This window comes from Musa acuminata, unplaced genomic scaffold (genome assembly GCF_036884655.1).
Source record: "Musa acuminata AAA Group cultivar baxijiao unplaced genomic scaffold, Cavendish_Baxijiao_AAA HiC_scaffold_1137, whole genome shotgun sequence".
Lineage (NCBI taxonomy): Eukaryota > Viridiplantae > Streptophyta > Magnoliopsida > Zingiberales > Musaceae > Musa > Musa acuminata.
The window spans coordinates 1,735,572-1,860,000 of record NW_027021349.1 but is presented as its reverse complement, the minus strand read 5'-3'; the positions used below and the strand labels follow the sequence as shown (position 1 = coordinate 1,860,000).

General features: G+C 38.3%; 7 protein-coding genes and 1 pseudogene across 18 annotated transcripts; 3 read left to right on the top strand and 5 right to left on the bottom strand.

Annotated features, from left to right (window-relative positions):
* Positions 1-2,767: 2,767 nt before the first annotated feature.
* On the bottom strand, positions 2,768-19,748 carry LOC135670971 (receptor-like protein kinase FERONIA; annotated as a pseudogene).
* A 5,236-nt stretch (positions 19,749-24,984) lies between these two features.
* Positions 24,985-27,794, bottom strand: LOC135583857 (uncharacterized). 6 transcript variants are annotated; one of them, XM_065178731.1, is made up of 5 exons: positions 27,638-27,794; positions 27,377-27,490; positions 26,592-26,706; positions 25,482-26,129; positions 24,985-25,412 (listed from the first exon to the last, which is right to left on the bottom strand). In XM_065178731.1, the coding sequence occupies exons 2-5, from the start codon at positions 27,394-27,396 to the stop codon at positions 25,167-25,169; spliced, it is 1,029 nt and encodes a 342-aa protein (XP_065034803.1). In that variant the 5' UTR covers positions 27,397-27,490; positions 27,638-27,794; the 3' UTR covers positions 24,985-25,166. The 6 variants fall into 6 exon arrangements, with proteins under 6 accessions (XP_065034803.1, XP_065034806.1, XP_065034800.1 ...); XM_065178734.1 differs by having other exon boundaries at positions 27,303-27,535; positions 27,638-27,787; XM_065178728.1 differs by having other exon boundaries at positions 27,354-27,535; positions 27,638-27,787.
* A 4,872-nt stretch (positions 27,795-32,666) lies between these two features.
* On the top strand, positions 32,667-34,506 carry LOC103999754 (acid phosphatase 1-like). The gene is made up of 3 exons (XM_009421589.3): positions 32,667-33,060; positions 33,171-33,383; positions 34,212-34,506. The coding sequence occupies exons 1-3, from the start codon at positions 32,711-32,713 to the stop codon at positions 34,387-34,389; spliced, it is 741 nt and encodes a 246-aa protein (XP_009419864.2). The 5' UTR covers positions 32,667-32,710; the 3' UTR covers positions 34,390-34,506.
* Positions 34,507-35,155: 649 nt separating this feature from the next.
* Positions 35,156-39,489, bottom strand: LOC135670954 (uncharacterized). Its single transcript, XM_065178752.1, has 3 exons — positions 38,777-39,489; positions 36,178-36,450; positions 35,156-35,706 (listed from the first exon to the last, which is right to left on the bottom strand). Exons 1-3 carry the CDS (start codon positions 39,401-39,403, stop codon positions 35,386-35,388), a joined length of 1,221 nt encoding a protein of 406 aa, XP_065034824.1. The 5' UTR covers positions 39,404-39,489; the 3' UTR covers positions 35,156-35,385.
* A 23,720-nt stretch (positions 39,490-63,209) lies between these two features.
* On the top strand, positions 63,210-74,056 carry LOC103999720 (autophagy-related protein 18d). Of its 3 annotated transcripts, XM_065178937.1 has the most exons (6): positions 63,214-63,407; positions 63,510-63,564; positions 64,591-65,448; positions 70,556-70,814; positions 71,753-71,876; positions 73,706-74,056. In XM_065178937.1, the coding sequence occupies exons 3-6, from the start codon at positions 64,684-64,686 to the stop codon at positions 73,812-73,814; spliced, it is 1,257 nt and encodes a 418-aa protein (XP_065035009.1). In that variant the 5' UTR covers positions 63,214-63,407; positions 63,510-63,564; positions 64,591-64,683; the 3' UTR covers positions 73,815-74,056. The 3 variants fall into 3 exon arrangements, with proteins under 3 accessions (XP_065035011.1, XP_065035009.1, XP_065035010.1); XM_065178939.1 differs by lacking the exon at positions 73,706-74,056 and having other exon boundaries at positions 63,210-63,407; positions 71,723-71,846; XM_065178938.1 differs by lacking the exon at positions 63,510-63,564 and having other exon boundaries at positions 63,215-63,407.
* A 2,089-nt stretch (positions 74,057-76,145) lies between these two features.
* On the top strand, positions 76,146-79,466 carry LOC103999721 (reticulon-like protein B2). The gene is made up of 6 exons (XM_009421548.3): positions 76,146-76,287; positions 76,537-76,734; positions 77,312-77,492; positions 78,069-78,210; positions 78,285-78,354; positions 78,978-79,466. The coding sequence occupies exons 2-6, from the start codon at positions 76,548-76,550 to the stop codon at positions 79,145-79,147; spliced, it is 750 nt and encodes a 249-aa protein (XP_009419823.1). The 5' UTR covers positions 76,146-76,287; positions 76,537-76,547; the 3' UTR covers positions 79,148-79,466.
* A 1,340-nt stretch (positions 79,467-80,806) lies between these two features.
* On the bottom strand, positions 80,807-85,284 carry LOC103999755 (leucine-rich repeat receptor protein kinase HPCA1-like). The gene is made up of 19 exons (XM_065178779.1): positions 85,213-85,284; positions 84,912-85,123; positions 84,762-84,833; positions 84,597-84,671; positions 84,445-84,516; positions 84,195-84,359; positions 84,038-84,112; positions 83,894-83,965; positions 83,755-83,826; positions 83,606-83,674; positions 83,446-83,520; positions 83,287-83,358; positions 83,086-83,220; positions 82,596-83,008; positions 82,381-82,512; positions 82,154-82,293; positions 81,853-82,072; positions 81,544-81,779; positions 80,807-81,458 (listed from the first exon to the last, which is right to left on the bottom strand). Exons 1-19 carry the CDS (start codon positions 85,282-85,284, stop codon positions 80,934-80,936), a joined length of 2,904 nt encoding a protein of 967 aa, XP_065034851.1. The 3' UTR covers positions 80,807-80,933.
* Positions 85,285-99,340: 14,056 nt separating this feature from the next.
* Positions 99,341-103,649, bottom strand: LOC103999722 (zinc finger CCCH domain-containing protein 53). Of its 5 annotated transcripts, none has more exons than XM_009421549.3 (10): positions 103,029-103,649; positions 101,702-102,843; positions 101,460-101,612; positions 101,172-101,357; positions 100,983-101,080; positions 100,604-100,900; positions 100,381-100,495; positions 100,045-100,266; positions 99,901-99,967; positions 99,341-99,825 (listed from the first exon to the last, which is right to left on the bottom strand). In XM_009421549.3, the coding sequence occupies exons 2-9, from the start codon at positions 102,775-102,777 to the stop codon at positions 99,934-99,936; spliced, it is 2,181 nt and encodes a 726-aa protein (XP_009419824.2). In that variant the 5' UTR covers positions 102,778-102,843; positions 103,029-103,649; the 3' UTR covers positions 99,341-99,825; positions 99,901-99,933. The 5 variants fall into 5 exon arrangements, with proteins under 5 accessions (XP_009419824.2, XP_009419826.2, XP_018675457.2 ...); XM_018819912.2 differs by having other exon boundaries at positions 99,657-99,825; positions 100,604-100,897; positions 103,029-103,168; XM_018819910.2 differs by having other exon boundaries at positions 99,657-99,825; positions 102,915-103,044.
* Positions 103,650-124,429: the final 20,780 nt, after the last annotated feature.

The window sequence follows — 124,429 nt, the reverse complement described above, 5'->3', positions numbered from 1 at the left end:
TATGCTTCTCTTTCTAGTGAACTTGAAAATTTTAAAAATGAGTAATACCTTGTACTCAATGTAAAGAGTTAGAGTAATTTAAAGAGAAAAATTTATTACTACAAGAAATATTAAAAAAATTAAAATAGGTAATAAATCTATAAACATGATCATTTCTAATAAGGATCATGTTCATAGAAAGGAAGGAATTGACTCTTGAGTAACACTCAACAAAAACCAACTATCTTCGTTAAAGGACCTACATTGCATGTCTCATTTAGAGAAAAATATAATTTTTGTGAAAAATCTGATCATTTTGTTGACAGATGTCCATTTAAAATGTACAATCCACACAAATTAGTTTGAATTTCTAAAGGAACCATAAATCACTCAATGATAGATATATCTATTTATGAGAGACCCAAAGTCAAATGGGTACCTAAAGGAAAACCTCATTTCTTGTAGATGTGTTTATAATAACAAGCTAGAAGCAAGAGATAGTACCTTGATAGTGTATGCTCAAGGCACATGATCGGAGATCCAATACACTTTTCTAAGCTCACTAGCCAAGACGAAGTGTACGTCACCTTCGGAGACAACAAAAAAAAAAAATTATTGGCAATGATCGAATGTTAGACCAGAGTTAATGACGGGCATTAGGCCGGATGAATCGGGGGATACATCGAAGGATCGGATGATGTAGTGAAAGCTCATCGGAAGTTCGCCAGGAGCTCACCGAAAGATCACCGAAAGTTCACCGAGAGTTTGGTTGAATAATTGATGTGCTGGATAACTTAAATTGCTTGTATCATAATTGTTTTAGCCTTAACTATCGTAGTTAGAACTTTAATTTGAGTTAGTTTTGGAAAAAAATCCTACTAACTCAATTAGGGGCCAATTTGGTTCAAAACAATTCTGATTTGGGTCGATTGGATGACCCATTCAGCCACTTAGAGCTACATTGAGCGATGGCACCGCCTAGACTGGGCGGTAGAACCGCTTGAGGCTCGACCTCTTAGGCGATCGGGCGATGGTACTGTTGACAATTGATGTTGCCAAGCGAAGGTACCGCTAGAGCCCACTCTCCGAGGCTTTATCAAGCAGTCGTACCACCTAAACTAGGCGGTGATACCACCTAGACTAGGCGATGGTACCACCCAGTATCAATCTACAAGTGGTGGTACCGCCCAATAATGGAGGTGGTATCACCAGTACCTTAGAAATCGGAGATGAGAATAAAAGTCTCATCCATTTTTGAAATCATTGGGGCCTATAAATACTCCACTCTTTCTTGAACGAAAGTGTGAATAAAAATCTTGAGATTTTGAGTTGTAAAAGTGTTGAAAAAGTACTAAGTGTCCTCCTCCTCCTTCTTTAGCTTTGTGATCATTCTAAGAGAAATGTAAGGCTGGTAAAGGTTGTCTCCTAAACCTGTGAAAATGAGAAAGAGTTGTAAGAGGGTAATTGGTCTTCGCCCATTAAAGGAAGACCATTAATGGATGCTGATGGCCTCAACAGAGAAGGAATTGGGAGTGGATATAGGTCACGATGACTAAACCACTATAAAATTGATATGTCTTCTCTTCTTTACTTACTTTGTAACTACTTTACATTTTCATCACTCTCCTACAAATATCATTAAGCTTAAACATCTTTTCCATATAGTTTTATCATACAAATTTTCACAATCGACGTAGTTATCTAAAAGCACTAATTCACCCCCCCACTCCCCCCCCCTCTTAGTGCCAACTTGAACCTAACAGATACCACTATCGCTATAGGCTAACAAGCATAAACAATGATTGTCGGCTAACTTAGGCGGTACTATTACTTGGGCATCATGGTACCATCGCCCAAGCCTACTTTAGGCCACCAGTTTGACCTTTTAATGGCCCTAATTCGATCCGACTTCAAGACCAATAGCTTTACGATGATTTAGCATTGTTTTTACTCGATATCAACTCAAATTGACCTCAAATGATCTTTATTAAGACTTTGTTAAATCAATCACATATCCGACACATTTACGAAGCTTTGGTACATTGTTTAATCTTTTAGCATGTCGTCCAATCTTTCAATACTTTGTCCAAACCTCCGACATATCGTCTTTTCCTTTAACATATTGTCCATTCTACCAGTATGTCTATTTTTCCACAATATCCTATTTTTCCGTACAATATCCGATCCTTCCAACATAATGCTCGAATATATATCACGAAGTCCAATCTTTGATACGTCGATCTACGTTGACGAATTGATGTCTAATTTTTGACACAATAATTTTTTGGCGTAACGTTCGATTCTCTTACTCAATAGTTGCTCAATAGTTGGTTCACGTCTATGATCAATGTATTTTCTATGTCACTTATCTTAAAAGTATATTAGTTTAATAAATTCATTAATTGATTTCATCATCTAAATCCATGATTCAACAAAGAATACTCAGTTATGATCATGTTTCTCGCATTTGTCTGGTGATTATATATATATATATATATATATATATATATATATATATATATATATATATATATATATATATATATATGAAATGAATGAAATAAGAGGAAAATAAAATCTAACACGGAATATAATTCTATTGTTAGTAGAGACGTATCCAAACACTCCAAGCAAAAGAAGCAACTGTTCTTGCAGCTCCGTAGGGTTTACATTACAAATCTCTATTGCTAATTGCAATAAAAATGACAATTCTAACATTATGGGAAGATCCACTTAACGTGTTATTTGAGTTTTTAATCTCTGACAAGGTGGCGCTAAGAGCCCGTCACTCAGATTCCTAACTAGCAGGACTCTGCCCTACTATGCTCGTTGTGGTGCTCGATTCCATCAATCGATCATCGGAGTCCTTATTTTCTATCCCGACAAACAACACAGTCTCATCGGAGATCCCTCCATCGATGCTGTCACTTTCCTCTGCTCTTTCCTGTAGTTGGAGAGCAAGCTCAAGGTTCCGAACCACATCAACCATGGAAGGTCGTTCCTTCCTAGTATCAGACAAAAATTTCACTGCAGTCTCTACAAACCACTTGAAACTCAGTGGAGCAATCTTATCCTTCGAGTAGGGATCAATGATCATGTCGAGCATGTCATTTTTTTTTTTTTTGGCAGTACAGTGCCCACTCCGACAAGCTCATCTTTTCATCTGTTAGAAAAAAATCTATTAAAATGAAATAATTTTTTTCCCTCTTTGTATATCAAAATGAGTTTCTCATTAAAATACTAACTTGATATTAAAATATAAATATCAACCAGCACAGCATAAACAATAGAGTAATAAATCAATCACATAGTGAGACCAAATCTTTTAACGTGAAAAACCCAATGTGGGAAAAACCATGGGACCATAGTCCACCTCAAACTTCCACTATCAATAGTAATGATAACAGGTTTACAGTAAATCTTCTCTAGAATTACTAGAAGATCACAATTACATCAAGAACATAGATCTCAGCTCAAAAATAGCATATCATCATCACATATGATGGATCTCCTCGTAAGAGAATTCTAGGTCTAAAAAAGTAGGTATAATAGGAAAGTACCTTAGAGAGGGTAAATTATAGATCAACACATTAGAATTGTAGAGTTTATCGTAAGGATTCTCCATATAAAATTTGGGTTAAAATTGATAACGTTTGGCCACTGATCGTCAAGCAGAAAACTTAAAATCCTAATCTTTCTTTCTTCTTTTTCTCTCTCTCTCTTTCCTCTCACTGTGCACTGTCGCCATTCACTGAACACACAAATCACTTCCCTCTCTCCTATTTTGCCATATCTCACATCTTTCTCTTTTAATCGCTGATTTGGGCTCAAAAAGCTTAATTGTCCAAGCCCACATATGGGCTGGACCCAACAATTCTCCCTCTCCAGCTCATATAGTGGGTTGTACCAAGCTCGCTCTTCGCCTATATGCTTTAAGCTTCTCCTTAGGCAAAGACTTTGTCAACATATCTGAACCATTTTCATTGGTATGCACTTTTTCCAACTGTAATTCTTTCATCTCAAGCACATCATGAATCCAGTGATATCTCACATCAATATGCTTGGATCTAGAATGATATGTTGAATTCTTGGAGAGGTGAATGACGCTTTGACTATCACAATAAACAGTATATCCTTCTTATTTCAAGCTCAATTCGTGTAGAAACTTTTTCATCCATAAAGCTTCCTTGCAGGCTTCAGTAATTGCTATGTATTCTACTTCTGTGGTTGATAGAGCAACACAATTCTGTAACTTAGATTGCCAAGAAACTGTTCCCCTTGCAAATGTCATCAAGGACCCCGAAGTGGACTTCCTGGAATCAGTATCACCTGCCATGTCTGCATCTGTGTAACCTTCTAACATAGGTTCATCATTGCCAAAACATAAACATAACCTGGAAGTACCTCTTAGATATCTTAATATCCATTTCACTGCTGCCCAATGTTCCTTTCCAGGATTAGAGAGAAATCGGCTAACAACTCTAACTACATGAGTTATATCTGGTCTAGTACAAACCATAGCATACATCAAACTGTCTACTGCAAATGAGTAAGGCACTCTAGACATTTCTTCTTTTTCTTTCTCACTTGTAGGACGTTGTTTCGAACTAAGCTTGAAATGACTTGCAAGTGGAGAACAAACTGCTTTGGGTTTACTCATATTGAATCTTTCAAGAACCTTTTCAATGTAAGTCTCCTGAGATAGCCAAATCTTCCTTTTCTTCCTATCACGAAGAATCTTTATGCCAAGTATTTGTTTCACCGATCCCAAGTCTTTCATGGCAAAAGACTTACTTAGCTCTCTTTTAAGCTTTTAAATTTTTCCAACATCATGGCCAACAATTAGCATATCATCAACATGTAATAGTAAAATAATAAAATCATCATTTGAAAATTTCTTCATAAATACACAATGATCAGATGTAGTTCTATCATACCCTTGGCTCATCATAAAGGAATCAAACTTCTTGTACCACTGTCTAGGTGCATGTTTGAGTCCATATAAGCTTTTCCTAAGCTTACACACTATATTTTCTTTTCCCTTGACTTTGAAACCTTCTGGTTGCTCCATATAAATTTTTTCTTCTAAGTTACCATGAAGAAATGCTATTTTAACATCAAGTTGTTCAACTTCTAAATTCAAGCGGGCAGCTAAACCAAGAACAACTCGGATAGAGGATATTTTCACAACTGAAGAAAATATTTCTTCAAAGTTAATACCTTTCTTCTAACTGAATCCTTTCACAACTAGTCGTGCCTTGTATCTTTATTGTGAGCTATTATTTTCATACTTCAATTTGTAAACTCACTTATTTTTTAGAGCTTTCTTCTCTTTAGGCAATTTTACCAAGTCATAGGTGTGGTTCTCAAGCAAGGATCTAATCTCTTCTTGCATGGCTTTAACCCACTCATTCTTATACTTATGTAGAATAGCTTCTTGGTAAGTTTCTAGCTCTCTCCCATCAGTAAGCATAATATACTCATGTGGAAGATATCTAGTAGATGGTTGTCGCTCTCTAATGGATCTTCTCAATGGAATCTCAACTGGTGGTGGAGATGCTTGTTCAGTTGGTTCAACATCATCAACTGTAGGAGTATCATCACTTGCATTCTCACCACGATCTTCTTGTTCATGTCTCCTATGATCATTATAAACTACAGGTAAAGGAATTGGACCCAAACTCCAAGGAACATAAACAGAGGTTTCTGGCTTCTTAACATTATCACTATCATCAAACAATTGGTCTTCAAGAAACATAATATCTCTACTTCTAATAATCTTCTTGTTCACTAGATCCCATAATCTGTATCCAAACTCTTCATGATCATATTCCAAGAAGATATATGCTTTTGCTTTATTATCAAGCTTGGACCTCTTATCTTTGGGAATATGAACAAATGCTTTACACCCAAAGACTCTCAAATGATTATAAGATATATTTTTTCTCACCATACTCTCTCTGGAACATCACTTTTAAGAGGAACTTATGGAGAAAGATTTATCAGGTCAACTATAGTTCTCATAGCCTCCCCCCAAAATGACTTCGGTAACTTGACGTGAGAAAGCATATATCTAATCCTTTCTTCAATAGTTCTATTCATCCTTTCTGCCACACCGTTCTGCTGAGGAGTTTTAGGAACTATTTTCTCAAACTTGATACCATGAAACCTGTAATAATTCTCAAAAGGACCCCTGTACTCGCCACCATTATTTGATTGAACACACTTTAGTTTTCTGCTAGTTTCTCTTTCAACACTAATATGAAACTCCTTGAAAACATCGAATACCTGATCTTTAGATTTCAAAGCAAAAGCCCACACTTTTCTAGAATGGTCATCAATAAAAATAACAAAATAAAGAGCATCTCCAAGAGTTCTAGTTTGCATAGTACAGACATCAGTATGAACTAAATCAATAACATCTGATCTTCTAGATGATGGATATGTATGAAATGCAACTCTATGTATTTTTTTAGCTAAGCAATGATCACAAGATTTAAGAGATGTACTTTGCAACTCTGGTAAGAACTGCTTTCTAGCAAGAGTTTGAAGTCCCTTCTCGCTGATATGACCAAGCCTCTTGTGCCAAAGATCTATACTTTCACCTTTTTGAATTGCATTAATCTCTCCTTTGTGTAGCTTAGCTTCCCTGATATAAAAAGAGTTAAACTTCTTTTCTCTTGCCACAATTAGAGAACCTTTAGTGAGTTTCCATTTACTTTCACCAAAATAATGTGCAAAGCCCTCATCATCAAGTCTACCTATAGATATCAAGTTAAGATGAATATCTAGAACATGCCTTATATCTTTGAGTATCAATTTGCTCCCAATACTAGTCTCTAAGCAAATATCTCTAATACCCACAATCTTAGATGTACTGCTATTTTCCATTCTGACATTACCAAAATCAATAGCAATGTAAGATCTGAAGAAATCACCATGAGAAGTAACATGAAATGAAGCACCAGAGTCAATTACCCAGTTACTACCCTGAGCTACAAGACTAACACAACCATCATCACAAACAATAGTGATATTGTCTTCAGTAGCAATCGTATTGATCTCTTTCTTATTTTTCTTCATTTCATTCTGTTCTCGCTTTTAAAACCTACACTCTTTCTTCATATGACCTGGCCTATTACAGTGAAAATATTTGATATCTCTTTTAGACTTGGATCTTCCTCTATAACCATGTGGATTTCTGCTATGACTTCTTCCATGTCTTTCTTGTTTTTCAATAACAAATGCCCCATAAAAAGATTCATCATGTTCTTTCCTTCTGGCATTTTCATTTAGTAAACTGTCTTTAACCATATCTATAGTTAGAGTCCCCTCTGGCGTGGAGTTACAAATTGTCACAACATACGTTTTCCAACTTTCTGGTAAAGAGCTGAGAAGTAATAATCATTGTATCTCATCATCTATATTCATTTTCATAGCAACCAGCTTATTTGCAAGACTTTGAAATAGGCTTATATGCTCAACAATATTACCACCATCTTTATGCTTCAAATTTACAAACCTTTTGAGGAGAGAAATTCTATTTTCCATTGTTTTTTTCGCAAAGAAATTTTCAAATCTTTGCTAAACAACATCAGTTCTGGTTTCATCTGAAATATACTCATGCAAATTTATATCCATCCATTTTCTAATATAGGCAATAGTTTTTCTATGTTGAACTTCTCATTCTTCATCGTCCATAGTAAAAGGTTTATCTTTAATCTTGATGGACTTATACAAATCTTTGCAATAAAGTAAATCTTCCATCATACGCCTCCAAGTGAAATAATTTGATGAGTTCAATTTAATCATACCATCTTACTGCTCCATTTCAATCACATAAGAAAAACTAGCATCAAATAACATGTTGCTCTGATACCACTTGTTGGGAAAAACCTATTAAAGTGAAATAATTCTTTTCCCTCTTTATGTATCAAAATACCAACTCGATATCAAAATGCAAATATCAACCAGTATAGCATAAATAATAGAACAATAAATCAATCACACACTAAGACCAAATATTTTAACGTGAAAAACCCAATGTGGGAAAAATCACGGGACTGTAGTCCACCTTAAACTTCCACTATCAATAGTAATGATAACAGGTTTATAGTAAATCTTCTCTAGAATAACTAGAGGATCACAATAACATCAAGAACATAGATCTTGGCTCAAGAATAACATATCATCATCACATAGGATTGATCTCCTCGTAAGAGAATTACAGGTCTCAAAAATTGGGTATAGCAAGAAAGTACCTTAGAGAAGGTAAACTGTATATCAACACTATTAGAATTATAGAGTTTACTACAAGGATTCTCCATATAAAATTTGGGCTAAAACTGATAATGTTTGGCTACTGATCATAAAACTCAAAATCCTAATCTTTCTCTCTCTATCTTTTCTCTCTCTTTTTCCTCTCACTGTGTGTTGTTACCGTTGTACGCACAAATCACTTCCCTCTCTCCTTGTCCTATCTTATATAATTCTCTTTTAATTGTTGATTTGGGCTCAGAAAGCTCAATTGTCCAAGCCCATATGGCTGGACCCAACGAAAGCATCGGTTAACAGTTGGGCAAGCACACAGAACCTCAAACAGCACGACCCCAAAAGAGTAAACATCAGATTTCTCTGTGAGCTGCATCATTCGAAAGTACTCTGGATCGAAGTAACCAAAGCTTCCCTTCACCATCGTGCTGACATGGGACTCGTCGGCAGGTCGGACCAATCTTCGAGAGCCCGAAATCTGAAACTTTTGCAAACCTTTTGTCATCTAACAGTATGTTTGTTGCCTTCACATCTCGATGTATGATGGTATGCTTGGCACCGGTGTGTAGGTAATGCAGACCACGTGCAGCCCTTATTAGTTTGGCAAGTCCCATAGTCCCACATTGGGAAAATCAAGATTGTTATCGCCTATTGGAACTATAAATAAGTGCCTGTACTTTGAAGTCAGATGCACCACAAGAAAACCTAAGTATTCACTTTGGTTTAAGTCCACACTCAGTTAAATAGGTGGACTTATAGTTTGGGTTTTTCTTGTTTAGTATTTTCGGGTGTTTTATGGCCTAGGAACATCTTCCTAAGGCATTTGTAATAGTCCCTTTTCATAGTAGTGATTTGCTCCTCTTTCGTCCGTGCATGTAGGTCAAAGTTAATTGACCGAACCACGTAAATCTGGTGTTCTTGTCGCTTTTATCTTTTTGTTTTATTGTCTTTGTTGTGTTGCCAAAATTACCTTGTGGTAAATTTCCTGGGGCTAGCTCTAACAAACTGGTATCAGAGCTTGGTTTCGGGATCTTTTGGCAACAATGACAATAACAAAGATCGTTGTCGAGAAATTCGATAGAAATGTCAACTTCGGCATGTGGTAACTCAAGATGGAGGCCATTCTGGTTCAAGACGGAGTTGATTTGGCACTTCAGGGTGCTGAGAACATTCCAGATGGTACGTCAAAGGAAGATCTTGCGGGTATGGATAAGAAGGCCCGATCTAGCATCATTCTAAATCTCTCTGACGAGGTTTTACTGGAGGTAGCTATGGAGACTACGGCTAAGAGCATGTGGGACAAGCTTAAAGCCTTGTACATGAAGAGGACAGTGGAGAATCATCTCTACTTGAAGCAGAGTCTGTATATGCTTCGGATGACTGAAGGTACATCTATACTCTCACATCTTGATAAGTTTGATTCTTTGGTTATGGATTTGGAGAATATAGATGCAAAAATTGATAATGAAGATAAGGCTTTGTTACTCTTGTGTTCTCTTCCCCAATCTTTTAAACATTTCCGTGATACTTTGATTTATGGAAAAGAAACAGTTTTGTATCAAGAAATTAAATCTGCACTGAAATCTAAGGAGCAGATAGACAGGAATATCACTGGGGAAAGTAGAGGGAATCAGGCTGAAGGTTTGGTTGTTAGGGGGAGAATGGATAAAAGAGAATTTGACAGTAGTAGATCTAAATCTAGATCTAAATCCAGACATAGAAATTTGGAATGCAGATATTATCATAAAATGGGGCACATTAAGACTGATTGCTTTAAATTAAAAAATAAATTAAAGCAAAAGGGAAAACTTGTTGAGAAAACTACTGTGTCCGCTGAAGCTAGTGTAGCATCTGATGAGAATGTTGAAAATATTTTCTTTGCTACTGATAACAGGACGATGTCTAAAAATGAATGGATTTTAGATTCGGGTTGTTCTTATCACATGTGTCCCAATAGGGATTTGTTTTCCACATATGAATCTTGTAATGGTGAAATTGTTTTGATGGGCAATAATGCTGCATGTGATGTTGTTGGTAGAGGCACAATCCAAATTAAAATGCATGATGGTATTGTGAGGACGCTCACTAATGTTAGACATGTTCCTAATTTAAAAAAGAATCTCATCTCTTTAGGCACCCTAGAGGCCCTTGAGTGTAAATACACAACTGAAGGTGGAGTTATGAAAGTTTCTAGAAGTGCTCTTGTTGTTATGAAAGCTTGTAGGTCTGGTAGCTTGTATATTCTGCAGGGAACTACTATCACAGGTTCGGTTGCAGTTTCATCATCATCATTGTCTGATTCTGACATCACCAAATTATGGCATATGCGTTTGGGTCATATGAGCGAAAAATGTTTGAGCATATTGAGCAAAAGGGGTCTACTTTGCGGACAGAGTACTGGGCCACTTGATTTTTGTGAACACTGCATTTTTGGAAAGCAGAAAAGAGTCAGCTTCACTTCTCCGGCAGTTCACAAAACGAAATGTACTCTTGATTATATCCATTCAGACCTTTGGTGTCCGGCTCATGTTCAGTCTAAGGGTGGTACTAGGTATATGTTGACTTTCATTGACGATTATTCCAGGAAAGTTTGGGTTTATTTTTTGAAGCATAAAAATGATGTTTTTCTAACCTTTAAATAATGGAAGGCTTTGATTGAGAAACAAACAGGTAAACAGATTAAGCGGCTTCGAACAGATAATGGCATGGAATTTTGTGAAGGTGACTTTGAAGAATTCTGCAAAAATGAAGGAATTGCTCGGCATCGCACTGTTAGGATGACGCCTCAACAAAATGGTGTGGCCGAACGTATAAATAGAACACTCTTGGAGAGAGCAAGGTGTATGATCTCAAATGTAGGGTTGACAAAGGACTTTTGGGCAGAGGCGATTAATATGGCCTGTTACGTTGTCAATCGCGCTCCTTCTACGACACTTAACTTTAAAACTCCGGAGGAAGTTTGGTCAGGTACTCCTACTGATTACCCTGATTTAAAAATTTTTGGGTGTCCAGCATACATGCATATAAATGAAGGAAAATTAGAGCCTCGAGCAAAAAAATGCATTTTCCTTGGGTATGCTTCTGGGGCGAAAGGATACAGATTATGGTGTTCTGATCCCAAATCCCCAAAATTTGTAATCAGTAGAGATGTTACTTTTGATGAATTATCTATGTTATCTTCTAAAGAGGATTCTACTAGTTGTACAAATGATAGTGCGCAGAAGCAGGTGGAGCTTGAGATTGGTAGTTCAGATTCCTTTAAGTCGAACTCTTCTACTCAAAGAATACCAGTACATGGTCCCAAGTCTACTGACGCAGATGATCTAGAGGAAGACCAATATTCCATAGCCAAGGATAGACCACGGAGAGATATTCGACCACCATAAAGATATGTAAATTTGGTTGCATATGCTTTGTCTGTTGCAAAAGAGACAAGTGAAGTTGGTGAGCCTACTTCCTACTCAGATGCAGTTTCTTGTGATAATTCCGCTAAGTGGTTGATTGCGATAAATGAATAAATTGAATCTCTCCATCGGAATAGAACTTGGGATCTTGTGAAGCCGCCTTCGGGTAAGAAAATTGTTGGATGCAAATGGGTCTTCAAAAGGAAGGAAGGTATTCCACGGGTTGAAGATGCAAGGTACAAAGCACGATTGGTTGCAAAGGGCTATAGTCAGGTACATGGTGTTGATTTTAATGACGTATTTTCACCTGTTGTTAAACATAGCTCTATTCGTGCTTTGCTTGCTTTAGTTGCCATGTATGATTTGGAATTGGAGCAACTTGATGTCAAGACAGCTTTCTTACATGGTGAACTTGAAGAACAAATTTATATGGAGCAACCTCATGGATTTGAAGTTGATGGAAAGGAAGACCATGTTTACTTATTAAAGAAATCTTTGTATGGATTGAAGCAGTGTCCAAGACAGTGGTATAAGAGGTTTGATTCTTTTATGTTGGGTCATGGTTACACGAGGAGCATGTAAGATAGTTGTGTTTACTTCCGGAAGTTAACTGATGGCTCTTTTGTATATTTGTTGCTTTATGTTGATGACATGCTTATTGCAGCTAAGAATTTGTCAGAAATTCACACTTTGAAAATGCAACTGAGTAGTGAATTTGAAATGAAAGATTTGGGAGCAGCTAAGAAAATTCTTGGCATGGAGATCAAAAGAGATCGAGGAGTTGGAAAATTATTTCTGACTCAAAAAAATTACCTCAAGAAAGTCTTGGAGAGGTATGGCATGAAAAATGCTAAGCCAGTTAGTACTCCTCTTGCTAGCCATTTTCGGCTATCTACTGCTCAATCACCACAGTCAGTTGAAGAGGAAGAATATATGGTGAAAGTTCCATATTCTAGTGCCATCGGCAGTATTATGTATGCAATGGTTTATACTCATCCAGATATTTCACAAGTAGTTAGTGTGGTTAGTAGATATATGTCTCACCCGGGTAAAACACATTGGCAGGCTGTGAAGTGGATTCTCAGATACTTGCAAAGGACTTCAGATGCTTGTTTGGAATTTGGGAAAAATCGTGACACTTTGGTTGGTTACGTCGACTCTGATTATGCTGCGGATCTTGATAAACGAAGATCTTTGACAGGCTATGTATTTTGCGTTGGTGGTTGTGCAGTTAGTTGGAAAGCTTCCTTACAACCTGTCGTAGCTTTATCTACTACAGAGGCAGAATATATGGTAGTGACAGAGGCGATCAAAGAAGTTTTATGGTTAAGAGGTTTGTTCAGTGAATTATGTCTATATCAAGGTGTTACTACAATTTACTATGATAGTCAAAGTGCTATTCATTTGACTAAAGACCAGATGTATCATGAGAGGACGAAACATATTGATGTGAAGTTTCATTTTATTCGAGATATCATTGCTGAGAGAAAAGTCCTTGTTCAGAAAATTCATACGAAGGACAATTCAGCTGATATGCTTACGAAGCCTCTTCCAGTTTACAAGTTCAAGTAGTGCTTGGACTTGGTTGGTGTTCATTGTTGGTGATTGCCCGTTGGGGCTTTTATGAAAAAGATGGAGCAAGTTTTGTTGGGACATGTCAAGGTGGAGATTTGTTAGTTTGGCAAGTCCCATAGTCCCACATCGAGAAAATCAGGATTGTTATCTCCTATTGGAACTATAAATAAGGGCCTGGACTTTGAAGTCAGATGCACCACAAGAAAACCTAAGTATTCACTTTGGTTTAAGTCTACACTCAGTTAAATAGGTGGACTTATAGTTTGAGTTTTTCTTGTTTAGTATTTTCGGGTGTTTTATGGCCTAGGAACATCTTAAGGCATTTGTAATAATCCCTTTTCATAGTAGTGATTTGCTCGTGTCTTTGTTGTGTTGCCAAAATTACCTTGTGGTAAATTTCCTGGGGCTAGCTCTAACAGCCCCGATACAGATCTCAAGCCGCAGTTTCCATGGTAGGGCCATGTAATCGTAGACTAGGATCATCTCACAGCTCTCCTCACAGTAACCGATCAAAGAGACAAGGTGGTTGTGTCGGAGCTTGGAAAGCATCTCAATCTCAGTCTGGAATTGATGGACACCTTGCTCGGACATCGGGTTAGCACGCTTGATGGCTACCTTTGTGATCCCACCATCTATCTCCCCACGGTAGACCTTTCCGAACCCACCAACTCCAAGAAGAAGGGACTCATCGAAGTCATTTGTGGCATCTTTTATCTCTGCAATGGAGAAGTAGCGGCAGAGGTTGGACTCAGCCGACGCAGCTGAACGTGTGTTGCCATAGAGGGAGAGAGGCGACAAACCATAATGCCCATTGCTTGTAACTGCACCCTTCCCTTCCTTCATCATCTTCTTCTTCTGTCATTTGCACATTCCAATGAGGCAAAAACCAGCGAGCAAAACAGCAAAACCTCCGACCACGCCACCAAAAATAACAGGAACTTCACTCTTATGTTTCGCACTCCCCTTCCTGAGATCTCCAGGATCAACGTAGAGCTGCGAGCGTGCTCCTGGATTAAGACCAGCCAGGCTGTTATTACTGTTCTGCAGCTTGAACACCTCAAGCCCATTCAAGATGGCATCATAATACTCTGGGTTGGAGAGTGTATCTGGATGAAGCGCAACCCACGGATCCATCTGCCCTCTTCCCATTGTCATCACCACATAGTCCCTGTAAACAGGGATACCGATACCGCCACTCCAACCTATGACATCAGCTTCTTCAGTTGCAGTCTGGTTATCAAGGTAGATGTCAAAGACTCTCTGGTTTACCTTGACTATCGGATACTGGATCTTTTCTGTAGCCGGACAAGGTAATAGAAGCCAGCTTCCACGGGGGGAATCCAGGTTAAATTGTAGTTCAAGTTCACCTGTGCTTTGGACCCATTGATCTTGCTGTGGAGTAGACATCTGGTTGTGCAATGTAATTTGGAACACTGGTCGGGTATATGATGGTTGCTAGAGCTGGTCCAGAAAATTTACCAAAAGTAATTTGATAACCCAATAAAAAAAATAAAGTAGAAAAATAAGAGAGATAAGGACACCAGATTTACGTGGTTCGATCAATTGACCTACGCGGACGGAGAAAAAGCAAAACTCTACTATAAAAGGGACAATTACAAATACCTTAGGAAAATATTCCTAAGCCATAAAACACCTGAAACTACTAAACAAGAAAAACTCAAACTATAAGCCTAAACTATTTTAAGACTTAATAGAAATTAAACTCAAAGCAAATAATTAGATTTTTCTTGTGGTGCATTTGGCTTCAAAGCTTAGACCCTTATTTATAGTTGTAATAGGAGATAACAAGCTTGATTTTCTCAATGTGGGACTATATGGGACTTGCCAAACTGACAAATCTCCACCTTGACATATCCCAACATTGACAATTAATAAAACTTGCTCCACCTTCTTCACAAAAGCCCCAACGGGCAATCACCAACAATGAACACCAACCAAGTCTAAGTACTGCTTGAACTTGTAAACCAGAAGAGGCTTTGTAAACATATCAATTGGATTGTCCTTCGTATGAACTTTTTGAACAAGGACCTTTCCCTCAGCAATGATATCCCGAATAAAATGAAACTTCACATCGATGTGTTTCGTCCTCTCATGATACATCTGGTCTTTAGTCAAATGAATAGCACTTTGACTATCACAGTAAATTGTAGTAACACCTTGATGCAGATATAATTCACCGAACAAACCTCTTAACCATAAAACTTCTTTGATCGCCTCTATCACTACCATATATTCTGTCTCTGTAGTAGATAAAGCCACGATAGGTTGTAAGAAAGCTTTCTAACTAACTACATAACCGCCAATGCAAAAAACATAGTCTATCAAAGATATTCGTTTATCAAGATCCGCAGTATAATCAGAGTCGACGAAACCAACCAAAGTATTACGATTTTTCTCAAACTACAAACAAGCATCTGAAGTCCCTTGCAAGTATCTGAGAATCCACTTCACAGCATACCAATGTGTTTTACCCGAGCGAGACATATATCTGCTAACCACACTGACTGCTTGTGAAATAACTGGACGAGTATAAACCATTGCATATATAATACTGCCGATGGAACTGGAATATGGAACTTGTACCATATATTCTTCCTCTTCAACTGACTATGGTGACTGAGCAGCAGATAGTCGAAAATGGCTAGCAAGAGGAGTACTCACTGGCTTAGTGTTTTTCATATCAAACCTCTCCAAGATTTTCTCGAGATAATTTTTCTAGGTCAGAAATAATTTGTTAACTCCTTGTTCGCTTTTGATCTCCATGCCAAGAATTTTCTTAGCTGCTCCCAAATCTTGCATTTCAAATTTACTACTCAGCTGCATTTTCAAAGTGTGAATTTCTGACAAATTCTTAGCTGCAATAAGTATGTCATCAACATAAAGCAACAAATACATCAAAGAGCCATCAGTTAACTTCCGAAAGTAGACACAGCCATCATACATGCTCCTCATGTAACCATGACCTAACATAAAAGAATCAAACCTCTTATACCATTGTCTTGGAGACTACTTCAATCTGTACAAGGATTTCTTTAACAAGCAAACACGGTCTTTCTTACCATCAACTTCAAATCCATAAGGTTGCTCCATGTAAATTTGTTCTTCAAGTTCACCATGTAAGAAAACTGTCTTGACATCAAGTTGCTCCAATTCCAAATCATATATGGCAATTGACTATAGTCATTTGCAACCAATTGTGCTTTGTACCTTGTAGGTTCAACCCCTGGAATACCTTCCTTCCTTTTGAAGACCCATTTGCATCCAACAATTTTCTTACCCGAAGGCGGCTTCACAAGATCCCAAGTTCTATTCTAATGGAGAGATTCAATTTCTTCATTCATCGCAATCAACCACTTAAAGAAATTATCACAAGAAACTGCATCTAAGTAGGTAGTAGGCTCACCAACTTCACTTGTTTCTTCTGCAACAAACAAAACATATGTAACCAAATTTGCATATCTTTGTGGTGGTCGAATATCTCTACGTGGTCTATCCTTAGCTATGGAATATTGCTCTTCCTCTAGATCATCTTCGTCAGTAGACTCGGGACCATCTACTGGCATTCTTTGAGTAGAAGAGTTCGACTAAAAAGAATCAGAACTATCAATCTCAAGCTCCACCTGCTTCTGCGCACTATCATTTGTACAACTAGTATATTCCTCTTTGGAAGATAACATAGATAATTCATCAAAAATAACATCTCTACTAATTATAAATTTTGGGGATTTGGGATCAGAACATCATAATCTATATCCTTTCACCCTAGAAGCATACCCAAGGAAAATATACTTTTTAGCTCGAGGTTCTAATTTTCCTTTATTTACATGAATGTATGCTGGACACCCAAAAATTTTTAAGTCAAAGTAATCAGCAGGAGTACCTGACCAAACTTCCTATAGAGTTCTAATATTAAGTGCTATAGAAGGAGCGTAGTTGACAACGTAATAGGCCATATTAATCGTCTCTACCCAAAAGTCCTTTGTCAACCCTACATTTGAGATCATACACCTTGCTCTCTCCAAGAGTGTTTTGTTCATATGTTCGGCCACACCATTTTGCTGAGGCATCATCCTAACAGTGCGATGCCGAACAATTCATTCATTTTTGCAGAATTCATCAAAGTCAAATTCACAAAATTTCATGCCATTATCTGTTTGAAGCTGCTTAATCTGTTTACATGTTTGCTTCTTAATAAAAGCCTTCTATTGTTTAAAGGTTAGAAAAATATTATTTTTATGCTTCAGAAAATAAATCCAAACTTTCCTAAAATAATCGTCAATGAAAGTCAACATATACTTGGCACCACCCTTAGACTGAACACGAGCTGGACCCCAAAGGTCTGAATGAATTTAGTCAAGAGTACCTTTCGTTTTGTGAATTATCAGATAATTGAAGCTGACTCTTTTCTGCTTTCCAAAAATGCAATGTTCACAGAAATCCAGTGGCCTAGTACTTTGTCCGCAAAGAAGACTCCTTTTGCTTAATATGCTCAAACCTTTTTCGCTCATATAACCCAAACGCATATGACATAATTTGGTGATGTCAGAATCAGACAATGATGATGATGAAACTACAATCGAACCTATGGCAGTAGTTCCCTGCAAAATATATAAGCTACCAGACCTACAAGCTTTCATAACAATAAGGGCACTTCTAGAAACTTTCATAACTCCACCTTTAGTTGCGTATTTACACCCAAAAGCCTCTAGGGTGCCTAAAGAGATGAGATTCTTTTTTAAATCATGAACATGTCTAACATTAGTGAGCATCCTCACAATACTATCATGTATTTTAATTCAGATTGTGCTTCTACCAACAACATCACACGTGGTATTATTGTCTATCAAAACAATTCCACTATTACAAGATTCATATATAGAAAACAAATCTTTATTGGGACACATGTGATAAGAACAACCCGAATCTAAAATCCATTCATTTTTAGACCTCATCCTGTCATCAGTAGCAAAGAAAATATTTCCAACATTCTCATCAGTTGCTACACTAGCTTCAGCGGACTAAGTAGTTTTCTCAACAATTTTTTCCTTTTGCTTTAATTTATTTTTCAATTTAAAGCAATCAGTCTTAATGTGCCCCATTTTATGACAATATCTGTACTCCAAATTTCTATGTCTGGATTTAAATCTCGATTTAGATCTACTACTATCAAATTCCCTTTTATCCGTTCTACCCCTGATAACCAGACTCTTAGTCTGATTCTCTCTACTTTCCTTAGTGATATCCCTGTCTATCTGCTCCTTAGATTTTAGTGCAGATTTAATTTCTTGATACAAAATTATTTCTTTTCCATAAATCATAGTATCACGAAAATACTTAAAGGATTAGGGAAGAGAACACAAAAGTAATAGGGCCTTATCCTCATCATCAATTTTCGCATCTATATTCTCTAAATCCATAATTAATGAATCAAATTTATCAAGATGTGAGAGTATAGATGTACCTTCAATCATCCGAAGCATACATAAACTCTGCTTCAAGTAGAGATGATTCTCCATTGTCCTCTTCATATATAAGGCTTTAAGCTTATCCCACATGCTCTTAGTCGTAGTCTCCGTAGCTACCTCCCGTAAAACCTCGTCAGCGAGATTTAGAATAATGTTTGATCGGGCCTTCGTATCCATACCCATAAAATCTTTCTTTGACGTATCATCTAGAAATAGCTATCAAGAGCTCACAATCTAAATGAACTATGCAATTACATTTCATACATTTCATAGTTTCTTCTATAATTTCTATCTTTCTATCTTCTTCGTTTAATTATTTACATGGTATCAGAGCTGCTTGCCTAGAGCAAGCCCTCTTCTCGTTGTTTGACTCCTTACACAACCTCGTCAGCAGAGGTGCTCGACGCCGACGTTGTTTACCTTGTTTCGCTGTGTTCTCCTACATGAGCTGGAAGCCGCCTGTCATTTTCTCTACCTCGGCGCACCTCGGCAACATTAATCTAAAGCAATAAAGCAGTCACCTCCCGTCACAGCCCCATGACCGCTTCCCGACCGAAGTCCACTGCCTCCCCTTGGGTCGCAGTCGTAGCCACTCGACCATCCCTCTCGCGGTGATGTCTCCGCCCCTCAGCTGCAACCATTCACTACGGCCTACTGCAGCACTTGCGGCTGCTAGTCTCAGATCACACCCATCGCAGCAGCATAGATTGAGATGACGGTGGTGTCGTCGCTGCTGCCGTCTTTGTCGCTACGCCCACTGCATCGACACTTCTTCCATGGGCAACACTCCAAAAGGAAGCATACTCGCGGCCTTTCTTTCTACCACCGGCTGCTGCTCCCTTGCCAACCGAAGTCTTCCGCTGAAAACTCCGCCGCTCTTCCAGCCACCAAACTCCAACACTGCATTACTGCAACTATCTCTAACCTTGCAGATTTCTCCAGCATTGCTGCAGAAATCTCTCCTACATCGCTGCAGAAATCGTTGCAAGCTGTAGAGATTTCTCCTGCCTCGCTGCAACAATCTCTCCTGCATCGCTGCGAAATCTCTCCTGCATTCTGCATTGCTGCAGAAATTACTGCAACCTTCTCCAGCATCGATGCAGCTTTTTGCTACTAACAACAACAGCCAAGATCTCCCCAACTACATGATGAGATATCGTAAATCTGTTAAGGAAAATCCTCCTATGTTGAGGAAAATTCTCCCTTCCAAACATATAAAAATATGGAGTATTGTATATTGTTTCAATCAATGCAATCTTCTTCTTTATATTTCATTTCTATCATAGTATCAGAGCTATCGCCGTGAAGGCCACCACTGAATCTCGGCTCCTTCTGTGGACCGCAACTCCATCTTAGTCACTCTCCAGCATCGGTGCAGCCTTCTCTAGCATCAGTGCAGCCTTCTCCAGCATCGGTGCAGCCTTCTGCTACTAACACTACTACAACCGTGTCTCAACGCTTAGAAGAGGGAACACCCTTAAAGCCCTCAAATCCCAACCACCAAGCTCTACTAGTACCTAAGTTACCTCCTAGCCCTATGGGGTCCAGACCAAACCCCCCTTATCCCTATCAAGGTGGTAACTTTCATAATCCTCAACCGTCGCGTCCTGACTTCACAAGCCACCAACGAGTCATTTGCCAACTGTGTGATAAAGTTGGACACTCCGCGAAAGTCTGTTGGTCTCACCCCAGATTCCCTGCTCCATCACAGTGGCCTTAGGCGAATTTCATGGCTACTCCAACTACTACCCAACCTAATTGGATTGTGGTTTCGAACGCCTCTCATCATATCATCTTTGATCTTCAGAACTTATCCATCCATAACAACTATGACGGAAATGAAGATATCATCATTGGTGACGGTAAAAGAATTCCTATTACTCATTCTGGTTCCTCAACGCTTAGTTTACTTACCACAACTTTTACACTCGATGATGTTCTGTGTGTACCTAACATTAAAAGAAACATCATTTTCATTTCTTAATTCTATAAACAAAATAATACCTCGATTGAATTCTTTCATAACTCTTTTCTTATCAAGGATTTAAGCATGGGGGCATCTTTAGTCTAGGGCCAGAACAAAGACAACATTTATAAGTGGCCATCCGCTTCGCAAATAACCCTTCCTACTGCTCACTCTTCAATCGCAAATCCGATTGATATATGGCATCATCGTCTTGGTCATCTCTCTTCTTTTATCCAGCAAAAATTACTTTCTTATTTTTCTCTTCCTACCTTGAAAATCAATTGCACTATCACTCATTGTGATGCTTGTCTTTACAATAAAAGTCATAAATTACCTTTTGGGACAACCTCAATTTCTTACTCTAAAGTCATAAATTACCTTTTGGGACAACATCAATTCCTTCTTTTGACAAGTTTCGCTTTTATGTCATTTTTGTAGACTATTTCACTAAGTACACATGGTTATATCCTCTCCATCATAAGTCTGATGTTTCCACAGTATTTACTAACTTTTGAAAGTTGGTCGAGAATTTTTTTCAATCTTCCATTAGAACAGTTTACTCTGATGGCGGAGGCGAATATCAAGCCCTCACATCCTATCTCTCCGCTTATGGTATACAACACCTCAAGTCACTCCCACATACTCCCCAATTGGTTGGCTCTACCAAATGCAAACATCAGCATATCGTTGAAACTAGTCTCTCCCTTCTACATCAAGCATCCATGCCACCACCTTTTTTGTTAGCAACTTTTCAAATTGTAGTTTATCTCATTAATCGTATGCTCACTCTAGTCTTATAATACCAATCATCATTTGAAAAATTATTCCACAAGCTTCTAAACCTTTATAAACTCAAAGTTTTTAGCTGTTTATGTTATCCATGGCTCCGTCCCAATGCCTCGCATAAGCTAACACCACGATCTAAGCCTTGCACTTTTATAGGCTACTCTATTGAATATAATGCTTTTCGATGCTATGAACCCCAAACTAAAAAAGTCTTTATATCACGTCATGTTATTTTTGAGGTGTCTGTCTTTCCTTTTCAAAACAATCCTACTATGCAGGCTACTCCGATAAATATACATCATTGGAGTATCCCTTCGATCTCATCACACGAATCTCCCACGACACCGTCCAGTCCTTACCCTCAAGATCCGCATACTACTATTACTCTAGTTCAACAGCTTCTCACTCCCTCTATTTATCCACTCCCTTCCTCACAAGTTTCCCCTATTACTGAAGTAATACTCTCGGCAACATTGCCACTGGCTTTACCTTCTCCTAGACCTAGTGACATTGACGTGCCGACAGCTGGCCTGGTCCATGACAATGACTCGCCCTCGGCTATATCACCAACACAATATACCATTTCCATCGCCCCTAGACATCCAATGATAACACGCTTTAAAAGTGATATTTTCAAACCACGTCAAGTCCTTGACTTACATGTTATAACAAATTCCTCCACTGAGGCCAATAAACCCACTACAATCACTCAAGCTCAAAAGCTCAAAAATCTTCTCACTAGCATAATGCCATGTGTGACAAATATGATGCTCCTCCATAACTCTACATGGACCTTAGTACCCTTTCATTACACACAAAATATCAACCAATGTAAATGGGTCTTTCAAATTAAGCGGAACCCAAACGGATCCATTGCTAGATATAAAGCATGTCTAGTTGCCAAAGGGTTTCATCAACGACCTGGTGTCGACTTCACAGAGACATTTAGTCTCGTTGTTAAACCTACAACAATCCATCTTATCCTGAGTTTGGTCATCTCAAAGGGCTGGCACATACGACAATTGGATGTTAACTATGCCTTTTTACAGGGGTTGCTTACTAAAGATGTTTTTATATAGCAACCTCCTGGTTTCATTCATCCTCAGTATCCAAGACATGTCTGCAAACTTCAAAAAGTTATTTATGGACTTCGTCAAGCTGCAATGGCTTGGTATATAGAACTTGGCTCGTTTTTGACCTCAATTGGCTTCATCAATTCCATGTCTGATACCTCGTTATTCATTTGCCAGCACAATATATCTTTTAGTGTATATAGATGATATTATTGTCATAGGCAATGATCTTTTGAAGACTCGGGCATTTCTAAAGCACTTGGCCGATCGATTCTCCCTCAAAGGTCTAGGAACTTTAAGCTACTTTCTGGAAATGAAAGCAATATTTATATCTTCAGGTCTCTTCCTATCATAAAGAAAGTATATTCAAGATTTATTATCAAAGACAAACACACAAGATGCAAAAGAGGTTACAACTCCTCTCTTTACCAGTGAATCACTTAAATTATATGATAGAAGCCCTACTACAGATTCGACTCAATATCGACAAGTCCTTGGCTCATTACAGTACTTGGCTCTTATCCGTCCAGATATCTCATTTGCCATTAGTAAATTATCACAATTCATGCATCGACCATCTACTATGCATTGGTCTGCAGTCAAACGAATTTTCGGTATCTTAAAGAGACTCTTAATCATGGAATTTTTCTTCGCAAAATGCTTCACTCCATCTCCATGCCTTTGCTGATGCCGATTGGGCAGGGAACTTTGATGATAGAACATCCACATCAAGGTACATTGTCTTTCTTGGAGCTACTCCAATCAATTGGAGTTCTAAAAAATAAAAGACGGTTGCACGATCTACAACTGAAGCTGAATACTATGTCATCGCCACCGCCGCTGCTGAACTCAATTGAATCACAAATTTGCTCAAGGAACTCAACGTCAACTCCACAGTTACTCTTACAATATATTGTGATAATATTGGAGCTACCTACTTATGTGTCAATCCAGTGTTCCATTCCCGTATGAAACACATTGCCATCGACTTCCACTTCGTGCGAGATTAAGTTGTTAGACATCAACTCCGTGTTTCTCATGTACATATAGTTGATCAACTAGCAGACTCACTCACAAAACCTCTCGCCCACAAACTATTTTCATCTCATCGGTCCAAGATCGGCATCCTTAATATAAGCTCAATCTTGCGGGGGCATGATAGCAAATAAGATTTCCTCAAGGTAGTTGAATTTAAAAGAGTAAGTAAGAGACATTGAATTGAATTTAGAGGTTGATTTCAAAAGGGTCGAAGCTATTATTATATTTGTAAAAAAGCTATTATTATATTTCAAAATGTTTTTTCTATTGAGGATGGGGATATGTCACATAGCAGAAATAATTTTTTTGATAAAAATTATGTTATCCTAACTTAAAATGTATATATTTTTTGGACTGTGAGAGTCATTCCAAAAGAAAATCTGTGTATGTATAGATCAAGAATTATGATTAGCACTACAAAAAACAAGAAGAATTAAGATGGGAGAGCTTTGTGCCTCTTTGAAAAAAGAGGATGATTTTATTTCTATTGATAACTTTAATAATTAGTCATTTTACATTGTTGATGAACATGATTTTGGTTGTGATGCCACTAATATAGCAAGTGAAAACATAAATTTTATTAGAGTAAATAATTTTGTTCATGTTGGTAGCATAAAGAAGGTATGTAGAAAAGGAGATTGCAAATTCAGATAAGTTGATAGATGAGGTTTAGAAGAAGTTGCTGATGTTAAAAATGAAAAGAACTGCTATTCAAGATTAGAAATAAAAAATTTTGTAATTGATAATTCTAACAGCTTGATTTTTATTTGAAGATTTGTTTAAAATTAGTTCGAGACAAATCAAAATTTTATAATTGATTAAAATAAATAAAATAGATTGATCAAAAATTATAAAATTTTACAATTGTATGATTCAAAAATTCAAAGACTCAAAATCAAATTTTTGCCAATTCACAAAGGTAGACAAGACTACAAATATGCTTTCAAGATTTAAAGACTCCAAAGAATACTACAGATCATAACTTGCTTCTTTTTAATTTTATTTTAGCTTATAATATTCAAATACTATAAATAAGAAGCTAATGTAACATATTAGATTCAACAATACAAGAAGAGAAGAAGAAATGAGGTAGAATCATGAAGGGCCAAAAGATTCATGATTTTGTAAGTTATTATAATTTGTGTTTTTATTTTTATTATTTTTTTAATCATAATAACTTACAAAACCACAAATCTCTTTAATCAAAATATATTTTGTGCTTTTACATAAATATATTATTATATTTTCTCTTTTCAAAAATTCATCCAACCTATTATCTCACTAGTCGATGTATCGGTTCGATAAACAATACAGTGATCGAAGAGCTTATCTATCCGATATTTGGTATCTTTTTAAGATTATGATACATACAGTTCAGTGTCCAATTTACTATATTAGTATCACAATTTGGGCATAAAAAGTGTAGCAGTGATTTATTCATCTCAATTGTTCAAACTCAAGGAGTGTTTGGATTCGGTGGACATGAATCACACAATCTACTGATATCTATATTCATCAATGTAGCCATGATCAGACGTACCCAAGGAAGCTTCACTTGATCTTTTATATCTTATGATACCAATGGTTGTCATGCAGATTTCAATGGAACAGCAATGTCTTGGTTGCCCAGAACTGATCCATTGTAGCCATTGGAGATGTCTCCATTGCGACTGTCATCATCTGAAACGGCCGCATCAACATGATGAGCTACACTGCGACAAGTTGAACCTCCCAGCTCCGAGGAACGACCAGGCCGGCCTTTTTGGGCGGCGGAGCGAGTGCTCTGAGGGAAGGGGGAGGTCCCGCGGATGCCACCCGTGCTTTGTTTGATGTCCTACAACAAGGTAGCAAGAGCTCAGTGAGCCTCATTCATGCAGCAGATCTGCTAGCGGAAGGAGCTCACCGTGGTGTTCTTGAGAGCTGGCTTCGTGGCTCGCCGGGCTGCGGTCTCCGATGCCGTGATCAACTTATGGTTCGACCGAGCGTTCGATGTGTTCTCTTGAAGCCTGCCTCTGCTGACGAGGGGCGAGGAAGACTGCGTCGACGCTGTTCCTGGTCGTCGTTGCCTGCCGGTGGATATGGCACGCTCAGGCGGCTTCGTTTGTGTTTGAGCTCGGCCTCGTGGTGCCGGGGAGGTGCTTCGGATGTTTGCAGAGGCTACCGCGGCTGCTGCTGCTGCTGCTGATACACGACGAGTAGGAGTCGATGGCCGGGAGTTGGTTCGAGTTGCGGCTGCGGCGGTCGAGCTGGTGCTCGGAGCAATGGAGCCGATCTGAGGTCGAACAGTTGGCGAAGAAGGCCTACTATTCTGTGAAGACCGTGATGGGGATGATCGAGAGGGCGTGAACGGAGTCATCTTTGTGTTCGACCGATGGCCGGGCGTCGAAGGCTTGGAAGTGACGGAGGCTGTGCTGGTGTTGAGGAGTGCTGTTTGCCTGCTGTTAGAGAAATGGGTGAAGGATGAGTGTGCGTTGGGCATGGAAGGCCGCATTGCTGAGCTACTTCTTGCAGGCTTGACAGAGTTGTCTTTCTCTGACTGACACACAGATAACTGCAGGAGAAATCATTTTAATTCAAAGACAACTGAACAACAACAAGAAATTATATATGGATCTTTTTTATCATCACAAGATAATATTCTGATTAAATTAAAAGGATTTAAATTTTACTTTATAGTTTTTAATATATTTTTTCTTACACCACTAATACTAATTATATATTGACAGGTCAATGAGCAAAGTTCATATAATCTTAAACGATATATCTAATTATTTTCTCTTATCTTTTCTACTAACTTTGCGCATCCATTTTTATATTCCGACACGCATCGATACCTAATGATCACCTTACAATTTTTTATTCTAATTAAAAAATACAACTAGAGATGGTAGATAATTAGGTTTAGAAAATTTAGGTGTATGAATTATAGGAGATGTTCAGGAAATTTGGAAAAAGTTTGCATGTTAAGATCATAATTCTTCAGATAAAAAGGTGGAAAAGAAAAGGAACTCACCTTTGAAGCTTTTCCAGTGGAAACAGATCTAGCATTGGATCTGCTCCTTGGTGTCACCTTGGATGTTTGCTTGTCAGAGTAGGAAGAAACAGGAGTTCCAGGAGGAGTGAGAAGCCTGTCAGTTCTTAGTTTCAGTGGTAAATGGGTTCAACTTGAAACTTAAAAGCAATGTAGAATTCTCTGCATCATTTATATACATGAGATGTATTATCAGATCTTGAAATTATTAGCTATAGCAGAATGGATCTTGTTTGTTGTGCACTGTGAAAAGTTGGCTGAGTGCAATTTTACAGTGACCAAAAGGGAGTGGCTTAAGCTACACAGTCCATGGAAGATATACTGAAGACTGTTCCTGAATTTTCTTAGATTCACTTTTACATTAGAAATGAAGATTTGGCAGAGAAATGTTAATTTTTTTTCCTTGTGGTTCAGCTTCTTTGTCCACGTTGTTGGATTTACTGCCTATATTTTTCTAAAATTCTAGATATAACATGCTGTTGCTGCAAAAATCATACCAGCTTATCTACAATTTAGGAAAGAAACTATAATTCTTGAGATCAATAAGCAGTATGAATTTGATTACAAAGTGTAGATGTCAAAAGTCTTGTATCTAAAACCTCTGCAGGTCCAAAGAAACTAAGATTTAGATGAAGGAAAAAAGCATATCATATCCAGTTTCATTTGATCTCTCAGTGCAAGAAGAAGACATACATCTAAATGGTGAACATAGCTTGAACAAGGCTCGGCTTATGGTTATGTTACCAATCATAATCATGCTTTCCAACCTCAGCAGATAGCAGGTCATCCATTCTGCTCTTTGCTAAGGATTCCATCTCTTTCCTTTCTTCAGCAGCTGATACTCTGCAACAATCACCACAGCAATCCTTCTTCAAATGACCCTGCAGCGGAGCTTAAACATCACTTGGTGCTTTAAATCCCATCGACTAGAAAAAATACATCATAGATTTACCATAGTTAAGAAGAAAGCCAGTAAATCCAGTTCGATCTCAGATTGAAGGTATTCAAAGAGAAAACAAGATCCTCACCTTCCTTCAGTCCTCCTCCAACCAGTGTACCAAATGTGACTCGAAAGCCTCAGCTGCACATCTAAATTCTGTCCTCTCCGACACCAGAAGCTCTACAGAAAGAGAAATAAGACTGTGAAGGAGGCAAGGGAGGAGCATTAAATGGATCAGAGGAGAACCTGTGAGAGTGGATATGTACTTGGATATTAACTGATTCCTATGCCAGTTAGGGTTCTTTCTCAAAGTTTTACCGCTTTCTTTTGCTTTGTTTAATGCTGACAAAAAACAACATGATGAGTGTGAGTTGATCTTTCTTTGTTGATTTTTCTCTTGGTTCATTTAATGGCACATCATTTGTTCTTTAATGACATGTAAATATAAAGAGCTTATTCATCTATAATTGTCTAGATTGACCAATTATCTCTTATTTTCTCTCTACATTCATCTTCACTGTTGAAACTTGAGGCCTTTCAGAATGATAGATATCCAAAATATCTGACACAAGTAACTCCTGTTAAGAGATTGAAAGGAATCCTTAACTGAAGGACAAAGCTCTTTTCATTGCATGAATTATGTTGGACAAATGTTATGTCTGATTGATATCCAAGTATTTATTGATAACTATTTTGGGTTCCGTTATATGGATCTTTTACCGACATCGAGTTGATAACGACAAGCTACACGAAATAATTTAGCTGGCAGATGTATCCTTCCATTATTTTCCGAAAAAGAAAGAAGCTTGAATCAACTAAAATTCTACTATACTTTTTGTTGTTTCAGTCAGTGTGGCCTCACTGAGAATCTCAAATGTGCATACATGACAAAGGCAATTGCAGAGTTCCTCCACAAGTTGGGTATCAGATATGGAACACAACACCAGCTCATATGGTGTTCTTGGGATCAAAAAGGAACTGAAGTAACTTTTGATGCAATGGGTAAAGAACTGATGCTAGTCCTGAAGGACAATAAATGATGAGAATGTGGGCACAGCACTTGTGTGGTTCAAACCCCCTGATGATACTTTCCAAGCCATCTTCTTATGTGATTGGGGGAGCTACCTTAGGTCTCAGGTCTCTGGTTCATCAGACAAATTCATGTGCCATGTCTGATGTCTCCATCTCTAAGCGTCCTTATTGTGTGAATAATTTGGATTTTGGACTGGACTACTGATGCTGTGTCGTAAGCCAATCTAAGCTCATCTTAGGACTACTGGTCCTCCACTCAACAGTTGATCCAAGCTTGATCATGGTGGCCATGTCTCTTTTGGATGAGCTACATCGATCGATCGGATGCTTGTAGGCAGCTTCCTGATTGTAAATCCTCTGCCGAATTCGGGTTTTCGGGACTCCTTTGTGGTTCTACTGATCAGACTTTCTGCTTATTTCAATATCTGATCGCATTTCAGGAAACATAATACTTCAAACGGAGTTGATCTCATCTGTATCTACAAGAAACATAACACTGCAGTAAAATGGTTTCCTACATCACACTGAACAGGCTTGTCTAAAAGAATGTTCTGCAAGGTTGAAGCTTGAATATTTGTTTCAGACAACAAATATGCACTCTCACTCCCAAAAAGAAGGATTGCTTGGTGTTTTCGGATCAACATGCTACAATTAAAACATTGCAGAAACTGTTCTTGACCAATATTTTCCTCTTCTTTGATGTAACAATGTTCACACATCAATTCAAATTATGGAGAGAGAAATCAACTCTTAGGTCAAGACATTGTTAGTCTGATGCTTTGGATCATTGATTGTACAATTCTGGTGCCATCAAGGTTGTATGCAGGATGAAAGTATGTATGTCAAGAGCCAATACAACCTCTATCTGAAAGGAAAAGACATGCTTCATTCAGATCAGCACTGCAGTTTGCAACTTGTGAACAAGGAGGCATGGGGAACCCTTGTTTCTTTGCCACCATCAAGGATGGGATCACAGTGATAGAATGTGACCACCCACCCCTTGTTTTGGTTGCCACTGCCACAAGATCCAGGACTTGTGATCTCAAACAACTCATAGATAAAGATGAGGAGCACAAAATGGTTGTTCATGAGCTGTCATAGATAGCATTACAAGTCAGTTGATAAACATAGGATGATTGGAACTCATCTCATCTCATCTTATCATATCAAATTCTATCTGGTTTGATTGGAACTCTACTGCCTCATCTTAGGTAGGTTACTTAGAACTGAGACAGGAAAGGTAGAATGCACATGGCAAGAAGACTCCCACACCTGTTCAAAATGTTTCTTTGTTCATTGTATATGACAAGGTTTCACAGACCAATAGAGAAAAAGGAAAGAAGAAGGCAAATGAAACTGGATCTATTTCCTTCCACATGGAAATAAGCCTCATTCAAATCTCACATCCTATCATGTGTTCATCTGTGTGTATGACAATTTTCCACAGAACCAGCCAAAAAGAAGGAAGATTGAAGGAAGGCAGCTACATGGAACAATGTTCAAGTCTGTTCACTGCACATGGACAAGAAGGACATTATTGGCTTTTAGACACAAAAAACTCTCAAGTCAACTAAAAGCTTGAAGTTTGATTTCAAAAAATTAAATAAATGTAGCCAAAAAACTTTTGTTTCTAAGAAGAAGAAGAAGAAGAAGAAGAAGATTGAGTATGATCATTAATTTAGTAGTAGATTATCAGACTTTAAAATATTAATTAATAAATATATCTTGACTACTGATAGCAAAGTTTTATGTATGATTCCATCCTGTCTTTGCTACTATGTATGGAGATGAATTCAAATGAAACACTAAGAAATCCACCTTATAAATCTAAAAAAATTTAAATGCTTTTATTGTCATGCATTACATTAAACTCTTAATCTAAAAATATGTGATTGTTTGAGGTGATGATGGAATTGAGGTCTGAATTCTCTCGGCTTAATTCTTAAGTAAAGATGTCATATGACAATGCTTTTTTATTTTATTTTATTTCATTGCTACCCATTATACATATGGCTAAAATTATTAATCATAAATTCACAATCTCATCACTATATCATTAACCGTTGTAAGTTTATTGGCACTCCTTGTGTCTCATAATAATTCATTTAACTAATAGTGTCATAGCTCAATCAAAATATTTATCGACTATAAATTATTAATTTAAAATATTTAAACTAAATTAGATTGAAGGAATAAAGATGATAACAAATTAAATTTTTGTTCGATATTATCATCAATTTAACTCACTTAAACTAGATTTAAATATCATTCAATGAGATTTGAGATGGGTTTAATTGAAATACGTAGGTGAATTGACCCAACCCGTTGACTCTTGACTAGTAGTATCTATGATCGGGTCTCTCTCACAAAATACTCAGTTTTGAATGTTGACTCGTGTCGTAGCTGCCAATCCAAAGTCAGAAATTACGGCATGGAAGTCACACCGAAAGTTACTATCTGATGCGTCGAGGAAATATTATGAAATGAGGAAAATAATAATAATCATTCTCATCTTTCATGTTAATTCATTTTAAATACTATCAAAAAGAAGAAGAAAAATCTTTGAATAGCAATCACAATTTGTTTATAAGATATTTTCTCTTCTTTTTTTTTGTCTTTATATTGTTTTCCTTATTACAATGTGTTGGAATGGGTGATGTGTCATAATCATTATAATATGATATTGTACTTAAAGTGCTTATTCCGAGTTATTTCCAATTTTCCAAGAGTTATTTGGTCAACACCAATCTTTGCTTTCTGATGTTTTTCTCCTTTTAGTCTAATCATTTATCGGACAACATAATATTTTTTGTGAATTTTCAAAGAAAATGACATCTAATTTATAACAATCATTATTTTCTTTTATTTCTTGCTTTGAATCTGACAAAAAAGGATTCATATCGATGGTGAATATATGTTCTCCACAGTGGGATAATATTAGAAGCTTATATTATAGTCAATGAAGTCAAAGTCTTTGTAGGTATTTGCAGGAGTCAAGCCGCAAGATGACAGGTATACGCATTCATATAGAAGACATTGACGTGAAATGTGGGTAGAGGATTCACATGCTTGATTACTGTATAATTCTTGCTTGACCTAACAATGGAGGAAATGTATAAATGAACACAGTTTGGATTTTTTTTCTTTTTATCTGAAAAAAAAAATGTTATGATATGATCCATATGGAGACAAGAAATGTGATTTTTTAAGGGTTTTTTTCGTTAAGGTAACATATATAATATAGATAGATGAAAAAAATAATTAATTATCAATAATGATAATAAACTGAATCTTCTATAGAAAATGATATCTTTAGTTAATTAAAAAATTAATCTTTTACTTATAATTTCTAATAAGATTTTGTTACATCGTGTTTAGTTCTACGTCTCCTTATACTATTAACATTAATTATTTGAGAATCTCTCTCTCATATATGTTTCAGTAATACTAAAAAATTCTAAGAAAACTTGTAGAAAATATTTTTTATCAAATAATTAAATTATATATTTTTTCATATTCCTAGCTATTTTTATGAAAAAAACTAATATTCTTTTTTTTTATAGATAATATATTGAAGCATATATATAAGACTCCTCAATTTAGGCTAATTAAATATTATCCTTTTGTAATTAGTTATCTTTAGTATCCTGATCTTTATACTTTCAAAGATTATATTAAGTTCTTTATACTTTGGACGAAAGTTAAATATTTAATCCGTTGCTCCTATAAAATATCTCTTTCTCCTTTAATTTTTAATCCTATAAAATAAACTTTTTAACCTTTTTACATAAATCTCAATGTTTCACTTTTATAAATATAGAGATTCTAATATAACTTTTAAAATTGTTTATAGCTGATTACAGGGGTAATACTATCCCTTAATTTTTCGGATACCAACGTATATTTATTGGTCCGAATAAGAGAAATTTTTATTTTTTTATATTTTATTCAATTAATATATCGATCCAATAGATTATCGAAGTCGATATTAAAATTTTAAGAAACCTTGAAATAAAAACTTACTCTTAGGGTGATATTAAAGTTAGACTCACAGCATTCAAAGTCAAGCTACGTTGGCATGCACACATCGGTCACTCTCAATGCTCACCACACCTTAACAAGGGGCTTCATGGCGACTTCCCCATTTCCCATTCCCACCAACCTCTGCTGCACCACCGCCATGAAGCGATGCCTGAGCTCCGACATGGCGGCGGAAGAAAGCTACTGCCTGAGCTGGCGGGTCGCCGTGGAGGCCAACAATGCCCGCGGCTGGCGTACGGTGCCGTCGGAGTGCGTCTGCCACGTCGAGAGCTACATGCTCGGAGGTCAGTACGAGAGCGACGTCGACGCCGTGGTCGAAAACGTCACGGCTTACCTCGACGGCGTCGTCGCGGCTGACGACGACAAGGACGTGTGGCTCCTCGACGTGGACGACACCTGCCTTTCCAACCTTCCTTACTACAGGGGGAAGCACTTTGGGTGATGCATCTTCGACTCCTCTTCTTCTTGCTCTCGTATGAGTCTGCTGACGAACAGAGCTTCGCTCTCTCTCTCTCTCTCTCTCTCTCTCTCTCTGTGTATGATCTCAGGGGAGACGCTTTCGATTCCACGGCATTTAGGAATTGGATTCTGAGAGGAGATTGTCCTGCAATCCCTGCAGTCCTCAGGCTTTATGAGAAGCTGATGGGAAGAGGATTCCAAGTCTTTCTTGTCACTGGGAGGGATGAAGAGGTCATGGGCTCATCCACAGCTGAGAACTTGGCTGCTCAAGGGTTTGTTGGGCATCAGAGGCTGATCATGAGGTGATGTAGAATGTATTTTTCTTCATTGTTTTGATCTTTTGGATACAACATTTAGATAAAGACAGACCTTTGAGAGAAATTGATCATATCCAAAGAAAAATAACAAGTGCATAACAGAGTGCAAATTTTTTCTTTTCTTTCCTTTTTAGGGACTAACTTTCTGGGAGAAGACAAATCAAAATAGGTTAAGTACATTAATCTATTTTTGTGTCCATTGATTTCTCATATATTAAGTTAAGAGTATTTGATTTTTTTTAAATTTTTTAGTAATTTTTTAATACTATTTTCGTATCATTTCATCTCTTCTAACTATATAACACTTGTCGGTTTTTCACAAATTCACACGGTTGTAAACCTCTATCGAGATTAATGAAAAAAATATTTTATTTTTATAGATAAATAAAATAGTTATCTAATGAAATAGAAAAATAAAATATTTTATTTTTATAGATAAATAATAGTCCTTATTATTTGAATATTTAGGATATAAATAACTCTTATTCTTAGGAGCTCCTCAATTATCATACCCTATAAGATCTTTTAAGAAATCCACTTATATTTGTCGTTTTTGAGTTTCAAGTGATATCTTTCATTAAAAAATTTTAAAATTTTACTTATATTTTCTAATAATATTTTTTAAAATTTTATCGGTCTAATTAGTCCATATTCATATCGTCTTAAATAACTTCTTTTTCACATCCTAAAATAGTTTTAGGACAATATCTTTTCCTTGTTTTTGGAAAAGACACTAGTCCTCATTATTAGAACATTCAGGATATAAATAACTCTTATTGTGACAAGTTCCTCAGTTGCATGAGATCTTTGCAGAGGTCCCAGATTCAGAGGACAGGGTGCAGTGGCCTTCAAGTCAGCTATCAGAAGGCAGCTGGTGGCAGAGGGATACAGGATCAGAGGAAATGTTGGAGATCAATGGAGTGATCTTTTGGGAGATTGCGTTGGGGATCGCACATTTAAGATTCCAAATCCCATGTACTTTGTCCCATGAAATATTTTGCTGTTTCGATTCAACAAGTTCCAACTCCAAGAGCTTGGCTGCTTGAATTATCTTGGGAATGTAAGTGGGGATTAGATGAGCAAATTGCAGAGTAGAGATTTGGAATTAGACCAAATGCACTGATCAATATTTTGGATCTTAAACGATCATGTCAGACATCCAAATTGCCAGATTAATTTCACGATCTGAAAAGACGTACCAAACTTTTGTATTTAGGCAGCAGATCCTTCGAAAGTGTCTCAGATAATCGAAGAGTCTATAGAACATGTAAATGGGATTTGAAAGCAGATAAAACAAATAGCTGCCTAATGGGTCATAGCAGATTGTGAAACCACAAATTACATTATCAAGCCAAAATGTATAATGTGACTAATCAACAAAATTAACCATATCCAGTTTACCCAAACCAACTATGTTTCAAACAAAATGATAAAAATCTGTGTTTCAATTCTCTTTCAACATACAAAAATATTCTGATTACACTTTCAAAATGAACATAAGATCAGTGACAGATACAAAAAATTACAAGTTGGAGCATGAAGAGATGGACAATGGAAAAATAAATCACTAGATCTTGGCTATGGATACACTTTATTTGCATGATGATCACTTCACAATATTTTCTCACCAAATCACCAGAGAAATACAACTTGATGCACATGAACAGAAAGGGCATTATCTCATAATCTCACCTCTTCAGTCTTATGGCCAAGTGGTCAGCCAATTAGGACCTGATAAATATAAGAGCCAATAAAAGGACTAGACAAGTTCGTTGAATGTTATTAGGCTTCAGAAGCAATAAAAGCCATTATTATGCCAATGACAGGGAACAGAAAGCCTGCCTTCAACTTCTCTAGAGAAAAAAATTGTGTATTATGGAAATCTAGTTCTCTGAATGCGGCATGCCGCTATTCTTATGCTTGAAAATTTCACAACAAAATATGTAAAGCCACAAGTTCACTCTTCGAACTACAACTCTCCTTGGGCTCACCGGTGCTTGGTATCAGCCGCATCAACTGTTCTTTCTTCCTCTTCGTGCCGCTGCTTTTCTGCCTCAAGTGTTCTTTGTTCCTCTTCTCGTTGTTTTCTTTCTGCCTCCTCCTGCTCCCTGATTTCATCTTCTTCCTCCTCCTTCTGATCTAGATCTTCAAATTCCTTCTCTGCAGCCATTGCTTTCACTATGGGATCTCTTAGTTCAGATATCAAACCTCCTCCCACTCTGTATTCCTGCTCGTTGCCCGCAAGGAACAGCCGCTGATCAGGCCCTGAAGCCATTGGTATATCAACTGCAAGTAGCTTCATGTCATACTGCATCATAGATCATTCCAGGTCAAATCCTAAAATAACTAAGATCAGCTAGAGGATGGCAAGCAAATAATCTAACAACAATTTCTTCGATTAAGTGATGCCCACAGCCTTAGCTTATAGATATTCTAGTTTAACACAGAGTAAAAAAAATTGTTTATACACATTAAATGGATCACCTTGGAGAGTGGAGACCACCACCAACCAACCAAATTTAGCACGGTAGCCTAATCAGTAGGTAGACAGGAGAAACTTCTGGCAAAGTAAACAAAAAATCTATTTCTTGTAAAACCTTCGATTATTGAATCATACTCGATGACTTTTAACTAATTAAAATGCATTTCAGAGAGAATCCATGTGTAAATTTATGCAAGTCATAACAAAGACGCATGTAACTAGTCGACATTTTCGTACAATGTTAATAGGATTTGTAATGAAATAGATTATCAACTAATTTCAGTTATAGACAGCTACCTGGCCCTTTTTATTCTTGACCTCGACGCTTACAAGACCCCTCCTTTCAGATCCTCGGATGGGGAATATCAGAAAACACCGTTTGTCGCCAAACTTCAACTTAAAGTTCTTCAGTTTGGGTCGACCTCCAGACATTACATATGCCCTCACATCCGTCCCAGTTAAAGGGGCACCCATAACCTCAAGAATCCCAGCAGACGTGTTCAGTCTCCTCATTGCTATTCTATATACCTTGTCAGGATTAATAGTGAACCTTGCACGGAAATACATGCCCTTCAGAAAACAAGTAACACTTCAGCATTGAAGAAATACCATTAACAGGAAGTAGCGTGACCATCATGAAGTTACATCACATTATTTCTTAAGGGACATAGAGAAGCCCGAAGGAGTATGTTGCCATTTATACACCAAAATTTATCATGCATATATGTACAATATAACAAGGAAATTTCTCTATTGATCTTTTCAGTTGAATTCATAAAGATTCAGATACAGGAAATATAAGCAACAGAGAATTGTGTCCTTTAGTAGCATTAACACAAAATACACGGGACTAATTAGCATTAACACAAAATGACAAGATAAATTTGTGTCCTTTAGTAGTTATCACAAAGCAATTAAATATAGCTCTACCTATATCTCTACAGAACCTATAGTAACTTACTGAATGTTTGTGATAAGCTCTCATATAAGAACCAATATTTTTATCCTGTCCAGAAGTGTCTACTAGCTTGACAAGCTAGTATCAGGGCAAGCTACTCATCCAACGGTACCATCCCATCTTAGTTTGGGTCTCGATATAACTGATTATTTCCCAGGGAAATAATCTTTTATTAAGCTGTGAGAAACTTACCATAATTCTATAAATAACAATCACGGGCAATCAAGATCAAGTTATCTCAGAATCCTCCGTTTCTCGTCTCTGAGAATTTGAGACAAAACATAAAATGGCTACCTTTAACCAAAGGCAGCTGTGCATGTCATGAAATATGCTGAACTATTTTCAGCAACAATGACGAGCCTAAGAACCAACTATTTGAGGCTAGGTCATTTCGCCTTGTTGAACCCCATTTCGAAGGCAATATCACTAACAGCATTAAGATTAAACAAATGAAGTTTTCATGGATTATTTGAGTCAACTCACAAAGCTTAACCAGTGTACTTCTAGGTCTTTTGTGGAGATGTCAAAACTATGATAAACATTTTTCACCATCTTATTCCTCAAATTTCTCTGAAAATCATGAGCCATATTATGAAATTTTGGAAAAAAGTTATCGAAAGTAGGATAAGACTTGAAACAAATATATCTAAAATCAATTTGATTTTATGCCCAGAAGATTAACCATATAAGTTATTAAGACAATTAATGAAAAAGTATAGGGAGAAAAAAAAATTATATATGGTTTTATGGACATAGAGAAAGTCTATGGTAGGATTCCTAGAGATTTATTATGGTGGTTCTAAGAAAGAAAGGTGTATCCACTAATTATATTGATGTTATTAAAGATATGTATGATAATGTAGCTACTAGTGTTAGAACTATAGGGAATGTGTCTAATGAGTTTCCTATTAGCATAGGATTACACAAAAGATCTGCATTAAATCCCTACCTTTTCACATTGATAATGGATGAAATTATTAGTCACTTACACGATAAACCTCCCATGTATATTATTTGTCGATGATATTATCTTAGTTGGTGAGAGTCTAAGTGGAATTAATTATAAACTTGAGCTACGAAGGCAAGTCTTAGAAACTAAAAGTTTTAGATTAAGTCAGACTACAACTAAATATATAAAAATATAATTTTAATAATTCTAGAAAGAAACAAGAGAATATAATCAAATTGGATGGATAAGAAGTCTCTTTAAATAAAAACTCTAAGTATCTTAGATCAATTATTCAACAAGATGGAGAGATCGATGAAGATATTATTCATAGAATAAAAATAGGATGGTTCAAATGACGAGGGGCGTCAAGAGTCTTGTGTGATTATCGAATACCTTTGAGATTAAGAGAAATATTCTACAAGACAATTGTGAAACCATTAACACTTTATAGATCTAAGTATTGGGTAGTTAAGAAATAACATATACAAAAAGTTTGTGTTGTTGTCGAAATGAGAATGTTGAGATAGATACGTGGAGTTATCAAGAAAGATAAGAAAATAAATACTTTTATTTGTGAATAACCAGGTATCGCTTCGATAAAGGATAAGATGAGAAAAAATCATTTAAGATGATATAGGCATGTGTCGAGGAGACCACCAGAGGAAATAGTCAGAAAAAGTGAAATAATGAATATTAGTAGTACAAAGAGAGAAAAAAAAACTTTAATAGCAACTTTAAATAGAGAATTAAGTATTCTGAACTTATCTAAATATATAGTTTTTTACATATCTCAATGACGATAAAAGATCCATCTAGCCGGTCCTAAATTGAGACTTATGCACAACAACTCCTCAAATTTGTCAGGGGTACCGACATATCTAAATTTTTTCACAAAACATAAACAAATTATATATAGCAAAAAACAATTTCTACAAGTGAAAAATTCTCTTGACCTAAATTTTTGCTCAAATATAAAATGAAATACTCACAGCGAAAGCCACAATGGCAGACGCGAGCGCAAGAAACCCGTACTTAGCCATGCCTTCCGAAAGCCCGACGAAGGTGCTCGCGATCCCAAACATGATCCTCCATAGCGCAAAGCATGCGACCACCGCGCCGGCCCCCACGAGAATCATATAGTTCCTCCTCCAAAACGCATCCATTTGCAATCCGACCGCCTCGCGGTACCGCGAGAACGCCGACGAAGCGGCCGACAAGGGCTTATCGACCACCGATTTCCCCACGCCCCCACCAAATACCCCATATTTGCCAAAGTTCAGACTCCTGATGGAGAAGATCTGGGAGCCGTACCCACTTTCGCTGATCCGACCGAGCCCCTTGATCCCGGAACCCAAAGATCGCAGCTTGATGGCAGTTTCGGAGCCCAGACGGCTCGAGTTGCAGTCCAAAGTGAAGAAACGGTTAAAGAAGCGATTCGGGGATGCGGGATCCGGAAGCGGCGAGGGACTCGCGGAGCGGCTGGAGCGAAATGGAGCTGAATTCAAGAACCGCGTCTGACCCCAAGGAATGGGGCTTCGCAGCGAAGGATTCGACGGGAATTCGTGGGAGTAGAGCCTGCGGAAGCCGTTGATGAATCCTTTGTAGGGTTTCGCCATGAGCAAGCTTAAGGAGAGCGAGAGAACAAATTAGGGAGAGGGCTTCCGATCGCTTGTTGGCAGCAAACTTTTGGTGGGAGACCAAACTGGAAAATGCTTCGATTCCTTTTGTTTTGTTTTGTGTTTTTCTGTTTCTTAAAACATGTTTGATGGACAGCATGTTGGTTACGAAAAATGCTTTTATGATTATTGATATAGTCAAATGATATAATTTATTATAAATTTGTCTATGAGAAGTACTAATTGCAAGCTCTTATAATTCCTTTTTTTTCTATAATATTGTTTTTGTTTTGTTTCTATGGTTTTATTTGATTCTCGTCTTTACTACTAAATTGCCGGAATAAGAGAAATTCCTGCCAAGAGTTAATTCACGTAGTAATTTTATCCATGTAAAAAAAGGGACTATTTTCCTAAAATATACTCATATATTAGATATTTCTTAACCGGTATCCTCATTTTATTCTTTTAAAAGCAGTTTTTATTTTCAAAAATCTAAAATAACCCTAAAAAAATGCTATTTTTTTGTCTTTTTTATTAGTTTTAAATTATTATAGTATTTTCATTTAGCATGTTTATAATATTTTTTTATAATATCTATAGTATTTTTACTAAGGTATTAAAAATATATTAATATTATTAAAAAATATTACGGAGATCATTACAATATCATATTTTGTAGTTGATTTCAGATAGAAGTCTATTCAAATCATTTACAGTATTTTTTTAAGTGGGGTTTACATCGTTTTTATTATGATGATAAAAATAATATAATAAATTATTTTTTTTTCATTTTTATTTGGATAATATTATTCTTAAACTATTATAAATATATATATTTGAATCATAATGTGATGTATCAAATGATAGCATACGTTGATTCCATTTGAATGGCCCAAATCTCACACACTTTAAAATTATAACTAATACATTAATAAAAGTATAAATCATATACAAATGTTATTCTCATTTATTATATTTTAAATGTTAGTTTTAACATCCTACTCCTAGCACCCATACCTTATAATGGTGTTATGATTATCGTTGATTGATGAGTCGATCCAATTGGTCTATTATCGAAGGTGCAGGCTTATCTAGGTGTTAGGATCGTAAAGGCACTAAAAGGGAGGGAGTAAATTAGTACTTTCGAAATGAAGAATTGATTTAAAAAATTTTGATCAAACCTATATTAGAAATACGTTTAACTTAGAATGTGAGTAAAAGTAGTGAGCAACTGAGCAATAAGAATGAAAAACATAAAGGAAATACACACTGGATTTATAGTGATTTGGTCATCGTGACCTACGTCGACTCTCGATGCCTCCTTCGTTGAGGCCATCAATTTTCACTAACGATCTTGAGCGAAAATCAACTATCCTTGTTACAACTCTTTGATAAATAATTATAAGTAATCCTCACGCCTCCCTTCAAATGATTTAAAAGATTAAGGAGGAAAAAACTTAAAAAGTTTATACATTTAGAATTACAAGTTTTTAGTGCTCTTTTCTTACTATATGAAGCAAGAATAAGTGAGGTATTTATAGGCTCCAAATATCTTCAAAAATAAAACCAAAATATCTTATCCCCAGGTTTTTGAGGTATTGGTGGTACTATTGCCAATGTTGGGCGGTACCACCGCTAGCAGCACTCAGCATTGGTAGTACCACCACTAGCAACATTGAGCATTGGCAGTACCACTATCAGTCTGGGTAGTACCACTACCTGACACAATCTAGGAGACCATTGCTAATCATAAGTGTCCTGCAAGCTAATCACGTGAGTGATAGCACATGTGACATGATGCAGATTCTTTTCTTTATCATATGATTTGGTATTTATCACTTTATATTGTATGTTGTATGAATATATTGTGATATTCATGGATCTTGGCAACGGGAATCGGATCATGATGAAATCATGATAATGAGATCGATTTGCCTTTAAACATAGACCCTAAATAATTTTGGTCAGAGGTTACTCGAGAGGGACATCAAGATAATCGAACAAACTAGTATACTGTATACCTATACATATGATAGAGGTAACTGGTCTCATAGTTGCTCATGTGGGGACACTAGTGATTCAGTGCAGGTGCTCATTGAAGAATGAGTTCATTGATAGATCCGCTCACTAAATGTTGGATGGTTAATGATGCCTTATTGTTATACATTGATTCTGTCGTCCTAGTGGCATATTTGGTCCTTAGACTTGAAATACTAAAGATGTCCTGTATGAGTAATCCACTCTTTGATACCGGACTTATAGGCTTGGAAGTTCCAGATCTAGCACAAGCAATCATGGGGAGTGATAACCAACCTTATGAGGGCTATTGAGTATCAATAGAGGATCATCTACTCTCGGTGTCATGAGAGGAATATCTCATATATTCTTACTCAGACAAATCCCTAACCTAGGTCATTCGAATTGAGAGAGAAAGAGTTTTCTGTGAGAATCTAATTAGAACGAGACTCAAGTAAAAACTATATGGGCCTGATAGCACTATGTCTAGTATACAATCTTTGGGGTATTAGATAGATGAGGGACTATAGATACATGGTAATTGAGGATAGACATATCCAATAGATTGGATTCCCTTGTATCATCTAGGGACTACGACGTAATGGCCTAGTATGTCCGCAATCGATGAGTTGAGTGAATTATTATGGGGATAATAATTCACTAAGCTAGAAAGAGTTCTGACAAGTATGAATTACAACCAACTCGATATTGGGCCTAGAGGGTCACACACATATGGTAAGTGTTGCGACGAATGGAGATTTGAATATGAGATATCCATTGGAACCCTTATCTTATTTGATATCCAATAAGCCGCTGAATTATTGAATCATATGGATGAGATCCAATAAGAGACAATAAGATATTATTATGTAGAGACCCACTAATCTAAGAGGCTTGGGTAATTGGATGGAGATCTAGTACCGAATATGACAGGATTCATTAGTGTAAGTTGACAATGGGCCTCTATAAATAGGAGGGAATCAAATAGCCATGAGTTAGGTTATTTTTGGCTGCCACCTCATATTCTCCTCTCCCCTTTTCCTCATCAACATGTAATCCCTACTTGGGGCATGTGGATAGTAAGAATGGGCAACCCCTTCTTGATTGCATAATGCACGCAAGGAAGAGATTTTGGGCAATGATTTGAGGAGCGTCTTCGCAGCCCCTACCATATTGTCACGAACGGTCGTCGCGCACTCGCAACAACTTCGTTCAATGAACCGTTCGTCGCTCACACCTACATGTATAGTTGCTTGACAACATGTTTTCTCTTGGTTTTGGGTCATTTTGCTTGTAAAAATGTAAGTTCGAACAAACTGCAGCGTTACAAAGCGACCACTCACCGAACCAAGCAAAACAACCCCAAAATAACTCCGTTTTCACGTGCCGCGAGCTGATTTCTGCAATCTGCCTCTGCTCACCAAAACCTTAGCCATCTCAGCCCCTTTGAACCCCCGGGTGGCACAGGGCTGGATGGGGCTTCGGATATATACCGGGCGTTGAACTCTCTTTCGCAAATTCGCACGTGGCCTTTACGGGAACTTGTTGTCGCGCCCGGGACCAGGTGAGCGGCTGTTTGTGGGCTTGCAGCTGTTCGTTCAACCTTCTATAGCCCTTGTTTTCTCCCTCTCCCTCTTTTCTCTTGTGCACGTAAGGTGTTCGCTGAATTGCTTGTAAAGCTTTCCCTTTTCATGAGACGTCGGGACTTGTCCGTCACTCGTTCTTTCGAACTAATCAACTTTATCTTTTTACAGGTCCTTCGGGACCTGCGAAAGGTTACAAGTGGGCTGATCCTTGCGGAGCAATATCGCAAGGGCGAAGTGCGACTTAGGCAACGCAAGCTAAGTTCGCGTCTTTGCCGCAAGGGTGACTTGCGACTTAGGCAACGCAAGCTAAGTTCGCGTCTTTGGCCGCAAGGATGCCTTATGCCTTAGGCAATTCCAGCTAAGGCCGTGACATTGTGGTATCAGAGCGGGCAAGCACTTCGAGCGAGCAGCGAAGGAACTTCGCAACTTCGCCATGGCAAAGCATCGTGGCGAATCAAGCAAGACGGGGCAAGCCGGACCTTTGCCCCAAGCAGCCGCAGGTGGGCTGCATGTGCACACTCGCTCTCATACTGTTGGAGCCGCTCAAGAGGAGCACGACAGTGAACATGATGAGTGAGAAGTTGGCTACTCTCTGGAGCACTAACTGGGAAAAAGAGCCACAAGGAGAGACTCACAACGGCGGAAACCCGCCTGGATGTTCTTGAAGCGAGAATGGAGGAACTCTACCATGGCCAACAAAGGCTTGTTGGGGTAGAGAGCTCGCAAGAGGAAGCGGAGTCCATGATCGACAAGGTCAAGGCCCTAGTCGACCGACTGTCTGATGACACCAAAGACTCCGTGCAACACTTACAGGATATTGTGGCGGAACTCACTGCAAAGGTGGCCATGCTCACAAGAACACTAAATGCGAGAGGAAGCAACACCCGCGCTGCACCGCCATAAAATTTGAGGGCACCTGAGCCTCATGGATATGGAGGGGCCAAAGATGCCAAAGAGCTCGAGAACTTTCTGTTCGACATGGAACAATACTTCCGAGCTACGAGGCTTGATTCTGAAGATACCAAAGTTTCTATAGCAACAATGTATCTGAACGGAGATGCGAAACTTTGGTGGCGAACCCGTTGGGAGGAGATCCAACAAGGTCGATGTCGAGTCGACACATGGGAGGACTTGAAGCGGGAGTTGAGAACTCAGTTCCTGCCAGAGAACATAGAGTTCGTCGCAAGAAGGAAGTTGAGACAACTCTGCTAGAGTACCACCATCCGAGACTATGTGAAGCAATTTTCTGCACTAATGCTAGACATACAAGACATGTCCGAGAATAATAAGTTGTTCAGCTTCCTTGATGGTTTGAAGTCATGGGCTCAACAGGAGCTAAATCAAAGGAATGTTACCGATGTGGTCGGGGCAATTGCTACTGCAGAAAGGCTCACCGACTTTGTTTCCTCTGAAGACCCAAGCAGAAGGAAACAATCTTCAGGCAATCGCCCTCCAAAACATTCTCGAGGGAAGGAGCTTGGGGGCGAACAAAAGAAGAAGAGTTCCCACAAAGGGCCAAACCCGAAAGGCAAGGCCTCAAAACCTGGAGGATGTTTCTTGTGCGGAGGACCGCACATGGTGAGGGAGTGCCTACAAAAACAGGCACTCAATGCTTTGACGACTTCCATCCACCCCCCCCGATCGGAAAAGGGCAAAGCTGTTGCTCTTAGTTCGAGCAGTTCTAAATCCAGCAGCGACGACGAGGAGTCGCAAGGACCCCGAATGGGAGCAATGCGTTTGTTGAACGCTATGCGGGGTCAAGTGGGGGAGAACTGCTAGTCATAGGTGCCCAGCAAGCCAATCACATGAGTGATGGCACGTGTGACTTGATACAGAATCTTTTTGCTTATTATATTTTGGCGTATATCACTTTATAACTATTGCATAAATGCATACATATATTGTGATGTCCTTGGATTTGTGCAATGGGAATCGGATCGTGATGAGATCACGATAATGAGATCGATTCACCTTTAAACACATATCCTAAATAATCCCGGTCATAGGTTACTCGAGAGGGACATCGTGATAACCGGATAGACTGGTGTGCTGTATACCCGTCCATATGATGGATGCAACTGGTCTCATAGCTGCTCGTGTAGGGACACTAGGGATACAATACAGGTGCTCATTGGAGAATGAGTTCACTGATTGATCCGCTTACGGAATGCTGGATGGTTGATGATGCCTTATTGTCAGACAGCGATTCCGTAGTCCTAGTGGTGTATCTGGTCCTTAGACTTGAGACACCAAGGATGTCCTGTATGAGTGCTCCACTCTTTGATACCAGACTTATAGGTTTGGCTGTCCCAGATCTAGTACAGCTGGTCATTGGGAGTGGTAGTCGACCTTACGAGGGCTATTGAGTGTCGATAGAGGATCATCCACTCTCGGCGTCATGAGAGGAATATCCCATGTGTTCTTGCTCAGACAAATCCCTGGCCAGGGTCATTCGGGTTGAGAGAGAAAGAGTTCTCCGGGAGAATCCGATTAGAGCGAGACTCGAGTAGAAACCGTATGGGTCTGACAGCACCATGCTCGATATACGGTCTCTGGGATATTAGATGGATGAGGGACTATAGGTACATGGTAACAGAGGACAGACAGGTCCAATGGATTAGATTCCCCTGTATCGTCTGGGGACTACGGCGTAGTGGCCTAGTACGTCCGTAGTCGATGAGTCGAGTGAATTATTACAGAGATAATAATTCACTAAGTTAGAAGGAGTTCTGACATGTATGACTCACGACCAGCTCGATATTGGGCCTAGAGGGTCACACACATATGGTAGGCATTGCGATGAGTAGAGGTTCGGATATGAGATATCCGACGGAGCCCTTATCTTATTGGATGCAGATCCAATACCCACTAGGGGAGGACCCATTAGGGTTTGACAGGGGACCTCTATAAATAGGAGGGATTCAGAGTCTCATAGGCTAGAGTCTTTGCTTGCCTTTCCTATTCTCCTCTCCCTCTCCACCTCAGAGTAGGCCTGGAGTTTTGAGGAGCGTCGTCGCAACTCTGCTGTGTGGATCACCACTAGAGAGGAGGATGCTTGACCTCCTTCACCCTCTCCTAAGGATCTGCAAGAAAACAGGGATATACGATCTCCCTAGGTAACACAATCTCTATACGCAGTTTTGTGTTTCGCGGATTTTGCGCATCAATCTTCGCACGACGACGAACATCTTTTTGGGAATCGGGGATTTTGTTTTCTTGTTCTTCCGCTGCGCATGTGATGTCGCCCCCAAGATTTCCCAACAGTGGTATCAGAGTCAGGTTGTTCGTGCGAATGATTGGTTTTGAACTGCGTGTGTTGTGTTTAGGAAGAATTTTGACGTCAAAATCGTTGACGCAAAAGCGAGAAAGGGCAGCAACAGTTGCTGCCCTTGATCTGCGTGCGTGAAGCGCAGCCGAAGGCGGGCAGCACAGGGGCTGCGTCTGCAGCAGCCGGCCGGCGGCCTGCTTGCAGCAGGCTTGCTACCGGCGGGGCTGGCAGCCCACGGGCAGAGGCGCCGTAGGGCAGCGACGCCTGCCGTCGCTACTCCCGCGGGCGAAACCCCCCCCACAGGGGCGGCCGCCCGGCGGGACAGCACCGCCTGCGGAGGCAGCGGCGCCCGAAGGGGGTGCCCACCCGCAGCGGCATCGCCGCCAGCGGGCGTGCCGCCTACAGGCGAGGGCAGTGCCCTCGCACCGCCGCACAGGCCGCCGCCGGCTGGGTGGCGGCGACGGCAGCAGCGAAAGGGGGAAAGGGCATTAGGGTTTTGTGGGCAAAAGATAGTTTTGCCCCTCGGAATTTGAGAAATTCCAGTTTCTATCTTTTGTCCAAATTACGAAAATACCTCTATAAATTCTGAAATTCCCTACATGTCCCTGATTTCAAAAAAATTAATTAATTAAAAGGTTTCGTTGATTATTATTTTTATTATTATCTAGTAGTCCTACAAGATGATGATTATTTATACATATGATGTATGATGTGTGGACGGATGATCATGGACCATGTGATGTGTGTACTTGTGATTATTATTATTGAGGTCTGCGAGCCTCCATTATATTTCTCGTTTATTGTCGGGCCTGCGTGCCTATGATTAAGTTGTAATCACATGAGGAGGCGCAAAGGGAGCGTGGATGCGATAGCGGGACCCACGAGACGGACGATCGTGATGCATGGAGATGCATCAAGATGTCGACGGAACCGAAGATGTCGACGGAACCGACGAGGACGAGATGGACGATCACAGGGCATGGAGATGCACCGTTGCACACATAGATCTTGATGTGAGTGATTAGGCCTACTGGCTCTGGCCTAATCATATTAGGTTATGGTCCATGATCATCTGGTGTGATTGCTTATACACATACTAGATAAGTATATATATTTGCATGCGATGTAGATATATATTAAATATGTATATGTGTGACATGTCATATTAGGAGACAAAATCTTAGAAACATCTCTCGATAATATTAAGTCGGTAAACGTGAGGCAATTAGATTGACCCACGTGACCTTCCATCGTTATAAGTAGGAACCGATTCCCGGTGTAGGTTGAGTTGGTCGAGTCCCTCGAGACTCACCTATATCGCGATTCGCTATCTTGCTTACGACATAGAGATGTCACCGGTGACCTGAGGGCATGGTATACTTGGTCGAGTCCCTCGAGGGTATATCATCAAATCAGACTTATCTTGTAACGAAGGTGTTGACTTAACCGAGCATCATGGTTGGTCGAGTCCCTCGAGGCCATGGTGATTCGGAGGCCGAACAGGACGGGAATCACAAGGAGTTGTGATTGGTAAGAGTTGCCTATCTTTTAGGCTTAGTGTGATTGGTCGAGTCCCTCGAGGTTACACTAAGACGCTGATTGGATCCTGATCCCCACTAGAAGTCTGCCGGAAACTTCTGTTTCATGTGCTGAGGGTGTCGCGTGACTCGTTAGTAAAATAGTGGGAGCATATTAAGATAGAAGTCCATATCTTGATAGTTTATTTCTTGCAAAATCTGCATGTTATTCATTTCTGCTGCATATTTATTTTTAGAAAATGTCGCTTTCAAATCCCTTACGTGGCATACTTGATGTCAACCGCCTCACTGGTCCAAATTATACGGATTGGCTCCGTAACTTGAGAATTGTTCTCACAGCGGAGAAAATCGTGTACGTCCTTGATACAGTGATGCCTACGCCCGAAGAAGGGGCAAGCGAGGATGAGATCGCTCGCTACATGAAGTACATTGATGACTCCACTCTTGCTCAGTGCTATATGTTGGGCTCTATGACTCCAGAGTTACAGAGACAACATGAAAAGATGGATGCCAGATCTATTCTCCTACATGTCTGCAAATTGTTTGAGGAACAGGGAAGGACTCAACGATATGAGATATCTAAGAGCCTCTTCCGTGGTAGGATGACTGAGGGGACACTGGTTTAGAACCATGTCCTAAAGATGATTGAGTGGATAGAGAAACTCACAGGTCTAGGAATGGTCCTAGAGGATAACTTGTGTGTGGACATTGTACTTTAGTCCCTACCAGATTCCTTTTCATAGTTCATAATGGATTTTAATATGAACAAGCTTGAGGTGACTCTCCCAGAGCTCCTCAATATGTTGAGGGAGGCAGAGAGTACTATTAAGAAAGAGAAGCCAGTTCTCTACACTGGTGAGACCAGAAAGAAAAGGAAAGCAGAAAGGTCCCTTAAGAAGGGAAAGGGCAAGGGCAAACTAGGTAAAGCAAAGGTTGCTAAGAAAGACCCTGCAAAGGACAAAGGCCAGTGCTTCCACTATGGTAAAGATGGGCACTGGAAGAGGAACTGCAAAGAGTACCTTGCAGAAAGGGCGAAACAAGAAGCTTGGTGAAGCTTCAGGTATATTCATGATCAATATCCAATTGGCAGATTTTTGTGATAATGCATTGGTATTGGATACCAATATTGCTTATCACATCTACAATTTATTGTAAATTCTAGCAAAGCCAAGGGGAGATTGACGAGAGGAATATTGCATAAAGGTTTGTTTATGCAAGACACTACTCCACATATCATGAATGTAAGTGTCCAAAAGGAAACGAGATGAGTTGAACAGTGCATACCTGTGGCATTGTAGGCTAGGTCACATCCATGAAAGAATGATTCAAAAGTTGCTAAATGATGGATATCTAGATCCATTCGACTATGTGTCATATGCAACTTGTGAGCCTTGCATTCGTGGAAAACTGACCAAATCTCCATTTAGTGGAACTGGAGAGAGAGCCACTGAGTTATTGGAACTCATACATAGTGATGTATGTGGACCCATGTCAACTCATGCCATTGGAGGTTACTCCTACTTTATTACATTTACTGATGATTTCTCGAGGACCAAAAGGTCTTTGTAGCTAAGAGAGCAGTGTTCCTTAAGAAGGAACACATTCTTGGCGGAGACAGTGGGAGAATGATAGAGTTGAGCGAGGTTGGAGAACCAAGCTCAAGCACCACTCTATAGCCCGAGTCTGTTCAGGTACCTAATACACAAGTATCAACTTTACGCAGGTCTAATAGAGTATCCCATCCTCCTGAGAGATATGTGGGACATATTAGAGCAGAGGATGTAGAGGATATTGATCCTCAGACCTACGAGGAGGCTATTATGAGTATAGACTCCGGGAAGTGGCAAGAAGCCATGAATTCTGAGATGGATTCTATGTACTCCAATAAGGTTTGGAACCTAGTTGATGCGCCCGAAGGTATTGTACCCATCGGTTGCAAGTGGATCTTTAAGAAAAAAATCAGAGTAGATGGAAAGGTAGAGACATATAAAGCAAGGCTAGTGGCTAAGGGGTATCGTCAAAGGCAAGGTGTTGACTACGACGAAACTTTCTCACCCGTAGCAATGCTAAAATCCATCAGAATTCTATTGGATATTGCAGCACACTATGATTATGAGATCTGGCAGATGGATGTGAAAACCGCATTCCTCAACGGGAACCTCGAGGAGGTGTATATGATGCAACCTGAGGGATTCGTGTCCAAGAACTGCCCAGATAAGGTGTGTAGGTTGCTTAGATCCATTTATGGACTAAAGCAAGCTTCCCGAAGTTGGAACATAAGATTTGATGAGGCAATCAGATCTTATGACTTCGTTAAGAACGAAGATGAGCCTTGTGTATACAGAAAGGTAAGTGGGAGCGCTATCACCTTTTTGGTATTATATGTGGATGACATCCTCATCATTGGGAATGACATAGGAATGTTATCCACAGTAAAGGCTTGGTTATCTAGACACTTCTCCATGAAGGACTTAGGGGAAGCATCTTATATCTTGGGGATTAGAATCTATAGAGATAGATCCAAAAGGATGCTTGACTTGTCCTAGTCCACGTACATAGAAACCATTGTCAAAATGTTTGGCATTGAAAATTCTAAGAAAGGGCGAACATGGATATGATACCTTATGCCTCAGCAATAGGGTCTATCATGTATGCCATGCTATGTACTAGGCCTGATATAGCGCATGCTCTTAGTGTCACGAGCAGGTATCAGGCGGATCCAGGCTTGGAGCACTGGAAAGCAGTAAAGTGTATCCTTATGTACTTGAGAAGGACTAAGGATCTTTTACTAATATATGGAGGTAATAGCCTTAAGGTTGAAGGCTACACTAACTCAAGTTTTCAGTCTGATGTCGATGATAGCAAGTCAAATTCAGGATATGTGTATACCTTGAATGAAGGAGCAGTGTGCTGGAAGAGTTCCAAGCAAGATACCACTGCTGACTCGACCACAGAGGCGGAGTACATTGCTGCATTAGATGTAGCAAAGGAGGGAGTCTGGGTGAAGAAGTTCATCACAGATTTGGGAGTCGTGCTGGGTAGCGAGGAGCCGATCTCCTTATATTACGATAATAACAGGGCGATTACTCAAATAAGGGAACCCGGGTCTCATCAGAAGTGTTCTGAGGAGGTTCCAACTTATCAGAGAGATCGTAACTCGAGGATATGTAGCAGTGGAAAGAGTTTCATCCGAAGATAACATTGCAGATCCACTGACAAAGCCGTTGTCTCATTTTGTCTTTGAGCATCACAGGGGTCTGATGGGGATCAGACACAAAGGTGATTGGCTTTAGGTCAAGTGGGAGATTGCTAGTCATAAGTGCCCAGCAAGCCAATCACGTGAGTGATGGCACGTGTGACTTATATAGAATCTTTTTGCTTATTATATTTTGGCGTATATCACTTTATAACTATTGCATAAATGCATACATATATTGTGATGTCCTTGCTGGCAGCCCGCGGGCAGCACAGGGGCTGCGTCTGCAGCAGCCGGCCGGCGGCCTGCTTGCAGCAGGCTTGCTACCGGCGGGGCTGGCAGCCCACGGGCAGAGGCGCCGTAGGGCAGCGACGCCTGCCGTCGCTACTCCCGCGGGCGAAACTCCCCCCACAGGGGCGGCCGCCCGGCGGGACAGCACCGCCTGCGGAGGCAGCGGCGCCCGAAGGGGGCGCCCACCCGTAGCGGCATCGCCGCCAGCGGGCGTGCTGCCTGCAGGCGAGGGCAGTGCCCTCGCCCCGCCGCACAGGCCGCCGCCGGCAAGGTGGCGGCGGCGGCAGCAGCGAAAAGGGGAAAAGGCATTAGGGTTTTCTGGAAAAAGACAATTTTGCCCCTCGAAATTTGAGAAATTTCAGTTTCTGTCTTTTGTCCAAATTATGAAAATACCCTTAGGAATTGAGAAATTCCCTACATGTCCCTGATTTCAGAAAAATATTAATTAATTAAAAGGTTTAGTTGATTATTATTTTTATTATTATCTAGTAGTCCTACATGATGATGATTATTTATAAATGTGATGTATGATGTGTGGACGGATGATCATGGACCGTGTGATGTGTGTACTTGTGATTATTATTATTGAGGTCTGCGAACCTCCATTATATTTCTCGTTTATTGTCGGGCCTGCGTGCCTATGATTAAGTTGTAATCACATGAGGAGGCGCAGCGGGAGCGTGGATGCGATAGCGGGACCCACGAAACGGACGATCGTGATGCATGGAGATGCATCAAGATGTCGACGGAACCGACAAGGACGAGATGGACGATCACGGGGCATGGAGATGCACCGTTGCACACATAGATCTTGATGTGAGTGATTAGGACTACTGGCTCGGGCCTAATCATATTAGGTTGTGGTCCATGATCATCTGATGTGATTGCTTATACATATACTAGATATGTATATATATTTGCATGCGATGTAGATATATATTAAATATGTATATGTGTGACATGTCATATTAGGAGACCAAATTATAGAAACATCTCTCGATAATATTAAGTCGGTAAACGTGAGGCAATTAGATTGACCCACGTGGCCTTCCATCGTTATGAGTAGGAACCGATTCCCGGTGTAGGTTGAGTTGGTCGAGTCCCTCGAGACTCACCTATATCGCGATTCGCTATCTTGCTTACGACATAGAGATGTCACCGGTGACCTGAGGGCATGGTATACTTGGTCGAGTCCCTCGAGGGTATATCATCAAATCAGACTTATCTTGTAACGAAGGTGTTGACTTAACCGAGCATCATGGTTGGTCGAGTCCCTCGAGGCCATGGTGATTCGGAGGCCGAACAGGACAGGAATCACAAGGAGTTGTGATTGGTAAGAGTTGCATACCTTTTAGGCTTAGTGTGATTGGTCGAGTCCCTCGAGGTTACACTAAGACGTTGATTGGATCCTGATCCCCACTAGAAGTCTGCCGGAGACTTCCGTTTCACGTGCTGAGGGTGTCGCGTGACTCGTTAGTAAAATAGTGGGAGCATATTAAGATAGAAGTCCATATCTTGATAGTTTATTTCTTGCAAAATCTGCATGTTATTCATTTCTGCTACATCTTTATTTTCAAAAAATGTCGCTTTCAAATCCCTTACGTGGCATACTTGATGTCAACCGCCTCACTGGTCCAAATTATACGGATTGGCTCCGTAACTTGAGAATTGTTCTCACAGCGGAGAAAATCATGTACGTCCTTGATACAGTGATGCCTACGCCCGAAGAAGGGGCAAGCGAGGATGAGATCGCTCGCTACGTGAAGTACATTGATGACTCCACTCTTGCTCAGTGCTATATGTTGGGCTCTATGACTCCTGAGTTACAGAGACAACATGAAAAGATGGATGTCAGATCCATTCTCCTACATGTCCGTAAATTGTTTGAGGAACAGGGAAGGACTCAACGATATGAGATATCCAAGAGCCTTTTCCGCGCTAGGATGACTGAGGGGACACCGGTTCATAACCATGTCCTAAAGATGATTGAGTGGATAGAAAAACTCACAGGTCTAGGAATGGTCCTAGAGGATAACTTGTGTGTGGACGTTGTGCTTCAGTCCCTACCAGATTCCTTTTCACAGTTCATAATGAATTTTAATATGAACAAGCTTGAGGTGACTCTCCCAGAGCTCCTCAATATGTTGAGGGAGGCAGAGAGTACTATTAAGAAAGAGAAGCCAGTTCTCTACACTGGTGAGACCAGAAAGAAAAGGAAAGCAGAAAGGTCCCTTAAGAAGGGGAAGGGCAAGGGCATACCAGGTAAAGCAAAGGTTGCTAAGAAAGACCCAGTAAAGGACAAAGGCCAGTGCTTCCACTATGGTAAAGATGGGCACTGGAAGAGAAACTGCAAAGAGTACCTTGCAGAAAGGGCAAAACAAAAGCTTGATGAAGCTTCAGGTACATTCATGATCAGTCTCCATTTGTCAGACTCTTATGATAACACATGGGTATTGGATACCGGTAGTGCTTATCATATATGCAATTCGTTGCAGGTTCTGGCAAGGCCTAGGAGACTAGAGAGAGGCGAGATGGACCTCAAGATAGGTAATGGAGCAAAAGTTGCTGTATTAGCTGTTGGCGAGGTCGCCCTACATCTGCCTAGTGGAGCTTTTATTGCATTAGATGCATGTTATTTTGTTCCTTCTATTATCAAAAACATTATCTCCATTTCATGTTTAACAGTTAGTGGATATAAATTTGTTTTTGAGAACAATGGTTGTTCGATATTATTAGATGATAAGATCATCACGAAAGGAACATTGCATAATGGTTTATTTATGTTAGACACCACTCCACATATCATGAATGTAAATGTGTCCAAAAGGAAACGAGATGAGTTGAACAGTGCATACCTGTGGCATTGTAGGCTAGGTCACATCCATGAAAGAAGGATTCAAAAGTTGCTAAATGATGGATATCTAGATCCATTCGACTATGTGTCATATGCAACTTGTGAGCCTTGCATTCGTGGAAAACTGACCAAATCTCCATTTAGTGGAACTGGAGAGAGAGCCACTGAGTTATTGGAACTCATACATAGTGATGTATGTGGACCCATGTCAACTCATGCCATTGGAGGTTACTCCTACTTTATTACATTTACTGATGATTTCTCAAGGTATGGATATGTGTACTTAATGAAGTACAAGTCCGAGGCCTTTGAGAAATTCAGAGAGTATAGGAATGAGGTGGAGAACCAAACTGGAAAGAGTATCAAAACTCTTCGATCAGATCGAGGAGGTGAGTACTTAAGTACAGAGTTTACTCAGTTCCTCAAGGACCATGGGATATTATCCCAATGGACACCTCCTTATACACCTCATCTCAATGGTGTCTCTGAAAGGAGAAATCGTACGTTATTAGATATGGTACGGTCCATGATGAGTTTCGCTGACCTACCCATCTCGTTCTGGGGATATGCCCTAGAAATCGCAGCTTACCTTCTGAACAGAATTCCAACTAAGTCGGTAGTGTCTACACCATATGAGATATGGAAAGGGAAGAAGCCTGATCTTAAGGTTGTTAAGATTTGGGGTTGCCCTACCCACATTAAAAGACACAACCCCGACAAGTTAGAATCAAGGACAGAGCGATGCAAATTTGTGGGATACCCCAAGGAAACTTGTGGGTATTATTTCTATCATCTCGAGGACCAAAAGGTCTTTGTAGCTAAGAGAGCAGTGTTCCTTAAGAAGGAACACATTCTTGGCGGAGACAGTGGGAGAATGATAGAGTTGAGCGAGGTTGGAGAACCAAGCTCAAGCACCACTCTACAGCCCGAGTCTGTTCAGGTACCTAATACACAAGTATCAACTTTACGCAGGTTTGATAGAGTATCCCATCCTCTTGAGAGATATGTGGGACATATTAGAGGAGAGGATGTAGAGGTTATTGATCCTCAGACCTACGAGGAGGCTATTATGAGTATAGACTCCGGGAAGTGGCAAGAAGCCATGAATTTTGAGATGGATTCTATGTACTCCAATAAGGTTTGGAACCTAGTTGATGCGCCCGAAGGTATTGTACCCATCGGTTGCAAGTGGATCTTTAAGAAAAAGATCGGAGTAGATGGAAAGGTAGAGACCTATAAAGCAAGGCTAGTGGCTAAGGGGTATCGTCAAAGGCAAGGTGTTGACTACGACGAAACTTTCTCACCCGTAGCAATGCTAAAATCCATCAGAATTCTATTGGCTATTGCAGCACACTATGATTATGAGATCTGGCAGATGGATGTGAAAACCGCATTCCTCAACGGAAACCTCGAGGAGGAGGTGTATATGATGCAACCTGAGGGATTCGTGTCCAAGAACTGCCCAGATAAGGTGTGTAGGTTGCTTAGATCCATTTATGGACTAAAGCAAGCTTTCCGAAGTTGGAACATAAGATTTGATGAGGCAATCAGATCTTATGACTTCGTTAAGAACGAAGATGAGCCTTGTGTATACAGGAAGGTAAGTGGGAGCGCTATCACCTTTTTGGTGTTATCTGTGGATGACATCCTCATCATTGGGAATGACGTAGGAATGCTATCCACAGTAAAGACTTGGTTATCTAGACACTTCTCCATAAAGGACTTAGGGGAAGCATCCTATATCTTGGGGATTAGAATCTATAGAGATAGATCCAAAAGGATGCTTGGCTTGTCCCAGTCCAGGTACATAGAAACCATTGTCAAAAGGTTTAGCATGGAAAATTCCAAGAGAGGTCTCATACCGATGAGACATGGGATATCGCTTTCTACGAGTATGTCCCCAAAGACTCCAGAAGAAAGGGCAAACATGAATATGATACCTTATGCCTCAGCAATAGGGTCTATCATTTATGTCATGCTATGTACTAGGCCTGATATAGCGCATGCTCTGAGTGTCACGAGCAGGTATCAGGCGGATCCAGGCTTGGAGCACTGGAAAGCAGTAAAGTGTATCCTTAAGTACTTGAGAAGGACTAAGGATCTTTTACTAGTATATGGAGGAAATAACCTTAAGATTGAAGGCTACACTGACTCAAGTTTTCAGTCTGATGTCGATGATAGCAAGTCGAATTCAGGGTATGTGTACACCTTGAATGGAGGAGCAGTGTGCTGGAAGAGTTCCAAGCAAGATACTACTACTGACTCGACCACAGAGGCGGAGTACATTGCTGCATTAGATGTAGCAAAGGAGGGAGTCTGGGTGAAGAAGTTCATCACAGATTTGGGAGTCGTGCCGGGTAGCGAGGAGCCGATCTCCTTATATTGCGACAACTATGGGGCGATTACTCAAATAAGGGAACCCGGGTCTCATCAGAAGTGTTCTGAGGAGGTTCCAACTTATCAGAGAGATCGTAACCCGAGGATATGTAGTAGTGGAAAGAGTTCTATCCGAAGATAACATTGCAGATCCACTGACAAAGTCGTTGTCTCAGTTTGTCTTTGAGCGTCACAGGGGTCTGATGGGGATCAGACACATAGGTGATTGGCTTTAGGTCAAGTGGGAGATTGCTAGTCATAGGTGCCCAACAAGCCAATCACGTGAGTGATGGCACGTATGACTTGATACAGAATCTTTTTGCTTATTATATTTTGGCGTATATCACTTTATAACTATTGCATAAATGCATACATATATTGTGATGTCCTTGGATTTGTGAAATGGGAATCGGATCGTGATGAGATCACGATAATGAGATCGATTCACCTTTAAACACATATCCTAAATAATCCCGGTCATAGGTTACTCGAGAGGGACATCGTGATAACCGGATAGACTGGTGTGCTGTATACCCGTTCATATGATGGATGCTGCTGGTCTCATAGCTGCTCGTGTAGGGACACTAGGGATACAGTACAGGTGCTCATTGGAGAATGAGTTCACTGATTGATCCGCTTACGGAATGCTGGATGGTTGATGATGCCTTATTGTCAGACAGCGATTCCGTAGTCCTAGTGGTGTATCTGGTCCTTAGACTTGAGACACCAAGGATGTCATGTATGAGTGCTCCACTCTTTGATACCAGACTTATAGGTTTGGCTGTCCCAGATCTAGTACAGCTGGTCATTGGGAGTGGTAGTCGACCTTACGAGGGCTATTGAGTGTCGATAGAGGATCATCCACTCTTGGCGTCATGAGAGGAATATCCCATGTGTTGTTGCTCAGACAAATCCCTGGCCAGGGTCATTCGGGTTGAGAGAGAAAGAGTTCTCCGGGAGAATCCGATTAAAGCGAGACTCGAGTAGAAACCGTATGGGTCTGACAACACCATGCTCGATATACGGTCTCTGGGATATTAGATGGATGAGGGATTATAGGTACACGGTAACTGAGGACAAACAGGTCCAATGGATTGGATTCCCCTGTATCGTCTGGGGACTACGGCGTAGTGGCCTAGTATGTCCGTAGTCGATGAGTTGAGTGAATTATTACAGAGATAATAATTCACTAAGTTAGAAGGAGTTCTGACAGGTATGACTCACGACCAGCTCGATATTGGGCCTAGAGGGTCACACACATATGGTAGGCATTGCGATGAGTAGAGGTTCGGATATGAGATATCCGACGTCGTCCTTGTCTTATTGGATGCAGATCCAATACCCACTAGGGAAGGACCCATTAGGGTTTGACACGGGATCTCTATAAATAGGAGGGATTCACAGCCTCATAGGCTAGAGCCTTTGCTTGCCTTTCCTATTCTCCTCTTCCTCTCCACCTCAGAGCAGGCCTGGAGTCTTGAGGAGCGTCGTCGCAACCCTGCTGTGTGGATCACCGCTAGAGAGGAGGACACTTGACCTCCTTTACCCTCTCCTAAGGATCTGCAAGGAAACAGGGATATACGATCTCCCTAGGTAACACAATCTACTCTATACGCAGTTTTATGTTTCGCGGATTTTTACGCACCAATCTTCGCACGACGACGAACATCTTTTTGGGAATCGTAGATTTTGTTTTCTTGTTCTTCCGCTGCACATGTGATGTCGCCCCCAAGATTTCCCAACACCTATGACTAGCAAAGGCGACGAAGCGAAGACTACCTGTGTGATCAGGTATGGAGCGTTTGAGTTTTTGGTGATGCCTTTTGGCTTAACCAACACTCCGGCCACATTCTGCACTCTCATGAACCAGCTATTCAAGGAGTATTTGGATAAGTTCATGGTCATCTACTTGGACGATATCGTCGTCTACAGCCAAACGCTCGAGGAGCACGTCAAACATCTTCGGACGATTTTCAAGGTTCTCAGGGAGAACACTTTGTTCGTGTAAAGGGAGAAATGCTACTTTGCTCAAACTGAGATATTATTCTTGGGACATCGAATTGGTGATGGCTCCATTCGGATGGATAAGTCGAAGGTGCAAGCGGTTGCGGAATGGCGAACTCCAAAGAAGGTGCCAGAGTTGAGATCCTTCCTTGGTTTCGTCAATTATTATTGACACTTCATAGCGGGATATTCGAAGCGTGCAACCCCACTGACCGAGTTGCTGAAGAAGGAGCAGTCTTGGAAGTGGTCTGACAAATGTGAAATAGCATTCCAAGATCTGAAGGCTGCTGTTATGGAAGAACCAGTGCTCAAATTGCCAGACTATGGGGAGCTTTTTGAAGTCCATACAGATGCTTCGGACTTCACTATTGGGGGAGTACTCATGCAGGAGGGTCATCCGATGGCCTACGAGAGCCGAAAACTCAACGAGACCGAGCGGCAGTATCTAGTGCATGAGAAGGAGATGACAGTAGTGATCCACTATCTACGAGTTTGGCGACACTATCTCCTCGGATCGTGATTTGTGTTGAGGACGGACAACATCGCTCTGAGCTATTTCCAAACTCAGAAGAAGCTCTCCCCAAAGCAGGTGCGTTGGTAGGACTTCCTGGCTGAATTTGATATGGCAATGGAGTATAAGCCTGGGAAGGCAAATGTCATGGCCGATGCATTGAGTCGGAAGGTGGAGCGTATGAATGCCGCACAATTGGAGGGCGGAAACCAAGCAAGTCAGTTGCACTCCAACTTCCTTTCCAGAATCAGGGATGGACTGTATAGTGACCCCCAGGCAGTTATCCTGATGCAGCTCATCAAAGAAGGCAAGGCACGATGATTTTGGGTCCAAGAGGGACTCGTTTACATAAAAGGGAATAGGGTTTATGTTCCCCGAGTGGACAATTTGAGGCGTGAACTCTTAAAAGAGTGTCACGATTCCCTTTGGGCTGGACACCCAGGCATTCACAGGACGTTGGCTCTCGTGGAGAGGGCCTTCTACTGGCCGAAGATGGGGACCGATGTGAAGGAATATGTTTGAACATGCCTTACTTGCTAACAAGACAAGGTGGAGTAGCGAAAGCAGGTGGGACTTTTGGAGCCGTTGCCCGTACTAGAAAGGCCGTGGGAGAGCATTTCCTTGGATTTCATATCAAGCTTGCCACTTGTAGGGAGACTCGGATCGATACTCGTGGTGGTCGATCGATTTTCAAAGTATGCAACTTTCATTGCTGCTCCCCTACACTATTCAGCAGAGGAGGCGGCCAAGCTGATGATGAAAGATGTGGTGAAGTATTGGGGAGTCCCACATAATATCATTAGTGATCGAGATGCTCGGTTCCTGGGACGATTCTGGACCGAGCTATTCAAATTGTTGGGGTCGAAGTTATACTTCTCTACAAGCCTCCACCCCCAGACGGATGGCCAGACTAAAAGGATAAACTCGCTCCTGGAGCAATATCTCCGGCACTACGTGAGTGCCAACCAACGAGATTGGGTGAAGCTATTGGACATTGCCCAATTCTCCTACACCTTGCAGCGGATCTCTGCATCCGACAAGAGCCCCTTCGAGATCATCACAGGACAACAACCGTCGACTCCGCACACCATGGCAATTGGGTATACTAGGAGTAGTCCATCAGCCTATCATTTCGCAAAGGAGTGGCATCGAAATGCAGATATTGCGCGGGCTTACTTGGGGAAGGCGGCAAAAAGGATGAAGAAGTGGGCAGACTTGGGAAGGCGCCCGCAAGAGTTCAAAGTTGGCGATTTGGTGTTGGTAAAGCTCCAACCGGCATCACTCCAATTCTTTAGGAACGAAGTCCACAATGGATTGGTACGCAAGTATGAAGGGCTCTTCCCAATTATTAGCAGGGTAGGCAACGTCTCTTACAAGTTGCAGCTGCCGGCATGGTTCAAAATTCACAACGTTCTTCACGCCAGCAACCTAAAAGCTTACCACTCGAATCCGCAAGATGCTTCCTGAAGTGTTCCAACTCGACTACCTCCCATCACAACCTCCTACGAGAAGTGAGTTGAAACTATTCTAGCGGACCGCAAGATAAAGCTACCCAACGGAGCTGAGCAGACAGAGTACTTGGTGAAGTGGCGAAAGCTTCCCCGAACTGAAGCCAGTTGGGAGCCTGAAGACACCCTGCGACATGAAGAAGAAATCATCAACAACTACCAACATGCGTCGATAGTTTAAGTGGGGGAGAATGTCACGAACGGTCGTCACGCACTCGCAATAACTCCATTCAATGAACCGTTCGTCGCTCACACCTACATGTACAGCTGCTTGACAGCATGTTTTTTCTTGGTCTTGGGTCATTTTGCTTGTAAAAATGTAAGTTCGAACAAGCTGCAGCGTTACAAAGCGATCGCTCACCAAACCGAGCAAAACAGCCCCAAAACAGCCCAAAACAGCTCCGTTTTTGCGTGCCGCGGGCTGATTTCTGCAATCTACCTCCGCTCACCAAAACGTCAGCCATCTCAGCCCCTTTAAACCCCCCGGGTGGCACAGGGCTGGATGGGGCTTCGGATATATACCGGGCGTTGAACTCTCTTTCGCAAGTTCGCACGTGGCCTTTACGGGAACTTGTTGTCGCGCCCGGGACCAGGTGAGCGGCTGTTTGTGGGCTTGCAGCTGTTCGTTCAACCTTCTAAAGCCCTTGTTTTCCCCCTCTCCCTCTTTTCTCTTATGCATGCAAGGTGCTCGCTGAATTGCTTGTAAAGCTTCCCCTTTTCGCGAGACGTCGGGACTTGTCCGTTGCTCGTTCTTTCGAACTAATCAACTTTCTCTTTTTACAGGTCCTTCAGGACTTGCGAGAGGTTACAAGTGGGCTGATCCTTGCGGAGCAATATCGCAAGGGCGAAGCGCGACTTAGGCAACGCAAGCTAAGTTCACATCTTTGCCGCAAGGATGACTCGCGACTTAGGCAACGCAAGCTAAGTTCACGTCTTTGGCCGCAAGGGTACCTCACGCCTTAGGCAATTCCAACTAAGGCCGTGACAATATGGATCACCATTAGAGACGAGGACAATTGACTTTCTTCATCCTCTCCCATAGATCTATAGATATTTAGAAATATACAATCTCCCTAGGAAATACATCTTTCCTATACATATAATTTTCGATTTTATGGGTTTGGCACACCAATCCTTGCACACGATGAAACATTATTTTCTATGAGAATTTTGAGATTTTGTGTACTATTCTTCCGCTGCGCATATGATGTCACCCCAAATTTCCCAACATGCTCACTTGAATAAAACTAAAAAGACTTATACTCATGGAGTGATTACTCGTTATAAATCTTATTTTACATATATATATATATATATATATATATATATATATATATTAGTCGTGTCAATAAAATACAGTTATTAAATAGATAGTAATACAAATTTTCTCGGAGAAAAATTTCAAGGTTCCATTTTGTAATTGTTCCTTGGTCATATTTAAGTAACAATTTTCAGTAATATTTTAACATTTATTCGTCTTTCAGCCTTCGTTTTCGGTTTGAGAGAAAAAGGACATGTTCTTTATGATATTATAGTAATTTATATGTAAGTATAAATAGTTGAAGGATTAAAATCTAAAATCTCATTCATTAAATTTTAAAATTATAAATAATATTTTTGCACCTGATTAAGAGCCTCATTAAATCCAAAGTCTTGGACTAAATTGTCATTTTGTAACTTGACTCTCTCCTGTATAAGAGTCTCAAACCAAGTAAAAGAAAAAAAATAAAAAGAAGAAGAAGAAGAAAAGAAAAGAAAGGAAAGAAGGGAAGAAAAAACATTTCTTCTAATTTTATTTTTTTATTCCTGTTGATTATGTTTCACTTGGAATCCTTATATACCTTATTCATACATGACTTAGGATCTTTCATGTTGTATTAGTTTTATAATAATATTATATTATATTATATATGTTGTATGATACTATAACATGATAAAAAAATTTATAATAATATTATATTGTATATGTTGTATGATACTATATATGGATGGTCTAATAGTATCTCCATTGATAGGCACAAAGGCTAGAAGGGCAATTCCTTTTCTTGTCTCTATTATCATAACTCTTTTAACACTATATTATCAAGTAAATTATTTGATTAATTAAAGAACATATTATTTTAAATTCTGATGAAATAAAACTTTTATAGATAAAATATAAAATTAAACTTATCATTCATATCTCAATAAAAACAATCACAAAAATCAGTTATGTTGATCATTTATAACTGAGTCATCTTTTATCTTTACTTATTGTTTATCTACTATTATTATTATTATTATTATTATTATTATTATTTAATTGCATTATAAATTATATTTACTATTATTATTATTATTATGTTACATAGAGACGTAAGTAATACTGCCTATAGTTACGTTAATAAGATGTGATCACCAACATTCGAAAACGATTGCTGCGATCCTACGCGATTCATATATAACTGGACGGTTATAGATATCTCCTCATAGCCGTCCATCCTCTGATTTCAACACGTTAACGCAGCCTCAACCCGTCAAAGGGAAAGATGAACGGTGCGATTGGGAACTGAAAACGTCAAATTACATTGCGAATTGGAGAGGATCTCTTTCTCCCGAGAGAAACCTTCCCCACGGTTCTAGAATTCACCCCGATCGTTCCTTTATTCGTTCCATGCGAGCCTCCTTTCCCTTTTCTTGGGCTTGGTCGCGATAAAAGCGAGAGAGATCGGTGTGAAACTCGGACGTGTTTGTCGTCGGAGCTCGATCGCCTTCAGCCTCTCTCTCTCTCTCTCTCTCTCTCTGCCCTCCTTACCCGTTGGCGAGTCGGTGAATCGTGCTTCCGAGACCGCCCTCCTGCATTGAATCGATATCGAGGTGCTTTTTCCACTTTTTCTTTTGAGTTTTTTTTTGGTTATTTGATCGTTTTAGATTTTATTCGGTGTCTCCTAAATTGGTCATCCAAAATTCTATTGATAGGTTTTGGACACCAAAAGAAATCACTAACTGTAAGAGTTTTACAGCTTTGTGGAAGGTATGGTGGTTTTATCGTCGCTGTATTATTTTCCTTTTGGTGTCAAAAGTGGGGCTTTTTGGCCGATTGATTCGTTTCTTTTAGTGATGTATCCCGATCTTGACTCTAGAAAATTTGGCTGCACGGATGTGTAACGGGATCTGGTTAAAATCTGTCCTTTCTCCTTTATTACTCATGGAAATCGACGTTGGCGAGCCTTCATTAGTTAATGATCTTGTTTGTTTCACTAATACCTGGCGCCTTCAATCGATATGTTACGTTCTCGAAGTTGCATCTTTTCCCCCTAAATCCTCTGCCGGAATTTAGAGAATTGTGATTGAAGCCACAAAGTCGATAATATCCAAGTGTATGGCTACGTGTTTTATAAATCTCGAGTAGTTTAGATTTTTTAGCATATCAGCTTTTGGATTATTAATTGTTGCCTTTCCTTTCATTTATTAAATTTGGATTATTTCTCTAATGTGAATAAATTAGTTTGCATCGCTATTCATGATGTTCGATTTTTATTTTCTTTAAGTAATCACATCTGTTGTGTACCATTGCACTACAAAGGATGCACATGATAGGTTGTTATCAAATTGCCCGTATGAGAAATTTGATTTAGAACGTGACATGCTAAATGTACTTATGAATCATTGTGTTGACGTCTCTTTTGCTCTTTTCGTTAATCGTTTTCTTTCTCATGCTAAATGCACTTTCCAGATCACATACACGAAATGTATTGTTGCTATTATGAGCCACCTTATAAGATCTTCATGGCTTCATTTTTTATTTTTATGTATATTCCATGGTTAAACTACAGAATTATAACTGTAATTTTTATGCATTAGGCAGTTGCATATGTTTGTACTGCATGATAATACAGATACTTGAGAAGGTCAAGGTTTGATCTGATGAAATGTCTGCAAATGCTTCTCTGTTTTTCTCATGGTATATTCGGTTTTTATCAGAGGCTGTTCCTCTAGATTAAGGCAAGTTAATTGCTTGATCTCAGGCTGTTCTAACTTCTGAATCTCATTGTTGCAGGTCCGCACGCTGTCCATTGAAATCCATGTTGAATCACTTATGTTGCAATGACCTTTGAATTCCTTTGGACATAAGTGACTGTTGGTTTCCTTGATGAGCTCGAGAATATCAACATCGTCAAGCATTCATCCTCCCATGGGGATTGCCTCATTGGAGTCACAACAGTCATGGCCATCTTCAACTCCTTTCAGTCAACCAGAACCAGGAGACTACGATGATGACAATGGAACTGAGCTGCTGTCGGTGTCTTGGAATCAGGACTATGGGTGCTTTGCTGTTGGAACAAGCAACGGCTTCCGGATATATAACTGTGATCCCTTCAAGGAAACCTTTAGAAGAGACTTGAAAAGTGGAGGATTTGGAATAGTAGAAATGCTGTTTCGTTCTAATATCCTGGCTCTTGTTGGTGGTGGTGCCAATATGCAATACCCACCAAATAAAGTTATGATCTGGGATGATCATCAGAGCCGTTGTGTTGGTGAATATGCATATAGATCTAATGTCAGAGGTGTGAAATTAAGACGAGATCGTATTGTCATAGTTCTTGAGCACAAGATCTATGTGTATGACTTCACAGACTTGAAGCTTCTTCATCAAATAGAAACTCAATCTAATCCAAAGGGACTTTGCTGCCTCTCACACCATTCTAGCACTTCAGTGTTGGCATGCCCTGGTCTTCGTCGGGGAGAGGTCCGTGTTGAACATTTTGGTTTGAAGATGACAAAGGTCATTAGTGCTCATGATTCTCAGATATCTTGTATGACCATGACTTTGGATGGGTTACTTCTTGCAACTGCAAGCACAAAAGGGACTTTGATTAGAATTTTTAACACAATGGATGGTACACAACTACAAGAGGTAAAACTTCAAACTTCCTTGTGCCACTGACCCGACAAGGAAAACTAGGATAGACACCTCCATCTCAGTTTTACTGGTTTAAGTTTTTTGCATCACTTATTGTTCTCATAATGGTTTAATTGTGTATCCTAGTCATGGTATTTGTTATCAGCATCATGCTCGACCTCCTTTAATGGTTCCTATGTTGTTGTATAGCTTCAAACAAATTTGTCACAATGTACTCATCTTCTTGCTACCGTCAATAGGTTGGCCAAATGTTTTTGACAATAGCAGCTAGTTGCATAATAATAATTGTTGCAACTACACATCTTCACCAGGCAAAAGCTTTGCATTTATAAGTATGTTAATATGTGTATATTGCGTTATGTTTAAAATCATGGTATGCTGTTGTGAGTATGACTAAATTAATTACATGCCATTAGTGCTAATACATTGTTATTTGTTAATTTCCATGTTCTAGAAAACCCTGAAACTGCTGCATCCTTGAATGTCTTTATTTAATGATATTACCTTTCTTCTCATTATGCACCTAAATATCTGTCATCTGTCTGTAGGATTAGATGGGTGGATTGTCTCTTCTTAAATATTTGAAGTTCCATACTTCTATGAGGTTTTTCTTAACTTCTTCACCAACCTAGCATGCTATTTTTTTTTAACTTTCTAGATGCTTGAATGTGCACTCATCCATTTGGAAAATCTCCTTTTTCATGCAATAAATTTCTCAGATATTAGTATTTGGTTAGCATGATAGATTCAGTTGGGGCAAGCAGCCTCACAATGGCTTGACATTCACCACAGTTAATAATGATCAACGACTGAGTATCCATTGATCATACAAAAGTTCATTCCTCTTTGAACACATGCACAAAAGTAGTTTTCCCAACTTGGCTTGAGCTGGCTGCACCCAACAGCTAAACAGAAAAAACCCCATATTGTGCTTGTTTCTCTGCATAATTAGAAAATTAATATATTCATAATTAAAGTTAGGCACTTTGATGATCCTTTTAGCCACTTTTTAGACTTGGAACATTTTCTGCTCAATTAAAGAGTTATACATCACTCACAAGTTACAACTATGATTTTTTTCATTGTTTCTGCAACTTTTTTTTCATTGTTTAATGCCAGTTGGTGAGACTGCTACATGTGCAGGTATAATCAACACCATTTCTACCTGCTGATTACGCTCTTTTTTCTCTAGTTCATGGAAGAGATGCACTCTTCCAAGAGGTCGACTTAGCTAGAAAATATTATTGTTGGGAAAGGTAGACAATTGTTGAAGATGTTGGACCAAAACCTTTCCAATGTATTTATATCAGGGAACATGTGAAATGATTGACAAGGATGTTGTAAGAGGCTGAACAGGCCATATGTGTAGGCTACCTTCCAAAAACTGAAAACTATAGACTAATATTATATTTGGACTAGAACTTCTTTAAGACTGGCCTCTAAATCTTTCGTTTTTGGCCGTCTGGTCTTTTTGGTATTTTGAGCTGGTTGAATCTTTTGAGGATCAAAAACAGGGTGTCAGCCCTTATCAGACTCCAAATAGGAATTCCTATCTTTGGATTGTTCCTAAACATGGTATAATAGCCTTGTTTGAACTTGTTCAATTCCTCATCCCACAGGAGTCCCAAGGCATATTCTCACTCATACAAGGCTACTGGCTCACATGTGCAAGCCTCAGAGGTGGGGACGGAAAAGACATGGAGACGTGGATATAAGAGCTCGCGGAATTTGGTTGGTTAATGTAGTGGGAAATCAAGAACCATGTTGGCAGGGGCAAAGTGGAAAGGCTGGTGCCATGGTATTTGGGATTGCACAGTCATCTTAAGCATTGCTTCATAAAAGACATTGCTGTTTAGTTCTTCTCATAAGTCTACTTGCTCCAGGTTTGTATAGCAATTGCATCTAGCCTTTACTTGTATGTGTATGCTAGGGTTGTGCAAGAATATTCCTAATATAAGAGGTCCTCTCGATGTACAATACTCCACCAATGTGAGGTTGGGTCCACGTATGTAGCCCTATCTTGTTTCTAAGACTCAATTAGGGCAATGTTACCATGATGACAAAATTCACTAGGAATATACCTAATATATGTGTGATGATCTGATGTTCAATATGGTAAGAGATCAGTAAGGATAGCATATTTGTGGATAGAGATGGTATGATTGAGAAGGACTGACATGATTTCTAGTTCAATGAACACCACGCTTAGGAAAGAGCATAGAAGTTAGAGGATATCTTCAAAGCAGCTATTTATGTAAATTTTTTCACAAGTTAGGCTGGATTAGGAGCTTTCTTCTTCTTAATTTAAAAATCTTGATTTTACGTAGATCTCTCTCAGAAATTTGAAAACCATCAAACATTTCCCTCTTGTTTGGCATTAATAGTGCAAGACTAGCTAAACCATGGTTTAATATGTGTGGACTGTGCCTATCTGGGATTAAGGCCATATTTAACAGGCACCTAGATCTGACTATTTTAATGGGCATATCTGAAAAGTAGCATAGTTTTGTTTGGAGGAAATGATTTTAATGATAACTGGTCTATAGATATATGTGTATAAGATACACTATTGGAGGAAAGGACTCTAATGGCACTTAGCAAGCAAACACGGACATCATCGGAAGGGAGTATATTGGATATTTTAATTGCAGATAGTAGGTCTTTAACAGTCTGCAAATTGCATCTAACTTCAAGGTCATAACTGTAGATTTCAAATTCCGGGGGATATTAAAAAAAAATTAAGATTTTAGTGGACATTATTTCTCACTTTCAAATGATGTATGGAAATTTCCATGTTTGCATAGTTTCTATTATTCTGTTGTTGCAAGCTGAAAACTAGTTATTTAAATTTTTATTACTAAAGATGTCTTTCGCTTGCTTTCTTTGTGAACGATGTTCTCCATTAACATTCTCAATAGAAGTTGCATCTTGCTGTCAGGGACAAGTATATCAAATTTCAGTCTAATCAAAATAGGATCTTCCATGATTTAGATCTAAGATCCATATTGCCTCTGAATTACATCTAGGCCAGTTCTTAGTTCATAAGCAACCCTGGTTTGGTTTACTAGTTCAGATTCTAGTTTCACAGTAAAAGTGATAGATTTATGTTGATTGAATAGGAAGATTGAAGCAAAGTAAAAGTGATAGATTTATGTGATTGAATAAGATTGAAACAAAGGATGATCAACATACCCCTGGCACTGATGAAATGTTGTTGGTGGCATATATGCAATAAATGAAGGCCTGACTTAACGACTAGCCTTCAGCTATAGAAACTGAAATAGGGTTTTTCAATGAAGCAACTCTAGTTCTATGATACACAAGTAAGAGGAAAGTCATAGCCAGGGAGATGCAGCAGGTATCTCTTGATATCTGTTTGTTTGGCATGATATGATACTAATGGTGCAATCTTTGATTGATGCTCTATTTCAGATATTAATATTTGATACCATTCTTCTCGCCCATTTTTGTCTAAAATTTATTAAATTAAAAATGACTTTGGGGAAAATTAGATGGTTAAGGTGTCTGAATTTCATTGAAGCGGTGCGCTTCAGTGAAGTGCCTCTTGGGCGCTCGCCCGAGCCTAAGCGTTGGACGCCTCGGGTGAGCACTCGGTTCAAACAAAGCAACCAAACCAGACTATTAAGTTGAATAGTAGCTAGTTGGTTCGATTAAACCAACTAAGCTACATACTATTACTATACTTTCCAAACCCACATCTGCCCGTGCGATCCCAAGCCATAAACCCTAGCTCAACGGTTTCCGCCATCGCTGATGTTCCTCAGCCGTTGCCTCCGCCACCGACGCATAGGACCGATGCTTCCTCTATCATTGATAGATTAGTCCGATGGTCTAGCTTTCATGCGCAGTTCCCTCCGTTGTTGCTGCTTCCATGTGTAGCTCATTCCACCACTGAGGGAGAGGATCATAGCTTCCTCTGCTATTGATTGACACCTCTGAAGCTTCCTCCGTTCACGATGTCGTTGTCTGTGGCTTCCGCCATCGTCCCTGCTGTCGTTCGCAACTTCCTTCGTCGTCGTTGTTATCATCCGAAGCTTCCTCCGCCGCTGCTGTTACCATCCACGGCTTCCTCCACCATCGTCGTCGTCGTCCGAAAGTTCCTCCGTTATCGCTGCCTTCTTCTCCACTTTTTACTGTCGATGACTCTTTTCTCCTCCTCTAACTACTGTTAATAGTAGATTGTTAACTACTGTTATCATATAATAGTCCCTATTATATTTTAACACTGCTAATATCTATTTATTTGGAATTGTTACTAGGATTTTAGGATTAATGGCAAGTGTACAATTCAGAAGATTCATAAAAAAATTCAAGAAAGGATCTTGCTTAGAAACACAATTATCTAAAGGATCCTAAAGATCCTAATGCAATTACTTGCATCTTTTGTGATAAGACTATTATAGGTTGTATTTTCCTTGCAAAACAGCATCAGGTAGGGAACTTCAAGAATGCATCAGCATGTAAGACGTGTTCACTTGATGTAAAAGAAGAGTTGGTATCTTATATGAGTAAAAAAAAGATGCAAAGGAATAAACCTTATGAGATTTTATCCGCGGATAATGTTGAACATATTAGAGATGATGAAGAAGAAGATTATTCAGTAATTATCAATCCAAGTAGGAAAATAGTATTTTTTTTATATTTTAGAGCGCCTCGCTTCGCTCGAGCGAGCGTCTAACTCCTAGGGCATTGTGGGACCTTGGCGCCTTTTGGTGCCTAGCGCTTTTTAAATCATTGATTTGATATGGGCAACACTAGGCCATATCTATAAGGTTTTTCCATCTTTTGGTGAAGCTTACCAAATCTCCCATTCTGATCAGATGAAGCAAGACAAGACAAACAGATTTTGGACTTTATTGGCAAGGCTATTCTTCACTCTATGTAGCTTTATATCCAATTTATGTGAATTATGTTTCTCTAGCTCATTGTGCTTGCCATTAGATGTAATGATAGTTAATTGCCTTGACTTCTATGTTTTGTGTTTGCTAGTTAATTGCCTTCTATATCCATCTAAGATTTTGCTGTATATTTGCTTGTTAAGTATGTTTTAGTTACTCATTTCTGATCTCTATAATTAAAGGTACGGAGAGGATTAGATAGGGCTGAGATATATAGCATTGCTCTCTCTACAAATGTACAATGGCTGGTCGTTTCCAGTGATAAAGGAACTGTCCATGTGTTCAGACTTCGAGTTAGAGTGGGTGGGGAAGATGCCTCTTTCCAGCTTCCAGCTGTTCAAGCTCCAGAAATGGTACATCAGAACTCTTCTGCTCCAGTTGATCCCCTTATATCTCCGAACACTGGAGCCAACAACAACTCATCATTATATTTTATGAGAGGTTAGGCATCTCATGCTCTATTGCTTCTTTTTTTCGTCTTTGTTCTTGTGGTTTATGTTTGGAATGTAGTTGTTTTAACAATACCGTCAGTTTCTGGTGTTCTAGCTACTTTATTCACAATGGCTTTTTTGCAAAATGTCTATGAGTATGAGATTGAAGGAATGAGTATAGTCATGATCTCTAACTAGAAAGCTTGTGGTTCTGAGTTAACCACATGGAGCTTCTTGATCTACAAATCATATTTACCATGTTGGTGTTATCTCTACTTCTACTGCAGGTTTTATCTAAAACCTCATCATGGAAAACTATGTTCAGCTCTATTGCTGATAGTATTTGTTTCATTGCTATCTCCTGGTCTAGAACATAGAGCTTGAAGTTCAGGTTGCAATTCTCATAGGGTTCAAACTGTTAAAAATATTCACTGGGTGACCATCAGGGTCAATTCACAGGCCTATGGTAAGCCAACAAAAAACACAAAACAACAAGGAAAATGGCTAACTTCTTAATCTGGAACTTCAGATCATTATTGACTGGAAGATTAAACCAATTGCCAGAATGAGGGCACAAGCTGACACATCGATTTGTATAACAGAATTCTGCTGGGTTGAGAATTAACTATTAAGTACTTGTATGTAAAAGTGCACCTCAAATTAATGCTAGATTATGAAAGTTATTTGGAAACTTTAAGCATCCATCTCAACATAAAAGTTTTGCACAAAAACTATTTTGCTGAAAGAAATTGTAGTTGAATAGTTTTATGATGTGAAAAAAAAGGTGAAGTAAATTTTTCATCTGATTGTTATAGTATTTTGTTGAGGGAAAACTGATTCTTTAGTATGTGATAATTACGTCATGGATCTGCTATCATTATTGCAACATTAAGAAGTGCATTGATTTGGTAAAAGCAGGATATTTTCTTATGAACTGAAATCACCCAGGTGTCCTGCCAAAGTACTTCAGTTCTGAATGGTCGTTCGCTCAGTTTCACTTGCCAGAAGTTACACGCTATATTGCTGCATTTGGATCTCAAAACACTGTCATGATTGTTGGCATGGATGGCAGGTATTAATCCTCCTACCTTATATCTTCATCAACCTAGATGCTTGGTTTCTAAATCATTATGTTTGCATTTTGTAAATCTTCTTGTTACGTTAGGTACTTATTTCTTGCCAATCAATTAAGGATATTTAGTCACCAAATGTTTGTCTTTTCCATATCACTTGAGTTAGAAAAGAAGAATGGTCTAACCTTGATTACATCAGGCTAGGTTCTGGAAGCAACCTCTAGGTGAATGGCAGTGAATATATTTTCTACATCAGATATTTTTCAGTAACATGATGCATAACAGTATTGCAGTACCTTGTATCTTGATCAACCTAGATGCTTGGTTTCTAAATCATTATGTTTGCATTTTGTAAATATCTTCTTGTTATGTTAGGTACTTATTTCTTACCAATCAATTATTGGCACTTAGCCACCAAATGTTTGTCTTTTCCATATCATTTTAGAAAATAAAAATGGTCTAACCTTGATTACCTCAGGTTAGGTTCTGGAAGCAACCTCTAGCTGGATGGCAATGAATATATTTTCTACATAAGATATTCTGCAGTAACCTGATGCATAACAGTATTGCAGTGATGGTTAATTTATGCTTGAGAATAATAAAGAAGTATGGTTAGTGGAATTACAAGAAAACAAGTGGAGTATTGAGAAAAGAAGAATGAGGCTAAGAATAAAGAGAAACAACCCTTGTTATGAATATTTGTCTTGATTTTATCTAGGAAACAAAAATCATGCTGATTTCTTTACAGCAACCCAACGTCTTCTAGGATACGCTCTTGATGATTTCATTTTTGGTCTTACCGGGACCAAGGATTTTGTTATCATGAATAGCTGCCCCACCAGGCAATGCCTGTTGGTCCAACCATGGACTGGTATTCTGGATCACTCAGTTTCAGATCGTGTTGAATGAACCTGTTTACCCCAGACCAAAGCTTGTTTTTCTTTACCTGATTTGGTCAGAACCTGGCAGTATAACATGATATTGACTAATAACTGAGGAGTCCTCCATTAAATTACTTAATTACTTCCTTTATTGTTTAATCTGAGGACTTCACTCGAAAAGAAGACCTCTCATAAAAGCAACTTGAAAGCAAGTAATGAAAGCAGGGATGGAAGAAGAGGAAGATAATACGGCTCCTCCTTTGTTGGATTTTGTGTTTTTCTTTTTGCTTGACACCAGTAACTGGTACACAATGATACCAAAATTAGTCTGAGAAGTGATTGGTTTAGGTTCAATACCCAAAACTAAGATCCTTGATTGAAGCTTCCATAAGTGAAGCTAGATTACCATGTTCAATGAAAAATCTAAAATTTGGAAACAGAATCCAAAATTTCTATTTAAACTCCATAATGTATCAGAAATTCAATTTTAATGGAATGTCAAAACTATAGAAAACCTTGAAGGAATAAGACTTGTATTGGACTCAAATTAACCTTGTTGTATGTCTAGATTTCATTAGTAATTATTTATCTCCAGACATCTACACCTTTCTTTTGTTGTACTTGGAGGATTTTGGTACTTAACATAGGAGATGTGATATGAATAAGCTCAATGTTCTAGTTTTCAGTTTCAACTTTCAAGAGGTCATGCGAAAAGTGAATCTAGACCTTAGATAATCATTTATCCAACCAATGTTATCTGTGGCAAGAATTTGACAATTATGGTTTAGATCCTTGCATTCTTGTTCGTTATGTGACCTGGCTGCAGGTTATAGGTGGGTAAAAAAAGACCATATGCATTTTATAATCCAATAGCTTACCTGTTATTTGGTCGTCTAGTGAGTATCTCTGCTAACTTCTCTTGCTTTTCCTTTTCCCTTTGTTTCCAGCTTCTGTAGGTGCACCTTCGACCCAGTGAATGGTGGCCAGATGTTCCAGACGGAATTTGTCCGGTTTCTGAAAGCCGATCGCCATCAGCCACAATCTGTAACCTCATGATCTTTCTATGTGATATGCCCTTAGGGTTTCATGTAGATGATGGTTTCCTCAACCTGTTTATCGAAACACATATGTTCGTTTTACTCGTAAAGAGCCCATAAAGTTAAGCATCTGGTAAGGACACATGTATAGATACTCTGTCGAATCCTAGTTCTGATGTAAAAAAATTGCTCACTCATCTGGCTGTGCAGATATATTAATATGTCCATCCATGCTCTACTGAGCATATGCTGGATTTTATACACCGTAATTACACACTGTAATTACTCTCGATACAGGGCAACTAAATCTCTCATGTTACCAGTTGGTTGTTATACTGGTGCAAGTGAACTATGGCATCTGAGCTGAATCCTTTCTAGTATTCCATGACCTTAGAGATGTTGGTATTGATAAATATTTTTAGATTTTACAGAGTTAGTATCCCAAAAGGATAAGGACTAGTATATCTTGTTTGTAAGTCTTCTCTTTCTTCCCAACAAGAGAGAGAAATCATTGTGGTAGAGAAAGAAAGATTTACTGATTCCTGAATGCTTACTTGTGTCATGGGTCAAATCATATTGCTGCTTGAGAACAGAAACTCCAATGTATCATGCGAGAGCCCATGGATTCAGATCCTGAATTATATATATCATAGGCTTCTATTTATTGAGTTGTGAGAAAATATTCTGGAATATTTTGAAGAATAGTAATTTGTTTTTCATCAACTCATTTTATGTGATTGGTCTGACTGATTTAGGTTTTGTGTCTAATCGATTAGCATAATATCATGAATACTTGAAAGATTTCATCAACTGCAAATAATGCCTTCATATTTCCACTACATATTAACATTGAAAACTTACAACAAAGAGAACAAATATCAGTCTTAATGGAAATAAATCTTGGTTTGTTCAATGGGGTTTAAGATATTATAAATAAATTTATATTATTTTTTATTTTTGGATGATGTACCAAATTACAGAAATGTAATTGTAATTATTTTTTATAATTTTATACTAAATTATATAATTATATAATTTTATACTGTTCTGTAATATGATAAAATCACTCTTCACATAAATTTTCTTCTTCTTTAATTCAAAAAATAAATTATAAAATAATAGCTTTCTCAAAGAGCCTCCCTATTTTATTTTTATTTTTCCAAAAGGCACCACCCTAATTCGAATAATGCCCAATCATCAACCTTAATGGTACTTTTTATTATTATTATTATTTTTATCAATTTTGAATCATTAAAGTGTTTTTTTGCTCATGTATAGTGTTTTACTAATAAAATACTATATAATTTTGTATCTCTTTCATTGTCATTGTATATAATATTCTTAGAGTTGTAATTTGTTTGATTGAGATTAGGAGTCTATTTGGGTCATTTATAATATTCTATAATAGTTATTTTTTTTTTAATCTCTATTTGGGTGATGTTATTTCTAAACCATTATAAATACCTATTTGTTTCTTAGTATATATCAAATGATTCTTAATTTATTTTGATTTTATTTAGTATTTTTAAATAGCATTATAATGTTTTTGTTAAGGTGTTGAAAACACTATTAACCTTTTGAAAAACACCATAAGTGATATCATAGTTTGCTTGTTATTGCTCGTAAACTATTATTACAATACCAAAGTTTTAGGCTCGAAGTTTATTTAGTTAAAATTACGAGTCTATTTATATCATTTATAGTATTTTTATTCATTGTGATGACAAAAACAATATAACGAGAGAAAAAAAATACAATTGAAATGGATGAGTGATATTTCAAATATTATTTGAAAGAGATGATAACAATTTATAGTATTTTCAGTCAATTCATCCATTTAAAAACATGCAACCAAAGATTTAGAGTAACTCAAAATAATATTATTTATATTTGTAAACGTAAATAAATAATATTAAAATACATTAATATTTATAAAAAAAAATAATTTATTTTATTATTATACTATAAACCTTAATTTTAGATATAAGTCGAGTCGTCCACAATAAATCCGTTAATTCCTTAAAAATAAATACCACATGTATGAAGTTAATAGCATACGTCAAAGGTTTATGTTAGTTTATTTCTATAGTAAAAAGACCAATAGGCCCCTCGACATGTCGAACTTCCTTCGATGTTAAGGGTATTTTCGTAATCTGACAACCCCTGGGTTTAAGCCGCTCCTTGAGTCCAACCGTCCACGTGGAAGCTCGGCACACGCAACGGCGTCATGTCCTCCGTTCCGATCCTCCCTGACGCCGGAGCCACGGTAGCCGTCTGATCGTCCCACGTTGGGTTCACAGCCGCCCGATTCTCGCGGCAGACCACCCAAAACTCCCGCTTTTAAGGCCTCCTAGTTTGCCGGTTTCCGTTACAGTTTGAGCAAGCGGGCGAGCGAGCGAGAGGAGAGAGAGTGAGAGAGAGAGACAGAGAGACAGAGTTCGGAACAGAGAAAGGAAAGGGAGAAGCCTTTGCCGAGGACTGCGAACCATAATGTAATTCTTCTTCCGATCTCGGTGTCTCACGATCGAATTCTCTGCATTTGCTCCCGAAATCTTTTGCGATTACACGATTCGAGATGAATTTTTCTTCTTCTTCTTCGATTTGAATCGAATGCGTAAGATTTCTGCAAGTTATGATCTGATTGTGCATAGATGGATCGGTTTTCTTGATTAATGTCACTCGTATTTGTCGGAGCAAATCGGTTAGGTATTTGATCGACTCAATCGGCATTTTATTGGTAGAATCGTTCACGATGATGTCGGAAATCGGTGAGCACGCTTCGATGACGGAGTGGATTGACGAGAAGATCCATGAGTATAAGGGGTCGTCGTCCTCCTCCTCGGATTCAGAAAACGACAAGCCTTCATCTCATGGTTGGAGGAAGAAACATTTGTTTGGGAGGAAGGCATCGGTGCATGCTGTTCTTGGAGGAGGAAAATGTATGAGCTTTTATTCACAATGCCTTGTTATTTTTCAGATCTTATGTTTTCTGTCATTTGCTATTGATTCATGAAAACGTCAATTCCCTATGTGGAATATAGTAGCCATGTCATATGTAAGGATTTAGGTGCAATTAGATCAACAATGTTGGACCATTGGTTTGATGTAGATGGATGAGATAGAGGGGCGGTAAAAAGATTTATACAAGCATTGCCAGGACAATGTGGAAACATCAGTTTTTAATGGATTGAGCTCTATAAAATGTCATATTCTTGGTTAGATTAAAAGTTTCTTAAGTCTTTTATTTATGGTTACAAGATAGACACCGACAAAAATGTGAAATTTGCAAGTTAGGAATTAGCTATCGATAGAGAAGGTCAGGGGATAAAATTTATTATGGTAAGGAATGTCTGTATAAATAATTTTGTGAAATATTACATACTTCAGTTGCTTGCTTGAGTTATTACTCTACCATATACTTATTTTCTATAATAGTTATTAGGGCTCTAGCATGTGTTCTTGAATATGATTCAACAAAACCTAATTCTGTAGGTAATGAGTTTTTTGTGCTTTCAGCTGCTGATATCATACTATGGAGAAATAAGCAGCTATCGGGCAGCATACTTGCTGGAGTTACTGTTATATGGCTTCTTTTTGAATGGATCGGCTATCACCTGCTGACCTTCATCTGCCACTCTTTTATATTCTCACTGGCTGTGTTTTTTGTCTGGTCTAATGCAGCATCTTTTGTCAACAGGTGAGAGCCAACATTTTCTTACAAGAGTTGACTATGGAAAATGTAACTGAGCTTAATATGTTTTATCGTGTGTTGCTGAAAAATAATGATGAGCAGCAATCTACTGGACCATGGATGTTATAGAGAGGCTTAAATATGTTTGCTCATTTATATCTGCTGAAAAATGATGACCATTTCATATTAATGCTGAGTGATTCTGTTATACGCTTATGCAAGTTTCTATAGCCTGGTCTGTGCACATTGGAGACTTATGTGGATCGGTTTGTAGGAGTTCATTGTAGTTGATCTCGTTATGGTTCTCATCATTAAATTCTGCTAATAAAAGGATAGTTCAAACCATGGATATGCAAGTTATGGAATTTGATTGCTTCTCTATACATCTATCATGCAATCACCTTTTTCACTATGGTGAAACAACCTGAACGAGTTTGCTTTTTTTATGGTCAGTTTGGTGCGGAATATGAGTGCTCTGTCGAGCTACTCTTTCTGCTTTTCCATGGCAGTCCCAATTTCTTCCATATTAGAGTTATGGACATAAATTTTGTTTATGTTTCTTACCTAATTTTTTATATGCAGGTCTCCGCCAAAATTTCCAGAGGTTATATTGCCAGAAGACGTGTTTTTAACCACAGCTCATGCTGTAAGATACAAAATAAATGAAGCTTTTGCAACCTTCCGCTGTGTCGCTTCTGGGAAGGACTTGAAGAAGTTTCTGAGGGTAGGATTTTAATAACTTCAAGCTTTCTTTCATGTAGTTTGCTCCAGATCTTCACAGCTAAGTCTGTCATGCAGGTAATTGGAGGTTTGTGGATCCTTTCAATGGTCGGTAGCTGGTTCAGTTTCTGGACTCTTTTTTACATTGGTCAGTCTATTCTATATGTTGTCTAATTAATTAGAGCTAAAATTTTGAGTTATTTTGGAACTTCTAGTTTGCTATCATGTGGATTTCTATTGCTCCATGGAGACAAACCTGGACTGATGATGCCCCATGTTTGAAATCTTGTCTTATTTCTTCTCATCATCATGTTTGCCCTGTATTCTTGTTTTTTTCCAGAGAAAGCATGCTTCCCACTGTGTGCAGCTAAAATATCACGGACATATTGCAGTGCAAACAAATGGAACAATGTCGATGATTCCCGAACAAAGAGATAAAACGTAACAATATCTAGGCACCTCTCTCATAGGTTTCTGGCTTCTGGTACCAGTTGCCAAGGCATACTAGGAACTAGTAAATGTCTACTCGACATGAACAATAGGAAATATGAGTAATTTGGAAGGCAGCTTAACTTTCATGAAAAATGTCTTCTGCTAGGCCAACTTTGCACGCTGATCATATCAATTATTTACATGATTCTCTCCTTTGTTCTAAGTTTTTAGTCTTAAGACATGATAATAATGAGTGTAAACTTTTGAGGTCTGTTTATTGATACGTCAGAGGCATTTAGGTATGACACAATGATGGTTGCCATTACTTATCTTTTGCAGTTTTCCTAGTTCTGTATGCTACACCTGTTCTCTATGAGAAGTATGAGGACCATGTCGACATAGCTGCTGAGAAGGCCATGGTAGAAATCAACAAGCACTATGCAGTTTTTGATGCGAAGGTACTCCAGAAAATTCCACGGGGACCTTTCTCTGATAAAAAGCAACACTGAGATGGGAATATGTTTTGAGTTACCCTTGCCCAGAATTTTCTGCAACTGGCATTACTGATTAATCCATGGTCATGGAGGAGCAATTTCTGGAGGATTTAAGTAGATGGAAATAACACATCAATCGAAATCCTATCTACATAGCAGCGATGAGGCTCCAGGGAGATGCTTGATCCGAAGCAAATGCAGCAGTGCTATTTTACGACTCTCACTGATTTTATTTTTCCTTCATAATGTAAGACGTGATTCAACATCTTGATATCTTCTTAATTGGTAAGTCTCCTGTCACTACATCATGTTCTCATTATTATTGAACTTAATCCAGAATTTGCACATAGCCTTAGTTGTCATATTCTTCATAATGTAAGATGCGGTTCAACACGTTAACATCTTCTTAATCGGTGTCTCACTGTCACTACTTTATGTTCTTCATTGTTCTTGATCTTAATCCAGAATTTGCGCACAGCTTTAGTTGTTGTTTTCTTCAGAATGTAATACATGATTCAACACCTTCACATCTTATTAATTAGTGAGTCTCCTGTCATTACTTTGTATTTATCATTATTCTTGACCTTAATCTAGAATGTACACACAGTCTTGGTTGTTATTTTCTTCATAATGTAAAAGACATGATTCGAAACCTTGACATCTTTTTAATTGGTGAGTGTCCTGTCATTACTTTATGTTCTTCAAGAAGTTGCACACAGTCCTAGTTATTATTTTTTATAATGTAAGACCTGATTCAAAACCTTAGTGTCCTGTCATTGCTTTATGCTCATTATTCTTAACCTTAATCCAGAATTTACACGCAGCTTGTTTTTTCTCTTCATAATGTAGGACATGATTTATCACCTTTACATCTTAATTGGTGAGTCTGTGTCATTACTTTGTGTTCTTCATTGTTCTTGACCATTATCCCGAGTTTGCGCACAGCTTAGTTATTGTTTTCTTCATAACGTAAGACATGATTCGAAACCTCGATAGCCGGTGAGCATCCTGTCATTAGTTCATGTTCTTTCGTTATTCCTGACCTTAATTCAGAATTTGCACAGACTTGTTTGCTACTTTCTTCATAACGCAAGACATGAATTCGACACCTTGACATCTTGATTGGTTAGTCTTTCGCCATTACTTTGTGTTTATTATTTCCGACCTTAATTTACAATTTGCACACAGCCTTAGTTGTTATCTTCTTCATGATGTAAGACATGGTTCAACACATTGGCATCTACTTAGCTGGTGACTCTCCTGCCACTACTTTTATGTTCTTCACTATTCTCTATTTTGATCCAGAATTTGCACACAGCTTTAGTTCTTAATTGGTGACTGTTCTGTCATTACTTTGTGTTCTTCGTCGATATCGACCTCAATCCAGACTTTGCACATAGAATTATGTTGGAACTCAGATGTCTTTAGTGCTGCAAAATCATGTTCCTTTTCATGTATTCATTCATTAGATCATTGATCACTTTCAGTATTCCTCATCTTTGCCATCCTCCACCTCATATCACTAGCAGTTGCTCAAAAGACAAAATGATGAAGAAAAGAGAAGGAAAGCCATGAGGGATCACAAATCCTTTCTCCTTTTGTTGTTCTCCTTTCTCTTTACACCCTCACGAGCCCTAAGGACAGCCATGATGATTTGAGGTTAACATGATTAAGACTTGTTTTGGGACCAATTTAGTACAATTTGTGATGTCAACGATCTAATACACTGTGTCATCCCCATCACATATTTGTGATGTCAACGATCTAATACACAGCCATATTAGGTGTTCGAGCATCTGATTCATTCATTGCCTCGATCTAAAACGGCGCAAGCATTAGTCTCCGATAAATCCGAGAACAAATATCTATCGGTACGACGGACGCCGTCGCTGTTCACTTCCCTGCTGAGGAGCAGCAGCTCATCGTAAGTTTGTCGAAGCTCAGTATCAGCAGAAGAAGAAGATGACGAAGCTGAATTCTCCTTCAGCTTGTCGTCTTTTAGCATGATCTCAATTTCCTTCACGATCTCGTCCATCGTCGGACGGTCATCGGATGCGTCTTCGACGCATCGCAGAGCCAATTCCACAAACTTTCCGAATCCAACGATGCATCCATCGTTAAGAATGGATGGATCAATCATGTGTTTCAGACCACAGAACTCCTTATCCTTCTCATCCAATCCCATCTTCACCTCGCGAACGATGTACTTACCTTTCTGTATCGGCAGCCTACCCGTCATCAGCTCCAGCATTACGACACCAAAACTATAAACATCACTTTTCGCGGTCAGCTGTTGGGTCATGAAGTATTCCGGATCGAGATAACCCTGTGAAGATCAACAGGCATTGAAGAACAGAGGTGATCGAGAAGAAAACTCGAACGATTCAGCAGAATGAGATGAATTAAGGTACCATGGTTCCTTTGACGGAGGTGGAGACATGGCCGAGATTGCTGTCGTTTACCAACATGGAGAGCCCGAAATCTGCGACTTTGGCGGCCAAGTCGTCGTCCAAAAGAATGTTGCTCGACTTCACATCCCTGTGGATTATCGGAGGTTTAGCGAGCTCATGAAGGTAAGCTAATCCTTTAGCTGCGTCTAAAGCTATATGAAGTCTCCTTTTCCAGTCCAACTGCGTGTGTCTTCTTCCTGCGGCCAACAGCGTGAGGTGAAGAAGAGGAGGAGGAGGAGGAGCTTAATCTGATGTTCGTGGAGATGATACCGGACAAGTTTTCTGTTAAGGTCCCGTTCGAGATGTACTCGTAGACCAGCATGCGTTCCCCCTTCTCGAAGCAGAAGCCGATGAGCTCGACGAGGTTCTTGTGGTGCACCCTGGAGAGCATCTCGATCTCCGTCTTGAACTCAACCCCGCCTTGCTTCGAACCTTTCTGTGATCTCTTGATGGCCACCGTCGTCCCATCTTGAAGCGTCGCTTTGTAGACCTGAAGAGAGATGCAGCGGTTGAGCCAGGAAGTGATGAACAAGCGGCCAAGAGATGGCGACAATTATAGGTCGTCGGATACCTTTCCATAGCCGCCTGAGCCGATTTCATTGTCCTTGGAGAAATCATCGGTGCACTTCCTGAGTTCATCCAGGGAGAAACATCTCGCTAACTTTAGTTGTGGAGCATCTCCGGCATCTCCACCGGTTGATCCCCACGATGCTAAGACATGTAGAACAGCAATCATCAGAGAGACTCGCAGGAAAACACAAGACCCGTTGAACAGTGATAATGTTCTTTCTTGTTTACCGAAAGGATTGTGCAGAATGATGGCCTTTTTAGCTCGCTTTTTCTGCCACAAAGCGTAGATTCCAAGCCCTGCAATGGCCAACACTGCAGCAACACATCCGACTACTATTCCGACGATCAATCCTCGATTCACTGGGAGTCAAATAAACGGATGAGTTCTCGATACGAAGTCGAAAAGAGTTCAGGAGTTCTTATCGAAAGCAAGAATTCGATACCCTTGCGCCGAAAAGAGTACTGCCATGGATCGAAATAACAAGGCCCATACATCTCTGAGAGTGCAAGGTTCTCACTGCTGAGATCAAACCACAGCAAGATCTCTCTCCTGGTGAAGTGCTTTGCACTCGATGGGCAAATCGTTAGCTGCACTCGCAGATACGCATTGCCATCGAAGAAGTAGTTCGGAAGAGAGAAGCTCACTGGAGTCCCATTAAGCAAGCTTGCGATCCTGTTCGCCATCGGTGCAAGATTGTGACTTATGTCACTGAAGGAGGGCGCTCTGCAAACGATTGGCCCTTCATATGGGTGCAAGCAGTCGGTGATGGAGGAATCAGATCCCGAGTCTTGGTGCTCATGGCAGTACTCTGTCTCATGCAGCTGAGCATTACTGCAAACTGGATTCCCCACGAGTCTGCAGACATCAGAGATCCATCAGGTACACAAGCTCCCGGGGGAGGAAGATGGAGTTTGAGCTTGAGATCGGCTCACATTATGGTGTTGTTGTAGTCGGAAGAAAGTGTCACCGAGCTTAAAGCATTGTTTCGGAAATCCACCATCTCCAATTGATGACTGATGTTGCTGCCCATGTCGAGGTTGCCACTGAATGCGTTGTCGTTGAGTCTCCTGTAGATTGATTTCAGCAAAGTGATTCTTGTGATAAGATGTTTTATCTTGTCACGAAGGTCTTACAGTTGCTGTAGCTGAGGAAAGCTGAAGAGTGATGGTGGCACTTCTCCATGAAGCCTCCCAGACTCTATGATTCTGATTCCACCGGAAAGTGATGCTTGGCTTAAACTTCATAGCTCATCAAGCATGGCATTTTAAGATTTTAACACTACGTTGACTTACAAAGTCGTGAGATTTTGCACATCCAAAAGCCATTCTGGAAGTTCTGAAGGATCAAACGTGTTGTTGCTTAAATCCCTGATCACGGCAATTTCGAGTTTTTACGAAAAGGCAAAGCATGGAAATACTTGCATGATCGAAATAAGTAGTCAGACATCCTTACAGATAGTTGAGGGCATGCATTCCGGTCAGATTCGGCATCGGCCCGATTAGCTTATTGTTAGCTAAATTTCTGAAGAAAACAAAAGTAATTCCTGAGTCTAGTCCGAGAAATAATTGTTAGCACTGCCGCTGAATTTTTCGGTCACTTACAAGGCATCAAGGAGTGTAAGGTTTCCGATACTAGAAGGAACAAATCCATTCAGGTAATTATTGTCTAGACGGCTGAAAAATAGTTTCTGTCAGATATGATCAACCGAAAGAAGAATGTAACTGACGGTCGAAAACTCACAGGATTTTGAGTGATCGAACGAGACCTATCGACTCTGGAATTTCCCCGGAGAAGTTGTTATGATCGAGAAGTCTGAACACAAGCAATTGTTATCGAGTCAGAAGAATTAATCATAGAGAAAATCAGGTAAATGTTGCTGCTTACATATGTATAAATTTCATATTGGAGCCGAAAAGACTATTCGGAATTCGGCCTGATAGCTGGTTCTGATTCAAATGCCTGTTGAGCAGATAGTAGACCAATCAAACAGTGATATGCTCGATCTACATGGAAAATTGAAGAACCACAGAGGCTTACTTACAGGTGCAGAGTGTTCACAAGCTGGTCTAATCCTGAAGCTTCATCCGACGAAGTAGTAGGGAGATGTCCGGTGAGCTGATTACCTGCAAGGTCCAGCCAGGTGAGATTGGAGAGCCTACCGAGCGAAGCAGGTATCTCACCGGTGAGCCGGTTCGAGTTCAGAGACCTGGAACATCGAATCCCTGTCCTTTATAATTCTGTAACTCAATTATATCTGCATGACAAGTGAGTACACAAAGAGTGATCCTTACAAGACATGGAGATTAAGTAGGTTGCCTACTTCGATTGGGATACGATCTCCGAAATTGCAACCGATCAATCTCCTAAGGAATATTGCAGATCACTGCACATTAGGATCGATATCAGTGAGCTCAGCAGAGGTCAATTATCCTACTGGACTTACAGAACCACAAGCTGCTTTAAGTTGCCAATGCTTGGTGGGAGCGGACCACCCAGATTTCGGTTGTAGGAGAGATCCCTGCACTCGTACATCTCATTATAATGCTTCATGAGACTAAACATAATGAATTCCATGAGTGATTTATGAGATCTAAAGAATGACACTCACAAGTGTTCCAATTCAGAAAGGCTCTGTATGTCACTGTGCAATGTGCCCTCAATTCCCATGTTGAATAGCTTCCTGAAAACATTCGATGGCAAGGCCATTAGAGACTATGTAGCTCAGGACACACATGAACTGTGCGATAAAAGCACTCACAGCTTCTTCACCCTTGAATCCTTGCAGGTGATTCCTTCCCAGTTGTCACCACAAGGATCATCCGAATGGCTCCAGCTTGGAGGTGTGTTCTTCCATTGAGTAGATAAAGACTTGAGAGCCGAAACTGTCCGTGTTCGGTAATCATAGTTAGTCCACACTAACACAGATTCATTCTTACCATCAAAATCAACATGACAAGCATGATTAAGTAGCTAACAATGCTTAATATGCACAGCAGAAAACTAATACCATCTTGCGGGTGTGTGCTGCAGGAACCATGTCGAACGCAAACAAGGCATACCAACAGTGGAAGAAGACCTTTCATCGACATCAATGGCGAAGAGAGGAGAAAGTTGATAGGATGAACTACCATCACGGCTGTGAGGTTTCTCAGACGGCTGCGGGTTGTATGATCTCTGCCCTCTTCCTCGTTCATTGGGATGTCCGAGGGAGATGGGAGGCAAACAAAGAGGCTTCGACGCAGAGAACAAAGCTAGGAGAAGATTACATGGAAGTAACGTCGGACGCAGGTGTTATAGAACATCAAAGACCAAGTCTGGCTGGCCACAACGCCGGTCGACAAGACAAGTGTCGTCGTTGCTTTACCGCGTCTGTACAAAGCGAGTACAGCCACGAAGAGGCCGACCAAGAATACTTTTACTGGATCAAACGCCGGCCGTCTCGGACAAGATAAACATACTCAGAATCAAAGATCTCGATTTGATTGGATATGATCAATTTAATTTTGTGAGATAATTGACTAATTAATTATATATATATATATATTTCTCGAGAAAAAATCAATTATGTTTGGGAGAAAATTGCAAAGAGAACTGCATTTCTTTCTGTATGGTTTTAGATCTACCAAAGTTAATGAGTTATCAAATTGGATCAACTTTATATCTAAAACCAATTATGACTTGACACAAAGGTCAATCAATGTGCCAACTTGGTGTATTATATTTAATAATAAATATTTTATTATTAAAATATTTAATCTTCTGCAAGGTTACAAAATGAATCTCTCTCTCTCTCTCTCTCTCTCTCTCTCTCTCTATATATATATATATATATATATATATATATATATATATATATATCCAAAATCAATAGGCTATAACCCATTGAAACTAACATAGCATTGAGTAAATTGAGAGTCCCAAGTGATAAATGTCTATCTATGTGACTAGAGCCACTACTACTGGTTTAGGTCTCCCATGCATTTTGATCATAAGCTATGTTTAAATCTTGATAAATTTTTGATGATTTAAATTTTGATAATAATATTAAGCTTAAACGAGGGAGATTATAATAATCCATTTCTAGGGACCAGATGAGGTTCCTACGTTTGCTTGGGCTTAAGCATTTTAGTTGGATGATCCGAGTTTATTAAATTAATAAGTCAATGATTGATACAAGTTCTATTGGGTTAGTGAAAGATTCAAATAAATAAAATTAGACTATTTAATCAAGTTCCACAATATTAGGGTTTGATCATGGATTATGTTTGATTTTGACGACTGTTGAATCTCGTATTTTGATAATGAAACTACTTGATATATGTTTATGATTTAATCTGCGTTTTGAGTGACGTAGGGTGCTTCGATCAGGATGAGACAATTAAAGCAGGAACATCATATTGTGCCGGAGGAACGTGTCAGAAGATTGGACGTCGGGCTGGTGGATCGGTCGACGTATCGACAGAAGGCTTCAGACCGTGGACTCGGGCATCGGGCCAAGAAGAGCGGGTATTGTGCCAAGGATATCGGAGTTGCGGAGTCAACTGGCCGATTGGGCAATAGGCTGCAGGAAAGGACGATGCGCCGAAGAATCGGACAAAGCGTCGAGGGACCAATGACATGCCGGACAACTTGGTTAATTGCTTAGGATTAATTGTCTCGATCGAAGTTTTTGTTTTGAGTGTGCAGGATTAACTACGATGGAAGATAGACAAGCAGCAGGAGTTGCGTCGGAGTCAAGTTCATGATCACGTTGGGAGTTCGAGAGTTCAACGAAAGTTCGGACGGTCGTCGGAGGTTCTGCGAGAACAGATTCGAGAAGTCCAGAAGCTTGCCAAGCGAAGCTCGTCGGAACTCGCCAAGTGGATCGTCGCAAAGTCCAGGAGTTTGCCGGAAGTCCGCAGGAGCATCACCGAGGGTTCATCGGATGATCGACGGAAGTTCGCCGGAAACTCGCTGGAAGAAGCGATTGACGCACCGAAGCAAAGCTGTAGAAATTGTCTTAGATCTAATCGTAGTTAGCACGTTGATTAAGTTAGAAAATGGGAGGTGATCCCATTAGCTTAATCTTGGGGCAATTGGGCCCCTGAAAGACTGAAATTGGGCCGAATGGAGCTAACCATTCGGACCTTGATTGCACCAGGAGGTGCAACCGCCTAGGCCAGGAGGTGGCACTGCCTGGGCTAAGTCTCCCAGCGAGACTGGGCGGTGCAACCGCCCCAGCCAGGAGGTGGCACCGCTTGAGCTCAGTCTTCGAGCTAGACTGGGCGGTGCAACCTCCCTGACAGAGAGGTGGCACCGCCTGCGCTCGGTCTTCGAGCTCTGGCAGAGAGGTGCAACCGCCCCTGACAAAGGTAGCACCGCCCAGAGGCTCAGTCTTCGAGCTCTGCCAGGCGGTGCAACCTCTCCAGTCAGGAGGTGCAACCGCCTGATCCCGGAATTCCGGGATTTGATCGTTTTGAGCTCCAAATTTGAATTGGGTTGGGGCCTATAAATACCCCACCCATTCAGCACTGAAAAGATACATACCTACACCGAATTCTTGATCTTTTTTGTGATTCTAAGAGCTCAAATTTGTGTAAAGTCCAAAAGTTCTCCTCCTTCTGTTCTTCAAGTCTTGAGTTGTAAAGAGAGGAGAGAAAGGTTCTGTAAGGGTTGTCTCCTGAGCCCGTCAAAAGGAGTGAAACTGTAAAAGGGCAGTTGGCCTTCGCCTATTGAAGGAAGGTCTCTAGTTGACGTCGGTAACCTCGTTGGTGGAGGAAGCCAAAAGTGGAGTAGGTCAAGACTGACCGAACCACTCTAAATCTCTGGTTTGCGTTTATTTTGAGCACTTTATCATTACTGCAAACCTCCTACATAGCTACTGCTCTCTGCGCTTTTACGAACAAGTTTCTAAGTTTTGATCTTTCCGAATCTGCATTCAGACGTAAATCGGTGTTTTCGTACGATCTTTACATTGCAGTTTACATTTACGTTTTGATTCTATTTATAACTGCAAACTGTCTTCTGCGCTTTTACGAACGAGTTTCTTTGCAGTTTACGTTTACGTTTTGACTCCATTCATAACTGCAAACTGTGCTTAGACGCAATCTGCGCTTAGACGCAAACTGCGCTCAGACGCAATCTGAGCTTAGACGCAAACTGCGCTTAGACGCAATCTGCATTTAGACGCAAACTGCATTTAGACGCAAACTGCGTAAACTGTGCTTAGACGTAAACTGTGTTTAGACGTAAACTGCACTTAATCAAAAGTAATCTTAGAATCGGCTTTTGCATCGAAACAGTTCTTATCGAACGAACGCAGCTTTCGTTTTTAATCGCTGAAAGATTTCCGCTGCACTAATTCACCCCCCCCCCCCCCCCCCCCCCCCTCTTAGTGCTCTCGATCATAACAATTGGTATCAGAGCGGGGTATTTCTCATTTCGGATTTACACCCGAGAGAAATGGCTCTTCAAGAGGGCTTTTCGGTCTTTTATCCACCGTTCTTTAACGAATTGGAGTACACTTATTGGAAAACTCGAATAAGAGTTTTCTTAATTTCTCTAAATCTGGATTTATGGAATATCGTTGAAAACGGTTTTCAACTTCCCTCTAAACCGATGAACGAATGGTCGGATTTAGAGAAGAAGTATTTTTCTTTAAACGCAAAGGCTATGAATGCCTTATTTTGCGCTTTGGACAAAAATGAGTTCAATCGGGTTTCTTTGTGCGAAACGGCTTTCGATATTTGGCGCACTCTTGAAATCACGCACGAGGGAACTAGTAGAGTCAAAGACTCGAAAGTTAATATTTTACTGCATGATTTCGAGCTTTTTCATATGAAACCAAGCGAAACCGTTGTTGACATGTACACCCGTTTTACGGATGTCGTCAATGGTTTAAAATCACTTGGTAAAAGCTTTTCGGACTTTGAACTCGTTAACAAAGTTTTGCGCTCACTTTCTAAAACTTGGGATTCAAAAGTAACTGCTATTCAAGAATCAAAAAACTTGAACCAATTTCCACTTGAAGAACTAATTGGTTCATTGATCACATATGAAATGACGTGCAATGCACGTGAACAACTTGAGAACCACCTTCCAAAGAACAGGAAGGATTTGGGACATAGAACATTTGAAGACCACTCGAACATAAGCTCAAGTGATGGTGAACTTAAACAACAAATGAAACACAAATTAAAAAGTAAAAAGAAGGGAACTACTTGCTTTGAACACAAGAAGAAGAACAAAAATTGGGATGAATCAAGCTCCTCCGAAGACAAGGAGAAAATCAACAAAGGCGAGGTGGCAAACTACGCCTTTACGCCTTTCGACGCCGAGGTAATCAAAATGCCTTTAATTTACTTTGAAATTACATGATGCTTTTCATAAAGCATTTTTCTTTTTTATTTAATTTTCTTGAAAATTGCATGTTTAATAATTTTATAATGAAAATACAAACAATTAGGAATCATGCTTATCATTCTAGTAATTTTGAAAATAATCATGAAAATTGCATGTTTATGATAAACAAAATGATTTTGATTAAAAATACGGTATGGAATCATGCTATATGTGGTTGAGAAGTAATAATGTGTATCATGTTGATTTCCATTGTTATTTCTCGATTTTGAGTATATGAAATCATGTTCAATTTGAAGTTATGATTAATGAGTATATATTTTTTTGAAATTATGATGATTCTTGATTATCGATTTTCATGATAATAATAGTGGCTTTAAAAAATTGATGCATGTTTTCATAAATGAAAAGGGATGCTAACATGAAATCGACCACTTAAAATGAAACACTTAAAAAGGGGGAAAATATATTATCAATGAAATCATGAATCTATTTATGTTATAAATTTTGTGAGCTATAAAAATGATTTTGATGATTTAAATTTGAAATGAGTTTTATCAAAATCATGATCTTGATTTATCAAATTGAATGAATTGAAAATGAATAATGATTTTTCTCTTGAATGATTGTGACTTGTATTCCTTGTATTCATGATATGATTTTTATACAATTCTTTGTATTCTTGAAATATTTATCTCATCACCCAATTATTTCTTTTCAATATTCCTCAAGTGATGATATGAATGCATGAGATATTCATGAATTTATTTTGATGTATGCAAATGAGAAGTTTCGATCATGCATGGTAGGATGCAATGTGACAAATTAATACCATGATGATTTGAAATATTTATAATTTGGAATCATGCATATAATAATGAGTTTATATGTTTTGAAAATGTGCATGTTTTAATTTAAAAATATAATGATGCACAAATGAGATTGATACTAACCTTTGTCATGATTTAAAAATTGATGTAAAGGGTTTTTCCCTTCTTTTTGACAATGACAAAAGAGGAGATAGCTAGCTTGCACAATTCAAGAAGAAAGCAAAAATTGCACTTCTCAAAAGAGAAGAAATTGCTATCTTGAACATCACCAAGAAGTGCTATCTTGCAAATCTCAAGACACACAAATGCAATCATGCAAAATTTGTAATTTTGCACATCATTAAAATTTATGATGCTTTGGTGATTATGCATGTTCTAAAATGTTATATAATTCACTAGCTTGCATGATGTAGAACTTAGCTATATTGAACATCACCAAGAAATGCTATCTTGCCTATCTCAAGAAGCAAAAAGTTAACTTGCACATCTAGCAAAACTTATATTTCAAGAAGCAAGAGTCGCTTTCTTGAACATCTCAAAATTGCTAGCTTGCGGGCCTTAAAATGTAAAATTTTTTTACTAGCTTGTATATGGTAAACTTGCTATCATACTACCATGATGATGAGCATGCCTTATCTTCATGATTATATTTGAAAAACTATGGCAAAAATATGTCCGAATGATTAAACGTGTTAAAATTATTTTTCGGACTTTTTTGATTAAATGATCAAATCACTTGATTGCCATAATGATTTTACACAATTACTTGCCATGATTACATGTTGAAAATTATGTGCTTGAATACAAAAATTTCCATGATAATAAGCATGTTTTACCTTCATGATTGTAATTGAATATCTCTAGTAAAACCCTGTCCGAATGTATGAAAGTGTCAAATTTTATTTTCGAATTTTCTTGATACATTATCCTCTTCCGAACTTAACAAGCATATGTCATATCTAGTTTAATTCACATCATTGATTTTTGACATATGGAATCATCTAGCAAATGCACTTATCATGTGAAAAATATTTTTCGAGAAACATATTTGATGATTCCCTCTTATAAAAGGATGATATTTTTATATACAAGGATTTGACTCACTTACATATCTTAATCCTTGCAAAAATGAAGTGTGCTTTAATATCTTATCGATTTGAACTTCACATATGGCTTTCCTCCTTCATGTAAAAAGATAACAAATAAAAAGGAAGAAGCAATAAAAGCTATCTCCATGTCATGTTTTCCTCGAGATGTTTGCATTACTGGTATCATCACTCACTGTTGGAAAATGACATGAACCAACTTATGGCATCGCACTTATATTTAAAATTTGCTTATATCGTTCTCCTTGTTGTTGATGACAAAGGGGGAGAAAAATATGAATTGATATGGTTGCTATTACTGATGTTATGATTAGGCCATACCTGCTATCACTGATAATGATATGGTTGCTATTAATGATGTTGATATGGTTGCTATCACTGATGCTATGATTAGGCCATACTTGCATCACCAAGAAATATATGATTGCCATATGCCCTGTATCAAGATATCAAACAAAAATTTGCATCGTACGAACTGATATCTTACCATGTGATGCAATGCTACACTTGCTAAAATATTCGAAATGTGTACATCATGAAATGATATCAAAATCTTGCTTCACAGCTTTACATATCGATATCATACCATATGATGAAATGCTACAATTGATAAACACTTGAAATGGTTGCGTTACGATATCAAAAGCTAACACTGCAAAGGAAGCAAAAATTTGCTAGCTTGCAACTTGCATATTTCAAGAAGCAAGAGTTGCCTTCTTGAACATCTCTAAACTGCTAGCTTGCAAGTTCTAAAATGTTGTAACATTGCTAGCTTGCATGTGCTATCTTGTATGCCGTAAAACTTGCATATCTAAAACTTGATAGCTTGAATGTTCTAAGCATGATGTAACATTTGCTAAATTTTCTGGCTTCAAACTGTATGATGATAAAACTTGATATTATGTTTTTCATACAATGAGTTAAACTTATATCACAAATACTTGATTGTGGTACCTCTCCTTTTTGTTGATGACAAAGGGGGAGAAGTATGTTGATGACATAACATGTTATGCATAAGTTTATGATGACATGTTGCTTGGATTTTTGAATCCAAGAGTTTCTATCAATATGGCATATTGATAGGGGGAGTTTGTTTAAACTCTGGGAGTTAAGGTTAACCCCGTTTATGATGACATGTTGCTTAGATTTTTGAATCTAAGAGTTTCTATCAATATGACATATTGATAGGGGGAGTTTGTTTAAACTCTGGGAGTTAAGGTTAACTCCGTTTATTATGACATGTTCCTTAGATTTTTGAATCTAAGAGTTTCTATCAATAAGGCATATTGATAGGGGGAGTTTGTTTAAACTCCGGGAGTTAAGTTTAACTCCGTCATCAAGTAGTTGTCATCATCAAAAAGGGGGAGATTGTTGAATCTCGTATTTTGATGATGAAACTACTTGATATATGTTTATGATTTAATCTGCGTTTTGAGTGACGCAGGGTGCTTCGATCAGGATGAGACAATTAAAGCAGGAACATCATGTTGTGCCGGAGGAACGTGTCAGAAGATTGGACGTCGGGCCGGTGGATCGGTCGACGTATCGACAGAAGGCTTCGGACCGTGGACTCGGGCATCGGGCCAAGAAGAGCGGGTATTGTGCCAAGGATATCGGAGTTGCGGAGTCAACTGGCCGATTGGGCAATAGGCTGCAGGAAAGGACGATGCGCCGAAGAATCGGACGAAGCGTCGAGGGACCAATGACATGCCGGACAACTTGGTTAATTGCTTATGATTAATTGTCTCGATCGAAGTTTTTGTTTTGAGTGTGCAGGATTAACTACGATGGAAGATAGACAAGCAACAGGAGTTGCGCCGGAGTCAAGTTCATGATCACGTTGGGAGTTCGAGAGTTCGACGGAAGTTCAGACGGTCGTCGGAGGTTCTGCGAGAACAGATCCGAGAAGTCCAGAAGCTTGCCAAACGAAGCTCGTCGGAACTCGCCAAGTGGATCATCGCAAAGTCCAGGAGTTTGCTGGAAGTCCGCAGGAGCATCACCGAGGGTTCATCGAATGATCGACGGAAGTTCGCCGGAAACTCGCCGGAAGAAGCGATTGACGCACCGAAGCAAAGCTGCAGAAATTGTCTTAGATCTAATCGTAGTTAGCACATTGATTAAGTTGGAAAATGGGAGGTGATCCCATTAGCTTAATCTTGGGGAAATTGGGCCCCTGAAAGACTGAAATTGGGCCGAATGGAGCTAACCATTCGAACCCTGATTGCACCAGGAGGTGCAACCGCCTAGGCCAGGAGGTGGCATCGCCTGGGCTAAGTCTCCCAGCGAGACTGGGTGGTGCAACCACCCCAGCCAGGAGGTGGCACCGCTTGAGCTCAGTCTTCGAGCTAGACTGGGCGGTGCAACCTCCCTGACAGAGAGGTGGCACCGCCTGAGCTCGGTCTTCGAGCTCTGGAAGAGAGGTGCAACCGCCCCTGACAGAGGTAGCACCGCCCAGAGGCTCAGTCTTCGAGCTCTGCCAGGCGGTGCAACCTCTCCAGTCAGGAGGTGCAACCGCCTGATCCCGGAATTCCGGGATTTGATCGTTTTGAGCTCCAAATTTGAATTGGGTTGGGGCCTATAAATACCCCACCCATTCAGCACTGAAAAGATACAGACCTACACCGAATTCTTGATCTTTTCTGTGATTCTAAGAGCTCAAATTTGTGTAAAGTCCAAAAGTTCTCCTCCTTCTGTTCTTCAAGTCTTGAGTTGTAAAGGGAGGAGAGAAAGGTTCTGTAAGGGTTGTCTCCTGAGCCCGTCAAAAGGAGTGAAACTGTAAAAGGGCAGTTGGCCTTCGCCTATTGAAGGAAGGCCTCTAGTTGACGTTGGTAACCTCGTCGGTGGAGGAAGCCAAAAGTGGAGTAGGTCAAGACTGACCGAACCACTCTAAATCTCTGGTTTGCGTTTATTTTGAGCACTTTATCATTACTGCAAACCTCCTACATAGCTACTGCTCTCTGCGCTTTTACGAACAAGTTTCTAAGTTCTGATCTTTCCGAATCTGCATTCAGATGTAAATCGGTGTTTTCGTACGGTCTTTACATTGCAATTTACATTTATGTTTTGATTCTATTTATAACTGCAAACTGTCTTCTGCGCTTTTACAAACGAGTTTCTTTACAGTTTACGTTTACGTTTTGACTCCATTCATAACTGCAAACTGCGCTTAGACGCAATCTGCACTTAGACGCAAACTGCGCTCAGACGCAAACTGCGCTTAGACACAATCTGAGCTTAGACGCAAACTGCGCTTAGACGCAATCTGCATTTAGATGCAAACTGCATTTAGACGCAAACTACATTTAGACGCAAACTGCGTAAACTGCGCTTAGACGCAAACTGCATTTAGACGCAAACTGCGTAAACTGCGCTTAGACGCAAACTGCATTTAGACGCAAACTGCGTAAACTGCGCTTAGACGCAAACTGTGTTTAGACGTAAACTACACTTAATCAAAAGTAATCTTAGAATCGGCTTTTGTATCGAAATAGTTCTTATCGAACGAACGCAGCTTTCGTTTTTAATCGCTGAAAGATTTCTGCTGCACTAATTCACCCCCCCCCCCTCTTAGTGCTCTCGATCCTAACAACGACGACCTCTGAAAGGTTTGTCACATGCTAAGTTTAATCTCAGGTAGGATTCAAGAGACTAAGTGAGATAGATTTATTTCCTTATCACTTTCCTCTCTATATTTTTGCACTTGAATAATTCCAACCAACATGTTCTATTTGCACTTGTCTGATCTTTGCATCACTATTTCTATTCTTAGTTTTTCATCTAAACTAGAATGATAATTATCTATAATCATTCAAAATTTATTATTAAAGCCTAGTCAACCCAAAAATGATGATATCATAATTAGACATGTTATATCAATATAACATATAAAGTAAATATTTTTTTTATTAAAGTACTTATTTTTTTTCTTAATCACGAATAATTATAAAATAAATTCAATATAAGACAGCTTCTTTAAGTATAATATCTTTTCAAATATTCAGAATTCATTCTAAACTCTCAAACCATCCATGGGTCTTTTTCACATAATATGAATAAACAACGACTTAAGCATTAAAGGAGCCATGCTAGGAATACCCTCCCTTGTTGGACATGATAAAATCTTGCATCTAACCAAGTGGCCTCAAGGGTTCATGTTAAAGCTTCTTGAATAGACACCTTCTATTATCTCTTTTCCATATCACACTAAAATAATTTTCTATTCAATTCTAAATATGATAAAATTAGAAAAAAGACTAAGTCAAATCATAATGTCGAGTTGATGATCAAAATTGACATAATAAATTGACTCTCGAATGAGAGAGTAAAGAAAATATTATGAAAAATTAAAATCTCGAACCCCTCGAGGATATCTCGAGAATGATACTTCTTCCTCAACTTTTAACATAGTGACTAACCTTGGATAAGGAGTATTTTTCCTGTGGGAGTATTTAAATCAACTTAAACTCAGTTTTACAATCATCATCTCTTTAATAACCTTAGACTCTCCTCCTATTGAGAAATCTTCTCAACCATGGGAGCATTTAAATCAACTTAAACTCTACCCCATAATTATTATCTCTCTAACAACCTTAGACTCTCCTATTAGAAAATTCAACCCATAGTCAAACTTATTAAGATTTTTCTTTAACTTACTCAATAGGTCTAATTCGAGATATAATATAGACTATCCTTGTTCTTCTTCTACTATTAATATAGCTAGTAGTAGTACAAAACCTAATGTCCATCAACTATTTAGTGTTACTAGAAACTCCATGATGGTTGTATCGATAATCAATCTGATACCACATATGCATCCTAATGAGATTAACAATATGCCTCAGTCACAATCAATTTAGCCTGAATCTATGATACACTATTAATGAGATGAATTATGTCTTGCATAAATAATTAAAAAAAATTAATATATCCTTGATAACATGAGATATAAGATATAACTCGAGAAAGAATTTGATTAAGCAAATCTCCAAATTGATACAAGATGAGTTCATTCCTTTCAACTTTTATTCTTCAAACCCTAAGACTTTTGATGGAAGTGGCAATCCTGTTGTTGAGCGTGTGGTCACTTTTAGGATGCTAAGTGATCCTATACACCACTTCTAATGTGGTCATGTTGGTGATTTAACCTACTACTTTCGGGTAAAACACTTGGGAGTAATACTCTACTCTCCCTCATATTATATTATCATTCAAATAGTTAGCAAAAGAGTTTGATCTCTACTGTACTAGTATTTAATATCCAAATAGGGTTATCGGATGATAACCCTATTAATCATCCGATAAGGCAAAGTTGAGTCTCTAATTGGCTACATCATAAGATTTAGCAATGATACTCAATAGCTAGTCAACTCTCACCCTTCTATATTAATCCACACCTTCATCAATTATCTTAAATCATTTAGGTTTTTTTAAGTTGATCATAAAAAAGACTTCCAGTAACCTTCCTTGAAAATTAGTATTAAAGTAGATGATATATTCTAATTAAGAAAATTATTTTCTCATGTAGGATGCATCTTTATCAATCAAGGAATTTTCTCATGCATGATGCATCCTCCTATGATATAAATATTTAATCATTTGATATATTCTAATTGAGCAAAGTATTAGCATGCATTCACTGCATGCACCTAAGATAAAAGCATCAAACTGGCTAATGTATCTTAATTGGGCAAATTATCTTCCTATGTACAATACATTCATCTAAGATATAAGTATCAAAGTACATGATATATCCTAATCAAATAAAGTATCCCCCTACTTATGATGCATTCATCCAAGATATAAGTATCAAAATATCTAATACATCCTAATTAAGCAAAGCATCTCCTAAAATATGATGTATAAGCATGGTATATAATCATCAAAGTACCCGATGCACCGTAACTATTAAATGCATCTCCCCACTCACTGTATTCTTACAAGATAAAACATTTCCATATATGTGATACATTCATCTCAAGATATCAATATCAAAGCATCTAATACATCTAATAAGTCAAAACATCTCCCTACACATAATGCATCTACTTTAGATATAATCGTTAATGCATTTGATACACCTTAGCTAGGAAAACATTCATCGTATATGAATTATCTATCTTGAACAAATCCATTTGGAGCATCCTCTAACCACTTTTAATATAAGTGATAACTATTTAATTCTCGATAAGAATATTATGCTTTGGCATGGATAAACACCTTAATGCGAAGCATAATCAAGGAAGAATAAATAGCCTAATTAACTCAAAATGATAATGTGCCACATTAGCAAAGTATAAAAATAAATATTTTCTCGTTAGGATATCAGATCATTCTAAACTGACATCAATTATAGAATGAATATTATAAAAAAAAAATTTCTCCAAAGTATAACCTTATATCTAATTTTCTGAACACATCATCTTCATCTTTTGTCTAATATAAACATGCACTAACTTAAGTATTAAATGGATCATATCATAAATATAAGTTTTAAAAATATATATATAAAAAATTAAATAATCATTAAATTTTGCCTCCAACCAAATTATCTTGCGAATTCAGATCAAAACTCCCTAAATAAACATCTTTTTTAGTCCAGCTTCTCGATTAGTCTTTATTATCGCACTCGTTTCGTATTAGATTTTTTTTTCAATTTTACATATAAAATATTTTAAAAATAAATCAAATCAATAACTCTGTTACGTCCAATTAATAATTAACATCGTGGCCAATACAAACCATTGGCTCGGTTTCTCTTTCATCTTTGAAGATCATGCGGTAGGTCCAAATAATTAATATTCCATAGAGGAAGCCTTTCTTTGCTGTTCATCCAAAAGCAGCAATCAAAACTTTTATTAGCAGTAATCATGCTAATAAAACATAGAGTGATTAGCGTTTCTTGCATAATTCAAATAATAGATATTAAACTGATTGCATTCAGGTAATCTAACTTACAAAAGCCAAGTGTGGATTCAAAATAAAATAAGAAAAGACATGGATCGAAATGGATCAAACATAAGGAAACAGACAAGCTATGATTTTGTTTTCACTCGTTATAGAATCAACCTACGTTATATATATATTAATGCATGCCAAATTAAAAGATGATCTGACATCAAGATTTACAGGATCATATGCACACTTGTCTATGTTCTTCTTCTTCTCATGACAGACATGTTGGGGAGAAGAAAGAGATGTGGAGTAGAGAGCACATGAGTGAGTGCACATGGAGGCAGAGAGCCGGCAGCAGCGGCTCCTCCGTCTTCTTCCTCTATTTCTCGGAAGGCGCAGGAAGAAGGAGCGGTCACAAGCAACTCCTTTGTTTATTTATGTTGTTGTACCAACCATGAATGAGGAATCTGATACAGTGATTGCATCGACTTGATCTAATATTAACAATGTTATTAATATTAAAATTTGATTCATAGTTATCTAAATAATTATGATAATCTAGTAGTTACCGAATAATTTCAATAACTATCTCGTTTCAATCATGATCTAGTAGTTATAGGACAATTACCACTAGGTCCTATAAATAAGACCATAACTGTTCTTGTCAATTTTCTTGAGTCGAAAAGATTCTTTTTACTCGTATCGTAGTATTCTATTTCTTCTTTGCTCCTCTATCTCCAATAATTAATACAACAAATCCTCCGGCTTTAGAATCTAAATAATGAAAGAATAGTAGGTGAAATATTAATTTGACCTTCAAGAAAATAACTTTTTTAGGTTAAGAATATAAAAAATATATAACTTTTTTATCAATTCAATAATAGATTACTGAAATTTTTAATGATAAAATGGATTCATATTCCCAATTTTAGTGAACTTGTTTTTATCTTAAAAAAAAAAAATTTGTGTGGTAAGCTATCTCAAATATTTATTTGAGTACCAAATTATAGACAAGGAAGGGATAGAGGAATGCAGAACTACATATTTATGACTATCTGAACACATTTCTTTGTCTATATGTTTGTCACAATTAGAGATGGCAAAAAGCAACCAAAGGGAGGTGGGAGGTAGAAGAGACCACTCTACAAGCAGGCAGCAGGGAAATGATCACACCTAGTCTCTTTTTGTTGGTCACCTCCTTCTCTGTGCTGCTTTTATCTCTTACTGAGCTATCCTTTACAGAAATCAGTCTGCTGTTTGTCCTTTCCTGTTCTCTTCTTCTGTTTGGTGTCTGTGAGATGGTGGAGTATCTTAATGGATTGGATGGTGATGAGAAGCTGCAGTAGTGGCAGATGGTAGTAGTAGTAGCAGTAGTAGTATATAGCTGATTCTGGTTACTGAAGCTGCTCCTTTCCATGACCTTGTGCTGTGGCATAGAATGGATTACCTATGGAGCTTAGTAGCTTACACTATAGAAGGTTACAATCAAACTCCTCATTGCTTTTTCCTGCAAGAAAACATTCTAAGATCAACGATAAGCAACTCCCATAACCTGCATATTATTTGACTGTTTGATTCTCACTGTGATCCATGGAGGGCTTCCTCATTACCAACTCTACATTCCAATGGCTCCATGAGTGGAGGAGACCCTGGCATATGAAGAACCAGAAATGGACTGTAACATCCTTCCATCCGCATGAAGAGAACATCAAACTAATCATCTTACCTTGGCATTTGGAAGAAGCATGATTTGTGGGAAGCCATGTCCAACGTGGAAGAGGATGGTGGCAATGTAGAGGCAATCAGGTAGGTGTTGCTGCTGCTACTATCGTTCACGGAAGCAGCAGTGGCAGCTGCCATCTCCATTTCAGGGACGGAGAAAGGATCGGGCACGATCGAAGATTTTTTAGGCGAGGCGAAGGGGCTATCGGGCAAGTTATGCTCGGCGCTGCATCCATGGTTTGCAAACCGAAACAATTCAGTCATGGCATCGACAGGAGAAGAAATCACAATGTAGAGATCGAAAGAGGCAATGGGTTTGGATTGTTTAATGGTATATTACCTTTCATGGATATCGCCATCCTTGTTGGGGTTTGCCTCATCACCAGATTCCTTCTTATCAGCAGAGTTGACCGTCTTGTGTTCGCGGAAGCCATTGCAGCTGTTCATCTTCTGGACTGCTCATACCAAGCAAACAGGATTGACTTGCGCCGCCGAGAAATTCCCAACTTCTAAACAAAGAAACAATTCACCGGTAACTATTTGTTCATCATGACCCAGCTCACCTCCGGTTGGTGATTGTTCTTGGCTGCTGCTGCTGCTGCCGCCGCTGCTGCTCGGGGTATCGGCTGTAGGTATAGTGATTGCTGGAGCAGCTTTGATGGTGGGAGAGTTGACGGAGGCGGGGGCTGAGGAGCACAGAGTCCGGTTCTTGAGGTCGAGGAGCTGGAGATTCATGAGTCTCCTCGCGTGCAGCTCGATGGCCTGCTGCAGTTCCAGCGCTTGCTGCTGCTCCTCCAGCTTCCTCCGCAGCAGTAGCTCCTGACTGCTGCTGCCGCTGTTGTACAGCATCCTTGCTGCTGCTACTACGTCATCCAGCTTAAGCTTCGGTAAAAGCTAAAGAGAAACGAGCAGAACGACCAGAAGAAGATCTAAGAATCTAACCAAGCTGTTGAAGGTCAAATTGATCTCTGGATTCCAGGCCGGTAGGAGTCGTACATGCAGCGAAGTCGCCCCTCTCAGTCTGCTGCTGTTGCGGCTTCCTGAATGAGAGCAGGGGAACACATCATTCATCGTAGGCAGCGATGAGCAACGGAAACGAGCATTTGATGGAAGGAGGAGGAAGAAGAGTGCCTGCACTTGTCGGGGACCTTCCCCTTCTCCTTGTAAGGCTTGACGAGAACCCGAGCATCGCAGACGAAGTGGGGATTTCCTTTAGCCAGGATCAGCTTCACCGTCTCGGGGTAGACGAAGGTGACGAACCCAAACATTCGCTTCTGCTGGAACGGGATCCGCACGTCCTGTACTGGCCCGTAGATGCTTCCGATTCGAACGACGAAGATTGAAGCAGAGATCAGAGAGATTTGGACTGATGATTGAGCTCGGAAGCTGATCTACCTGAGAGAACGAGTAAGAACCAACCTGAAGTAGTTGGAGACGTCTTCTTCGGTGAAGGTGCTGTCTGCGGGGAAGGTTAAGTAGATCTGCCTCGACCCAGGATTGGCCATCCCTGCGAAATCGCCCCTCTCCATCCTCGTTCGCATTAGCGCTGCTGCCGCCGCCGCCGCTGCGGCCCTGTGAAGGACCAAAGCTTCTTAGCTTCCACTGTCGACAGACAAAATGCCGAAGAAAGGTGCAAAAACGTTAGCGAAAGGAATTGCTGCCTTGGGCTATCGCTTGGCTGCTGCTGGAGCAGGAAGTCGAGGCATTTGCTCGTGGATGATGGAGAGGAGGGCAGGGAACCAAGCGGGGAGTAAGGGAAGGCCGACGCAGTCAGCTGCGACGCCCCGCCGCCCCCGATCCTCTGGCTCTTAGATCTCAGCAGCAGCTCCTGGCACTGCTGCTCCACCGCAGCGTCCATTCTCGCGCCCGCAGCTACCGCCGCGACGGTCTCGTCCGGCAGATCATGGAGGAAGCGACACGCGGTCCCGTCCTTGCAGTAACCTCTGGCGAAATAGAGGCACGGCTTCCAACTGAATCCCGCGGCTGCGATGGCGTCCGAACGAAGGGGGAGATCAGCAGCGGACCAGCTCCGGCGATGGTGGTTTCCGTTGACACCCCATCCCATTCTGTAAGGAAACAGCAGCCCGTCTCCGCTGCCGCTCGGACTATGAGACCCGATGTCCGGACTGAAGAGATCGCCTCCGCCGCCGGCAGCGACGGATCTGGGGCCAATAGGAAGGGAGTGGCAGGGGGCCTGATCGTGGAGGAAGGAGAGCTGGTCTTGGAGGTGGAACTCATCGACGAGCGAGTCGCCAGCGGTTCCGCAGCCGTTGAAGAAGGGAGAGGGACTCGGGCTGCCGGGGCTGAGGAGCTCCTCGGAGGCCTGGAGCTCCTCCAGGGACCCGTTCAGAGCGCCGTTCGCTCTACCAGCGCGGGAGAAGACAGGCGGCGGAGCGAAGGAGGTGGGGGAGGAGACTAAGTTGGTAGAGAAGCGGGAAGAGGAGTTCTGGCGAGCCAAAAGGCCAAAGGGAGAAGGGGAGGCGACGCCACCTGCGGCAGGAGAGGTAGCGGAGGAGGAGGAGGAGGAGGGGGGCGGAGCAGGGGCGGCAAGGCCGAGCTCCTTCCGAGCCTTGAGGACGACGGAGTGGAGGAGGGCCTCGGGGCCGAAAGCCAGGCGGATCATCTCCTTGTCGCCGTGCTCCTGGATCAAGATGTACCCCATGATCTTGGCCGCGTTCACCGCGTCCAAGCTCTGTATCCTCGCCAACACCACCCTCGTCGCCTCGTACACGTCCATGATGATGCCCTCTCTCTCTCTCTCTCTCTCTCTCTATCTTCCTTCTCTACCAGAAGTTTCTCTCAGCTGCCATTTCAACATCCATATTAGAGGAAGAAGACAGTAAACCTGAAGCATGTATCTGAAGAGACACCAACTTGTGATTGAAGACGGTGACTTCCTACTTAATATACGACTAGCAGTGATGGAGGAGGACACACCATTTTCCACAGAGAAAGAGAGAGGGACAGAGGTAAGACGGGGCACTCAACCATTAATGGAGCAGTCTTCGGTCGCAACCCCACCGTCGGCTGTTACTTCTCCCGGCACAGCCTTGGCGTTGTTTTCTACATAACATATTCCATCTCTGCCTCTTGTTCTTTAATTTGGATAGATCTGCATCTTCTCAAATAGAGGAGCACGTTCACCCTCCTCCACCTGAAACCCTTTTCTCTCTCTCTCTTTCTCTCTCTTTCTCTCTCCTTTAGAGAGGCCCAGGCCTTGGGTGAGTCTCCCTTTCCCCTCACACACACACTCACTCGTTCTCTTTTTCTGGTCTCTTCAATCTCTGTCCTAGTGCTGCTAAATTCCCTGTTCCCTAAGCCATCATTTGGGTCTCCAGGGCTCACTGTCCCCTTCCCTCTCCTTTCCCAATCTTTATTGCTGGCTTTCTGGTGGCGGACTGCTGGCAGTGGGAACGTTGCCCTCTCAAAATCATCATCAGTGTTATTATTACTACGACCTACTGCATTCAGTCTGATAGTTGGATGACATGCGAGCAGCTTACTGTAAGCACGGAAGCTTAAGATCTCAGCAGTAGAGAAATGAAATGACAGTGGTGAATGCGGTCAACCGGATTTTGATTTGGATATCATAGAATCCAACGCCCCACGCAGTGCTGCTGCTCTCTCTCTCTTCTTTTATATGTGCGCTTGTTTCTTTGTGCAGCTTTTACCACTGGCTTTAGAGGCGTCACGCCGTGGTCTTGTTGTAACCATGCACAACGCAACACATGTGCCTTCACTCCTCTTTCCTTTTGCTTTTCTTTTCTTACATGTTACTGCAACAGCAGCAGCCGCTGCTACTGCTGCTGCTGCTGCTGCAGCGGTGTAAGTTTTTGGAGCTTTCCCTCCCTCTGCGTCTTTTCTTTTCATTGGAGTGCGGTCCGAGAGAGAGAAGAGAGAGAGAGAGAGAGTCACATGGAGGGGGTGGTCATCACCACCTAAAGCTCCAAAAGAACCCCATTCACGGATGCTGGTTTCAAGCCTGTGCGTAACCCACACGTGCATGTGCGTCGGCACGTGGGAACAGCATATGTTGTTCGAGGGGTCCTATTAGGCCACTTCGTCTTCTCTTCATCTCCAATTTGTATATAGATTTAAAAAAATAGAAATTAATTAAAACCATCTGCTTTTTTTCTTTTTTTACCTCCAAAAGTATCCAATGATTGGAAAGTTGACACCCTAACTTTTTTATATTTCAAGTTCAATTTAGATGGACCAAAACTAATTCAGTGTTGAATCCAATCCATTATAATATTTAATTTTTTTAAAAAAAGTTTTCATTTTTATCTTTTTAAAAAGTATCTTATGTTTTTATTTTTTAAATAATATTTTTATTTTGAATAATATGGAACATGTCATCGTAATGATATTATTTTCGTTAGTTTCGAAGATACCCGAAGATACCCTATGGACCAATCTATAAAGTATATTAATATAAGTGGATGGACCAATGAATTCATTATAGTATTTGAGGTTAGGAATACATTTGACTATTCTTGTATAGATTTTATAGTAGTTTTTATTATGATGATCAAGACATCATAATAGATCAATTCTTTATCTACATTTGGCTGTTATAAGTATTTATTTGAATTATAGTATGATATATCAAATATCTATTAACAGTGTTTTTCAATAGTATTACAGTATTTTAGTTAAAGTGTTGAAAATATTTAAAGCCGAAAGAAGATATCATATCATGTCTTTTTTATTATTATTATTGCTTATAAACTATTATGATATCAATATTTTTAGACTTTTAGTTGGTTTAGTTGCGGTTTTAGTCTATTTGGGTTAGTTATAGTTTTTTCAAATATATTTAATATGGCTTTTATTGTGATGGTTAAAACATTATAATAAGGTTAATTTTAATGTTGTTTGTAAACTATTATAAAATTTTTTATTTGAATCCTAATATAGTATATCAAATAATTTCTAATGTGTTTTGATTTCATTTGACTCATGTACAATACTTTTCAATAAAATTATAGTTTTTTTGTTGAGATGTTAAAAATATTATAAAGCTATTAAAAAAAATACTATAAGTGTCATTACAATACAAATTTTTATATTTATAATTAAATTTATTGAAGTTAGGAGTGTATTTGGATTATTTATAATGCTTTCGAGTATATTATTAGTATTTTTATTGTGATTGTGATGATCAAAACAAACTATTCAATTTTTTCATAATTAACACTATTTCTATTCTTTTTTATGCATGAGAATGACAATAAGAATGAATAAGAATTACCCAATTGTAAAGTTTTTTGAATGGAATTATACTCTTTTATCTACTGAACCAAAATATTATAACTTCATTCAAAAATATAATAGTTGTTCGAATATAATATTAGATCAATTCAACTATAAATCTGATTTGTTTTGGCAAAAAATTTTCATATATTAATAGTATTTAGTCATTTTACAAAAAATAAGAGCTCGCGAAAAGGAAAAAGAGGGTTTGATTAGGAAGAAAATAAAATGTTAATTTTTTTTTAAAAAATCATCTAAAATAGAAATCATCAATTTTGTTGGGAATAAAAAGAAAATACGAAACCAAAGGACAAACTTAGAGATCAACACATAAATAATATAGATTTGGTGAGTCTTAATGAATACATACTAAGAAGACCAAATACAAAGAATCAAAAGTTAAACCAAAGTCAGAAACTTTTGCCCAAAAGAATTCTTTCTTCAACCTTTTCTATATCCACTACTGAGAATGTCTTATTCTATATCTCTTTCTTTCATCAACACCTTAAGACTCAAAGATATATTTATGAAAACAAATCATAATTCACTAATAACTACTAAAGATGTATATTTATAACAATTCCTACTTAGATTCCTAATCTAGATCCTAATCCTAATCCTAATCCATCAAAGAATTAAGATCTAATTAAGACTCCTTCAAATAATTTGAATATAATCATAACTCTAATAGCACTCGAGTTACATAAAATTCATCTTCAACATATGTTAAACAAGCAATCATCATTTTAGTATGCATCAAGGATCCACATATGCTGACTTGATGATGTGACATCTTAATCATGATGCGTGCTTTAGTCTTGCCAATCATATAAATACTCTATTTCAGAAAAAGTTTTCTTTTTATTTAATTTTTGTGATGCAAAATGATGGAGTTGTCATTTTAAAGAGGCAGCATCTTCCTACACTTTCAAAGCAGACCAATCAAACCCAATCCAGCGTAATCTATGTCTGATCTTGGTGGGACAATTTCATTAACCCCAATCGCCTCAGCCAAATGCCATCACTGAATCAATAGTCGGGTTAAGTAAAACTAATTGGTATTTTTTCTTGAGTTGCTATTTTAGATTATATCGGATTAAAAAGGAAGAAAAGGTTTTAAACCAACAAGATTTGGATCGCTCGTTGAAGTACAACTTGTCAAGCAACATAATGACTCTAACAAAATGCTAGTTTAGGTGAATTAGACATTACCCATAGGTATTCCATGAATACTAGGAGCTACAAAATAGAGTTTGATAGGGGTTTTTGTTTGGATGGAACACGATAAGAGATAATTTGGTCGGTCGATCATTCGTACGATTCGTAGGCTCGCGAGGAATTATCCGCTTTGGATGATGAGATTTTGTTATTTCAGAACATGTAAGCTTCAAAAGATATTTCTAAGGATAAAAGAGACATAATGGACTTATGGGCATTTGGTTCCTATACTCCTCAATCAACGTGAGACTATGAGTCCTTAGCTCTCTTATGGGAGGGAGCACTGATAAGGTCATTTAGTTCCACATTGGTTGAGAAGTATGGGAACTAAGGGTTCATAAGTCTACTAGATCTTCCTTACTCTCAAAAATACTTTTTGGAGTTCACATGTTCTGAAAGGATAAAATCATGCGGGTACGCCCATCTTCCAAAACAGATAATTTTTCGTGAGCCTACGAATCGCACCAATGGCCGATCGACAAAATTGTCCCTTATCATAGCTTCATTAAATTTTTACATGAAAAATAATGCTTATCTAGTGTAATTTAATCACTAAATGTAGGAGTAAAATTATGTTGATTTTGCATAGTTCATAGGATAACAATTGATGCAACTTTTTATTAAAAATAATACTATTCGATATGTTTATATTTTATGTAAATAATATTATGATCTCTCATAGATATAACATAAAGAGTTACTAAATAATTCATTACGAGAGTGATGAATGGGTTTGAACAATAAAGATAAACTCAATTAGTGTTAAATATTATTGATTGGGTTTGAACAATAGCAAAGGTTACACTATAATGTTAAATAAAGTCTAAAAAAATTATTTAGATAGATTCCATCGCACATGAACTAAATAGGCAGTGGTTACATTTATAAAAACTGGATCGAGGTGATTATATTAGAAAAATCAAGAATTAGACCATTGATTAGTCCAATCTACATACTAAATTAGTGTTGTTTCTTTTTATTTTTTGATAAGTTGATCATATTAATTTTATAATACACTCATAATTACTTAAATATTCAAGGATATTTTTATTAATTTAAAAATAAATTGAGCTTCTAAAAGAAATATTTTTTCATATTTTGATCGTCCCTCTCCTTCTCTATCTTCTTTGCCTGAAGTATTTCTTTATGTTGCTTCTCTCCTCCGGATAAAATCTATCTCTAGTTCATTTTTTTTTATTTATCATTATTATTTTTTAATAATATATTTTTTAAAAAATAAAATATATTTAGATTTGTTTGAATATTTTCTAATGTTAAATATGTATTTGAATTAATTTATATATTTAATTAAACATGTACTTAAACTGAATCATTTTAATTGTTTGATTTTGATAAGTAATCATAAGTATGATTATAACTTCCTAATTTGAAGTTTTCATGCTTCATGTGAATATTTATTCCACGTAATACTTTGCCCATAGTATCTAAAAAAAAAATTAAAATTTTATTAAAAAGATAAAAACTTATGAATAATGTTTCCTCTCATGTCATCTAAAAGGTGGTTAATTATATATTATTCTCGAACTCGGACCTTATAACATCATATTATACTTAAAAGTTATATTGGACTCTCCGTGCTCATTAAATTATAATAATTCATCTCATTTTCTATAACATCGTCTATTGACGGGAGACATTGCATATGACATCACATGCTGGATTAGTGTCAAACTGATGCAAAAATGATAGTTATAACTTTTCTTTGGTTTCCTATATTTTGCTCAAATTATAACTTTGTTAGTTGACTCTAATCCTCATTGAAAACTTTTAAATTATTATTTTGTATCATATTTTTGTTAAACAGTGGTGGAATCATATTTTTGTGAGTATTTACCTTGATGCAACAAATGTATTTTTCTTATTCTTGTTGACTCATATATTTTTGAAACAGTTGTTGCTATCAATAGTTTTGAATCATTACTTTTGCTTATGTTATAGATTTTTATTTTAGAATCTTTGTAATGTTAATGGTGTTTTTGCCTATTATGGTTTTTTCATCCATTGTGATAATGATTTCAATAAGAGTGAGAATGAAAGTGATGGAACATAGTACAAGGGTTGGGAGATGAAAAGGAGATTAAGGAAAATAATCAACAGCTTATAACTCTAGAGGAAACCTTACTCGAATTATATTTATATTCGAACAAGGCAATCTACAACCACATTATCAAAAGATAAATAATTGGATAATAGTAATGGTTAAGATATAGTAATTGATGTCACTATGGATAACAAAAGGAAAGATAAAATATTATATTAATAATTTAATGCTTGAGTTGATATGAATAATCTTGAGTTTCAGCTCAAAATATGTTTTGCTAATGTTGAAGAGGTTCGAACTACGATCAAGCAATATGCCATAACAATGGGCAAACAACTCAGATATATTAAAAATGATAAGGATAAGATTATGATAATATATCAGGTTGGATATGATTGAATAATATATGCATAAAAAATTACAAGTAGAGATAATTTTATAAGTAAAAACTTTGAATGCAGAACATTCACGTCAGAGATCATTTAACAATCCTCTAGTTATGGTTAAGTGGTTAGCTGATAAATACTATAATAGGATTATAATAAATCCTATATGATTAGGAAAGTTTTTGAAGCCAACAATTCAATAAGAGTATGTTATGAATATTCATATACACAAAGTATATAGAGTGAAGAATAAAGTATTGAGCATGATCACAAGCACCGAGAGAGAAGAATATGCTTTGTTATAGAATTATTGTGAGGAGATTTATTGCAAAAATCTAAAAAACGTTTTTTTGCACCTCAAACATTGGTTTGGTAGTGGTGTCCCAAACTCTCTTATTAAAGGTCCAGGGTTCAAAACTTCAACTAATATAAAGGTATCAGCTAGTTTAACTAGTAAGGACTTAGATAGTTTATTATAAGATCCTAAGCTCGAATCTTACCTTCATCACTTACAAAAAGAAAATTCAAAGAGCATATGCGTCATGAAATTTAGATCCAATGAGAAAAATAATATATTTATAAAATTTATATCTATTTTTCTATACTAAATGAAAGATTCCTATAATGTGCCTAAGGTGTACTATTGACTATTGTAGGGATTGACCTAACTAATCAAATGTATCTATTTACATATGTAATAGTTGAGAGGAAGAATAATGATATAGAACTAGTTCCTCAGCAGTTCAGATGAGTGGATATTCATCATTGACAAACAAAAAAGCACGTTAGAGGCCATTGCACATTTGCTTCTCAATACCAAGCATAAATTCTATTTGAAACATTTATACAATAATTTCATAGAGAAGCATAAGGGATTAACATTAAAAAAACTCTTTTGAAGAGCTACAAGAGCTATGAGGGTGCACTTTAAGTAAGAATTGGATGAACTTGAAAAGGTTGACAAAGATGCATACCTTTGGTTAAGAAATAAACCAGTTATAAATTAGGTAAACTAGTTAAGAAATAAAGATTCATTAATAAGGCTTGATGAATTGCTTTATCCCAACATTGATATCATTGAGGAGAAAAGATAAATTCTGTCAATTGGATACATGAAATGGTGGTGATAAGTTTGAGATAATTGGAATGAGAAAAGATAAAAGAATAATTAATATTGCTTATTGTTCTTATAGTTATAGGGAGTGAGACTTAATTGGTATCTTTTATTATCATGCTATCTTGTTTAAATTATTTATGAAAGGATGTAAAGAAAAAAATAGACATATATTATTAAAGAGCCACTTTCTTAGATATCTATAGTTATCTCCTTAATCCTTTAATCCTTTAGATAATAAGGAGATGTGATTAGTTAGCATTCACAAACCATTTCGATTTCCCGATCTCCGTAAAATTTTTTTAAAAAATATTAAAAATTAAGAAGAAGATACAAAAGGCAGAATATCATTTTCTTTTATAGCTTTTACCATAAAAAAATATAGAAAAACACAAACTTCGACGGTAGAAACGATAATATTTTGGATATTTTGGATTATAATCTTTTGATCATTATGGATAGGTTTTGGAAGTCTATAAATTAAATTGATAGTGTTTGTTTGACACTGTAAATTAAATATGCTGTACATTGTTTTGGAATACTGTGCATTAAACTGTATCACATATTTTGTTATTAGGTTTCATATGTTTTGCAAAGACTATTTTATGCAGCACCATTGTTTGGTATTTTGAATGCAGCAGCAGACTTTTGAATGCTCCATTTTGATCAGTATTGAGAACCTGCATTTTGCCAAGGCTTTGCTGATTTTTTATTTTTCTAAAAGCCTTTCTGGTGATTTAGAATGCAGCAGCAGACTTTTCACAGTGTTTGCTATTGGTGTTTTGATTTGCAACAGCTTTTTTTATTCCAGTCCATATTATTGGGTTTCATATTCCAAATCTGTTCATATGAATAGCATATTTGTATTCTAGATCAACAGCAGAAACTGCTTTGACATCTGCTGCTGCTGCTGCATGGAATATGAAGTCACACAGTGCAAAATGAAATCAGTACTGGCTGTTTCTCCAGATGAATGCTGCTGTTGCTTTGTTGTTCAGATGAATCCTGCTGGTACAGTCTCATTTCAGTGCACACACATCCAATGGATATAAGGTCTAAAGCAAATTACACAGCCATGAAATATGCATGCTAATGTTGCCTGGTGCAAAACAGGTTCTTTCTGACATTGAAATCCCACAAACAAAAAAAGGAGAGCAGTGAGTGGCCAAATCCCCAAACCACTCACCAATTTGCAACATTAATGAGTGATCCATTCATTGCATTTCTTCATCATTTCAACATTCAGACTGTTCAAAATTTGCAACTATAGATGGACATCCATTACAACAAAGTGTATAGAACTGGACATGAAACTTTAGAAATGTAGCAGCACAATCTAACCTAGGCAAACACACAACATTTTAAAGCTCCTTGATTGATGATGCAATCATAGATGCCTCTTTATTTGGACCACTTGTCCAAATAAGATACATTTGGCCTACTCGGCTTTAGATACCTTTACCTTTCATAATAAACATGGAATTACTCTTTCAAGGACATGTTTATGTCACATTATAAACAAAGAATGATTGTCGAGAGAAATCGATTATGGATTCAATAAAGAAAGATATACAACTAATAAAGATAAAATCGTTAGAAGATAAAATCATTAGAATGATAGAAGAAATTGGTTGTACAACTCACATGTAGTACTTAACATGAAGCAAATCATCTTCTAAGGTTCTACTCCATCCAAGAAGTCCTCATAGTAAATTTCTTACCACAATAGCATAATCCATTAATGGGTCAAATGATTATTTTATCATTCATAAAATCACTAATTCAACATGTGATAATATCATGTGCAACATCTTTTGTCAACACAATAGATAATAATATAAAATATAAGATGTATTATTATAATTTTATAATCATGAGGAGTCTAATATAATTTTTAAAAAATATAAAAATTATGATAGAATACAAATATAAAAATAATATGTAATTAACCCTCTAAAAGATTATATGAGTACCCAAGCACATCCCATCTCAGCCCTAAACAGAAGAGAAAGGCAAGTTGTCTTTTTTAGGGAAGGTAAGGGGCTTGAGAGAGACAGGTGGGATTGAGATGCCTCCTTTACACTGAACATAATGCAAGCTCTAACAGATGTCAGCTAATATGATACTATTCCACTAACAAAGTTTGGAACCCTTCTCAGTGCATCATGTACCTTTCACATCACAAGGGTCCCATGAGTGGGACTCTTCTCAAAGATAAGGTCTCATGCATGTTATTATGCAGTTGATGGGGACATTGTGAAAGAAATGGAGGTGCTTCAATGCATGGCTTGATTCTTGCAGTTGTGGTTGTTATTATGGATGCTAACTAAAAGCATATAAAAGTGCTCTCATTCTTAAGTAATATTTGCTCTTTAAATCTTCTCATGAATCCATTGTCTTTTGAACTATAATTTTTTTGTTCTTCCATAGTGATTTCTGATGAATGCCATAATATATGTATCATTCCATCTCTAGCAATAAACTATGAGGACAAAAAGAATGAATAATGTCTGATGGAGAATAAAATCTTTCACACCTATTTTACTTTGGCAAGCTCTTCAAATGACCAACTTCTCAAATGCAATTTTAACCAATACATCATCTTTTTTTTCTTTTTTGTCTATCTTCTGTAATTTAGGCATTGATGTATTTTTTTTGTCCAAAAGGACTGACTGTTGCCTCATTTTTGTACAAGTAAACTTGTTCTACTATAAACATACAAGTACAGATCCAATTTTTAGTTCTTATGCACCTACATATCTCTATAAATACTCATGAATTATTAGTGTGTGATATTGATGCTAGATAAATTGATCTGATAATTATAATGCAAATTATTTATATATATTGTCGTTTAGCCAACATTAATTAGGTAGTGTTCTGTCAAAATTTGTTTACATAAATCAGGCTATGAAAGGAAGGCTTTTGTACTCATTTGCAATGGTCAGTTATTAAGCTAGTTTGATTCACAACACTTATAAAAATTTTTTTACGCCGATTATTTCCTTCACCAACACATTCTTAATACTCTTTGGAAATTTAGAAATGTTTTTGATGCAACCCTAGAAAATGTTATATTACCTATATTGTCCTTTGAGAAAGATAACATCCTATATAACCTTTCAGTGTTAAAGTCATTTAATGAGGATTATTATTATTATTATTATTATTTACAAATGATACTTATAATTATAATGGAAGTCTTAGCCAGCTAAGATAGTTAACATCCTTAACAAGGATTCAAATTATCTAACTCACTTGTAATGTTAGTGTTACAAATAGGTGAATTCTAAGATTTGCATGAGTATATAGAGGAATTTTATTTTCAGAGGAATATGTAAGATGTTATTATACTTTTTAAGGATACATTACAAAAATAACCTGCATAGTTCAAGTTCTTAATTTCTCTAATATGAGTAAATACTTTTAGGATAGGCCTCAAGTTCCTTATGGATCATCATTCTCTTTTTTATCTTTGTGATTCTTCTTGTGTTTCTTCATAAAAGATGATTCAATTTATAATTTTTTTGTACATACAAATACTGTGTTAGTGGTGCTTGTGAATCAAGTTGTAATGTTTCTGTGTCAGTTCTGCAGTCAATCAGCAACTTTAGTGTAGACTCCACTCCAATCTTACAGATACTATTCCACCAGGATCTTTTTCTTGGCTGACTAGAATAGAGATTTGTATTTTTCTTGTTTTGTAATAGAATTCTTCTTCCTCTAATTTAAAATTCAGTAGGGAACATTACAGCTGTTCCCTACAAACCTTCATTTATATTACTTGTGGTGGAAGAACTCATTGTCTTGTTCAAGACAGGCAGGCAGGATTCTTGCAACACTTAACCCATCTGGCACAAATCTATCAGAAATTAACTTTGATCTCATGCAACGAAAAGGTGATGATTTGGAATAATTTTATTTTCCTTTTTTAAATTGTAATTAATTTCTTTTGCTCCTATAAATAGATGCTGATGGATGAGATGTTAGCACTGCAGATTTGAAGTAATTCTCCTCATGTTTTATTCAAGGTGTTAAGGAAGACAGTGATAATTATGCTCTCAGTCCCAACAGTGGACATGTTTCTTTTCTCCTTCTTCACACAAAAAAAACAGGTTCTTTCTTCATGTCAACATCTATTTTATTACTGAGTTTGATCATTCATGATCTCTGATGAATGAGGCTATTCTTTTTCCTTCAAAATGTATAGGTAGATAGGGATAGTTTTTCTTCCGTTGAATGTTGGGGTTTGGTGTGTCACTATTGACGAAGCAGCAATTGCCATTGAAGAAGAAGAAGAAGAAGAGAGAGAAAGAAAAGGTACTGCATGACAGCAAGCAATGGAAACAATGTTTGATGAGATTCGAGGAGGCAAATAAGAGAAGAAACATGGTGCATGCTTGGGGTTGTTGGCCAGTCTCCTCCAAGGAAAACGACGACTCGCCGCGACTCTCGCCGACTTGCCGGTGCATGGCACATGGGAATCGCAGTGCCACACACACACACACTCTCTCTCTCTCTCTCACTGTGCATGGAAAGGCCAAACATCATAAGGCTTCATTTAATACTAGAATTCTTACTATGATTAAAATTTAGCTATATGGTTAATATTTACTGTCAATCCAACTTCAACCCACAAGTCTAATCAGTGACATTAATAATATGAACTAAAATAAATTAAAATATTTTTTCTTTTTTAAAATTCAAATTCAAATTCAAATCTCAAACTTGGAAAATATCATAGTTACTAATATGAATTTTATCTTTAAGATAAACTATAAATTTTGACATTTATAATCCATTGGAAATGCCTAAAACTAAAAGTATGATATCATCTTTATTAATTGTATATTTGATGAAAGATTAAATAGAGTGAGGATGAGAGTTATTGCTCCATATATTTTATTTAGAGCTGAATCCACGTTGAAGTCAATTTATTATGCCTGCATGTAGACACAGGACACTTGCCATGCCATGTATAGTAAATACGTAGGTGAACTTTCCTTCTCCCCTACCGATGATTCCCACAACTAGCCAGCTCGAGCTCGGTGGAGCTCATCATCAGTGACTGTCTCCATTTGTATGTACCTTCTTACGGTCTCTCTCTCTTTTTCTCTCTCTACGCTTTTCTCTACCATGGCACTTTTCCACCATCCCTTTCCTTCTTTTCCTGCCCTGAGAGGCAAGTGGAGGCCTGAATTCTGCACTGCGTCGAGTGTTCTCTTGCCTTGTGGGGATTTCACATCATGCTGTAATGAATCAAGAGGGTACGGACGAGCATGAGACGCTCCACACGCTGTTCTCCTCGCCAAGATGTCATGATTGGATTCGATCTTTCACGCCCAACAAAACCTCGCTGCAGTTTCAGCGCTGTGTGACGATGTCCTTTTCTTCTTATTCTTAGCTACGCATGTGGTAATGTCAGCGCCTGTCCTCACCACCAATGCCTTCTCTTTCAACCTGTAGTAAGTGGGCCAATCATAACAGCTGATCCCAACAGGGTTTGGCATGATGTGATTGATTGTGAAGAGTCTCATGTTCTTTAAATTCCAAATATTTTTATTATATATATATATATATATATATATATATATATATATATATATATATATATATATATATATATATATATATATATATATATATATATATATATATATATATATATATAAGATATGAGATGAAGATGACAAAACAACAGTTATCCTACCTTAAATATATACTAAATAATAAAGACAGATGATTTATATATAAAGTGAAGATTAAAGAAAAGAAAAAGAAAAGTCTGACTATGCTAATGATTAACCCAAGTTTTTGGATGTGAATTGATATCCAATCATATATATGTTAACCCTCAATATTCAATATTTTGAATGCAGTTATAGATTTAAACAAAGAATATTGAAGATAGAAATTGTAGAAGTAGCTATATTCGTATTAAGATGTTCTCCTTATTTATGCAGATTAGAAGGGAAATTTTTTTTTAAATAAAATAACGAGATTTTTTCATGCATGTATGAGGATAGATTCTTGCAACCACTCTACAGAATCAAAAAGATTCCTTACTGCAATAGATTAGATAGATGTCTTCTGTTGATGTCTCACAATGGTGAGTTTCCTAGATATTATGACAGGAGAAGTTGAACAGTGTTGCTGGGTAGAAGAACTGTTTGAGTGCAGACAGCTTTGGCTTTATGAACAGTGTAAACAACTCCATTTTCATCCATCCTGACCATGCCCTGTTGCTGCTTTTGTCTCCTCCCATTCCCTCAAATCTTTTCACCTTTTTATCTATTCAAATCAGAAGTGATCTCCACTTCACTACTAACTCTTCCCACCTCATGATTTTTTCCTTTAATAATTGGACTATCAGATGGTGGGATCATTGCACATGATGCTCACATACATGCTGAGCTTTAAATTATTGTTAGAAAGAGCTCAGATCCCTAGAACTAGTAGCTTACACAAATCTCCATCAGAGAGGCAGGCCTATGGTACTATAAAGTTCAAGCTTATGATGTGTTTTGCTGTTTGGGTGAATGATTCCATTAGTTCAAGCCAGTTGATATGCTTTGTACATGCTCAGCAGTGATAGTAGTAACTTCAAAGTTCAAGCTTCTGATGTGGAAGAATGTTATTTGTTTTTCTTTTTTCTGCTAGGTTAAGTATAAAATCATGTTTATCTTAGGATACACAGTGTTTCACTTAAATATGTAAAGATGAGTGAAAAATATCTGCAAAATTTTGTTGGTGGTCAGAATTGGGAAGATGATTATTTGAATGTCATAGAAAATTAATGCAGCTCAATCTGTGTTGTTTGCACTTGCTACTCTTTGCAGCAAGAGGATCATACCACACCACTTGCAATCTCAAGATAGTAGAAACATCACTGGCCCTGCCAACACATTTGGAGAACTAAGAAATAGGAAAGTAAAAGGCATGCCAGGACCAGATTGTCATCTGAGTGGAGTGACAGCCAAAAGAAAGTTGCAGAAAAGAAAACATCAAAGTTTAGGGACTATTTGGTTGCCATCCACCAAAAAATCTTCCTGGAAAAAGATGTCAGTTAAGCACTCATTTTCATCAGGAATACAATGCAATGAATTTAGTATGTTTATATATATATATATATATATATATATATATATATATATATATATATATATATATATGTCATAAATTACATGGCTGAATGATAGCTTCTACTGCAATAATCCTTTTTCTTAGTTTTTCTAACATTAACAAAGACCAGCATTTGGAGCAATAAAACAATCCTACATTTAATTGTTTGTTATGGAGAACTAAGTATTATGAATCTAAAAAAGTGATTTTTCTTGAGGAAAAACTGAAATCAAAAGTGAAGCTTTTCATTAAGCTCCATGATCAAAGAGAACTCTTCTACACCATGCACTTTAATGTGATTGTAACAAGGTCAAACTCTCGTTAAAGGATACAGTATGTTAGTTTCACCATAGCTATCAGAATTCCTCAAGAAATCTTTGTCAACCCAGCCATTAATGCCATAGTTAACACCGAATGTAGCTGCATATTAACAATTTGTTTTGCTGAATCTGGCAACAGGTTTTTGTATCAGAAGGCACTTCAAACAAGTTTATGCAGGACAATCCATGTTTGGCTGCTGAACAGAATCACCATATGTTTGCTAGATCAAGCAGAGAAACTTAGAAGCTATGATTTAAAAGTTCAAACTAATATATTATTATTGGAGGATCTGTTGCCAATGGCTACACTCCCTTGATGTCAGATCATCATAGCATGTTTCAATTCTTTTAAGTTTTCATCATAGGGGTAACTCAATCATTAAGGAACATCTGAAGAAGATGCATCTATCTTGGTAAAATGATGTCATAAAAATTATCACAAAAGAATCAGAACACAATTTTGTTTTACAGATTCAGAAACATGTCTCAGATGGTTTTTTATTTTTCTTGGAAAATTTTGATTTTTTTTCTTGCGTTGTCGAATATGATGTAAAAATTACGGACAAAATATATAAAAAGGAAATATGTAAATAAATCCCAATTGCAAACTTCACGAAAATTTAAGCATGTCTTCAATTTTCAAGAAGCAGAGGAAGGCATGAAATTCTCACTGTACATTGCATCAAGATAAGTGCAATGAAACAAATATGACACATACCCGATGGCAAAAATAAGACTCATCAATCTGAAATTTATGAGAGAATTAAGTCATGAAACTACCGAGGAAAGAGCTATCCGTTTCACACAAATGATCCATAACAAAAGTAATGATAATTTACTTGAAATGATGCACATCAAGTATCTCCCAAGAACTTTACATAATTCAAGTGCATATGTCTTAGGGAAAAATTGAAATAATTTTGTTCTTTCTTTGTATATCAAAATGTGTTTCTCGTGGAAATATTAACTTGTTACTAAATGTAATATTAATCAGAGTAGTATAAATAGTAAAATAATAAATCAATCACAAAGTGGGATACCGAATTTTTTACGTGAAAAACCCAATGCGAAAAAAAATCACGAGACCATAGTTCACTTCAAACTTTTACTATCACCAATAATGATAATATATTTACAGTAAATCTTCTCCAGAATAATAAGAGGATCATAATAATATCAAAAACATATATGTTGGCTCAACAATAATATATTATCATTACCATATATGAATTTTATAAAAGAAAAATTTTAGATCTTACCAAATGGGTATAACAGAAAAGTACTTTAGAAAGGACAAACTCTAGATTAATACTATTAAAATTGTAAAGCTTATTACAAAGATTCTTCACATAAAATTTAAGTTAAAACTGGCAAAGTTTAGTCACTAGATCATCTAGCAAACAAATCATAATCTTAAATTTCTCTCTGCTCTTCCTCTCTCTCTCTCTCTCTCTCTCTTCACACAAGCCCTCACTACACACGTCTATTTTTTTTAATAAATTATATTTGGGCTCAATACCCAAATAAATCAGTCCAAGGCCACATATGGGTTGGACCTAATAATTCTTTCCCCCCTAATCATATAGTGGGCTGTAGTAAATCCGCTCTTCGCCTACATGCTTTAAGTTCTCTTTAGGCAAAGACTTTATCATGTGTGATCCATTCTCATTAGTATTGGTATGCACCTTTTGCAAGTGTAATTCTTTTATCCCAAGCATATCACGAATCCAATGATATCTTATATCAATATGCTTAGATCTTGAATGATATGTTGAATTCTTGGAGAGGTGAATGACACTCTGACTATCATAGTAAACAGTATATCCTTCTTGTTTCAAGCCCAATTCCTATAGAAACTTTTTGATCCATAAAGTTTCTTTGTAGGCTTTAGTAATTACTATGTATTATGTTTCTATGGTTGAGAGAGCAACACAATTCTGTAACTTAAACTGCCAAGAGATTGTTCCCCTTGCAAACGTCATCAAGAACCCCGAAGTGGACTTCTTGGAATCAGTATCACCTACTATGTCTGCATCTGTATACCGCTCTATCATAGGTTTACCACTATCAAAACATAAACACAATATGGAAGCATATCTTAGATATCTTAATATCAATTTTACTACCGCCCAATATTCCTTACTAGGATTAGAGAGAAATTGGTTGGCAACTCTAATTGCATGAGTTATATCTGGTATAGTATAAACCATAGCATACATCAAACTACCTACCGCAGATGAGTAAGGCACTCTGGACATTTCTTTTTTTTCTTTCTCACTTGTAGGATATTGTTTCGAACTAAGCTTGAAATGACCTACAAGTGGAGAACAAACTGCTTTGGCTTTACTCATATTAAATTTTTCAAGAACCTTTTCAATGTAGGTCTTTTGAGGTAGCCAAATCGTCCCTTTTTTCCTATCATGAAGAATCTGCTAGTCATAAGTGCCCTACAAACCAATCACGTGAGTGATGACACGTGTGACATGACACGCAATCTTTCTACTTATTATTATTATAGCATTCTTTCACTTTATATTGCTTATTGCATGAATATATTGTGATGTCCATGGATTTATGTAATGTGAATCAGATCGTGATGAGATTACGATAATGAGACCGATTCACCTTTAAACACAGACCCCAAATAATCTTAGTCATAAGTTACTCGAGAGGGACATCAAGATAACCAGACAAATTGGTGTACTGTATACTCGTTCATATGATGGAGGCAATTGGTCTTATAATTGCTCGTGTAGAGATTGGAGAATGAGTTTACTGATTGATTCGCTCACGGAATGCTGGATGGTTAATGATGTCAGACATTGATTCCATTATCCCAATGGTGTACTTAGTCCTTAGACTTGAGATACTAATGATGTCTTGTATGAATACTTCACTCTTTGATACTGGACTTATAGGTTTAGAAGTTCCAGATCTAGCATAGTCAGTCATCAAGATTGGCAGTCAACCTTACGAGGGCTATTGAGTATCGATAGAGGATCATCCATTCTCGATTTCATGAGAGTAATATATCATGTGTTCTTGCTTAAATAAATCTCTAGCCAGGGTCATTCGGATTGAGAGAGAAAGAGTTCTCTGTAAGAATCCGATTAGAGCGAGACTCGAGTAGAAACCATATGGCTTTGACAACACCATATCTAGTATATGGTCTTTGGGATATTAAATGGATGAGAGACTATATATATATAAGAATTAAGGACAGATAGGTCCAAAGGATTGGATTCCCTTGTATCGTCTAGGGGTTGTAGTATAGTGGCATAGTACGTCCGTAGTCGATGAGTCGAGTAAATTATTATGAAGATAATAATTCACTGAGCTAGAAGGAGTTCTAATAGGTATGACTCATGGCCAGCTTGATATTGGGCCTAAAGGGTCACACACATATAGTAAGTGTTGTGACAAGTAGATGTTCGAATATGAGATATCCGTCGGACCCCCTATTTTATTGGATATCCAATAAGCCCTTGAATTATTGGATCATATGGATGAGATCCAAAAAGAGCCAATAAGAGATTATTGGATAAAGATACACTAATCTAAGTAGCTTGGGTTATTGGATAGAGATCCAACACACAATAGGGTTGGATCTATTAGGGTTAAGTTGATAGGAGACCTCTATAAATAAGAGAGAACCAAAGACCCACATATTGGAAAATCTTGGGAGCGACATCACATGCGCAGCGGAAGAACAGAAAATACAATTCCTAATTCACAAAGATATGTTTGTCGTCATGCGAAGATTGGTACGCAAAATTCGTGAAACTTAAAACTACGTATAAAATAGGTTATGTTAAATAGGGAGATCGTATATCCATGAATCCTTGTAGATCTCTAGGAGAGGGTGAAGGAGGTCAAGAGCTCTCCTCTCTAGCGGTGATCCACACAGTAGGGCTGCGACGACGCTCCTAAAAACTCTAGGCCTGCTTTGAGGTGGAGAGGGGGAGGAGAATATGAGAGGCAAGCAAAGACTCTAGCCCATGAACCACTGAATCTCTCCTATTTATAGAGGTCTCTTGTCAACTTAACCCTAATAGATCATCCCCTATTGAATATTGGATCTTCATCCAACTACCCAAGCATCTTAGATTAGTGGATCTCTATCGAATAATATCTCATGGGCTCTTATTGGATCTTATCCATGAGATCCAATAATTTAGGGGCTTATTGGATATCCAATAAGATAAGGGCTCCGACGGATATCTCATATCTAAACCTCTACTCATCGCAACGCCTACCATATATGTGTGACCCTCTAGGCCCAATATCGAGCTGGCCGTGAGTCATACCTGTCAGGACTCCTTCTAGCTTAATAAATTATTATTTCCATAATAATTCACTCGACTCATCGACTGCGGACGTACTATGCCACTACGCCGTAGTCCCTAGACGATATAGGAGAATCCAATCTATTAGACCTATCTATCCTCAGTTACCATGTACCTATAGTCCCTCATCCATCTAATATCTCAAAGACCATATACCGGGCATGCTGTTGTCAGACCCATACGATTTTTACTCGAGTCTTGCTCTAATTGGATTCTCCCGAAGAACTCTTTCTCTCTCAATCTGAATGACCATAGCTAGAGATTTGTTTGAGTAAGAACACATGAGACATTTCTCTCATGACACCGAGAGTGGATGATCCTCTATAGACACTCAATAGCCCTCGTAAGATTGACTACCACTCCCGAAGATCGGTTGTGCTAGATTTGAGACATCCAAACCTATAAGTTTGGTATCAAAGAGTGGAGCACTCATATATGACATCCTTGGGGTAAGTCTAAGAACCAAATACACCACTGGGACTACGAAATTTCTATTTGATAATAAGGCATCATCAATCATCCAACATTTCGTAAGTGGATCAATCAATGAACTCATTCTCCAATGAGCACCTGTATTGTATCCCTAGTGTCCCCACATGAGCAGCTATGAGATCACCTGTATCCATCATATGGATGAGTATACAGCACACCAGTCTGTCCGGTTGTCTCGACGTCCCTCTCGAGTAACCTATGACTGAGATTATTTAGGATATATGTTTAAAGGTGAATCGGTCTCATTATCATGATCACATCATGATCCGATTCTCATTGCACAGATTTAAGAACATCACAATATATATATATATATATATATATATATATATATATATATATATATATATATATATATATATATATATATATATATATATATATATATATATATATATATATATATATATATATATATATATATATATATATACACACACACACACACACAACAAGCAATATAAATTGATAAATTCTAAAATATAATAAGAAAAAAAGACTATGTGTCAAGTCACATGTGCCATCACTCACGTGATTGGCTTATTGGGCACCTATGACTAGCACCATAGGTTAGATACTTCTTGGTTGTCACCTCCTATTCTTCTTTCCCCTTTTCCTTCTTAGATAGCAAGTGTGGAGATTTATGTAGTGATTTGAGGAGCGTTAACATATATTTAAAAATTTTAAGATTTTTATTTTTTATGTTCTTCCACTGTGCATGTGATATCGGCCCTTGATTTCCCTATAGAATCTTCATGCCAAGTATTTGTTTCACCGATCGTAAGTCTTTCATGGCAAAAGACTTACTTAGTTCTTTTTTAAGTTTATCAATTTTACTAGCATCATGGCTAACAATCAATATATCATCAACATATAGTAGGGGAATAATGAAATCATTATCTAAAAACTTTCTTGTAAATACACAATGATCAAATATAGTTATATTGTACCCTTAACTCATCATAAAGGAATCAAACTTGTTATACTACTATTTGGATGCTTGTTTGAGTCCATATAAGTTTTTTCTAAGCTTACACACTAGATTTTCTTTTCTCTCGACTTTGAAACATTCTGATTGCTCCATATGAATTTTTATTTCTAAGTCATCATGAAGAAATGTAGTTTCACATCAAGTTGCTCAACTTCTAAATTCAAGGGGGTAACTAAACCAAGAACAATTCGGATATGAGACATTTTCACCATAGGAGAAAATATTTTTTCAAAGTTAATACCTTATTTTCTGACTGAATCCTTTCACAACTAGTCATGCATTGTATCTTTGTTGTGAGCTATTATTTTCAATCTTCAATTTATAAACTTATTTATTCTTGAGAGCTTTTTTTTCCTTAAGATAATTTTACTAAGTCATATGTGTGGTTTTCAAGAAAGGATCTCATCTCTTCTTGTATGGCTTTAGCCCACATATTCTTGTGCTCATATAGAATAGATTCTTAGTATGTTTCTGGCTCTTTCCTTTCAGTAAGCATAACATACTCATGTGGAGGATATCTAATAGATGGTTATCACTCTCTTGTGGATCTTCTCAATAAAATCTCAACTAGTGGTGGAGGTGCTTGTTCAAATTGTTTAGTTGGTTCAACATTATCAATTATAGGAGCATCATTATTGACATTTTTACCAAAATCTTCTTGTTCATCTCCCCCAAGATCATCATAAACTATAGGTGGAGGGACTAGACCCAAACTCCAAGGAATATAAACAGAGGTTTTTGGCTTCTCAATATTGTCACCATCATCAAATAATTGGTCTTCAACAAACATAACATCTCTGCTTCTAATAATATTCTTATTCACTGGATCCCATAATTTATACACAAACTCTTCATGACTATACCCTGAGAAGATATATGCTTTTGCCTTAATATCATGCTTGAACCTCTCATCTTTGGGAATATGAACAAATGATTAGCATCCAAAGACTCTCAAATGATCATAAGATATTTTTTTCCCTTCCATACTCTCTTTGGAATATCACCTTTCAGAGGAACTGATGAAGAAAGATTTATCAGGTCAATTGTAGTTCTTATAGCCTCCTCCAAAATGGCTTAGGCAA

Excerpts from the sequence above, each read along its gene's own strand:
- LOC135583857 (XM_065178728.1), bottom strand. The coding sequence starts at position 27,424 with ATGGAATCCTTAGCAAAGAGCAGAATGGATGACCTGCTATCTGCTGAG. Across the intron at positions 26,130-26,591 it reads CCACTGGAAAAGCTTCAAAG|TTATCTGTGTGTCAGTCAGA; the intron begins GTGAGTTCCTTT and ends TTTCTCCTGCAG. Across the intron at positions 25,413-25,481 it reads CAGCTCTCAAGAACACCACG|GACATCAAACAAAGCACGGG; the intron begins GTGAGCTCCTTC and ends ACCTTGTTGTAG.
- LOC135670954 (XM_065178752.1), bottom strand. The coding sequence starts at position 39,403 with ATGGCGAAACCCTACAAAGGATTCATCAACGGCTTCCGCAGGCTCTAC. Across the intron at positions 36,451-38,776 it reads CTGCCATTGTGGCTTTCGCT|GGCATGTATTTCCGTGCAAG; the intron begins GTGAGTATTTCA and ends TGTTTTCTGAAG. Across the intron at positions 35,707-36,177 it reads TCAAGAATAAAAAGGGCCAG|TATGACATGAAGCTACTTGC; the intron begins GTAGCTGTCTAT and ends TCTATGATGCAG.
- LOC103999722 (XM_009421549.3), bottom strand. The coding sequence starts at position 102,777 with ATGGACGTGTACGAGGCGACGAGGGTGGTGTTGGCGAGGATACAGAGC. Across the intron at positions 101,613-101,701 it reads CAGCCAAGCGATAGCCCAAG|GGCCGCAGCGGCGGCGGCGG; the intron begins GCAGCAATTCCT and ends GGTCCTTCACAG. Across the intron at positions 100,901-100,982 it reads ATTTGACCTTCAACAGCTTG|CAGCAGCAAGGATGCTGTAC; the intron begins GTTAGATTCTTA and ends ATGACGTAGTAG.
- LOC103999720 (XM_065178937.1), top strand. The coding sequence starts at position 64,684 with ATGAGCTCGAGAATATCAACATCGTCAAGCATTCATCCTCCCATGGGG. Across the intron at positions 65,449-70,555 it reads ATGGTACACAACTACAAGAG|GTACGGAGAGGATTAGATAG; the intron begins GTAAAACTTCAA and ends CTATAATTAAAG. Across the intron at positions 71,877-73,705 it reads ATTGTTGGCATGGATGGCAG|CTTCTGTAGGTGCACCTTCG; the intron begins GTATTAATCCTC and ends CTTTGTTTCCAG.
- LOC103999755 (XM_065178779.1), bottom strand. The coding sequence starts at position 85,284 with ATGGTAGTTCATCCTATCAACTTTCTCCTCTCTTCGCCATTGATGTCG. Across the intron at positions 85,124-85,212 it reads AAGGTCTTCTTCCACTGTTG|CTACTTAATCATGCTTGTCA; the intron begins GTATGCCTTGTT and ends AAGCATTGTTAG. Across the intron at positions 84,517-84,596 it reads TTAAAGCAGCTTGTGGTTCT|GAGATTGATCGGTTGCAATT; the intron begins GTAAGTCCAGTA and ends AATATTCCTTAG.
- LOC103999721 (XM_009421548.3), top strand. The coding sequence starts at position 76,548 with ATGATGTCGGAAATCGGTGAGCACGCTTCGATGACGGAGTGGATTGAC. Across the intron at positions 76,735-77,311 it reads TGTTCTTGGAGGAGGAAAAT|CTGCTGATATCATACTATGG; the intron begins GTATGAGCTTTT and ends TTGTGCTTTCAG. Across the intron at positions 77,493-78,068 it reads GCAGCATCTTTTGTCAACAG|GTCTCCGCCAAAATTTCCAG; the intron begins GTGAGAGCCAAC and ends TTTTATATGCAG.
- LOC103999754 (XM_009421589.3), top strand. The coding sequence starts at position 32,711 with ATGGCGACTTCCCCATTTCCCATTCCCACCAACCTCTGCTGCACCACC. Across the intron at positions 33,061-33,170 it reads TACAGGGGGAAGCACTTTGG|GGGAGACGCTTTCGATTCCA; the intron begins GTGATGCATCTT and ends GTATGATCTCAG. Across the intron at positions 33,384-34,211 it reads CATCAGAGGCTGATCATGAG|AGGTCCCAGATTCAGAGGAC; the intron begins GTGATGTAGAAT and ends AGATCTTTGCAG.